The sequence below is a fragment of the Polypterus senegalus genome, chromosome 4 (genome assembly GCF_016835505.1).
Source record: "Polypterus senegalus isolate Bchr_013 chromosome 4, ASM1683550v1, whole genome shotgun sequence".
NCBI classification, from domain to species: Eukaryota; Metazoa; Chordata; class Cladistia; order Polypteriformes; family Polypteridae; genus Polypterus; species Polypterus senegalus.
Window position 1 is genome coordinate 233,311,610 of NC_053157.1, and position 144,179 is coordinate 233,455,788.

A 144,179-nucleotide genomic window follows, 5' to 3' on the forward strand; every position below is an offset into this window, starting at 1 on the left:
CGCCCGTCGCACTGCCACGGATGTCAAACTGTCCAGCTCCTTGCCTACAATAGAGCCTGCCTTCCTCACCAGTTTGTCCAGGTGTGAGGCGTCCTTCTTTATGCTGCTTCCCCAGCACACCACCACATAGAAGAGGGCACTCGCCACAACTGTCTGGTAGAACATCTGCAGCATCTTATTATTATATCTGATAGATAGATAGATAGATAAGAAAGGCACTATATAATAATGGGTATTACATGCTTCAATAGATTATTTGTTAATTACGCACTTTTATTCCACCAATATAACCCATTTTGTACTGGTGGCTGCATAATAAATGGTCTAGAATTAGAGATCTAAACATCTTGGTGGAACAATATTTTGATAAAGTTCTTGACTGTCCATATCTCTATAAGGCTGATTTGGATACATATATATATATATATATATATATATATATATATATATATATATATATATATACATACATACGGTACAGGCCAAAAGTTTGGCCACACCTCCTCATTCAATGTGTTTTCATGACCATTTACATTCTTAGATTCTCACTGAAGGCATCAAAACTATGACTGAACACATGTGGAGTTATGGACTTAACAAAAAAGGTGAAATAACTGAAAACATGTTTTATATTCTAGTTTCTTCAAAATAGCCACCCTTTGCTCTGATTACTGCTTTGCACACTCTTGGCATTCTCTCGATGAGCTTCAACAGGTAGTCACCTGAAATGGTTTTCACCTCACTGGTGTGCCTTATCAGGGTTATTTAGTGGAATTTCTTGCTTTATCAATGGGGTTGGGACCAGCAGTTGTGTTGTGCAGAAGTCAGGTTAGTTGGACGATCATTTATTTTTCAACAGGACAATGACCCCAAACACACCTCCAGGCTGTATAAGGGCTATTTGACCAAGAAGGAGAGGGTTGGAGTGCTGGAAATGGTCATGAAAATAAAGAAAACACATTGAATGAGGAGGAGGGTTTTTGTGCCTCCTCTAGACCACCAGGGGGCGACCGCCCTGGTTGTTTTGCGGGCCACAGGTACAGGGCTTGGAAGCCCAACCCTGTAGGGGCCCGTGGCCACCACCAGGCGGCGTCCCGGTGCCTGAACAACCCTGGACCTCAGCACTTCCGCCACACCAGGAAGTTCTGGGAGGAAGAGGAGCAGGGACACCCGGAGGGCTTCCAGGTGCGCAGCCGGCACTTCTGCCACACGGGGGTGTGTCCGCAGAAGATTGCCGGGAAGCAGCTGGAGCCCATCCGGGTTCCTATATAAGGGGCCGCCTCCCTTCATTCAGTAGCAAGAGTCGGGTGGAAGAGGACGGAGCTCGGAGAGAAGAGTGGAGGCAGCCGATAGGAAGGCATTTGGAGGCTGTGAGACCTGGACTTTGAGGGACTGGTGCTGAAGGCAGTAGGTTGTGCACTGAACAAACTGTAAATATTTTGTGTAAATAAGCATGTGTGTTGGGTACTAAACTATGTCCGCCTGTCTGTGTCCGGGTCCAGTTCCACAATATATATATATATATATATATATATATATATATATATATATGGTGGTAGGCAATATCGCCTTTATTTATTTTGAATAACTTCTTCTTAAGTTTGCATATGCTGGGTTTATGTCCAAATGTCTGTTGATGGCGTTCTCATTTGATAGCCAGCTCTCTGGCACTTAAATCTTACTTGTAGATTGTCCCAGTTGAATGGATGTCCTGTTGATTTAGTGTGCGTATAAATCAGTGATCGTGAGTCCTTTCTTCTGACGGCGTTGCGATGTTCCTGTATACGTGTTGCGATCCTTTTAGATGTTTGTCCCATGTATACCGCTGGGCAAGAACTGCATGGAATGTTATGAACTGCTTTTCATGATTCAGATTGATTCGTTTAAGTCTAGGCATTATCCTCTGATGAAGGCCCCTGGCAGGGGATGAAAGCTCAGGAATTAAAAGTACTTTATGGTACGTGATTCATTTTCTCCCTTTGTCGATATCCAGCTGCAAATATGCAAACTGTATCACAGACCTTCTCTTCCATATATATATATATATAATTTTTTATCTATATATATAATATTCTTTTCACGTTTGAAACGGAAATTACGTATGACCACAGAACATATTAATACAGGAACTAAACACTTCGTTTGTGGACGCCATTTTTATATCGTCTTTACGAATTGTTATTATTTGTGTGAGAATTATTGTACTGATATTGAAAAGACGTAAACACAAACACGCCGATCTATCCCATAGAAGTCTGCCCCACGTCGCCCTCTCTCAGCCTTCCTTTTTGGACTCCATTGCTGAGCCGCCCGCCACCAGGCACGTTCTGACAGAGAAGTTTTATTTATTCGTCCACGTCTGTCACGGAAACTGCCACATTATAAGTTTTTTTTTTTAATTGGCATCACTTGATAGTAGAAGAGATGAGAAAAACATCTTTGCGTCTTTCTACTTTTTAACTGCGCCGAGCTGTAAACAATGTGAAGACGAGACCGCCTTCAGCGGCGAGGGGTCGTGAAAACAAAATGGATGCTCAGAGGTGTGGAGTGTCAGGCTGCCCCGCCTGATTGAGAGCTTCACAGCTTCGGGCGGCGTCCTCTCTTCTCACACTGTTTGTGACACTTCAAGTGTCCCGTCGGCTCCTGGGAGAGTGGAAATCTTTGTGAATGAGTGTGATCGGCACCATCGAAGCAAGACTCTCTTTGTAAATTGCGCTGCACGACTACTTACTGCCTTTAAGGTGAGTTCAGGTCACTCATTCAAGGTTGCTGTTGTGATTAATTCTTTTAAGAAGATGGAGGGTTTTGTGACGATGCAGGGTCGTTCCATGCTCATGATCATGGGAGCCGTTGATCCCTACACCGTCAGTAATGTTACCGATGAGCTTAGCAGCAAGGCACAACAAAGCAAGGGGGTGGTGAAAAAGTGTCAAGTGCTTTTATTTAAAAACAACAACAAAAACAAGTTGTTCATAATAAGTGCAGCGCATTCAAAAGTCATTAAATAAATAATCCAATTAAAAGAGTGTTATTGTGGAGGTTAAAATTAAATAGAACAAACCTAAAAACAATGAGGTTAAAATAACGCAGGAAGCAATCCTTTAAAACAACAAAGCCCGGTGTCTGCTTTCCTGCAGCAACTCCTCTACTCCTCCCACCTGGGCTTTTCAACAGGATGGTCGCCCTACCAGCTGCTGGCCCTCTGTCCACTCTCCTGCTGGTCAGTCACCTTACCGATCCCTGGCACTGGTTGGCTGTACGAACAGTTACTTGGGATTCCCCGACCAAGGCTCTCACGCTGGGAACATCACATCCCAAGTCTCGAGTCCTGCTGCCTTCCACGGCCTTACATGGAGAGTCATCCGCCTTCCAGTCACTTCCGTCCTTCATAAAGACAAACTCTGCTGGAGCGACCACAACTACTACGCCCCGGGTGTCGGCCAAACACCCAGGCAGCCTGCACAGCTGCAGACGAGCCTTCACTCGCTCTCTCTCCCCACTGCTTCCTGCTTTTTCCTCCTGCAATGTCTGTCCGCCCATCCATCTGTTCTTGCGTTCCTTTCTTTTCCTTCCCCTCTATCTGACTCGCGCTTCTGTTTATCAAGACGGCATGGCAGCTGTGCCAAATCAGCGGCCCCAGGAACAATCACGGTTGTGGACAGTTTCTCACCTGTGCACTTAGGTGGGAAACGCCCACGCCGCAAATTGCCCAGAGAACCGCTTCAGCCACACTACCACACCCCCTCGCTAAGCCGCGAGCACGGTGATTATTTATTTAAAAATGGATCTGTGGACCCACTACACCACAGGTTTACATCTCAGAAGATGTACTGACCTCTTCATGCCAAGTTTTGGACTTGGGAATTGTTTGGGCCTTCTGCCCATTAAGCACGGAAGGGCAGCGTCCACATTTCTCAGAATAATTTTTCTCTTAAATCACAGGCACGTAGTGCAAGGTTGCCAGGCAGAAATTTGCAGGATCACATAGAAAATGTAAATTCTATACCACAGCGGTCGTGTAGCGCCTTTCACAAGGGATCTGCTACTGAGAGATGATCCAAATACATTTAACCTGCTGTTAGTACTACTTACCTGTTCTGTTATAGCGCCTTTAAAATGTAGCTTACCCGAAAGCACTCCAGTAGTGCTCAATGTATCTTTACTTCTTACATGTTAATGTTTAACTGTTTAATAACTTATAGACTACATTTTATTTTTATCCCTTAAACTCAGTGAGCGAAGTCAATCGGTAATCAGATAGTATATACTGTGTATATATATATATATATACACCGACCCCAGGCAAGCAGGGGTCTCCTGACAAGCTGGAAAAGGGCAATAAAAACCCAAGGGCTGCCGATTAATCCTCCTCAGTGGAGAAAAGGGCGGAGCTAGAAGTGCCGAGGGGCTTTCAGTCTCGCAGAGGGATACAACTGGGGGGACATCGGCTGTGCTATGAATGCTGCAGGCTGGGCCACAGATTGCGAAGTTGTCCTAGGATGACAGGGGTTCAAAGAACTGATTATTATACTGTTCCTCCTAGGTTTTCACGGGAGTGGCAGCGACATCGCCAAGGCTTGACCGTTGGATCCTCCTGGAGGAAGATGTCCCTCACAGGGCTGGACGCTCCAAACCACGGTTTTTCGCTAGGGGAGTACTGTGGTCTATGGCCAGCTTGTCATCCCGGCCAATACCCCCAGGACGCCAGATGCAGCTCTCCCTGCAGCATGGAGGTGCCTAGGGTACCAGCAGGGAATCATGGACAATGGTGTTTTCCTCTACAGCCCTGCTGGATACCACAGGGGCCAACAGAGGATGCTGCAGGGAGGCCCAGAGAGTAACATGTGCCCTATAACCCGGAAGTACATCATAAGCAAAGCGAAAGCGGAAGTGACGTACTTCCGGGATGAAGACCCGGGTCAGGGAATATAAAGGACTGTGGGAAATCCCCAAATGGCGAGCTGAGCTGGGTGGAAGGGTGGCAACGCATCTGGGAGAGTGGAGGATTGATTATTGATTGTATTGGATTTATTTATGAGTATTGTGGAGAGGAGGTGCTGTGTGCACTGTTTATTATTAATAAAGTCAACATAAGGACTTTTACCCAGTGTCTGGAGTCAAGTCTGAGGGTTCAAGGGAGCGATAGTGCCCCCTATCTGTATATATATATATATATATATATATATATATATATATATATATATATATATATATATATACTCAGCAAAAAAAGAAACGTCCTCTGACTTTCAACTGTTTTTACTTTCAGTAAACTTAATGTGTAAATATTTGTATGAACAGTAAAAGAGTCAACACCATAAGACATAAACTACAAATGTTTCACAATGTGTCCCTGAATGAAGGGAGGCTCAAAATCAAAAGTACCAGTCAGTATGTGGTGTGGCCACCAGCTGCTTGAAGTACTGCAGTGCATCTCCTCCTCATGGACTGGACCAGATTTGTCAGTTCTTGCTGTGAGATGTTACCCCACTCTTCCACCAAGGCACCTGCAAGTTCCTGGACATTTCTGGGGGGAATGGCCCTAGCCCTCACCCTGCGATCCAACAGGTCCCAGACGTGCTCAATTCCTTCGATGATAAACACAAATCCGTCCATCACCCCTGGTGAGACAAAACCGTGACTCGTCAGTGAAGAGCACTTTTTGCCACTCCTGTCTGGTCCAGCGAAGGTGGGTTTGTGCCCATAGGCGGCGTTGTTGCTGGTGATGTCTGGTAAGGACCTGCCTTACAACAGGCCTACAAGCCCTCAGTTCAGCCTCTCTAAGCCTATTGCGGACAGTCTGAGCACTGATGGAGGGATTGTGTGTTCCTGGTGTGACTCGGGCAGTTGTTGTGGCCATCCTGTACCTGTCACGCAGGTGTGATATTCGGATGTACCGATCCTGTGCAGGTGTTGTTACACGTGGTCTTCCACTGAGAGGATGATCAGCTGTCCTTCGTGTCTCCCTGTAGCGCTGTCTTAGGCGTCTCACAGTGCGGACATGGCAATTTATTGGCCTAGCCACATCGGCAGTCCTCATGCCTCCCTGCAGCAGGCCTAATGCACGTTCACGCAGATGAGCAGGGACCCTGGGCATCTTTCACAGTCGGTAGACAAGTCTCTTTAGTGTCCTGCGTTTTTAGAACTGTCACCTTAAATGTCTACTTTCTGTAAGCTGTTAAGGTCTTAACGACCATTCCACAGGTGCATGTTAATTAATTGATTAGGGTTAATTGAACATGCATGGAAAACATTGTTTAAACCCTTTACAATGAAGATCTGGAAAGTTATTTGGATTTTTAAAACATTATTGTTGAAATACACAGTCCTGAAAGAGGGACGTTTCTTTTTTTGCTGAGTAATATATATCATGTATCTTAAAATTGTTTTTCATTCCTAAGCTTTTGATTCCTTCCATCAGAGGAAAATAATTAGACTTACAGGAACCCAAGGTAATGTATAGCAAATAAGGAGGGGAGGATAGATGGATGTGGTGGTAGGTTTGATGATGTGGGGTTCAAAGGGTATTTGTCATAAAGTCTTATTTTATTATTTTCATGTTCTTCTTTTCAAGCCTGCATATGCTGGGTTCATGTCCAAATACATATATATTTATAGTACTTGATACATCCATCCATCCATTATCCAACCTGCTACATCCTAACTACAGGGTCACGGGGTCTGCTGGATCCAATCCCAGCCAACAGAGGGCACAAGGCAGGAAACAAACCCCGTGCAGGGCTTCAGTCCACCGCAGGTACTTGTTACAGTATCTGTCAAATGGTACAAAGAGTACACAACACGTTTGTCGCCCTTATTGGGGCTCGTCAGCTGTACGCACTTTTATAACTCATTAAGAGGATGTTAGGTAAGAAGTCACCTCTCACCATTGCACCACAGCGGTCGGTTCGCTTATTTGACAGGGTGAACATCGGAGTACAGATTTACATTCTTAGGTCTGAATCGCAGTCTGATTATTTAGGTGGTTACCTGTCAGGTAACGCTTGTGATCGGTCGGGATGGGGGGCACTGCAGTTAACAATCGTGCCTCCTTCCTCGAGAGACCGACCCTAGAGGGCACCGAAGTGACAGAAGCCCCGCCCCTTCCGGTCCGCACAATATGAAAAGGAGACCGCTAATCCCGGCTTCTGCGCTGACTCGAGCCCGAGCGAATCACTTTCAAACGTCCGAGAGAGACAGAGGACTAATTGTTTCTCGGAAAACACACATTGAAATGCTTGTTTTTTGTTTGAAATTAAGCAGGATTTTTGCCCAGTTGGCACCTCAAGCAATTTGCTTTATCCTTTACCATAACGTCTCCTTGTTACATATTAATATACTGCACACATATGTTTGAATATTGAAGTAAATATGAAGGCAGTAAAGGAACGGATCATCTTGAAGGAATCGGTGATTCTGACGTGAAATGGACAAGAGGACCACAGAGTCTGATGTGGTGACGGTGGCATTTCCGAGACTTTGGCTGCCGCATCTGCCCCGATGGACTTGTCCGGAGCTGCACAATTTTTCCAAAAGGATTCAGGTCAAGTTTTGGCGAGGTGCTGTTAGCTTTGGTGTCTGATTTGTCTGTCACATCAGCTAAGCTGTCAGAGGTGAAACAGAGAAGACAAAAGCAGACGAGGTGACACGAATTGAGGGAGTGGCACAAACGAGCAGTCCACTTGGTTGATAAAAGCGCGCGGCACCTGAGGGTCGTGGAGCAGTTTGACAGGCAAAGGTGGACACGACAAATATTGAGGCCTGAGATATTACCAGTTTACTGTTCTTTAGAGTATGTTTTTGATATTAGAGAAAATAATTTAATTATTCTTAAAATAATCTTAACTTTACGCACTTTTTAGATATGCCTTCAATGTTTGCACTGTATTATGTCAGTCTGTATATGTGTAAATATATATACCATATATTAATATAGGGGCGGCACCATTAGGCGATTTTAGACGGGGGCCAGCAGGGGCTAGTGCCCCTGTAGAACTGGCACTGGCCCCTGGGCTGAAGAGATAACATTTTAATTAATTACTTACGGTAATGTTCTGTGCTCCCATGAAAAAATACTGCCCCCCTGGTAAATTTGATCTGGATCCACCACTTGGTGGCACGGTGGCACAGTGAGTAGCGCTCCCTGCGTGGAGTTTGCATTTTCTCCCCGTGTATGCGTGGGTTTCCTCCCATAGTCCAAAGACATGCAGGTTAGGTGCATTGGTGATTCCAATTTGTCCCTAGAGTGTGCATGGTGTGTGTGCGCCCTGCGGTAGGCTGGCACCCGGGGTTTGCTTCCTACATTTCATCCTATGTTGGCTGGGATTGGCTCCAGCAGACCCCTGTGACCCTGTAGTTAAGATATAGTGGGTTGGATGGTGGATGGATATATTAATATACCATACACCTTTGCATAGAGAGTGACAGACGCAGAGACCCTTATTCAAACACACCTACACGTCCATTGTCGCCCCAGCCCTTTGCCAATAAAATGTCAATGGTCATTTGTGTCAGTAAAGACCCTCGAGACTGAAGAAGTGCAGGTGAGTGACCGAACCTTTTTCAGAACAAACGCCAATCGAGTTGTTTTGAACAAAGAAAGGTGTGGATTCTTCAAGCTGATGAGATGCATAGAAACATTAACTTGAACTTCATGTTGGACCTGACTGGTCCATTCAGCCATCATCAAACCCAACAAATTAATAAGCGACGTGGGGGAGTCGGAACTCATCTTGTAGCGCAGATAGAAGTTAGTTCATCATGACCGTCATCATAATTCTCAGACCTACTAAATCAAATTTAAAATCATATGACACCGGTGCCTAGCCTGGCAGCATCAGACACAAGGCTGGAACCAGCGCTTGGCCACTATGGCAGTCGTTTGCGAGTCTTAATTACTCAGTTGATTTGCGAGATTCAAAAGAAAGCTTCTTAGAACAGGAAGATCAAATCGTTTCTTGTTAATGCCCCCCTCCGCGCAGTAGATGGCAGTGTTTACCCACACAACTTCGCTTCTTGTCGCTTGTCTCTCTGTTGACTCGTTTTGTTTCTTTTCTTTTTTTTATTTCCGCTGTCAGACCGCTTCGGCTGTCTAACGGGACTTCACTTTAGAGAGAAAAGGGAGAAGGAAGACAGAAAAAAAGGAAGAGCGGCGAGTAGGAGTGTCGGTGAGTAACGGGTGGTGCGGCTCTGATTTACCAGTAGGAGCGAGCGCGGCTGACCGACCGTCATGGACAGCGTGAGGCGGTGAATCCTAGGAAAGGGAAATCTGAATGAGGGCACCGGCAGTACGTTTTTACTGTTCGTCCCGTCCCGTTGTGTGATTTGTATTCGTTCCGCTTTGTTTGAATCCGCTTGCCGGCGGCTCATACTAGCAGACGAAGCGGGTGTTTGGAGCACCTTCAGGAACGGACTCGAGAAGAAGGAGATGACAAAGAGAAAGCAGAGACGAACAGGGCGGGGAGTGTTGGTGAGCAGCGGGGGTATGTGCTGGGATTACGATTGGGTGATGAGCAGGACAAGGGCTGGACTGTCGGGGGGCACAGAACGAGAAGGGCCGAACGTGGGTGACGAATCTCGAGAGGCAATTGACAGTCACGGCGACCTGCCCGAGTCCATCTCCCACCTCACGCGTTCACTCGCCCATTCGCATTCACGCAGGTCGAGGCTCTATAGGCTCCCGTTTAAAAGCCGCTCGTTCAATTTTATTCCCCTATAGTTACTGCAGTCCTGCTCATCCCCCTTATTCCTAAATATCAGCACCAGTGGACTTCTTCTCCACTCCTCAGGCATCCTCTCACTTTCCAAGATTCCATTAAACAATCTGGTTAAGAACTCCACTGCCATCTCTCCGAAACACCTCCATGCTTCCACAGGCATGTCATCTGGATTAACAGCCTTTCCATTCTTCATCCTCTTCATCGCTGTCCTTACTTGCTAATCTGTTGCACTTCCTGATTCACTATCTCCACATCATCCAACCTTCTCTCTTTGTCATTCTCTTCATTCGTCATCCTCTTAAAGTACTCTTTAAAGGATAATAACGGAAACATACTCAAAAGTGAGGAGAGTGTATTCAATAGATGGAAAGGGTTGTTAGCAGCATTTATTTATATACAGTATGTATGTATATATATATATATATATATATATATATATATATATAAAGAGAGAGAGAGAGACACATATACATATATATTCACTCACTCACTCTCTCTGACATCACATGAGACTTCTTGCACGTCATGCCCTACTTAAAAACGATTTTTTGGAGACACTTTAATGTTCCATACGACAAGGAAGTGAGACAAAAGGACAGCTGCTGTACAGACTTTTAAATGATCGAAATGAAGCATGACAAGTAGAACACGCAGCTTGGTAGCAGCTAGCAGACAGCCAGCAGCTGATCTGTCCGTATCTCTTTAACGTGCATTCAGTGGCAAAGATGCGAAGTGGCTAGCGTGAAGTGTGCCCCTGGGGGTGAGGGTTGTGCTGTGGATGAACGAAGCAAAAATGAAAGGCCCACTTTTGAATGCGAGTATAGCATCAAGTTAATGGAACTTGTGGGCTGTTGATCTGGTCAGTTTAGTAGCAGAGGGGCTTGTTAATCAGTTTCAGCTGCTTTGGTGTTCATGAAATGACCAAGAGACGCACTAGAGGGGCAACAATGAGACGACCCCCAAAACAGGAATGAATGGTTTAACAGGTAGAGGGAGGCCACTGACATTTTTCCCTCCTCACCTGTTTTGTCACTCATTTTTCATTTGTCTACGGTCAGTGTCACTACTGGTAGTATGAGGCCATACCTGGACCCTACAGAGTTTGGTGGCACAGGTAGTCCAACTTCTCCCAGATGGCAGGCACATCGATACATGCCTCCCATTGCCAGAAGCATTTCTGTGTCTCCCAGCACAGTCTCAAGGGCATGGTGGAGATTCCAGGAGACAGACAGACAGTTCCTGTAAGAAAGTTGGAAAGGGCCCCTCGTAGAAGGTCCTTAACCCATCAGCAGGACCCAACGGTATCTGCTCTTTTGGGCAAAGAGGAACAGGATTTGAACTGGCAGGGCCTACAAAATGACCTCCACCAGGCCACTGGTGTGAATGTCTCTGACCAAGAATCAGAAACAGACTTCATGAGGGTGGCCTGAGATCCCCACGTCCTCTAGTGGGTCCTGTGCTCACTTCCCACCAGGCACCGTGGAGCTCAATTGGAATTTGCCATAGAATGCCAGAAATGGCAGGTCCACCACTGGCAGGCGCCCTGTGCTTTTCACAGATGAGAGCAGGTTCACCCTGAGCACATGTGACAGACATGAAAGGGTCTTGAGAAGCCGTGGAGAACGTTATGCTGCCTGGGACATCGTTCAGCATGACCGCTTTGGTGGTGGGTCAGTGATGGTATATCTGGGGAGGCATATCAATGGATGGACGCACAGACCTCTACAGGCTAGACAACGGCATCTTGACTGCCATCAGGTATCAGGATGAAATCCTTGGCCCCATTTTCAGACCCTAGGCTGGTGCAGTGGCTCCTGGGATTCCTCCTGGTGCACCACAATGCCCGGCCTCATGTGTTTGTGAGAAAATGAAGGAATTGATACCATTGACTGTCCAACCAAACTCACTCACCTGACCTCAATCCAATAGAACATCTCTGGGTGGGACATTATGTCTGGGTCCATCCGACTCCTCAGACAGTCCAGGAGCTCAGTGATGCCCTGGTCCAGAACTGGAAGGAGATCCCCCAGGACTTCTTATTAAGACGTTGTCAGGCATGCATACAAGCATGTGGGAGGGCAATACAAACTACTGAGTACGATTTGGAGTTGCTGCAATGACATTTCATCAAATGGACTCGCCTGCCTGTCTGCCACATCATCATTTGTTCCCTTTGATTTTTGGGGTGTCTTTGAATTCAGCCCTCTCCTCTGTAGATTCACATCACCTTACCAGTCCATAGCAGTAGAGAGAGCCAGCAGGACTTTTTTCCCCATTGAGATCTGATGTGTCTTCAAAGGGTTCCTTCAATTTTTTTGAGCAGTCTATTTAAAACTTTTAGGAGACTTTGTGTAGCTTTCTTGTCCCAGAGGTTTCTCTCATTTTCTCTCTTGTTGGATATTTGAGACTTGTCAGCTCGTCTTCCATTTATGGGCCCGATTGAGTTTGGGACCAAGCTGCCTTTGACTCTTTGGGGCTCAGTAAACTGCTAGATGGTGATGACTGGACTTTTCATGAGAACGTTCATCTTTCAGCTAGTTCTGGCCTGTTCATGTGGTAAGCAGACCAAGTAAGCCTACAAGCTCTTCATATGGACCAAATGAAACGTTACCATGTGACAGGTTCTCTTTAACCTTCAAGTTTTCCTGGTATGTGCTTTATTACTACAAGACAAATGACTACAATTTAATTTGTTTAGGACACATTATGAAAACCGAGGTGGTGGGCCACTTTACCCTTTTTTATAAAGGCAGGAGGTCAGTCTTAGACTAGTGTGGTGATGGGCCCCAGCCGGGACAACCCTTTTGTATACAGTCCGGGGAAACAGGCATGGACTGAACAGTACCTCCCTTGGGACACTAGATGGCAGCCCCCATGGGTGGCAGTGTTGCCTCCGATTCCCGCAGTGCTCCATGGGAGATACAGTTCTCTATGACCCTGTTGGGATCCAGAGGAGCCACCAGGGGGCGCTGCCGTGGTTCCTGGTCCCATGTGGGCGGTTTTGCCGCCACACCCAGAAGTGCAACCGAAAATGGATCATCAAACACCTGGAGCACTTCTGGGTGGGCTATAAAAGGAGCCAGCAGCCACCACCACTTGGAGAGCCAGAGTCGGGTGGTGATGGATGATGATGAAGCTTGCTGGAAAAGAGTGGTGAAGATAGAGAGAGAAGAAAAAGTATGGTGTGTGTGCTTAGTGCTTGTTGGGACTGTGAGAAACAGGGAAAGTGTTTCCCACAGGCGAAGAAAAAGAAAAAATAAAAACTTGTGTTTTTATTAGTGTGCCTCCCCTGTCTGTCTGTGTTGGGTCAAGCGCTGGTATAGCACCATCTACAGTCACACTGGGAAGATTGACCATGTGGACTCTAGTTGCTGTGAGAACCAAGGAGGCCACCAGTCCTTTAAGGGCCTTTTAAATGAAAGCTCCTGGGTAATGGGGACATCGGGGAGAAGATGGATCAGAAGGGAAAGTTCTAGCCTGGTGGAAGTGTTGCAAAAAGAGGACTGACGTGACCAGGAAATAATTGGGGGACTTGGCCAATAGAAACATCTGTAGGGGCATGATAGTCATCTCCATGCCATTGAGTGAAAAGGTAAAGTGGCGTGCGGATGGCAGCTGACTGGAGTGAGACGAGGAGTGCCGTGGGTAGTGGTGCAAGTGGACAAGGATCAGCAGCCATTCAGGTAGGCCCCCTTGAGGCTGTAGGTGGGTTTGTTCTTAGCTTAGAGGCCTGGCAAATGTTAGTCAAGACGCTATGGTGCTCAACGTCTCGTCCTCAAGGTTTATTTCCATCATTTTCACTGTGATTGAGGTGTTAGTTATCCGTCCATCACAGACAGATTTTCTTTGAGATTGTGGCCTTTGGATCTTTCAGCACACTGCATGTGGGCCCCTTTTAGTTAGGCTTGTGCTGGTGGTTTGCAAAGATTCAAAGGTGTTCTTGACTTTGTCTTGTTCAGCAGCCCTTCATATCTTCTCAAGTTGTTTTCCACTCCAAATTTGTAAACGTTTTCCCCTTTCCTTTTTCTCATCTTTGTCTTGATCAGCTGCACTTTGTCTCCATATCAGGTCCACACCAGCTGAGATCTCCTTGGGCACACGTGGTGGGTTCAGAACATTACAGATCTCTCATGAGCACAGAGTTGGTAGTGTTCGGTTAACGGTTAAAAGGCTAGCATTTAACCATAAAATGCACACTTTATGAAGTCACTCTATCACTTTTAATTGTTACAGATAAAAAGGAGCCTCATTCACATGGTCACGTCAGTGATCTTTCCAGTGGCCTCCAGACCAGCATTGCCCATGTAAAGGAAGGACTGCTTGACGGGAAGAGCAGAGACTCGGTGTAAGGAAAAGTTTCATTCACGGAGTATGGCGTCAGCCAGAGATGATGGAATCGATAAAAGAGTGGCGCACGTTAAACAAGAGGACTTGGAGTGGAGTGAAGCAGAGGACTTGTGTGTCAAACTGGAGAATCGTGAAGGTAGAATGTTGATGTTGAAAGTGGAGGACGCTGAGGACAAGGCTGTGGAGATTAAAGTTGAGGACCACGAGCATTTTGAGCTGCTAAACCATGACACAAGGGTTTCTTTCAAGGAAGAGACTTGTGAGGAGTCTCACTTCAGCGTACCGCCGTGGCTCGCTAATACCACGCAACTGGCTACCCGGCAGACTTCTATGGAACTGAAATCGGAGATAACGGAGTTTGAAGAAAACACCAGCAAAGGAGATGGGAGAAAAGCCGACGAACCGAGGTCACCTAGGGCTGGTGGAATAAGTAAGTAGTACTGATGATTAATAAATCAGTATAAGGCTCATAGCTAGGGGGATGCCATGTCACGGTGCGGGTCGGCTCCTTGCTCCAATTCCATTACGGGAGCCTCTCGAACCCGACACCATCAGTACTGTAACCGAGATACACTAAGCAATGGGATGGTGAGGAAGTGCAAAAAGTGCTTTTAATAAAAAACCAATCCAAAACGGTGTGTAAAGTGCAGCGCTTCCGTATCCATAGTAAATAATCCAGTAAAATGAAGGTGTCGGTGGAGATTTAAATGTTACAATAAATAAATCCATTAAAAGCAGAGGTTATGAACACATAGTCATTGTATCCTTAATGTTCTTTTTAGTTTAAGATGATCCCAGCCCACCTCCTTCTTCTTCGTCCCCCTGGCTCACCCATAACTCGCGCAGCCGGCGGACACTTGGCAGCCCCGGTGTTCTTCGCCAGACCCAAACAGCTCCAGCCAGATTGTCCGAGCTCGGCGCTCCTCCCGTCATCCTTCGCACACCCGCAGTCGTACCTCAGATACCAGGTGAGGTCATCCGCCATGCCCGCCACACTCCACACAAATGATCAGTGGGGTGAAGCAGCCCCTAGAACGGCCAGACCTGCGCTCCTTGCGGGGCTCCTGACCGCGCGGCACGAGACTGCTCTTCAGACTCTTTTAAACGTCCGAAGCCAATTCTCTTCTGACACATTGCTTGTTTCCTTCCTTCCCAGACCCGTGCAGGCTCATTTAAAAAATTGTTAGCCGATTGGGTGCAGGTGTGAGGAGCCGCTCCCTCCGCTGCAGCTTGGAGGCTCCTGATTGAGCCGCCGGTTCTGCACGTGAATGCGGCGCATTCAGACAGTGCGCCCGCTAACCGCGGAGCGAAACGCGTTTACACACCCGCTTAGAGCCGGTGTTCTGACATTTCAGCATATTTTGTCAGAATAGCATACCGGTAGTGCAAAATCGCAAGAAACAACTTCAGAAAACTATAATAAAACTTTACTTTCAAACAGTACAACTACGTTTTTTATGAGTGAACTGTTCTCAAACTGTAGCTATATAACAAATAGACAGTAAAAATTGCACTAATAATGCGCAATTACCTTTAGTCGGTGGTATCCTGAAATGATAGACAAGAGCGAAACATGCGCATGCGTAAATAGCGTGTCGACCTTGTGCGCCTGCGCCTTAGACCACCGTATGCTTCTGATAGGTATGCTGAAATGTCAGAGCACCGGCCAAACCCCGGGCGCGATTATTTATGTAACGTCGTAAGGCTCCTACTTTTACTTTATCTTTTTTTGTTGTAGGAATTGGTCTCCCGCCTTTAGACTTGTAACAAGGTAACTAAAGCACATACGTTTTAAGAAACAGAAGGATACAATTTATTGGTAAACACATGGATTATAGAAGTATGTTAAATGACTATATTTTCTTATATAATACGCTACCGTGGCTGTCCGTTTGTCTGTCCAGGATTTTAAATCACCAGTAACTCGCAAACCGTTTGACTTATTGACCTGAAATTTGGTACACATATACTACGTGACGTCTACTTTCGGGGTGATGATTTTTTATTTTATTTTTTATTGTAGAAACAACTCTTGGCAGCAGGGTGACGCATGCGTACCGGCGCCGTTCTCATGCCTAACACCTTCGCCGTCCCTTCCTCTATCTCTTCATATCTTAAATCATCCTTGGCACTTAAGTGAAAAATTAAGAAAAACGTACTAAGCAATTGCAGCACAAACACTGACTTAATCAGTTTTAACGCGAAAAGATGCTGACGAAAGAAGAGAAGAAGTGGGCCGCAAGGGTGGAGAAAAGAAGAGCTGCTCAGCAAGCAGCAAGCGCATCAACCGCTGAGCAAACCAATAGTAAACGTGAAGAGCCTTGAATGCTCAAGTCAAGTGTATTCACTGCACAGTCCGCCGTTACTGGTAATGTATATTGACACATAAGACTGAACGCAGACAAACGTTTAACACAGAGAGGCTGGCCGTTTACTGGTACAGTGGCGTACGGTGGCGTGCAAAAGTATTCAATCCCCTTGAAAGTCACCATAATTTTCTGCATAACAAAAGATTTGTACACAGATGTATCCATCCAGTATTTTTACTGTGAACTCTTATGCTTGGTGTGCATGTGTGCCCTGCGGTGGGCTGACACCTTGCCCAGGGTTTGTTCCTGCCTTGTGCCCTGTGCTGGCTGGGAATGGCTCCAGCAGCGTCCCATGACCCTGCATTAAGATATAGTGGCTTGGAAATGACTCTTGTGCCATAACAAGAAATGTGCAAAGTCTAAATTGTAGATATTGAACCGAAGAAGAAAAACTCCAAAGTTTGTGTTGGCATGCGTGTTCAAGCCCTATGCATTTCATCCTTTGTCGAGGAGCCTTTTGCCGCAGTAACAGCCTTCATTCTTTTGGGGTGTGTAAGTATGTGCCAGTGTTGCATGTTGTTCACGAGCGATTCTTCCCCGTGCTTGTTGGCAACATTTCTAGAGAATCCACTAAGTTGGTGGGATGGTGCCGCTGGACAGCAGTTTTCCAATTGTACCACAGATTCTCTCTAAGGTGAAGGTCAGGGCTTTGACTCGGCCAGTCCAGAACATTCACCTTTGTGTTTGTGAGCCATTCCAGTATCACTGTGGCCTTCTGCTGAGGGCCACCATCACATTGAAAGGTGAAATCTTCTACCAAGCTTGTAGGTTCATAGTAGACTGGAACAAGTTCTCCTGCAATATTGTGTGGTATTCATGCCCATCCGTTGTCCCATCCACTCTGACAAGAATCCCACTTCCAGTATCCCCATCACCACCATATTTCACCATCGGTCTGGTGTTTTTTGAGGCCTGGCCAGTGTTAGTTTTACGCCACACACACCTCTGTGAAGTCTGGATGGACAGTTCTCTTTTGGCTTCATCTGACCATAAAACCTTCTCCCACATCTTTCTCCTGCCGTGTTGCAAATGCCATCCTGTGCTTTTATGTGGAATGGCTTCTTGCTTGCTACCTTCCCACAGAGGCCTGTCTTATGGACTCCTGCACCTTCACTGCAGTTTCAGCCGAAGGGCAGTGCAGACTTCTGTTGAATCTTTAGTGGCCCCTCCCACCATTCGATGTCTAACTGTGATGTTCACTTCTGAGGGATGGCCTGCTCGGGGGCGCAATGGGCACTGGCTAGAGGGGGTGATGTTTCTGATGCCTATATATGTATTTTTCTGTTTTGCTATCAAAACAGGGGACCCAGCACACTACTTTGCCCGTGGGCGTGAAACGCTGGTAAGATGGCCCTGGGCCCGCTCTTGTAAGGGCTCGTTTGTACTTCACGCTCGGAACACGAACGCGCCCGCATCATGGCTGCCACGCATTTGCAGCGTTCATCTGATGCGTCCTCAGAGCAGGTCCTCAGAAATTAACGCGGCTCGTTTCTATTGGCACATCCCCGTTTCATATTTCTCGTCATCCACTTTACGTTATCTTCACCATAACGGCCTCATGCTGTACCTTTTTTCGTAACCATTACCTCGCCTTGAAAAAACATTTCTGACTTGTGGCGATTCTTATTTATGGAAAAGAATAAGTAAGTTCAGTTAATGCGCGATATTGCGCAAGCGCGTTTATTTTTAGTAAATAGTCTCCTTCATTATTTCAAACGTGCGCTATGTATATACAAAATTGTTTCGGCATCAATGAAAATATGAGTTTTCTTGTATTTTCTTTTGTTTGTTTTAGGTTATCAACCTAATCCTACTTCAATCCTCTTCCCGTTGTTACTATTTCTCTTGCAACCTGTTTATTATTAAACAGCATCAAATTACGGAAAGGAAGAGTTGTTCTGTGTGTCCTCTTTAATCAGCTAACGGCCACATTAATGCAGTAAACCAGCGTTTCTCAGCCTTTAAGTATTTGCAACCCCAGTTTTAATCGCGCCCCCCTAACGTATTTTTGAAATCCTAATAAAATGTATTCCTATTTTTTTTTGCTGCCAATACCCCGCTATAAGTTTCATTATACCTCCTTAACTTTTATCAACATTTATCTAACTCTGTATTTATTTTTCTAGTATCAGAATTTGTTTTTTTTTTTTTTTTTTTTTTTTTTACATCTTCGCGCCCCTTTATTTGTTACGCCCCACAGGTTGAGAACCCCGCTGTAAACCTATATAATGTGACACTTGCCGCCTGGCCCAGAGATGTCCCCCCAGAAACAAAAGCTCACTTACTCAGTTCCCCCAAAAACACAGCGTCCTTGATTCATAGAGAGAACAAGGCAAGTGAAAAGCAAGCAGGCCACATTACAAACAACAGCAGTAACAGTGCCTGTCTTGCGGATCATCTTCTTCCATCTCTTCCTGTCCTCGTCACACTTATCACCTGCATATTCTCCATAAACCTTCGCTTTGGCCTTCCTCTTTTCCTCTTACCTGGTAGCTCTATCTTTAGCATCCTTCTCCGAATATACTCAGCATTTTTCCTCTGCACATGTCCAAACTAATGCAATTTCGCCTCTCTGACTTTGTCACCCAACCTGAGCTGACCCTTCAATGTCCTCATTTCTAATCCTGTCCATCCTCGTCACACCCAATGCAAATCTTAACATCTTTAACTCTGCCACCTCCAGCTCTGTCTTCTCCTTTCTGGTCAGTGTCACCGTCTCCAGCCCATATAACACAGCTGGTCTCACTACCGTCCTGTAGACCTTCCCTTTCACTGTTGCTGATACCCGTCTGTCACAAATCACTCCTGACACGGTGCCTGTCTAAGCTGCTTAAAAAGATGTTGAGCAACTCCTTTTAATAGTCAGTAGTCCTAATGACCAGTAACGAGGCGTATTGATCTTTCATTAAATTAACTTCAACAAAGGCATCACTCATTCTGGCCCAAGAGTTTAGATGCTGAAGTTCCCATCTCGAAGTCGTGGCTTCTCAGCCTCGTCAGACTGTTGGCTTTAACTTGACAGATGGGGTCTCAGCATCAGGTTCATTAATAGAAGAGAAGTTCACCTTTTCAGCTCCTCATAACGTTTTAGGCTTCAGAAAGTCATTCTTAGGGTTGCCAGATTAGAAAATTAAAAATATGGGGCACTCTTAAAATCTCTCCCTATATTACTAAATATATATATGTGATTCGTAAACATTAACATTATACAAAGTTATTGTCTGTTATACCTCCATTGTTATCACTCTTTAATTTAATATTGTTTTTTATCAGTTTGCTGCTGCTGGAGTATGTGAATTAATAAAGTATCTATCTATCTATCTATCTATCTATCTATCTATCTATCTATCTATCTATCTATCTATATAGTGCCTTTCCTATCTATCTATCTATCTATCTATCTATCTATCTATCTATCTATCTATCTATCTATCTATCTATCTATCTATCTATATAGTGCCTTACATATCTATCTATCTATCTATCTATCTATCTATCTATCTATCTATCTATCTATCTATCTATCTATCTATCTATCTATATAGTGCCTTTCATATCTATCTATCTATCTATCTATCTATCTATCTATCTATCTATCTATCTATCTATCTATCTATCTATCTATCTAAATGTATAAATGCCCCCTACACACCCAGACCAATATATTATATAAAAGTAGAGACATACGTTAAAAATATAGAGCAAGAATTTGAATGGGTTATGAGGAAAACTAAAGTAAAATCATTTGAAAATTATTTAATTCTGTAAAAGTGAAATCATTTGAAAATATTTATTTAAAACAGACAACAGAGAAATATTATTATTATTATTATTATTTAATACAGGCAATTAGAAAAAAAGCGGTCCATGTCAAGTAGTAACAATACCCTTTATTAGGCAAGTTGTATTTTTGGGATGAATTTTAATATGAAATAAATACAGTGCCATCAATCAATCCAAAATGTTAATAAACCTGAAACCTGAATGTTATGCAAAGGAAATGTGAGTGTGAACATCATCAGGGGAATACACGTGGGTGCACAATTATTGGGCAACTATTAGTGTGCAGAATTATTATGCATCTAAATCAAAAACTTACATTTTCCTGACCCCCCTTGTTTGTTTTCATCTGTTAAAGTGAGAATAATAAACAAACAACGCATCATTTCCAAACAAACATTTCTATCATGGAAAAAAAAATAAAATCAGTGCCCAAAATGCCCCCCTCTTTTCAAAAACAGCAATAAGCCTTCCATTCATGGAGTCTGTCAGTTTCTTGATCTGTTGCCGATCACCTTTTTGTGCAGCAGTAACCACAGCCCCCCAGACTCTCACTCTTCAGAGATGTGGACGCTTTTCCTTCCCTGTAAGTCTCCTGTTTAAGAATAGATATGAAAGGCACTATATAATAGATAGATAGATATGAAAGACACTATATGATAGATAGATACATAGAAAGGCACTGATATAATAGATAGATAAATAGACAGATAGAAAGGCACTATTTAATAGATAGATAGATGTGAAAGGCACTATATAATAGATAGATAGATACTTTATTAATCCCAAAGGGAAATTCACATACTCCAGCAGCTCAAGAGTGTCCCATAGAGAGATGTCAGTACAACTCTAACTTACCCCTTTGTTATCAGATGGAGTCCAGGCAGACCCTGGTACACACTGGAGGTCGTCACATAGTTTTGAATCTACAGTGGGTGAAGGTGAAGCTGGATGTCTGCTCAATACACTGCCTAAACAGGCCTGCTGTGCCCACTGAAGCCTAGCAGAATGGGCGATGCCCACGTTATCCTCCAATGTCATTAACCATAAAATAAGGTGATAATGGTAGAAGTTACAGATTCATATCATATTGTACTTAATGCGATGAAAACAAATCATAGCCTGTTAACCCTTACACCACCACAACTGGCTATAGTCGGTTCCCAGTGCAATTTGCCAGCACACTGGAGCTGATCAGTCTGTGCCGTCCATTCATTGAGCAGCCTGATCATGACCACTGATGCCCCCTAATGAATCAGCATCATTGTCTTTGGGATTTTAGACTGGCCGCAGGGGTCAGCGTTGGCCTCCGTGTGCTCGCGTGCAGCCAGTTCAAGCGCAGTTGGCTCGCTGTTTTACATGTTGACTCTTATTGGGCTAATTGGCTATCAGAAGCAAAGTGTCAAATTGCCTAAAGTCTTGTCATCATTTTCTGGAATTTTCCAAGCTGTTTAAAGGCTCAGTTAAGAAAGTGACCCACTGGAATTGTGATACAGTCAATAAAAAGTGAAGTACTGTGAGCTCTGTGAACATTGTTGGAAAAAATTATTTGAACCTGGCCCAAAGTAGATGTCTTAAACAGTTTGTTAGTATAAAATCTGTGGAGGGCTTATAAGGTGAGTTTGAAAGAATTCACCCAAAGTGGATGTAAACTTCTGACTTTACACTATCAGGCTGCAGGATTTTACAAAGCCACCTCCTGTTTGTCTATATGGCACTAGCTACAATTAAACTTATTATAAGTAAATGTGCAACTTTCTCCTTCCTATTGCTTAATTTGAAGGATGTAAAGAGAAGGTTGGAGTGCTGCACTGCAGGACCTGACTGTGTGGTAAAGGTAAGGGATTTGAGATACATTGTCAAGATCTACCTAATAATGAGTTTTAAGGAGGGAGAGAGACGTGGGTTACCTCGGACTCTTACACAGCAAAAACACTGACATACAAACACAACAAGAAGACGAGGCTCAGTAAGAGCAGGGAAAATAGCAAAGAGCCTGACCACTGGACATGGAGTTCGGCTGAATCTCCATGATGGACGCCTTTCATCGGCTCCCCTTGCCAGATCCCATGCAGAGATTTTCTTTACCTGTGGACACAAGTGACCTGTCGTCAGGCTGTGAAATGATACCAAGTCCACTGCAGGGCACACTGGCACACACCAGATGGTGATTAACACAGCAGCCACATCTGTGAGGTTTGGGAGAAAGATGGAGAAAATGCAAGGACCACACACCTACACAGAGCAGGAATAGAACCCAAGTGTAAGGCAGGCAAAACCCGCCAGTGTCTTCTTCTCATATATTATTTGCAGACATTTAACTCAACTGTTTTCACTTTTTACAGGTTTCCATGGGAAAGGCACCTTCGCCTTATCTTCATTTGCTCTCCCCGATCTTCAGTGCAGACTGTGGAACAAGGAGAAAATGAAAACGTCGGCAAGAGAATTAGAGAATTTGCCCCCCGCCTCTTTGCAGTGTCATTCTCTTCCTGCTGCTACTCTGAAACAGAGAGAAGCCATCACCCCTGATCAACAACAAATATATAATCCAGAGGAGGAGACCCTGCAAGACTACGGAAAGTGCAGGAAAATGTTCAAAAATACTCAGTCGATTCATGCGAGACAGAAGCCATGTGCTTGTTCTGAATGTAGTAAACTGTACTTAAGCGGAGACGGTCTTCTGAAACACAAACGGCTTCACAATGGTAAAAAACCTCACAATTGCCCGGAGTGTGGGAAACGATTCTCACGCATAAGCAGCCTTAGGAGGCACACAAGAATCCACAGTGGAGACAAACCTCACTGTTGTACAGACTGTGGCAGGCATTTCTCAGACAGCAGCAGTCTTCATATTCACACGAGAATTCACACAGGAGAGAAACCCTTTTCCTGCTCTGAATGTGGTAAATTGTACTCAAGCAGAGACAGTCTTCACAAACACAAAAGAGTTCACACTGGTAAAAAACCTCACAACTGTTCTGAGTGTGGCAAACAGTTCTCACATGTAAGCATTCTCAATATCCACATGAGAATTCACACTGGAGAGAAACCCCATTGCTGTCCAGAATGTGGCAAACGATTCTCACGTATAAGCAGTCTGCAGAGGCACACAAGAATCCACACCGGAGAAAAACCTCATAGCTGTTCTGAATGTGGCAAGCGATTCTCAGACACTGGCGGACTTTATATCCACATGAGAATTCACACCGGAGAGAAACCCCACTGCTGTTCAGAATGTGGCAAACGATTCTCCCGTATAAGCAGTCTGCAGAGACACACAAGAATACACACTGGAGAAAAACCTTACTGCTGTCCAGAATGTGGCAAACGATTTTCTGATAGTAGCACTTTTCAAAAGCACACGCACATTCATACTGGAGAGAAACCATATTCCTGTTCTGAATGTGGCAAAATGTACTCGAGCAGTAGTAGTCTTGACAAGCACAAAAGAATTCACACTGGAGAAAAACCTTATTGTTGTCCTGAATGTGGCAAACATTTCTCAAACAGTAGCGGCCTTCATCGTCATAAAAGAATCCATACCGGCGAGAAACCTCACAGTTGTTCTAAATGTGACAAGCATTTCTCGGATAGAAGCAGTCTTAATAGGCACATGAGAGTTCACACGGGAGAGAAACCCCACTGCTGTGCAGTATGTGGCAAACGATTCTCGCATTTAAGCAGTCTTCAGACCCACACAAGGATCCACACCGGAGATAAACCGTATAGCTGTTCTGAATGTGGCAAGCGTTTTTCTGACAGCAGGGGTCGCATTAGCCACATGACCGTTCACACTGGAGAGAAACCCTATTCCTGTGCAGAATGTGGCAAACGATTCCCACTGAAATGCAGTCTTCAGAGACACACAACTATCCACACTGGAGAAAAGCCTTATTGCTGTTCTGAATGTGGAAAACGGTTCTCTGTCAGAATTAGCTTTGAAAAACATTTAAGAATTCACTGTTGAGAAAAGTCATGTTGTTATTCTAAACCTGACAGGTGACTTTCTGATTGTAGCATTCTTCAGAAGCACACACACACACACATTCACAGAGACGAGAAGCCATATTGTTGTCCTGGATGTGGCAACAGACTTCTCTGTAGCATCTGTGTTCAGAAACACATTGCTGTGGGTTAGCCAGGGTTCATTCCCTGGCTTGTGTTTAGATTCCTTCGAGCATTCATGCCAGTTTAAATTATTTGGCTTTTTGTTTAATTAAACCCCTCTTTTATAAAAATTAAAAAAAACAATCTTGTCTTTGAATTAATGTACAGCCATAGTTCCTCTTCCTAGTGAGATGTTTTTTTTGAGATGGGCTCCCTGAGGCCATGGATAACGACTTCTGGCTGGCCTCACAGCGATTCTGGTAAACTCTCAGCTAAATCAGAATGAAAAATGCAGTGCTGTGTAGAGCAGTGATGGAGCTTGGCGAAGTGGCCTGGGGTTATACACTCACCAGCCACTTTATTAGGTACATCTTCCTAGTACTGGGTCGGACCCCCTTTTGCCTTCAGAACTGCCAGAATCCTTCATGGCATTGATTCAGCAAGGTGCTAGAAGCCTTCCTCTGGGATTTTGGTCCATATTAACATGACAGCGTCACGCAATTGCTGCAGATTTGTTGGCTGCACATCTGTGACGTGAATCTCCTGTTTGACCACAACCCAGAGGTGCTCTGTTGGACTGAGATCTGGTGACTGTGGCGGCCATTGGGGTACCGTGAACTCATCGTCATGTTCAAGGAACCAGTTGTAGATGATCTGAGCTTTGTGACATGGGGAAACTGCGGTATAAAACATGCTAAAAAATCTCGAAGAAAACAGACCATTCTGCCCAACAAAGCTTGGCATTCCTATCCACTTAATTCTTCTAAAAAAAAAAAAAAGTTGAGTTTTGAAAGTCCCTAAAGTCCTACTGTCTACCATACTACTTGGTCGCTAATTCCAAGTGTCTGTGGTTCTCCGTGTAAAGAAAAAACATTCTAATGTTTGTGTGAAATTTCCCCTTCACAAGTTTCCAACTGTGTCCCTGTGTTCTTGATGAACTCATTTAAAAGTCACCGTCTTGATCCACTGGAATAATTCCCTTCATCATTTTAAACACTTCAGTCAGGTCTCCTTTCCTGATAACTCATCCCCTGTAGCTCTGAATCAGCCTAGTCACTTTTCTCTAGACCTGCTCTAGTGCTGCTATGTCCTTTTTGTAGACCAAAACTGCACACAGTACTCCAGATGAGGCCTCACCAGTGTGTTATAAAGCTTGAGCAGAAGCTCCTGGGACTTGTACTACACACATCAAGGCGCTATATAACCTGACATTTTGTTAGACTTCTCAATGGCTTCTGAACACTGTTGGGAAGTTGATACCTTAGAGTCCACTAAGACGCCTAAATCCTTCTCATAAGGCGTACCCTCGATTTTCCGACCTCTCATTGTATATTCACACCTCACATTTTTACTTCCTATGTGTAATACTTTACGTTTAATGACATTAAATTTTATCTGCCGCAAATCTGCCCAAGCCTGTATGCTATCCAAGTCCCTCTGTAATGATATAACACATTCAAGGTTATCTGCCAATCCACCTATCTTGGTATCATCTGCAAACTTCACTAGCTTGTTCCTTATATTCCTATCTGTCCTACTCTGCTGGGCCCTTGAGCAAGGCCCTTAACCTTCAATTGCTCCAGGGGGGCTGTACAATGGCTGACCTGCACTCTGACCCCAAGGGGTATGTGAAAAACCAAGTAATTTCCTTCGGGATTAATAAAGTATAATAAAATAAAAATAAAAAAAAATACTTTCTTTACGGGGTGGTCCAGATCTAATTATGCAGATCCAGATCATCTGGATGACTTTGATTTATGTGGGGACAATTCCAGTTTGGCACGAAGACGATTCTTCATGTCGTCAGTTCGCACACTTCTCGATGGTCCGAGATTTTTCGGGTGATTTTCTATGTAATAAACTTAATAAGTTATAGCGTAATGAAAATTGCATAATTAGATCTGGACCACTATATATATATATATATATATATTAAAAATAGCAACAGCCCCAGCACTGACCCCTGCTGGTCACCACTCTTAACATCAGTCAATTCTGATTTGGTTCCTGACACTCTCATCACCCTCTGCTTCCTGTGTCTGGGCCAATTCTGCACCCACCACACCCTGAACTGCCACTTCTTTTAGTTTGATGCCCACCCTCTCATGTGGCACCTCATCAAATGCTTTTTGAAAGTCCAGGTCAATAATCTCATCTGCTCCACTTTGATCGTATCCTTTTGTTGCCTCCTCATAGAATTCCTGCATGTTAGTCAAACACGACCTCCCTCTTCTGAGCCCATGCTGACTGTTTCTAATAACTCCTGTCCTTGTCGTGTGTTGCTCAATCTTATGCTTAATAAATCCTAGGTAGATAGATAGATAGATAGATAGATAGATAGATACTTTATTAATCCCAAGGGGAAATCCTTCCATTAATTTTCCTGTGATGCATGTTAAGCTTACTGGTCTACAACTGCTTGGATCTGCCCGATAACCCTGTTTATATAATGGGATGATATTTGCCGTAAAGGGATGGACATGGTCAGCAACAACACTCAGGTAGGCTGTGGCATTTAAGCGATGCTCAGTTGGTACTAAGGGGCTCAAAGTGTGCTAAGAAAATATCCCTCGATGCCATTACACCAGCAGCAGAAGCAGCCTGAACTGCTGATACAAGGCAGGATGGATCCAGGCTTTCACATTGTTGACCCGACCATCCGCATGTTGCAGCAGAAATCGAGACTCATCAGACCAGGCAACACTTTTTCCAGTCCTCTGTTGTCCAATTTGGTGAGCCCGTGTGAATTGTAGCCTCAGTTGCCCATTCTTAGATGACAGGAGTGTCACCCGGTGTGGTCTCCTGCTGCTGTAGTCCACCTGCTTCAAGGTTTGACGTGTTGTGTGTTCAGGACTGCTTTTCTGCAGACCTTACTTGTCAGCTCAGACCAATCTGGCCGTTCTCCTGTGACATCAACAAGGCATTTTCGCCCAGAGATCTGCCACTCACTGGATATTTTCCCTTTTTCAGACCATTCTCTGTAAACCTGAGAGGTGGTTGTGCTTGAAAATCCCAGTAGATGAGCAGTTTCTGAAATACTCAGACCAACATCCACACCACATTCAGTCCCCTTTCTTCTCCATTCCGATGCTCAGTTTGAACTTCAGCAGATGGTCTTGACGATGTCTACAGGCTGAAATGCATTGAGTTGCTGCTGTGTGATTGGCTGATTAGATATTGACATTAACAAGCAGTCGAACAGATGTACCTAATAAAGTGGCCGGGGAGTGTAGTTGAGCCGTCGAAGGAGCACGTCGAGGACCTCCTGAATCCCACTGACAAAGCCGGACACTCACCCATCACTGGAGGTCGCTGAGGCAGTCGAGAAACTGCCCGTTGGGCTGAAACGTTTCTTTAACACAGTGTGGAGGTTGAAGGCCATGCCTCAGGATAGGCAGACTGGAGTGGTTGCCCCCATGTGTAAGAAGGTGGATGGGAGGGTGTGCTTCAACCTTAGGGAAAATTGTACTACTCAGCTCTATGGGGTGGTCCATGCCAGTGTGCTAGAAAGCTGGTTGGTGCCTCTGTTGGATGAACATGTGGAATTCACTCTGGTCACAGAACACTGGACCAGCTCTTTACTGTAATAAGGACTGTGGAGGGTTCATGGGAGAAAAGAAACCTCGCAAGGGTATATAAACCTGCTGCTCATTTGGGGGTGTCCTGTTGTTTTTGGGAATATGGGATACTGGGCCTATTATTATAGGTTATTCTGACCACCCCCAACTATGCCCCCCTGCCCAGCGAGAATGAGAGCTTGGTTCAAATTGCCGGCAGTAAGTCAGACTCATTCCCTGGTGTGGAGGACTCCACTAGGGCTGACCATCGTAAGATGATCCTGTTCCTAATTTTTATGGAAAGCTGAGTATGAAGTAGTCAGGATGATGGTCAGCACCTCCAAGTCTCAGGTCATGGACCTCAGCCAACAAAGGGTTAGGGTGGGAGTGTTTCTTGTTCATAAGTGAGGATATGAGGGACCCAATGATTGACAAGTGGCTGGAGTGGCATCTACAGTTTTGAGGACGTTGCACCAGTCAATCATGGTGAAGAGTTTCGGCAAAGCTCTCGATTTATCGGTGGAGCTCTGTTCCTGTCCTCCCCTCTGGCCACGAGCTATGGGTAGAACCTGAAAGAAGCAGAAATTTGTTTCCTTCGCACGATGTCTGGGCTCAGCATTAGAGCTAACATGAGGAGCACAAATATTCTGGTGGAATCTCCTCAAAGTGTTGCTGCATTGGAAGGAGCCACTTGAGGCAGTTCAAGCATCTGATTAGGACAACGATGGCTTCCTACACAGGTGAGGTGAGTTGGGCAGTGTCAACTGGAAGGAGACCTCAGGGCTGACCCTGGACACGCTGTAAAGATTGTGTCTGTCTAACACGTGGGTGAGCATGCGCCTTGTCATCTTTTGTGAGAATTGTGCGGCCCCTTTAGGGTTAGTGCCGAGACTGCTGAAGGATTCGGGCATCAGCTCCTTGGGTTATGAAGCCTTGGGCACCAGCCTCGGCCACATCACACTGTTTGATTTATGCAGACCTTTCAGGGGTACGCATGTCCTTATCTAATCCACTAAATCCAAAGATGGGGGGTATGGTGGGTCTAGAGGATTGTCACTGGAGCCTATCCCAGCTAGCATAGGATGCATGACAGGAACACATCCTGGGCAGAATGCCAGCCCATGACACACACACACCAGCTACACACTAGCATTGCCAGTTCACCTGACTTGCATGTTTTTGGACTGTGGGAGGAAACCCACTCAGACACGGGGAGAACATGCAGACTCCACAAAGGGAGGACCCAGGATGCAAACCCAGGTCTCCTTACTGCGAGGCGGCAGCGATTCCCACTGTGCCAACATGCAGACCCTTTAAAAAGTTTGTCAAGCTGGTAAATCTCAGCAGCAGATGAAGTGGCTCTTGGCCTTTGCTTATGGTAGGCTGAGGTGTGGCTCTTTTTAGGGGGTCATGACCCAGAAGCAGCAATAGGCCTTGGGACAGAGAGAGAAAGAAAGGGAGAGAGAGAGACAGTCCATTGTCGAGTCCATCCATGTCCACATTCAGAGAGGATCACAGATTAGAGAAAGGACAGGAAAAGTGGAAAACAAAACCTACACGGACACGGAGGGAACACATGCAGTCAGCAGCTATTGTAGAAAGAGCAAAAACAGCAAAAACTGAAGAAGAAGAACACCGCAGTGGAACAATGGAGTGGGAGACGGGCAGTGGTGGCTGTTATTGGTGCTGCTACCCTACAGGTCCTCAAGTCTGCATGTCAACAGCACAATGGACGCTGTCTGTGCTGAGCTGGCCTCTTCTCCAGGCACTCAGCTCTTAAAGATATCAAAGTTAGGTTAACTGATGGGCAATTCTAAACCAAGTGCAGGGTCTGTCCATGGCTGGGACCCACTTTGTGCTCAGTCCTGCTTGGATGGATCCCAACATCCCCATAAATCTAAATAAAAAAAAAAGAGGTTAGAAAAGAACTTTTAGAGAAGTAAACAGAACTTCATTGATAGACAGATGTGAAAGACAATATATGATAGATAGAAAGATGGATGAAAGGCACTATAAAATAGATACATAGATGTGAAAGGCACTATAAAATAGATAGATAGATAGATAGATAGATAGATAGATAGATAGATAGATAGATAGATAGATGTGAAAGGCACTATAAAATAGATAGATAGATAGATAGATAGATAGATAGATAGATAGATAGATAGATAGATAGATAGATAGATAGATAGATAGATAGATGTGAAAGGCACTATATTTTCCATTGTGTGAATACCACAGAGGATAGAAGGTCATCCTGGCTGATCAATGGCCTGACCTCTAGACAAAATGGTAGATGCCAGGGGATGGAGAAGCTGAAGCCAGAAGCCAGGGACAGTTCCATCTCTATATATTAAGTGGCAGTGGTCCATTGGAGGCATCTCACTTTGGGTTACCACAGGAGTTCATAGGAATTGGAGTCCAGATGTGTAGCCCTGTCAAGGTCCCTGGGTGTTGCAAAAAGGTGCTGGGTACCAAACAACCCAGAAGTGCTCCCCACATGTCATGGCAGGCCACCAGAAGCCGTACACAGTCCAGTATAAAAGGAGTCTGCTGCCTGATCTCAGGGGTCAGACTCAGGAGGCAGTGGACGAGACTCAACTGGAGGTGGAAGGAGTAGAAAGAGTTTCAGTATTTGTGCGGTGATTGGCTGTGCTTTATTGTATAAGGTGCTTGATGATTAAAATCCCATTATTTGAACTCATGACTATGTTGAGTATTATTGGCTCTGGAGCTCAGTGGCACCCCTACTGGTTACAATAGATACTAGACAGATGTGAAAGGCACTTTATGATCCATAGACAGACAGATACAGTGCATCCGGAAAGTATTCCCAGCGCATCACTTTTTCCACATTTTGTTATGTTACAGCCTTATTCCAAAGTGGATTAAATTCATTTTTTTTCCTCAGAATTCTACACACAACACCCCATAATGACAACGTGAAAAAAGTTTACTTGAGATTTTTGCAAATTTATTAAAAATAAAAAAAAAGAGAAAGCACCTGTACATAAGTATTCACAGCCTTTGCCATGAAGCTCCAAACTGAGCTCAGGTTCATCCTGTTTCTCCTGATCATCCTTGAGATGTTTCTGGAGCTTCATTGGAGACCACCTGTGGTAAATTCAGTTGATGTGACATGATTTGGAAAGGCACACACCAGTCTATAGAAGGTCCCACAGTTGACAGTTCATGTCAGAGCACAAACCAAGCATGAAGTCAAAGGAATTGTCTGGTGACCTCCGAGACAGGATTGTCTCGAGGCACAAATCTGGGGAAGGTTACAGAAAAATGTCTGCTGCTTTGAAGGTCCCAATGAGCACAGTGGCCTCCATCATCTGTAAGTGGAAGAAGTTCAAACCACCAGGCCTCTTCCTAGAGCTGGGCGGCCATCTAAACTGAGCGATCGGGGGAGAAGGGCCTTAGTCAGGGAGGTGACCAAGAACCCGATGGTCACTCTGTCAGAGCTCCAGAGGTCCTCTGTGGAGAAAGGAGAACCTTCCAGAAGGACAACCATCTCTGCAGCAATCCACCAATCAGGCCTGTATGGTAGAGTGGCCAGACTGAAGCCACTCCTTAGTAAGAGGCACATGGCAGCCCGCCTGGAGTTTGCCAAAAGGCACCTGAAGGACACTCAGACCATGAGAAACAAAATTCTCTGGTCTCATGAGACAAAGATTGAACTCTTTGGTGTGAATGCCAGACGTCACGTTTGGAGGAAACCAGGCACCGCTCATCACCAGGCCAATACCATCCCTACAGTGAAGCATGGTGGTGGCAGCATCATGCTGTGGGGGGCAGGAACTGGGAGACTAGTCAGGATAAAGAGAAAGATGACTGCAGCAATGTACAGAGACATCCTGGATGAAAACCTGCTCCAGAGCGCTCTTGACCTCAGACTGGGGCGACGCTTCATCTTTCAGCAGGACAACGACCCTAAGCACACAGCCAAGATATCAAAGGAGTGGCTTCAGGACAACTCTGTGAATGTCCTTGAGTGGCCCAGACTTGAATCCGATTGAACATCTCTGGAGAGATCTTAAAATGGCTGTGCACCGACGCTTCCCATCCAACCTGATGGAGCTTGAGAGGTGCTGCAAAGAGGAATGGGCAAAACTGGCCAAGGATAGGTGTGCCAAGCTTGTGGCATCATATTCAAAAGACTTGAGGCTGGAATTGCTGCCAAAGGTGCATCGACAAAGTATTGAGCAAAGGCTGGGAATACAGTGGTACCTCTGTATACTGTATGTCTGCTTTGGAATAAGTCCAACTTGGTATACGTCCTGTTTGGACACAAAAAATTTTGCTTGGTATTCGACCTTTGTTTGGGATACGACTCGCGTGTTTACCTCTCTCGAGACAAAGCCCACGAGTGTTAGTGCGCCAGTTGCTAGCATTCAGTGAACAACTCGCGCTATAACTCTCTGTGAACTTTCACGTGTGTGGTATAGCGGGTCAAAGTCCACCTTTAAAATAAATAATCACAGCGATCGCAGCTTGGTGAGGGGGCGTGGTGGTTATGTGGCTGAAGGTTGTCAGGGCGATTCGCAATGTGGCCGTTTCTCACCAAAGTGCACTTGTGAGGGACCGTCCGCATTCATGATCGTTCCTGGGGCTGCTTATCTTGATAAACAGAAGCGCGAGTCGGCTTGAAGGGGAGTAAAAAGAAAGAACGGATGGAAGGTTGAGTGAGTGAGTGAGAGAGAGAGAGAGAGAGAGAGAGCGAGAGAGTGAAGTAGCTGAAGTTGGCAGAGTTAACGTCAGCTGCAAGTCGGGGGACTCCCCTGTTGGGAAGCAGGGGGGCCGCCAGGTAAAAAGGCACCGGGCTTCTTCTTGTTTTTTTATTTTTAAAGAATGCTTCCTGCTGTATTTTAACTTCGTTGTTTTTAAGAAGATTTTTTTTCTATTGTTTTTAACCTCCACGTTTCACTTCTGATTTTATGGATTATTTATTGGAACTTTGGAGGCTGCACTTTAATTTGAACACCTTGTTTTGTTAATTGTTTTAATAAAATCACTTTGCACTTTTTCACCATCCCCTTGCTTTACCGATGAGGTTAGCAGTGAGGCACATTACCGACGGTGTAGGGTTCAAGGGCTCCCCGGCAGCAGATGGGAGCATACAGCAAACCTGCATCGTCACAACGTGATTTTGTGTTTTTTCGTGTAAATTTGAATTGATTGTTGAAAAGTATGAAGGTGGCATGCGTATCCGGGACTTGGCTGCTGCATACCGTATGCTGAGAATGACGGTATCTACGATTGTGAAAAACAAAGACGTTATTAAAAAGTAAAGTGAGGTAAAATTTTCATTTATTTCATCCAATTGCTTTTGTATTTTTGTATTTTAATATTACGTTATTAAGTTAAATTATTTTATACAACCCCATCAATGTATAATATGCCAATAGCAATAGGAATAGGAATAGCAATTTTTCCATGGGAACGGATTAATCATTTTTCCATTATTTCTTATGGGAAAAATGTGTTTGGTATACGTCCTGTTTGGTATAAGTCAAAGGATCAGGAACGGATTAAGGACATATACCGAGGTTCCGCTGTACTTATGTATATGTGATTTCTCAGTTTTTTTATTTTTAATAAATTTTCAAAAATCTCGTTTTTCATGTTGTCATTATGGGGTGTTGTGTAGAATTCTGAGGAAAAAATGGATGTAATCCATTTTGGAATAAGGCAGTAACATAACAAAATGTGGAAAAATTGATGCGCTGGGAATACTTTCTGGACGCACTGTAGATGAACTCTGTTTAGCTATTAAACAAGTTGATTGTTGTTGCCTATTGTCCGCGCTTCCACTGTCCACCATTACAATAAGACGGCCCAGGAATATTTCAGGAGGAACAAACTCCTTGCTAGAAAGCTCTATGCAGTTCTGTAGCTCACCCTTGTCCCTCGTTTAATTGAAAATGCTCACCATACAGCGACAGTACATTTTGAACTTGTTAAAGTTGCCCACACTGAGGTAAGGACAGTTGTATGCTATTTGTTTTAATGAACACTTTGAACTGGAAGACACGATAAGAACATGGAGGTTTTGGGAGCTGTAAGGTCAAACACTGTTTCATTACTGAGAAGAAGAGATGTAAAAAGCAAACCAAAAACTCCAAAAAAAAGTCTTCTCACTTGGTGCTAAGATTACGGCAGCACACAAATGGCAAAAAGGTGAGGCCTTCAACAAAGCTCCACAAAAAAAAAAACAGGCCAGAATCCCAATTGGCCTGCCTTAAAATAGGCCTGGCCCCAGTGGAGCCTGCCCCTAGGAAACTGGGAGGCTTCGGGCCTGTCTTGACCTCCAACTTGAGAGACAGCTTTTAAAGTTCAAAATGAACACGAGAGTCTCCACATATTTCTCACAAGAGGTGGACCTGTGAAACTGTGGCTTATACAGCGACAGGCCCCTCAAGCAGGGTTCCTCTGGTGGTTGTGGTTCAAGCTCACGTTTTATTCTTTTCATATTCATTTCTGTTCATTTTTTTGATTGTGCTTATGTTTCAGCGCTTGGTGATGTTCCATGTTAGATTTGTTGTGGGTGGTCCCCTTGCCATCAGGGTCTCCAACAGTTTCTGGCGGCTCACTGTGAGTGCGCTCTGGGGTTGGTGAGTTTGTGTAAGCCTCTCGCTGTGCTTTTTTGTATAATTCCAGATTTTATTTTATGTTAACCTTCTGCTCTGCATTTTGAACTTGCTGTTGGAATCTGTCATGGGACTTGTTTGCTTTGGGTGGCCTTTATGTTCTCGGCGATTTCGATTTGCCTCTTAAAGGCACTCTGGGGAGTTTGTGCAAATGAACCTTTTTGCATCTCGCCGGGTTTTTTAAATGGGATTTCCCCCTCTAGTTGGCATTTTAGGAAGGGTTTTTCAGACTTGTGTGCCTTGAGAGGGCTACTTCATGACACCACCAACATCTTTATAAAAGAAGGATTTATTAACAAGATAGCAAAAACAAACAAAACATTAAGGAAAAAAAATCAAAAAGGATTTGCCTAAAAGTAAATCCACAGCAAAGTCCCGATGTACAAAACCACCAAACTTATTCCAAAAGACAGGCAGAAAAAAAAAAAAATACAAGTAAATCATATAAAGGTAATACTTACAAAGACAAATATCTACTCCATCAAAGCACATTCGATGGACCCACCGGGGATTGCATTATCCCATGAGCCTTTATGGGGCTGGAGGTGGCCCCGCCTCCTGGGGAACCATCCACAAAACACACGGGACATAGAACAGCAAGACACACACTGTAGCTATGAAACAATAGCCAAATGGGAGAAAAATAATAGAGTCAGTAAAAAAAAAAAAGCCAGGGGAGGGTGGCACGGTGGCGCAGTGGTAGCGCTGCTGCCAAGCAGTAAGGAGACCTGGGTTCACTTCCTGAGTCATCCCTGTGTGGGTTTCCTCCCACAGTCCAAAGACATTCAGGTTAGGTGCAATGGCGATCCTAAATTGTCCCTAGTGTGTGTGCTTGGTGTGTGAGTGTGTGTACCCTGCTGTGGGCTGGCACCCTGCCCGGGGTTTGTTCATGCCTTGTGCCCTGTGCTGGCTGGGATTGGCTCCAGCAGACCCCCCATGACCCTGTATTAGGATATAGCGGGTTGAAGAATGGAGAAGCCGGGGGAAACAAAACACTTGGGTGATGGCGTAACACTTGGTTCTACCATTGTGATGTTACTTCAAGTCATACATTGTCACCTTTGTATGCTCCTCATATTTAAAGTTTCACATAATACTGGCAGACATCTTAAACACAGGTAGACAAACATCACCTGCCTCAGGTCCAGACCTTCCCATCTTGGACAAGAAATCATCACCTGCCATGTTCACCTCACCGGTAGGAGGTTGCACGCCTTTGGTTTGATATTATTCGTGGGAACTTCTCTCCTTTGAAGGTGATGGTGGACTTTTCTGCTCCAGGAGTTCCTCCTTTATTTCTTGAATGCCTTCTTTATCTTCTACAGGATGGTGTCACCTTGCTCATGCTCGGTTGTTCTCTTCAGCTGGCTTTGTTTTCTTTCTTTTCTTTCCGAGTTTAGGTAACTCCCCCAAATTGTGTCCACCCCCTTGATCACTGGAGTGGGTTTCACTTGTGATTTTTAGGGCAGACACTTCTGGAGTTGGACTTTACTTCCACTTTAAGTTCTTGCAGAGCCTCTTTCTTTATCGTCGGTATTCTATTATTCAAGAATAGATTCCTCTCGATGAGGTCCCTCTTGTGGATGGATAATAATTTTTCAGTTATGTCCATTCATATTTTGGTCTGTTTCCATTTTTACTTTCTCATATAGGAAGTATACGGAAAATATTGGAATCATCCAAAAAATCGATATCGAGATTTTGATGAATTCTCTATGTTGTAGACCAGTGTTACCCAAACTCGGTCCAGAGTTTGGGAAACACTGTTGTAGACCTCCCTGACTTTCTCGTATAGGGAAATCTAAAAATTTGATGTTGAGATATTGATGAATTCTCGGCATTTTAGACCTCTCTAACTTTCTCAATTACGGAAAGTATTGGAATCATCCAAAAATTTGATGTTGAGATTTTGATGAATTCTCTATGTTGTAGACCACCCTGATTTTCTCGTATAGGAAGTATAGGGAAAGTAATAGAATCATCCAAAAATTCAATGTCGAGATTTTTATGAATTCTCGACATTTTAGACCTCTCTACCTTTATCGTATACGGAAAGTATTGGAATTTTCCAAAAATTTAATTTCGAGATTCTGATAAACCTTGACGTTTTAGACCTCTCTAACTTTCTTATATACGAAGTATAGGGAAAATAATGGAGGAGGGGGAGGGTTAGGAGCACGCACTGATACAGTGCATTGCCGCACCCACCACATGGCAAACCAACTCAGGATCCAGATTGGGACCCGACTGCAGCCATGCAATGTGTGATACCTCAGCACCACACTAGTTCAGATGGCGTGGACAGAGTAATGGAATCATCTAAAAATTCCATTTCGAGATTTTGATGAATCTCAACATTTTAGACCCCCCCGAATCCGAAAATACCACTTTTGGAATTATGTCTGTGTGTGTAGACACAATAACTTGAGTACGCTTTCACTGCGGTCAACCAAATTCTGCTTACAAGTATTAGGTACAAAACGTAGATTTCTATCGACTTTTGAGTTACTTCCACTAACCAGAAGTGGTACTTTACCTTTCATTCATGAAGCTGCAAGGTCTGATTTATTCATCTTTACTTTAATAATTGTTCAATATGTTATTGATTTGTTGATGGTTCTTTAATGAACATAATATAAAAATATAATTTACTCCTCAAATATCCATCCCCATATCCAAGTATATGAGAAAGTTGAGGGGAGAGCACTCCCAATTCTTTCTGTTGTTGTGATTACTCAGTTTGGCTGTAGAAACGTTCAAGTTGGTGTAAACGCATCACCACAGGAGGTCCTCTTCTTTCTTTTCATCCCTCATCTTCTCCCTTTCCATTCTCAATCTTTACTCCAAACCCACACATTTTAATTCCGCATTGGCTATTTGGTGGACATTTTCTATTATCCCTTGTTTGTTTTTCTTTCTCTACCCCCACCAAGTAGACATCTTAAGTGTGTGTACTTTGGATAACTTGAGATTATATTTCCGGGTTGCAGTTCTACCTGAACCCTCCGGGCATATCACTTTGTTGGATTCTCTGGCCCTGTTGGGTAAATGAAGCAGTGCTTGATCTTCCATTGGCCCCTGGACCGTGTCCTGTACCATTCATTTCTTACACAAGGTACATCTGTGTGGACATGTCTGTTCTATTTGTCCATCTGGATGGTCACATTGGAGGTCTTCTCTCCATCCAAAGATGTTACACTATGGCTACCACCATCACCAGGCCTTGCGCCAAGGAAAGAGGTGGGTGCCTTTTTATACTTGGAGACGTGCAGACAATATTAATTACCGTTTTTAACCATTTCATACTGAAAAAGTATTTTTTTACCTTGACGAGATTTGGTATAGATTCTACAATGAAGCCCATCATATAAAGGTAACCATCATGCAGGTGGGACTCTTTGACTCCTTCCTAATTCTTCCACCTCTAACATATTCCTCATTGCTTTGCTTTTCTTCAGTGTATATGAAGTTCATATAAAAATGAGAATCCTTTATTACATTTAGAAGATTTTAATATGGTTATGAAAACTGCTATTACTGGAACATCGCTTGTCACATTCAAAACAGCAATATGGCTTCTCTCCAGTATGTATGAGTGTGTGCTTCTCAAACCTGCTACCATCAGAGAATCATTGGCCACATTTAGAACATCAGTGGGCTTTTTCTCCAGTGTGGATTCTTGTATGGCTGTGAAGGCTTCTGATATGTGAGAATTGTTTACCACATTCAGAACAGCTAAATGGCTTCTCTCCAGTATGGATACGAGTGTGTTGCCAAAGAGCACTACTGACAGAGAATCGTTTGCCACATTCAGAACAGCAATACAGTTTCTCCCCAGTATGAATGTGTGCATGCCGTCGAAGCGTGCTACTGTCCGAGAATCGTTTGCCACATTTAGGGCAGCAATATGGTTTTTCTCCCGTGTGGATTCTCTGGTGGCTCTGAAGATGACTTAATTGTGAGAAGAGTTTACCACACTCAGAACAGCTAAAAGGTTTTTCTCCAGTGTGGATTCTTGCATGGCTGTGAAGATGGCTTATTTGTGAGAATTGTTTACCACATTCCGAACAGGAGTACGGTTTTTCACCCGTGTGGATTCTCGTGTGCCTCTGAAGACGGCTTATTTGAGAGAATTGTTTACCACATTCGGAACAACAGTGAGCTTTCTCTGTAGTGCGAATTCTGTGTTTATGTACTTGTTGATCAGTAGTGATGGCTCTTGTCTTCCTTTGTCCGACATCAGTAACAGAACGACACTGGAAAGAGGTTGCTGTCGAATTCGGAGATCCACTTGTTGATTTTTTTATCTTTTTCTTATCCTGTTTGTTTGGCAGTCTGCACTGAAATGTCTGAGCAGATGAAGATGTGGAGAAGCCGCCATTGTCCTGTGCATCTGCAATAACACAAACAAATTCATCACTTTTTTAAAATAAATACATTATTCTAAGAAGATAGGTGGCACCCTGATTGGTGTTGTGCCCGTCTGGTGTGACCGAGTGTGGATGTGTGTACCAGTGTGCCCTGCAGTGGCCTGGCTCCCATTCTCGGGTTAATGTCTGCCTTATTTCACAAGCTGCCATGTACCCCTGTGTTGTGGTGTGCAAAATCTGTAAACTTTGGTCTACATTTTCATTATATTTTGCTCAAGACAAAACAACAGATGAACTTAAAATACTTGCTTGGACAGTTAACATCAAAGGCAATCTGTTTTCCTGAATTGTACCAATCACAGTACCGCCTGTTTGAACTGAGCAGGAATTCAGGAGACACCTCAAACTGTATTGACAATTTTATCACCTGTGAATGGTAAGGCACCTGGGAGTAAACTGGTTTACAGCCTGGGAAAGGAAGACATGCTGTGGTTCAAGCTGTAACCGATTACTTTACAAACAGTGCCCAGAAGGAGATGCCGTGGGACTGGAAATTACAGCTTGAGACAGTAGCTTGTCAAACTGATGAATGAGTCTGAGCCAAATCATTCAACATATTGACAGCCAGTCAATCAGGTGTATGTAGCAATCTCAACTTGTGGAACAAATAGGGACAATTTTATAATAAATACGCCTCGTCTGAAGAACAACATCAGAAGAAGAGGGCGAGAGAGACATCAGAAGTGGGTGCTAGCAAAGTGCGGCCGTTTCCATCTGATCGCCAGCAAAGCATTTCATGAACAGCTTCGAGTGCTAAGATCACAAGCCATCTGTGACATTTATCCTTGACATTGTTTAACTTTTTGTGAGCTCTTTCTAAAGACTATACATGTCCACACTTTGCTATCCATATTTTCTTTTATGTGTTTCTCTACTGGAATTATTATTCTTGTAAATAATACCACACTGCTTTTAATTTTCTATACTTTGTCTTCATATTTAGAGTGACTGAGGTAATAAGGTAAATATGTAGAGCGCCTGGAGTAGTAAGGCAGTTTTATATGAATCAAGCTTTGAAGTTTATCAGGCTGAGGACAAAGAGCTCTGTCCAGTAATGAACAATGTGTTAAAGTAAGACATTCACTGGCTGATAAATGGCCGATAGTCAGGGATGTTGACCCTTTGGATGTTTGAATATATTCTTGGGAGACCAAAGGTAATATTTAGGTCTGAGATATACAGATGCCTCTCAATAAATTAGAATATCATCCATCCATCCATTATCCAACCCACTATATCCCAACTATACGGTCACGGGGGTCTGCTGGAGCCAATCCCAGCCAACACAGGGTGCAAGGCAGGAAAAAAACCTGGGCAGAGTGCGGGCCCACCGCAGGGCGCACACACATCTCCAATGCACCTAACCTTTTTTTTATCAAAAGTTTTAGAAAAGGTTGTTTATAACCAATTACAGGCGTATCTTGATTTTAACGGGATTTCTGAAAAATTTCAGTCTGGTTTTAAACCACGACACAGCACTGAAACTGCCCTCCTAAGAGTGCTTAACGATTTGCTTTTAGCTGCTGACTCTGGTAATTCTGCCATTCTGGTTTTATTGGATCTGACTGCAGCGTTTGATACAGTAGACCATAGAATCTTGCTATCACGCCTTGAGATATGTGTTGGAATTACAGATTCTGTTCTTAAATGGTTCCAATCTTATTTGTCAGGCAGGAGCTTCTCAGTCCATTTAGGGAAGTACTCATCTTCAGTGTCTTCTCTTGGCTGTGGGATACCCCAGGGTTCCATTTTGGGGCCAATCCTCTTTTCATTGTACATGCTTCCATTGGGGTCTATTTTTAGAAAGCATAAAATCGCCTTCCACTGCTTTGCTGATGATCTTCAAATCTATTCCAGCAAATAGCCACCCAGCTATTCAGACCTTGTTGAACTGTCTCCGAGATGTTCAAACATGGTTGGAGATAAACTTTCTCAGTCTGAACAAAAGCAAAACTGAAATTATTGCTTTTGGGAAAGTCCAATGTCCTCGGCGGGTATGACAGTGTTATTGGATCTCTGGCATCTTTTTCTCATCAGTCTGCCAGAAATTTGGGGGTAATTTTGACTCTGCTTTTAAGTTGGATAAACAGATCAGCGCAGTTGTAAGGTCCAGCTTTTTTCAACTTAGACTACTTAGTAAAATCAAGCACTACATTCCCCATGAACAGTTTGAGACAGTAATTCATGCTTTCGTTACATCACGCCTTGACTACTGTAACTCATTATACATAGGTCTCAGTCAGGCACAAATTCAGAGGCTGCAAGCCGTTCAAAATGCAGCGGCCCGCCTTCTGACAGGGAAGAAAAAGCGTGACCATAACACACCTATACTGGCCTCCCTTCACTGGCTTCCTGTTCATTTCAGGATCCAGTTTAAAATATTACTGCTTGTTTTTAAAAGCTTAAATGACTTGGCACCTGTCTACTTGTCGGAGCTTCTTGTTCCGTTCTCTTCTGTCAGAACCTTGCGATCCTCTGATCTTCAGTTACTCTATATCCCCAGAATTGTGAATTTCCCCTTGGGATTAATAAAGTATCTATCTATCTATCTATCTATCTATCTATCTATCTATCTATCTATCTATCTATCTATCATATAGTGCCTTTCATATCTATCTATCTATCTATCTTTCTAAAGCTTAAAACCAGAGGAGGCAGAGCATTTTCGGTAATAGCCCCCAGTTTGTGGAACAGCCTCCCCTTGCAGTTGAGAGCGGCCCAGAATCTTAATCATTTTAAAACCCTGCTTAAGACACATCTGTTTTCATGTGCATTTAATTCCTTTTGATTTTATGTAGTTGGTTTCATCTTATTTATTATTATTATTATTATTACTTATTTTGTTTTGATTTTATTGATTGGTTTAGTATAGTAGTGAGTGTGCAATGTATATTGAGTATATATGCACTGTGTAGTACCTGCTAACCTTTTTGTCTTTTAGTTGTACAGCACTTTGGTCAATGAAAGTTGTTTAAAGGTGCTTGATAAATAACTAACTAACTAACTAAATAAATAAATAAATAAATAAATGTCTTTGGACTGTGGGAGGAAACTAAAGCACCCGGAGGAAACCACGCAGACACGGGGATAACATGCAAACTCCAGGCAGGGAGGAAATTAGAATATCATTAGAATGTTAATTTATTTCAGCAATTTAATTCAAAAAGTGAAATTCATATATAAACTGTTCTAGAAAATTAAGGGAACTGTTTGAAAACACATCAGATCTCAATGGGAAAAACAAATCCTGCTGGCTCTCTCTACTGCTATGGACTGATATGGCGATGTGTGAGGAATGAAAGGATGGAAATGAAAATGATCAACCGACAGAGAGAGGGCTGAATTCAAAGACACCCCGAAAATGAAAGGGAAAAAATCATGTGGAAGCCAGGCGAGTCCATTTTGACCGAAATGTCATTGCAGCAACTGCAAATCGTACTCAGTAGTTTGTACAACCCCCACGTTCTTGTATGCATGCCTGACAATGTCCTAATGAGATGACAGATGGTGTCCTGGGGGATCTCCTCCCAGATCAGGACCAGGGCATCACTGAGCTCCTGGACAGTCTGAGGTGTTGGATAGAGTCAAACATAATGTCCCACCCAGGTGTTCTATTGGGTTGAGGTCAGGGGAGTGAGCGTGGGGGCCAGTTAATAGGATCAATTCCTGCATCCTCTTGCCACATGAGGCCGGGCATTGTGGTGCACCAGGAGGAGCCTAGGGTCTGACAAGGGGTCCAAGGATTTCACCCTGATACCTAATGGCAGTCAAGGTGCTGTTGCCTGGCCTGTTGAGGTCTGTGCGTCCCTCCATGGATATGCCTCCCTAGATATACCATCACTGACCCACCACCAAAACCAGTCATGCTGAATGATGTCACAGGCAGCATAATATTCTCCACAGCTTCTCCAGCTCCGAGTGAACCTGCTCTCATCTGTGAAAAGCACAGGGTGCCCGCCAGTGGTGGACCTGCCAATTCTGGTATTCTATGGCAAATGGCAATCGAGCTCCATGGTGCACACTAGAGGACGTCGGGCCCTCAGAGAACCCTCATGAAGTCTGTTTCTGATTGTTTGGTCAGAGACATTCACACCAGTGGTCTGCCTGCCTGCTGGAGGTCATTTTGTAGGCTCTGCCAGTGCTCATCCTGTTCGTCTTTGCTCAAAGGAGCAGATAGCAGTGGGTCCTGCTGATGGTTTAAGGACCTTCTACGAGGGTCCCTGTCTAGCTCTCCTAGAGTAACTACCTGTCTGCCTCCTGGAATCTCCTCCATGCCCTTGAGACTGTGCTGGGAGACACAGCAGACCTTCTGGCAATGGGAGGCACATATTGAAGTGCCTGTCATCCTGGAGAAGTTGGACTACCTGTGCCACCAAACTCTGTAGGGTCCAGGTATGGCCTCATGCTACCAGTGGTGACACTGAGTGTAGATAAATGGAAAATGAGTGACAAAACAGATGAGGAGGGAAAAATGTCAGTAACCTCTCTCCAGGTGTGAAACCATTCATTCATGTTTTGAGGGTCTTCTCATTGTTGGCCCTCTAGTGCACCTCTTGGTCATTTCATTAAAATGATGAACAAGCCCCTCTGCTACTTCACTGACCAGATCAACGGCCCACAAGTTTCACTGACTTGATGCTGTACTCTCATTCAAATGTGGGCCTTTCGTTTTTTTTGAGTAGCATATGATAGAGATTCATTACACACAGAGTGAGATACTTTAAGCGTTTATTTATTTTCATTTTGCTGATTATGGCCTACAGGTCATGAAAACCCAAAATTCAGTATCTCAAAAAAATTTGAATATTGTGACAAAGTTCCATATTGTTGACTGTGACGATGCGGGTTCGCTCCAGGCTCCCATCCGACTTACGGGAGGCTCTTGAACCCAACACCGTCGATAGTTATGACCGAGATGAGCTGACATATGAGGACAATTCTCTAATGAAGCCAGGGGATATTTCCACAAAGTGCCAACGCGCTTTTACGACACAATAAAAAATCCAAACAGAAAGTCAAATCGATGTCCAAAGTGCAGTGCTCCAGTTTCAATAAATAATCCATAAAAGCAAGTGTTCGGTGGGGATAAAAACAATAAATAAATCCTTCAAAATCTGAGGTTAAAATGCAGTCTCTCTCGTCACGATCTCAGCCCACCTCCGTCTCACCCATTGATTGCACCCGCTGCCGGCGGAGACCTAACAGCAACGAGCTCCTTTCAGCCGACCTCCACCTTGCCTTCCTTTCGGACATCATTGCCAGACCGTCTGAGGTCGGCTCTCCTCCCTTCACCTTTCACGCTCCTCAGATCCCTCGAGAGGACACCTGCCTTGCTCATCCCACTCCAACAGAGCTTTCAGTGGGGGCGAATAGCCCCTAGTGCGCCACAAACAAACGCTCCTTCGCGGGACCCCAGCTCGTGCCATCTCCTCCTCAGGGCTCATTTATACTTCACACTCAGAACGCGTACGCGCTCATTTCACGCGTCCTCTGAGCCCATCCTCAGAAATTAGCGTGACGCGTGCGCGAGTTGCAGTACCAGCAAAAAGTCGGGGGGCGCAGTGTGATAAAAGTCGGAACGTGACGTCAGAGTCTCTGTTTACTATCTACACGTGACAGAAAGCCGCTATGCAGATCCTGCGGGGATCGATGTGCGATTTGATGTTTGATGAATGGTTCGATGTGGTGAAGCAAAATGCCGACATACAGATGCATTCGTGGCGATTTTATATTCCCGATCGTAAAACACGATACATTTTAAAAGTCTCACATACCATCTTCTGTGCCGTCTATTTTTTATTGTTTTACTTTACCAGCTGTCACGTCCAAGAAGCTCGAAGCGATTAAAAACTGGGATGACGTTTACGACGGTCTGCTTTAATGACAGAGTAAACTACGAGGTTGTACAATTCGAGATTAAAGCCGAAATTTCCACTTTAATCACAAAATACACGTTTTCACCGTGTCCTTTATTTTTTTCTCAGTGGCTCAAATATAACGCTGTACATTCTGTTGCTGTTATTAAGTTGCAAAAATAAAAAAGACGACACAAAAGATGGTATGTGAGACTTTTAAAATGCATCGTGTCATTACGATCGGGAATATGCGACGCTTGAATATAAAAGCGCCACGAATGCATCTGTATGTCGGCATTTTGCTTCACCACATCGAAGCATTCATCCCGTAGGATCTGCATGGAGGCTTTCTGTCACATGTAGATAGTTCCCGATCGTAATGACACGATGCATTTTAAAAGTCTCACATACCATCTTTTGTGTCGTCTTTTTTATTTTTGCGACTTAACAACAGCAACAGAATGTACAGCGTTATATTGGAGCCACTGAGAAAAAGATAAAGGACACGGTGAAAACGTGTATTTTGTGATTAAAGTGGAAATTTCGGCTTTAATCTCGAAATGTCCACTTTAACCTTGTAGTTTACTTTATCATTAAAGCAGACGGTCGTAAACGCCATCCCAGTTTTTAATCGCTACGAGCTTCTTGGACCTGACAGCAGGTAAAGTAAAACAATAAAAAATAGACGGCACAGAAAATGGTATGTGAGACTTTTAAAATGTATCGCGTCATTACGATCGGGGATATGCGACGCTTGAATATAAAAGCACCACGAATGCATCTGTATGTTGGCATTTTGCTTCACCACATCGAACCATTCATCAAACATCAAATCGCACATCGATCCCCGCGGGATCTGCATAGCAGCTTTCTGTCACGTGTAGATAGTAAACAGAGACTCTGCCGTCACGTTAAGTTGCAAAAATTAAAAAGACGACACAAAAGATGGTATGTGAGACTTTTAAAATGTATCGTGTCATTACAATCGGGAATATGCGACGCTTGAATATAAAAGCACCACGAATGCATCTGTATGTCGGCATTTTGCTTCTGCAGCGGAAAGCAGCAATAGATCACCAAACAGAACAAATTAAATGTATGATATTCCAACTCTTCTGCACATTTAAAATCTTTAGATTTATACTTGATATCACTTTCATGATGAAATGCATTAAAGTGTGTGTTACACTTTACATATAATTCAGTTTAAATAATGAATACTGTTAATAATTACACACATGGGGGTGACACGGTGGCGGAGCAATGGCACTGCTGTCTCGCAGGGAGTTATGTTGCTGGTATTTCCTGCTTGTATTCCACACTGTGCTCCGGTTTCCTTCCAAAGATATGCAGATTTGGTGCCGCTAAAATGACGCTAGTGTATGTGTGTGCTTGTATTCACCTTGCGATGAGCTGAGACCTCGTCCAGGGATTGTTTCTCATTCGTGCCCAATGCTTGCTGGAATGGACACATCCCTGGATTGATGGATTTAATCAATAAACATCCTTTTCAGAAATATTGCGGTAAGGTGTTATCGGAATTTAATGAGTGTTTTAGGCAATTCACAACACAGAGAACACGAACATGTTCTCTCACCGTGATAATATCTCACACTGCCACCTGGTGGATTCCTCCAGATTTACGTAAAGTACGCGCGCAAGTATAAACACTAGTACACTTGCGTAGTTGGAACGCTCGCTGCAGCATGCGTCGCGTCGCGTGAAGTATAACTCCGGCCTTACAGGTTGCCAGATCATAGCTGCCAAGACAGCTCATTCACGTCCTTTAACCTCCTTTTTCGCTCCAACCCGTACATATACACATCTGCCTTTGCCTCCGTGGGTGCAGTGCCTTAATCACACGCCACAGGACGCCAGTGAGGTAATTGAGAACGTTCGCACACACATGTGCAGGTGCGAAGCTGTGGACCCGCTATACCCACATCGACTCCTGGTGTCCCACTTCACTCAGCTAATTAATCCAAAACACCTGCAAAGGGGTCCCGAGCCTTGAAATGGTCTCTCCATCTGGTTCAGTAGGCCACACAATCAGACTGATGACTGAATGGTTGCCCAAGAAACCGTCATTGAGACCCTCCCTCCACAAGGAGGCAAAGCCACCAAAGGTCACTGCTGAAGAAGCTGGCTGTTCACAGAGCGCTGTATCCAAGAATATTAATGGAAAGATGGAGTGGAACGAAAGAAGGAAGCAGAAGCAACAGGGATAATGGCAGCCTCGAGGGGATTGTGAAGAATTTGGGGGAGATTCCCAAGGAGGGGACTGCGGCTGGAGTCAGTGCTTCAAGAGCCACCACACACAGACGTGTGTATCGGGGACATGGGCTACAAATTGTCACAGCATTTTCTTGTGTCAAACCACTCCTGACCCAGAGACAACGTCAGAAGAGTCTTACCGGGGCTAAGGAGAAAACGGACTGGACTGTTGACAGCTCAGTGGGGTCCAAAAGTCCTCTTTTCAGATGAAAGTCCATTTGGCAATTGCGGTCCCAGAGTCTGGTAGAAGAGTGGAGAGGCACAGAATCCAAGTTGCTTGAGGGTCCACAGTCAGTGATGATTTGGACAGCCATGTCATCAGCTGGTGTTGGTCCAAAGTCAGCGCAGCCAGATATCTACCAGGACATTTTAGAGCACTTCATGCGTCCCTCTGCTGACAAGCTTTATGGAGATGCCGATTTCATTTTCCAGCAGGACTTGGCACCTGCCCACACAGCCAACAGTACCAATAGCTGGTTTAATGACCATGAGATCACTGGGCTTGATTAACCAGCAAACTCGCCCACAGAGAATCCATCAAGAGGAAGATGAGGGACAGCAGAGCCAACAATGCAGACGAGCTGAAGGCTGCGATCAAAGCATCCTGGGCTTCCAGAACACCTCAGCAGTGCCACAGGCTGATCGCCTCCATGCCATGCTGCACTGATGCAAAAGGAGCCCCGACCGAGTATTGAGGGCCTACATGGACAGACTTTTCAGTAGGCCAACATTTCTGTATTCAAAATCATTTTTTTTATTGGTCTTATGTAATATTCTAATTTTCAGTTTCCATGACCTGTAAGCCAAATCAGCAAATTGAAAAGAAATGAAACACTTGAAATATCTCACTCTGTGTGTAATGTTCCACTTTCTTAACTGAATTACTGAAATTAATAAACTTTTCGATGATATTCTAATTTATTGAGATGCACCTGTACTTCAGTGTACCATAGAAACATCTGACAGAAAGATCCACAAACACTGAAGCAGCAAACTTGGTGAAAGCTAATACATGGGTCATTCTCAAAACTTTTGGCCACGACTGAATTCAATCGCAATCAAAGGTGGATGCTGCTCTCCTTTGCACCTACTGTAAGCCATATTACAACATGCAAATACCGAAAGGATCATTTATTCCTTACATTTAATCACATGACTTACGTATTCCAGCACTCCAAGATGGCCCTTGCTCTCCTCTCCCGTGTCCTTCGTCGGTTTCCCCTTCAAACTCCGCTAACTCGCACTTCAATTCCATAGAATTCTGCAGGGCAGACAGTCGCCCCATCTCAGTGACCCGGGGCCGCAAACCGGAATTAGACTCTTCACAAATGTCGTGCAGGAAAACATTTCCAGGGTCGTGGCTTTGGAGCTCAAGACCAACCGAGGAATCTTCCGCATCCCCAACTGTAACCCGAACGATTTCCCCCTCACACTCCTCTTCTTTAAAGACCGAGATTCTTCCTTCGCAGTCCTCCGACTTCACAGAGACATCTGCTGATGCACCCCACTCACGGGCGTCTTGCTTGAAGTGGGCCAGTCTGTCATCCATGCCATCATCATGGACTGAAGCCATGCTCCATGGTAAAGTCTTCGCTCCCCCACAGGCTCCTGCTCTTCTCTTCTTAAGATTTCCTTCTCAGGCGGACAGCCAGACTCCTCTGTATCTGTCAAAACAAGTGAGTGACAAAATCTTATAAAGTCAATGAGAGTAATGGGAGAGCATTTAAGGGTTAACCGAGCACCAAAAAAACCACCAGCAAAGGTTCATTAGGAGAGATCTGAAATGTGGTATACCCTCCATGTTAGTCTATGCAGACCACAGCAGAGCGAAAACCTACTCGACATGGAGACAAAGTCAAAAACTAGGAAAGGGGACCAGAAAACAAACAAGCAAATACATTAATTTTGTTTTTTCAAATCAAATTCACTGGCCACTTTATTAGGTACACCTCGATAGTACCAGGGTGGACCCTCCTTTTGCCTTCAAAACTGCTGAAATTCTTTGATGGTGTAGATTCAGCAAGGGGCCTGGAAACATTCTTCACAGATTTTGGTCCTTATTGACAAGGTCTACAGGATGGTAGTGAGACCCACTGTGTTATATGGGCTGAAGACGGTGGCACAGGAGACAGACCTGGAGGTGGCAGAGTTAAAGGTGCTAAGATTTGCATTGGGTGTGACGAGGATGGACAGGATTAGAAATGAGGATATCAGAGGGTCACCTCAGGCTGGGAGACAAAATCAGAGAGGCGGGATTGTGTTGGTTTGGAGATCTGAAGAGGAGAGATGCCGGGTATATTGGGAGAAGGGAGCCAAGGATAGAGCTGCCAGGGAAGAGGAACAGAGGAAGGCCTAAGAGAAGGTTGATGGAGAACATGCAGGTGATGGATGTAACAGAGCAAGATCCAGAGGACAGGAAGAGATGATCCACTGTGGCGACCCCTAACGGGAGCAGCCGAAAGATTGACAAGATTAGCATCAAACAGCTGCCGCAGATTTGTCGGCTGCCCATCCATGACGCGGAATCTCCAGTGCCACCACATGCCAACGGTACTCTACTGGGATTGAGATCTGCGGCCTCGTGTATAAAACCATGCGTAAAATTCACACTAAAACATGGTATACGGGCAAAAGTGGAAATGTCTGTTGTGAGACTGTGAGTCTCATGGAGACACAGGTAACAAGCCTCCCGGTGCCATGGATATGGTGGTAATAGAAGCCAGTGTAAGCTTAATGGACGTGCATTCACCTGTTTTGCTAGGTGAGGGTTATAAGAAAAGGCGAGGGGAAAAAAAGAAACAACAAAGAGTTTTATTAAACGTACCGTCTCGGAGGGAGTTGTGCACATCGAACTCGTTCGGTTTTGGTTTCATTTCCCGTTGTGTTCACTTAGGGGAACAGGTGCGCGCAAAGTCATCGTCAGTTTTAAACGTGGCGCACTGTCTGTACTGTACTGCGAGACCGTGTCAGTAGGTAGAAGATTGAGTATTAGGGGGTGCCGTGAGTGTCAGGTTTGTTTGGATGGGAAAGTTTGGGTTTATTGTTGATGTCTTGTGATTTGAGGGATGTTAATATAAGAAAAGTGTCCGTAAATACAATACAATTTATTTTTGTATAGTTCAAAATCACACAAGAAGTGCCACAATGGGCTTTAACAGGCCCTTCCTCTTGACAGCCCCCTTAGCCTTGACTCTCTAAGAAGACACTAAAAAATGGAAGAAACCTCGGGAAAGGCAATTCAAAGAGAGACCCCTTTCCAGGTAGGTTGGGTGTGCAGTGGGTGTCAAAAAGAAGGGGGTCAATACAATACAATACACAGAACAGAACAAATCCTCAATACAGTATACAAATAAAAATTTTAGAAGTACGTAGCAGAATTTAACAGTAGATGATATCACAGAATAGGATTTGTAAAGGGTGCCAACATCAGTTTTGATTTCGTTTTTGTCGCTGCTGGGAGTGGGATAAAGTGATTGTATCCCCCTCCCAAGAATAAGAATGGAGAAGTGTATCATTAGATGGGCTGGTTTTAGGTTATTTAAGGCTGAATAGACAGGAGGTGAGGGAGGAGACCGCACTGCAGAGACGTGGTAGACGAGAGTGCTGGAAAAACTGAGAGCACAGCAGAGAGAGAGACTGTGTGGCTCAGTGGCTGGTGGGTTCTGGGTATATGACAAAAAATGACAACCCCAGTAAGCCAGTGAAGATTTGTTCTTTTATTTTGAGGGAGTCTTATTGCTTCTGTTTAGAACTGTTTTTTGGACTTTTTCATTTTTCTATTTTATTTATTTATTTACTTTTTTTTTTTTCTTCACTGTATATATGGTTGCACCCTATGACAAATTGAAAAGGACCGTAAGCAATAAACTGCAACTTCTTTAGTTTTAACATCTTGACATCTTATTTATTTTTTCAACTACGGTCCTGGTCGGTCCCAAACACAAGCGGCACACCTGCAGTTGCCGGTGGGTTACGACATGTGTACGGACAAAAAGCAAAAAAACATAAAATACAGGGAGTGCAGAATTATTAGGCAAGTTGTATTTTTGAGGATTAATTTTAATATGGAACAAACACAGTGCTATCAGTCAATCCAAAATGTTAATAAACCTGAAACCTGAATGTTTCACAACGGAAATGTGAGTGTGAACATCATCAGGGGAATACATATGTGCGCACAATTATTAGGCAACTATTAGTGTGCAGATTTATTATGCAACTAAAGGAAAAATGAAAATTTTCCCATCTCACTTGTTTATTTTCATCTGTTATAGTGAGAATAATAAACAAACACCTCAAAATTTACAAATAAACATCTCTGACATTTCAAAAAAAATCAATCAATCAATGACCAATATAGCCACCCTTCTTTCCAATAACAGTCATAAGCCTTTCCATTCATGGAGTCTGTCAGTTTCTTGATCTGTTGACGATCAGCTTTTTGTGGAGCAGTGACTACAGCCTCCCAGACACTCTTCAGAGAGGTGGATTGTTTTTCTCCCCCGTAAATCTAGCGTTTAAGAAGTGCCCACAAGTTCAAAAATAGGGTTTAGGTCAGATGAGGAAGGGGCCATGTCATTATTCCTTCATCTTTAAGGCCTTTACTGGCTGGCCATGCAGTGGAGAACTTCGATGCAAGTGATGGAGCATTGGCCTGCATAAAAATCATGGTCTTCTTCCTGTATCACTGTTTGAAGAAAGTGTCTTCGAAAAACTGGCAGTAGGTTTGGGAGTTGATTTTGAGTTCATCTTCAATGCAAAAGGTCCAACTAGCTCATCTTTAAAAATACCAGCTCATACCAGTACCCCACCTCCACGTTGGAGTGGAGCTCTGTGCCCATTACTGATCCACAGGTCCATCCATCTGGTCCATCAAGAGTCACTCTCATCTCATCGGTCCATAAAACCTTTGAAAAAAATCTGTCTTCAGATATTTCTTGGCCCAGTTTTGACGCTTCAACTTATGTTTCTTGTTCAGTGGTGGTTGGGTTTCAGCCCTCCTTACCTTGGCCATGTCTTTGAGCACTGAACACCTTGTACTTCTGGGCACTCCAGGTAGGTTGCAGCTCTGGAATATGAAAGTACTGGAGGATAATGGGTTCCTGGTAGCTTCACGTTTGATTCTTCTCAAATCTTTGGCAGCTAATTTGCGTCTTTTGTTCTCAACACGTTTCTTGCGACCCTGTTGACTATTTGCAACAAAATGTTTGATGGTTCTGTGATCACACACCAATATCTTAGCAATTCCAAAAGTGCTGCATCCCTCTGAAAGACTTTTTACAATTTTTGACTTTTCAGAGTCAGTTAAATCTCGTTTTTGGTCCATTTTGCCCGAGGAAAACTAGCTGCCTAATAATTCTGCACACCTTGATATAGGGTGTTGATCTCCTTAGGCCACACCCTCCCTCATTACACAAATACACATCACCTGACGTGCTTAAATCCAATAAGCATTCAAGTTAATACAGCTTGGAGTTGGAATATACGCATTAAAAATGATGATATGGTCAAAATACTCACTTGCCTAATAATTGTGCACACAGTGTAAAGAATCCAGTGTCACAGGTGGTTGGGTGTGGTCGGCAATCAGCCGCCTACTTAAGGAGCCGCCGCCCTGCAATCAAGGCTGGAGTCGGGTGAGGAGGAGGACGAGGTCGTGGCAGAGGAGGCGAGGAGAGGCCCGAGTGATTTGCGTGTGAAGACTGTGGTTATTGACTTTGGGGAACTGGGGGTTTGGCGGCGGCGCACTTGACACTTGTAAATACTGTGAATAAGCGTGGGGTGATGATTGAAACGGTGTCCGCCTGTGTGTGTCCGGGCCGTCATATTTCACACCAGATACATAAAAACTGTGCGTACGCCAAGGTCCCTGCACTTCCCCTTTATAGATCCCAATGAACCTGAAATTGAATGCACGTGCCTACAGCCCAACCCCAACTGTTATACTAAGGTTGTTATAATATTAAGAATTGTGTCACTGTATCTGTTTTAGATCTCTTTAAATGTATTTTTCATTCTTTTTCTGTGTAACATGCCATGAAGAGCTGAACCAGCTTTAGCACAGGGTGTCAACTTTCAGAAGTGCTGGGCTAGGCAAAGCATAAAGATAGACAAGAACAGCTGTTGTCAGCCCTAAAAGGCCTAAGTGTTATATGATCTGACTGTCTGCTGCTTAGCCTACGTTTGTCTACCTTGTTTGTCATTGTACTGGGGGATGTGGTCGTGTGGACACAATATAAAAACGCTGAAACCTTGCCAAGCTTTGAAGACCTGCGGGAGTGGAAGCCATAAACTCCAACGTCACCTCCGTTGTGACAGAAAAAAGCCATTTCTACACGACCGAATACCCGGGTTAAAGATGAAATGTGACTGGTCTTCCCTGTCATTGTAAAGCGACGTAAGCCACATTAAACAAGCTAAGTATATTCTGTCTTTTCTGTGACTTTGTCGCTGCCTATCGCCATTATACTTTATACTTATTTGACTAAAGGGTTATTAAAACGCCGCAATATAAAAGAACATATTTCCACGGAGCTAACACTCCCATCAGAAACACCATCTCCTCCTAGAATTTTGCAAATTGAAATATGCGATCAATTCAATTAGCCCCTTCCGTTCAGCGTTCTGTCAAAAGGCAAAAACACGTGTAAAGAAAGAAGAATTTCAGCAGACGCAAAGTGGAGGCAAGAAAATATAACATAACATTTGTTGGCTTAAGCAGTGGTATAAACAATCAAAGGAAATGGATGGAGCGATACAGCGTGGCGGAGATACGTGAAGGTTCAGAAAGTCACATAGTGCCCGAAATTAAAAAAAAATAAAAAATAAAAAATTAGTGGTCAGATATCAGTGTCGACCTGAAGATGCAAGTTGAAGCCCACCGCCTGCTTTTTCTGTTTCAGACAATATTAAAAATGCCGACTCCCATGCCGAGGATATGGTGGTCCTGCTGTGCCAAGCACATCTTTGGTCACACACCTCTGCCTCGGAAACTGTTGGGTGATCATCTGGCTGTGTGTGGACGGACTCTGCTCAAGAGTCACAAAATGGATGCTGTAAGAGATGTAGGTGATGAGCTAAGGGATATGAGGGCTGTACTGTGTGACACAGACTACATAATAAGTGAACTGGTTACAAAAGAAACGCTGCATCCGATTAAATGTTTTTACCATCCATCCTCTTCCGCTTATCCGAGGTCGGGTCGCGGGGGGAGCAGCTGGAGCAGAGATGCCCAGACTTCCCTCTCCACGGCCATTTCTTCCAGGGGAATCACAAGGCGTTCCCAGGCCAGCCGAGAGACAAAGTCCCTCCAGCGTGTCCTGGGTCTTCCCCGGGACCTCCTCCTGGTTGGACGTGACCGGAACACCTCACCAGGGAGGCGTCCAGGAGGCATCCTGATCAGATGCCCGAGCCACCTCATCTGACTCCTCTCGATGCTCTACTCTGAGCCCCTCCCGGATGACTGAGCTCCTCACCCTATCTTTAAAGGAGAGCCCAGACACCCTGCGGAGGAAACTCATTTCAGCCGCTTGTATTCGCGATCTCGTTCTTTCGGTCACTACCCATAGCTCATGACCATAGGTGAGGGTAGGAGCGTAGATCGACTGGTAAATTGAGAGCTTTCCCTTACTGCTCAGCTCTTTTTTCACCACGACAGACCGATGCAGAGCCGGGCATCACTGCGAACACCGCACCGATCCGCCTGTCAATCTCAAGCTCCATGTTTTTGCATTCAGCTAATTACATTCAAAGAAAGTTGTAAGTCTGTGTGATTTGGCTGATCAGTTGGTGGGTCAGGTTCATCATAGCGCATCTCTTCAGGTACGGACGGGTAAGTCACGACTGTGTGCCACACAATGAAGCACGTGACTTGCTTACACAATGCGACACACTTAGAGCAGCACATTAAAAGAGAGGAAATTCTATTTACATAAGTGTACCCGATCCTCCACCGTACGCGCCGTACTGCTGCGTCCCGGCCTTTGGATTCGGTTAATCCTCCAAGCTTCTGTATTGTGATATGTATGAAACGTGCCGCACAAACTGCCACGAAGGAGTAATGCAAACACCCTTTAAGTTCTTGATGTTTTCTCTCTTTTTTATTAAATAGTCAAATATTAAAACGGAGAACATACAGTGGTGTGAAAAACTATTTGCCCCCTTCCTGATTTCTTATTCTTTTGCATGTTTGTCACACAAAATGTTTCTGATCATCAAACACATTTAACCATTAGTCAAATATAACACAAGTAAACACAAAATGCAGTTTTTAAATGATGGTTTTTATTATTTAGGGAGAAAAAAATCCAAACCTACATGGCCCTGTGTGAAAAAGTAATTGCCCCCTTGTTCAAAAATCACCTAACTGTGGTGTATCACACCTGAGTTCAATTTCCGTAGCCACCCCCAGGCCTGATTACTGCCACACCTGTTTCCATCAAGAAATCACTTCAATAGGAGCTGCCTGACACAGAGAAGTAGACCAAAAGCACCTCAAAAGCTAGACATCATGCCAAGATCCAAAGAAATTCAGGAACAAATGAGAACAGAAGTCATTGAGATCTATCAGTCTGGTAAAGGTTATAAAGCCATTTCTAAAGCTTTGGGACTCCAGCGAACCACAGTGAGAGCCATTATCCACAAATGGTAAAAACATGGAACAGTGGTGAACCTTCCCAGGAGTGGCCGGCCGACCAAAATTACCCCAAGAGCGCAGAGACGACTCATCCGAGAGGTCACAAAAGACCCCAGGACAACGTCTAAAGAACTGCAGGCCTCACTTGCCTCAATTAAGGTCAGTGTTCACGACTCCACCATAAGAAAGAGACTGGCCTGCAAAAACGGCCTGCATGGCAGATTTCCAAGACGCAAACCACTGTTAAGCAAATGAACATTAGGGCTCGTCTCAATTTTGCTAAGAAACATCTCAATGATTGCCAAGACTTTTGGGAAAATACCTTGTGGACTGATGAGACTAAAGTTGAACTTTTTGGAAGGCAAATGTCCCGTTACATCTGGCGTAAAAGGAACACAGCATTTCAGAAAAAGAACATCATACCAACAGTAAAATATGGTGGTGGTAGTGTGATGGTCTGGGGTTATTTTGCTGCTTCAGGACCTGGAAGGCTTGCTGTGATAGATGGAACCATGAATTCTACTGTCTACCAAAAATCCTGAAGGAGAATGTCCGGCCATCTGTTCGGCAACTCAAGCTGAAGCGATCTTGGGTGCTGCAACAGGACAATGACCCAAAACACACCAGCAAATCCACCTCTGAATGGCTGAAGAAAAACAAAATGAAGACTTTGGAGTGGCCTAGTCAAAGTCCTGGCCTGAATCCAATTGAGATGCTATGGCGTGACCTTAAAAAGGCGCTTCATGCTAGAAAACCCTCAAATAAAGCTGAATTACAACAATTCTGCAAAGACGAGTGGGCCAAAATTCCTCCAGAGCGCTGTAAAAGACTCATTGCAAGTTATCGCAAACGCTTGATTGCAGGTATTGCTGCTAAGGGTGGCCCAACCAGTTATTAGGTTCAGGGGGCAATTACTTTTTCACACAGGGCCATGTAGGTTTGGTAAATAATAAAAACCATCATTTAAAAACTGCATTTTGTGTTTACTTGTGTTATATTTGACTAATGTTTAAATGTGTTTGATGATCAGAAACATTTTGTGTGACAAACATGCAAAAGAATAAGAAATCAGGAAGGGGGCAAATAGTTTTTCACACCACTGTAAAAAGTGACAACTCAAGCTCTGCGATTCCTCCTCCTCTCACTGTAACACAACGAATACTGCAATCAATCTAAATTGCAACGACATGCATAGCTCAATATACAAATAAAAAAATAACTTACCTGAAATATTAAAACGGAGAACATAAAAAGTGACAATTCAAGCTCCGTGATTCCAATAGAAAACCACATGGAAACGCTGTTGGACGCTCACGTTAACACATAACCAAAATTAATAGGAAAGCATTCAAAACATTTCAAAACAACTGTATACAACAAAAATCATATTACAATTACTGTCATATACTAAAAAAAAATAACTAAAACAATTTAAAATAATTTACTTCATTTTACCACACAGAGAAAAACAGCGTACTTACCTCCTGTCACAGTAACACAGCGCACACCGGTGACGTAACATTAACACGATAAACAGAGTAGAGAAATAGAACAGGAAAACATACAACACAATGAATGAGATCAGGATTTGGTGAAGCTCCAAACAACTAAACTTTTTATTTTATACACCTGTTACGTTAGCAAATTCCTTCTCAGTATAGCATAATGACAGCTCCGAGCGACACAAGGGACCGATTCTCGGCTCTTTACTTTGAGGTGACTCGCCATCCTTAAAAGGACTGCTTGCCTGTGCAGTGCCGCCGTTTTTATGGGCTCTCCAGCTATAGACGATGTCATGGCAGCTCATTCTTTTGGTGGTTTTAAATTTCGGGAAGTTCTTAACAAAGCGGCTGTTCACAAGTTGCCATCCCATCCTATTCTCCAGTTGCTCTTTCCTTGTTTGCTCACATGCCTCTTTTCCTTTTATTTCATTTAACTTTTTACTTTTGTATAAACCTGCTGAAAAATGTCTCCAAACAAAAACACAGAAAGCACATTTTTATTCTGTTAAACTCCCGCCAAAGTCTATGGATGATCCATCACAGCCTTGCGTGTTGGCACAGCCATCATTTGGACTCATTTGGTGTTTATTGATTAGAAAATACAAACGTGGCGATTCACAGCCCATTTTCCACTTTGCCAAATCACTTCCTCTAAAAAGCATTAGAGCGCTCAGCACTCTTGTCATCTATGAAAAGCAAACTATTTTGTGCAGAAACTATTCCAGTATGCTGGGGACGGCATTGTTAATTATTAACTGAACACACGGCATCAGCGGTCGACTTTGCTCTTTTCGAGTTGCACAAAGGTGTTCTCGTTTCTACAAGTAGTAATCCCCCCGCCCCCCAAGAAAAATTACATCTTTGAGCACAACGCTGCATAGGGAGTGACGGCTGACCCGGGTGCAGTGAGTACTCTTGTCATCACCACCACCCCACTTGGCTTGTTCCTCAGGTCCCGAGGTACTGAGGTCAAAGAGTGAGCCTGAGGAGAGTCTTGGGGGAAGGAGAACTGGCAATGCGGCCACTACACCATTAGTGAGTTTTAAAAAATAAAAAATACATGCACTCCAGGGGGGCACGTTTAGCACTACGCAAACACAGCGCCCGTCGTTGAAAAAGGCCCTGGTGATGACGCTACAATGACAAGTCAGACTTTGATGGGAAAGCACTGGCACAAGAAATAGAAGTGTTCCCAGTTTTTTTCTAAAATGAACATGACCACACTGGAATGGTTCTTTTTCTCGCAAAAGACCCCCCTAATTTTAATTAAACACGTGGAGTGCCCTCAGGATTGTATTGCAGCCACCACTCCCATAACTGTTAGCGTCTGCAGGGAGAGAAGCTTCTGAAACCTGTAGCACCAAAAAAAAAAAAAGACTTGGTCTACAATGTCACAGGAGCGTCAGGGACGGGTCATGTGATACGATGACGTTAAAAATGATTTTGCTGCAAGAAGGTCAAGGCGTGTCCAATTTAAATAAATATATATATATATATATATATATATATATATATATATATATATATATATACACACATACATATAATAAATTATTATTAGTTGCATTTATATAGTGCTTTTCTCACTACTCAAAGCGCTCAGCAATTGCAGGTTAAGGGCCTTGCTCAAGGGCCCAACAGCGCAGAGTCCTTATTGGCATTTACAGGATTTGAACTGGCAACCTTCCGATTGCCAGTGCAGATCCCTAGCCTCAGAGCTATAAATAAATAAATATATATCTTTATATATAATTTGATACTATCTGTATGTATGGTGTTCGCTTCAGTACCCCGTATTTATGGTCGCGTCAATTTGATACTATCAGTATGTATGGTGTTCGCGTCGATACCCGTATGTATGGTGTTCGTGTCAATTTGATACTATCTGTATGTATGGCGTTTGCGTCGATACCCGTATGTATGGTGTTCGCGTCGTCGATACCCGTATGTATGGTGTTCGTGTCAATTTGATACTATCTGTATGTATGGCGTTTGCGTCGATACCCGTATGTATGGTGTTCGCGTCGTCAATACCCGTACGTATGGTGTTCGCATCAATACCCGTACGTATGGTGTTCGCGTCAATACCCCGTATGTATGGAGTTTGCGTCAATTTGTTACTATCTGTATGTATGGTGTTCACCTCAATACCTCGATTCAATACAAGTTAGAACCACACAATGGGACTCTGCCTCAGTAGTTAGAAGATAACATGGCAAACGCGGATGCAGTATTGCATGATTGGCTAAGAATGTTCGAATGTTTCAGTGACGCCGCTGGATGGTCGAGTATAGTAAGTCGGTGTCGGTTCGAGCAGATGACAGTAAGTTCGGTTGGTTTTTGGAACGTTGGTTTGGTGGGGCGTACTTTCCAGGACTAACATTGTTGACTGACTTGAACCCTTCGACAACTCCGGAACCGTAAGTAATTTAGAACGTATCGTCATTTGCTTGGTACGGCAAAATTTATCTTTGGGCAGTTCAGTTTTGGCATCCGTCCTTCTGACATCTGTTGGCAAACTGAGTAATGATGGCTGGGTGTCAACAACGGTCATTGTTTACATTTTAGCCGATCTCAGATCTAAAATGACCACACTGACATAATTATTACTCTGACTTTGATTAGAGTCGTAAAACATGGTTTGTTTTGAAAATTTGTTTGCTGGAAAAAATCAAATGAGGTGCACCGAAGAGCTGAGTTCACGTCTCGCAGCCCCGTTTAAACAGGAAGCTCTTCATTACATCGGCCGAAAAGGTCTATTTTAAGCACACATCAGTGCCATGATAATAAAATAATTTCAAAGACTTAACAAAATAATTAATTCTCTGCAGAGAAAGTATGGATTTCATACGGCTCAGTTAAGTTCCTCCATTTGCCAGGGATAGGTTTCTAATCTCATTTACTTGTTGTACTTCCTTTTTCTATATAAAGTTGGCAGAGTCTGTTGAATAAGTTATTTACATGTAAAGCAGTTCTATTTTATTATATTGTCCCATACAAGTTTTCTATGTTTTAGTACATGCACCATTTACATGCAAAAGAGTCCCACTATTGTATTATTCTATTTACACATACTTATGTTTAATTAAATAAGTGATTAACTTGTGTTAGTAGCACATTATGTGCCGGTGTACTGGGGGACAGATTTTCTTGCCTAAACAGGTCAGAAACGGCCCTGCCTTTAGTCTCCTCCCTCCGAACCAACTTCACTCCGCATGTCTGCCCCCCACTTAAGCCTTACCCTGAATAAGCAGGGGGCGTCCGCCCCTTACAATTAGAAGCCTCCCCTTCCAGCCCTCCCATTCTCTCAAAAGTTAGAAGGTGTCTGCCTGCACGTCGCCGGTTTATGTAATTGAACATCTGATTGTCCGTAGATACTTCCCTGTGCCCCAATTGCAGCTGTGACACACGGGTTGCACTCTGCTGACACAGTGTATGCCAAAACAGTGGAGAAGGGTCTGGCTGCAGACCGTGCACGCTCAGCCACATGCACGCTCAGCCACATGCACGCTCAGCCACATGCACGCTCAGCCACTGACGTCAGATGCACGCTCAGCCACAACAGGAAGTGCAACCGGGGAGTCGTTTCCCGATTGCTAAGTTGGTACGTTTGCTAGTTATAGTCTTACCATTTATGAACTATATGGAATATCCTTAATATACAGGCTGGTCTGTGTTGGTTTATTAACAGGTTTACCATTTTAACAGATCAAGTTAGCCAAGGTAAATGCTTGCCTGTTATTGTAATTACTAGCATCATGACCGTGGTAGCGTAGCGAGAGCGCTGATGTTTACAGTGTGCTAGTTTAGTGTTCCCGCTGTTATCCCAAGGAAAAAATCAATTATGCAACCATCATAACTTGCTAACATTATTTAAATTCAATGTATACAGTATTTATGTGTGAATAAAGAGTAAAATGAAAACAAATAGAACAATTATGTGTCGTTAATAATCTTATATATCAAAACTGTAATATGTACTATACTTTACAAGTCATGAGGTACCAAACTATGATTAATAAATGGTGGAGGGAAAAGGACATTGGACACATCAGTAATCAAATGTTTATATATTAATATAAACATAAGGAACCCCCAAAAAAAAAAACTCCAACAACAACAAAACACATACCATTAAAAAACATGAATTTAGTTAAGGAGGCAGCAGTACATAGTGAACTTCCTGCAATCCACCATTTCTTCTAAAAATCTGTGCATGTCTTGCACATAGCTAAACCCAAAACAAAATGGAGCCAGAACATCATGGGGGTATTTTTCATACGTGGATTACTTGTTTAAGCGAATGTAATTGTTGACGATTTGACCTGATCCTGGACCTGTCGGTTTTTTGAAACTCTTGCTGGATGTGTTGTCATAGCAGCACATCCAAATCCTCAAACCTGTTCGGAGCAGGTCTGTTCTGTGTAAACGAGGATTAGCTCACACACTTCATCAGTTTCTATGCATGGAATTCATTCAGTCATGGCTTTGCCATTCATGAATGAGCTACTAATTGATATCGGTGTGCAAAATTATAAGAAGAGAATTTCGAGAGGGTTTTGCGCGATCGGCAAGATCCTTTATTGCTCCCGGAGGAAATTCTTTTCGAAAGATACAGATGCCGCTTTAAAGGGGGAATATTGTAACTCAAAGATTTATTAGCACCTTATATTCGAAGTCAAACTCGGCGAAGTCGGGCTCTCACAACCACACACACAGTATGCATTATTTTGAGGTTTTTTGCAAGCGGCACTTTTTTTATATACTGTAGGCGATGCGGAAAATCGATCTAAAAGTGCAGTTTGCCAGGCAATTCGTAAAGTCTGTTCGGCTCTGAAATATTTCCTTCGGGTTTTCTTAGTGTTTCCTGGACACCTGCGTGTGCAGACAATAAAAGAGGCGTTTCATGCCATTGCAGGTACACAGGCAACAACACCCACAGCTCCATAAAGAATCTCACGATAAGCCTAACATTCTCCTTACCCAGGATTTCCAAATGTGATTGGGGCACATGGGACTGATCAGAGTGGAGTTTGATCAAACATTATTTGGAAAATGTACCTCTCCTCCTGATGAATAATCAGACACAGTGTCTTCATCAAATATTTGACCTTCGTCAATATCTCGTTGGTCAGACACGGGTTCTAAGGATATGACATTCCCTGCAACTGACCCAACAAAAAAATAAATAAAAAATTCCCTCAGAAACAGGGCGATGGGCATTTTGCTGGAGAGCCAACTCTTCTGTAGGGGTTAGGTCTGGACCACGTAGACCTACATCTGATTTTTGCTTGTCTGCCTTCTTATTAGCTTTAAAATGAATGTTTCTTATATATGATTCTTTATGTCAACAATTCTTTAAATAGTTATATACCAATATTTGCCAGTTTGAACTATATTCTTGTACTTCACTTTAACTTGTTCCCATGTTCTCCTTGTGCTCACGTTTGATCTGGAATTATGACATTAAATAATAATTAATCTGACACATAGGAAATGAAACGCTGCATTCAGTAAATACAATACACACTACTTAGCGTTTAATTTGTCTTCTGGTTTGGGCTGCTTTTGCAGTGTTACCCCTTGTGCATATTAAATCTTGAAATTCTTCATATCCTTCGAATAAAAGGTCCTGCTCTGCTTGTGTAAAAAAAAATGTACCCGTTCTTTCGTCATTTTGTCACAACCTATCAGAGACTTGCTAATCATGTTTTCTAGACTGAATATATACAGGGTTTTCACTCAGCGCGGGCGCGCGCAGTCATCTCGGATGATTAGATTCAGCGAGACTAATCTACTACACGGCTGCATTTGAAAAACTGACTTATCCCAGATAAACTTCACCGGCATTAACTCATCCAAGATGAGGCATCTGATCTCGGATGATTTAAGTGACGTACGGAAAATACCCCCCATCTCTATTAACTAGTGAATCTTCCTCTGCATTCATTGTTTTGTACTCCTGCAGAGCCTTCCCAGCATCTTCTTTCATAGTCAGTATCTGGAGCAACTGGACCAGACCAATGAATTGGTGTTGGCTGTCACTGCACCACAGACTGGCTGTTTTGCGTGTGCAAGGACAGATACCTTAGACAGGAATAAAAGTCTGGTGTATTTATGTAAATGTGTTTTATGCAATTATTATTGATAAAAACTGATAAAAAAATGTACTTGTTCTTCTGGCGGTATTGACGCATCCTCACAGTAAAGTATAGTACGTATTACAGTTCTGATATATAAGATTATTAACGACACAGAATTGTTCTATTTGTTTTCATTTTACTCTTTATTCACACGTAAATACTGTATACATTAAATTTAAATAATGTTAGCAAGTTATGATGGTTGCATAATTGATTTTTTCCTTGGGATAACAGCGGGAACACTAAACTAGCACGCTGTAAACATCAGCGCTCTCGCTACGCTACCACGGCCATGATGCTAGTAATTACAATAACAGGCAAGCATTTACCTTGGCTAACTTGATCTGTTAAAATGGTAAACCTGTTAATAAACCAACACAGACCAGCCTGTATATTAAGAATATTCCATATAGTTCATAAATGGTAAGACTATAACTAGCAAACGTACCAACTTAGCAATCGGGAAACGACTCCCCGGTTGCACTTCCTGTTGTGGCTGAGCGTGCATCTGACGTCAGTGGCTGAGAGGGCACGGTCTGCAGCCAGACCCTGTTGGAACAGTGGCGTAGCTAGGGGCGGTCTGCTCCGGGCGGCACATTTTTGGGGGCGGCATTATTGGCCAAAAGGCTCAGTACAATTCGTGTGTAAGCAGCAAGATTCGGAAAAATAACACTCATGAATGAAAATAAGTAAAATTCTCTGATTTGTATCCACAAATACTTCAAAAATAATTTTCACTGTCCTGTGACGGCATCAGACATGGCAGTTGAAATTTATGAGACAATAAGAAAAATAAACATTACACCGATAATAATTTCTAGGAAGATAAATTAATTTACAGTTTATAATTTCGTTTCGTTATCAATCCGAATGCGTCCTTGCTCTGCGCAGAAAACATCCCCATCTATCACTTGTACACTACACTGGTTCTTGTTTTCGCAGCGTAATTTTATCAAACTAATAATTAGAACACGGCTTATCAGTGCGTCTATACGATATTCTTGTCTTGCTGATGCTTGTACATAATTATATGTGGAAAAATTATTGCGGTTTCTCTATATATGAATAAATCTATGCCAAATATGTCTTAATTTCTCTCTATACGTCATTTTAATTTTCTATTTAAATAGATTAAAATATTCAGATATGTTGCAGGGCGGCAAATTGAAGAACCGCCCTGCCCCGAGAGGCAGTACGCCACTGTGCCACAATAAATATCTACACCCTAACCTCAATTGTGATTCATAAATCCTTACCAATCATGACCAATAACAACAATTCTAACACTTCTGCGGAGTTTTAAAACATTCGCACAGGTGCCAAGATGGCTGTCCTTTAAATGCTGGGTTGTTTTTAATGCGCTCTTTGGCCTCGATTGCATTACATTTGATTTGTCTCCGCGAGTGTGTATGTTGGAGCACCAAAGACTCCTCACCCGGTCCTGCCCACGACCCTCCGCATGTCTACGTGGGATTTCCTGCTGGGTAAGTTCTTGTGAAATTCGCAACCTGGAATCCAAGATTTTTTGCGAATCCCTACGCACACTAAACTTGGACGGAATTTTAGTGACGGGACGGAAAGAGTGAGCGGCTAAACACGGCAGCCTGCGTGAACGCAAACGAAAGAGTGAAAGTGGGCGGCCGGCGGAGTGCCGTCACCATTAACACTACAAGCAGACCTCTGCGACTCTCGTCACTCTTTCACTCATCATCTCGTCCTTTTTAAATCCCCTTTTCTGATTCATCGCCCGCACGCTGTCTTTTTTCGTCTCCTTTTCATTCCACTCGCGTCATGCCCCACTCTTCTCTTTTCTCTCAACTCCCACCCCGCTCAATGCTCCCTTTGCTTACCGCCACTCTCGCTTCTTTCTCGATTTTTCTCTCTTTTTTTGGCTCCCCTCTCTCTGAAAATGCCGACCTGCGCCTCGTATGTCAGCCCAAGCCGCCAGCTGAAAGAATCAAACAAAAGCGGAACAAAACGAGTCATCAAAGAGCGACTCCGCGGTCAGAAGGGGTTCCTGTGCGAAACTGCTGGTAAACACCGCCATCTAATGGATGGAGGGAGGATAATTAACAAACTTAACAGGATTTCTCTGTTCCTTAGACTTGTTTTTATTGAATTGTGCAATACTATTTAATAATTAGGACCCGCAAAGTTATGAAACGTATTTTCTGCACAAAAGGAAATGACAATTCAAATTAAAATATGCAAGTTGCCATTTATTCTACAGAGGTCTTCTAAAAAGGTATACATCTATTGGATATTCATTTTCAGCATGAACAGTAATGAGACTGCAAAATGAAAAGCGAAACATGTCATGCCGGCTGATTGTCTCCTCACCGCTACTGTAAATGTGCTAACCTGTACAGCCAGTTTATTATCCTAAGGGTAGTTTCCCCGGCTGTAAAACCCAACCGACTTTGGATAAGAGCGAGTATCCACAGAACGTAACCGATCGCTTGAGCAGCCCGAATGATTTTGTGCAGCGGACTAGCTTTGCACCAAAGACGGGGTCGAGGAAACTGAACAGACCCCGATTTCTGATAACTCACAAGGTCCGAAGACACAGCAAATTAAAATCCATGAAAATTTCAGTGTGACTACAATCAATGTAAAGAACGTCAATGAATATCCAGATGCAGATATTAAGATCATCGCCATACAGGAGCACAGACACATTTTCAACGAGACTCACCTTGGAAACATCAAGAAAGAATAGACTTGAGATCACAGATGGCTGGAAATCGACTCCTTGGCCACAACTCAAGGAACTGGAGGAGCTGGGATCTTTCTCAAATGGAGCATTGCAAAGACACTAACCCCGACACCCACAAAAAGTGAACGATATAATAAATGCCATCCAATCCAAAGCTATATATCAATCGTCTCGATATGTACTCCTACAAACTGTACCAAGGACAAGGAAAAAGACCAACTTTACAAGGACATTAAAGCTGCTCTTGCCACAACCTCACCTCATCACCTCGTTATCATTCTCTGCGGCTTTAAGAATTGGACCTCTCAGCCAGCTCACCAACCCAAGTATAGTTGGTGGACATATCACGAGTCTACAAATGATAATGGACATGGCATGACCGACTTGTGTGAAACCAAACATCTACGACCGGTGCATAGTCGTTTCAAACATCGAAGCGGGAGGCTATGGACCTGCTGGGAGAATCCAAACTATCACCTGGAAGATCCTTCTGTGTAGCTCAATCACACAGCAAATGGCTCAACTCATTCAACAGCGTAAACGTGAATACAGATCATTGAATCGTCTGCATGAAAATCTAAGTCAGCCTTTGTACAAAACCCAACTGGGCTTCACTCAGGGTCTCCAGACACGCCGAGTGGATAAACTCACCCTGTAATACAAACAGCTGGACTTTGAGAAGATCAGTCAGACAAACAAGGAGGTGACTTGCGAAGGCTTGGAAATGAAAGTTTGTCTTTGCTCGGTGAAAATCAGGCAGAGAGATTAATATTTACTTATTGGGCTGATGTCTTTATCTGAGGGGACTTACAACATTTATAATACAACTGGTTCCATTTCTTTTGGTTCATTTGGTTCAATTGGAACACAGGCGGGTGGAGTGACTTGGGTGGAGGGTCACGTGGTTTCAGTAGTGGGATTCAAACCCACAACCTCAGACCTTGAAGTCCAAAGCCTTAACGACTTCACCACACTACCTGATTTAAAGAGAGAGACCCCTTCTGAGGAAACACTCAAAGTAATGTGAGACCTGAGGGGAGGTGTTGAAGATATGGCAAACTCTTCTTTTTCTTCTTCTTCTTCTTCTTCTTGGTCCATAGGCTCAATGCCCATAGCTGTCGACCATCCACTGCATCAGATGGTGCCACTGAGCTCTGTCTCTTGCTATTGTTTAGCAACAATATTCTTGCTGGTCCAGTCTTCCAGGTCATCTGCCCACTCTTGTCGTGGCCTTCCCTTTCTATTTGTGCCAGCCATGTGTCCAAACATAACTATTTTAACAAGCCTGTTGTCTCTCATTTTTGTGATGTGTCTGAATAAATTCATTTTACATTTGACAGTCTTTTGTGCTATGTTCTTTTTCACACCCACTTGTCGTCTCACTGACTCATTTGGGACCCTTTGTTGCCATCGAATGTTCAGTGCTCTTCTGTAACTGTGCATTTCGAAAGCCAGTAGCCAGTCTCTATCTTGTAGTTTGAGGGTCGGTCCATGTCTCTGTTGCGTAAAGTAGAACGTTGAAAATGCACGACTGTATTACATAGATTTTTGTATCCTGTCTGACATTTTTAGTCCTCCCTTGATCCTCTTGAATCCATCCTGAGACCCCATTGCTTTCACAATCCAGCAACTGATTTTCTTACATCTGATGTTACCAGGCTGCCCAAGTAATCAGACTGTGTGACATTCTCTGACTCTTCATTGTCCAGCCTAAATGGTTGCCCAGTTGACTCTCGACTTCATACCACTGACTTTGTTTTCTTGCGGCTGATATTCAGTCCCATTGTCTGACTATCCTCATACAGCACTCCTCGACTCTGTTGTAGTTGTAGAGCCCATCTTCTTCAATCAGGTCAATGTCTTCAGTGCTTTTGAAGTGGTCAATATTATATGATGATCACCCCTTTGTGCTTGTCTTCATTTTGATTCAGCACCCTCTCCAAATCTCTCCCTATATAAATATATAAAATCCAACATCTATCTGTCTGTATGTCTGTCCGCTTTTCACAAGAGAACTACTTAATGGATTTAGATCGGGTTATTTTCTAGAATTTGCTTGAAGATTCTGGTTGATTTTGGGACTTCTCTCATTGCGCTGTGTAGCATAGTTCACTTGCAGGATTGATATATTCGTGCTAATCTGAGGCAAAGGCTGGAGGCCAAGGGGAGGAGGAAGAGTGATGTCAGGAGTGGGGAGTCGTTCTGCCTCTGTGTTTTGGAGCGTACCTTGTCTCCACTTAGCTAGCGATACCTTTTCGTTTATTGATTTTTAAAGTTTGTCCTGTTTCACTACTGTCCACAGGGAATGGCTAGAAGGAAATAAAGAGTAGTGGAAACATCAGGTCTCCCTGTTTCGTGCCAGCTGTTTGTCTGAACCACTCACCTAGCTCTTGTTGTACCGGTCTTGCCACCTTATTGTCTACTGAAAATGATCTCAACACCATGCCTTATAGTGTCGAATGCATGCAGTAAGCAGAAAAGAGCAGGGCTGGGCTGTTAACATAGAATTCAAGTCAATTCCATCCATATTTGGAAGTAGCAGAAGCAACAGGTGTTGTCCAGGTTAGGAATTTTAAGGTAGAAGTTTCTAACATCTATAAATGGAGTTTCTGGAATTGTACCCTTTCAGAGACACACTACTTGAATTGAATTGATGTTGGGGCTTCAAATACAATAAAGGGGGGGCACCCTTAAAACTCACTGCAGTAAGGAACTCCATTCTCTCAAAAGGTAGCATCCCAGGATCCAAATTTTAAGAAGGTGAGGAAATTTGACAAACGAGAGGAGAACATTCAAACCATCAAACTGGTTTCTTTAGCTAATAGCCAAGCTCTCTCAGTATCTTATCCAGATTCTTCTTACAGGTTCTCAAGGTTTCTGCTTCAACTCGCATGCTCCTAACCTCCCTCTCTCTCTCCATATCTCGTTAGTTTACAGTGACGTGCGGTGAGGTTCATTGCTGGTGAGGCACTGACTCCTTCAGAGTGAGATTTACAAATATATAAACACCAAAGAGTAGCTTATGGACTATTCAATTGGCAGCCAGCATGAACACTGACTACTGGTTATGTTTCATATCTCATCAGCATTCTTTAGACACACATAGACACGTAAAGCGCATATTTGGATATGAAAGAACATTACATTTATAACGGTGAGAGAGAGAGTGGAGGGAGCACATTGACTCCTCACCCTCCATGTGTTTCAAATCCATCCATCCATTTTCCAACCCGTTGAATCCAAACACAGGGTCACGGGGGTCTGCTGGAGCCAATCCCAGCCAACACAGAGCGCAAGGCAGGAGCCAATCTCGCGCTGGGTGCCAACCCACCGCAGGACACACACATCCACACTCACATACCAAGCACACACTAGGGACAATTTAGAATCGCCAATCCACCTAACCTGAATGTCTTTGGACTGTGGGAGGAAACCCACGCAGACATGGGGAGAACATGCAAACTCGCTGTTGCAATTCCACAATTCACACTCATTCAATACAAATGAAAGTATAGAGAGGTGTATGAAAAAATGCAGATTTCAATTTTGACTTTAATTGAAATATTTAGTTGTTTTAAAAAGCTTTTCATTCTGATGCTTTAATCAACTTTAATACAGACTGTTCACCAAAAGGTGCCCTGTAGTGGGCTGGCACCTTGCCCAGGGTTTGTTTACTGCCTTGTGCCATGTGTTGGCTGGGATTGGCTCCAGCAGTCCCCTGTGACCCTGTAGTTAGGATATAACAGGTTGGATAATGGATAGATGGATGTTCACATGATAACAAGAAAAACAGAAGTATATTATTTAAAATCAAAATGTAGTTTTTTATTATTGGATTGTTTTTTTCTTAGTCTGATCCCATTTTTTATAAAACTGAAAACCATTTATGGTCTTACCTTTATTTGTAAATGTCCATGCGCCAATCCTTCTCCATGAAAATCTCCGTCACTTTCTTGTAAAAGTCATCCTTATTTTCCTTTAGCCTTAAAAATCTTAATCTTCCATTTTGGCAGTCAGTTGAAACAAAAAATAAAAATAAACGGACGCTGCAGTGCACTTGACTTTCTGATATCGCTAATTTATAGAGCACCTGCCTAGAACAGCAGCCACGAGCACCTGTTGGGCTCACATGCGCCCCCTACAGGACAGCGCGGTACTGTCTGCTCACCTTGAGCCTTTTCACTGCGGTTTAATGTCCGATCAGCATGACTAAATATGTCACACACATTCAATAAAGATATTAGCCAGACTGTGGAAAGTCAGGGTGTATAATAAACGTGTCTGCAGACCTTACATTGGCGACATACAGAGAGACAGCAACAGGCACGCGCCACTTGCAGGAATCAGCCCAGTGTGTGAGGGAGAGCGCAATCCGAGAGGTGCCGCACCTCGCGTTTCTCCCGTTTATTTGAACAGGAAATGCACCAAATCAGCGATTTTGACTTTAAAAATAATGAAAATTATTGGAATCATACAGAAAACAAATTTCTAGCACAGACCAGTGGTAATTTTATGTTATCATTTTTAGTTTTTCATGATGACAGGTGCAAACTCTACCTCACCTGCCTCCCCTGACCGCACGTCCCTGGACCACACACGCTGTCATATGTACATCTCTATCTCCATATTAAAGTTTGGATCTAAAATCTACTTTCCAAGTGCTTTAATGGATACTGTGCTGCAAATGTATTCCTGCACAACCAGAAGAAGTCCTTTTAGTTGTTTCTCCATTTCAGTTCTAGTTTAGGACAAGTGTTCTTTATTTAACCCTTAACTCCCCACGTCATTTCTCATCTCCTAAGTACTCGTGCAGTGTACTTTACATACCAGTATTAAAATGGCACACTGTAAGGTTGTGATACAAAATATTGCTATAATGTTAAATTGTACATTTTTTTTATGTAATTTGATACAGTTTGACACAGTCTATGACTATGTGAAAATAAACCTGATTCACTCCTCCAGTGCTCATTCAGCACCCGTCACACTTTCCTCTGCTGCAGGATTTGCGCAGGGGTCACATTTCACTTCTGTTTGTTGAGTGTTCTTTGCCGACAAAGTCATTGCTAGGAGAGCATCTCATATGTAGGTAACCACGCGGTGTACCAAAGGCACCATGTAGAACTTGTGACTGCACATCCACTCATAAAACCGGAGGGAAAACATTGCGACGCGGAACTTGTGGAGAGATGGCGGACCCTGCTGGTGGGCTCAAGTAAAAGGACGATGGACAAAAAATAACTGAGACTGGGGTACAAAATACACCGGCATGAGTAGTTAAGAGTTAATCTCTATTTCCAAATTGAATTTCCACCACCTCTTCTCTGAACTGTAGGAGTACAAACTGGCACAGGTATGGGTGGGTAGGTTAAACTGCAGGCGGTTGCGGGTGAGATTGAGTTGCCCACCTAAAACGTTACTCCCTATATCCGCTCCTTGTATTTGTCTGTCCTGCCTGCTAATTCTGTCACGGAGTGCTCAGGTGAGTCCCCTCATTAGTTTGCTGTCCTCGAGTGCGCTCAGTGTCTCCGGCTCCAGCACTGAGGGCTATAAAAGCCCCTGTCTGCCCTCATTTAGATGTCCAGCACTTCCCAGAGTCACTGATGCCCTTTTAAAATTGCTGATTTGTGGTTTGGGGTTTTGAGGGTCTTCAGGCCATTGTGTAGCTCACTTCTCTGAATGGTGGATTTGAAGATTTCAGACAGGCAAATAATGGGATAATAATTGATGTCATATTTATATCTTTGATGTTTCAGTTGGGTCTTTTGACTGCAATGTTCCCAACCTCCCACCAAACACCCCCTCCCCACTTTGCTCTCACAGTTTGACATTTGTGCACTTCTTAGCCACGAGATTTTCGGTAAATGAGGTCTCCCACTTGGGATGCCAACTTTTGCTTTGTTCACAATATACAGAAGGTGAGTGGTGGCGTAGTAGTTAGCTCAACTGACAAAGATGTGCCTGTCTGGTGCATGGACTGGTGATTCCAGTTTGCCCCTTGATGGACTAACAGTCCATGGAGTGTTAGTTCCTACATTCTGTCGAGAGAAAGAAAGAATGAGACCCCATTAAAACAAATCAAGTGTCCGCTGTCCTTCTGTTCCAGGTCTGCGTCAGCCATTCTAGTAGTGGTCAGTGGTCTGCGGGCATCTTTCGATAAAAAAATCTCTGACACTGCACAAGTCATTTTCTTGAGTTACCACACATTTCCCAGAAGAAACGTGGTCCAGTTGACTTAAACAAAGAAATTCTGGAGTGGTCCCACCCTGCAAAACTGTGAGACGAATATACACATTAACCCAAATTTCATTGTGAAACTAACTGTCCAGGGTAGCATGGTGGCACCGTCATTGTGCTGCTTCACAGTATGGAGACCAGGGTTCCTATCCCAGGCCCACCATACATGGAGTTTATATGTTCTTCCTGTATATGGGTGTGTTTTCTTCGAGTACTTGTTCTCTCCCACAGTCCAAAGGCATGGAGGTGAGGTGGACTGGCGATACTAAATTAAACCTAGTGTGTGTGTGTTTGCTCTGTGATGGAGTGGCAGGGTTTGTTCCTGCCTTACACCTTATGCTAGCTGGGACAGGCTCCAGCAGTACCCCCACCCCCCCAAAAAAAAAGAACCGGGACAAATCGATTTAGAAAATGAGGGACCGACTGACCTAACTGTCCATTCTTTCATCAACAAGCCAACCCAATCCAGTAGGGAGCAAAGCTGGAAATTAATTATTACATTTATCATCATCATCATCATTCCCAGTCATGCATAATCCATTTTCGGATCAGAAGACACTGGAGCACATCCTGGGAGTATCGGGTGTAAAGCGTTTGGTAACATGGCAGCCATTTGTCGGGCCTGATGGAACCGAGATGCTGCTTTTCTTCGACAGAATTGGGTTTTTAAGACCATACAAAATCTTCCATCTGTCCAGTAGATGGCAGTGTTTACCCGACTGGCTTCACGTTTTCTATCGGGTCGCTCGTTGATGACTCGCTTCGGTTCTCTTCGATTCCGCTGACTGACGTCTCCGACTGTTATACTTGACTCTTAACAGGATTTTAAAGACAGCATCGAACAGAAGAAACAAAGAAAAGGAGACAGAAAGAGAAAGAGGAGGAGTTTAGGTAAGAACGAAAGTATTGCGAGGAGGAAGGAATATCAATGTGAGAGCAGAGGAAAGGAAAGCGAGTGCAAGTCCGGGACAAAAATGTCACGGGGGTTAGAAAATCAAGGGCGACATTCGCGCTACGAATATCGAGAGAGGAGGATAAAGAAGAAGAAAAAAGAGAGAAGTCGAGTGAACACGAAGTCGCGACTGTCTGCGGACGTCCTATAGTTTTGAGGGTGAGCAGCCCGCCGCTCGCTCGTCCGCGCTCGTCATTGAGCCCGAGTTTAGAGTTCAGAGGAATTCACAAAAACCCGAAACTCCCAAATTTCACAAGACATTCTCCCAAGTTGCGTTTTTAATACGGATAGAGCACCAGAAGCAGGGCCGGATTAAGACCCTTAGATGCCCTAAGCACTAAGTAATTGTGGTGCCCCCTTACACTAGTAATTCAAAATATTGTAACAACCCGGCAGCAAGCGCTGGCGGAGTGACGCCTCATGGGTAATTTATGTAAATAGTTTGCGGGGAAATTATGGGTAATTTATAAAAAGCTTATTGTATGTCGAATTTACGTATTGTCATTTGTGTTGTAAATAATGGTGTGTTTGTATTTAATTGGTTGGGTGGGTTTGGGTTATCGCCGTCCGGGGGTTATTTATTTTGTAAAAAGTACCAATTTATTGAAATGTGTCTTCGTGCTTGACCTTGGCAATGGCCGCGCAATAATGTTGAGCTTTTGTTTCTGACTATCTTCTGTAATAAAAGATACAACAGGACAGATCTGTTTATTGCTAAGATTTTATCTAAGCAAACTACCGAGACACTCGGAGTCGTGCGGTGTATGGGGCACGAGTGTTCTCTTTCTTAAAGAGCTGGGTGCAGTTGCGTGCATGACGCTGGCAAGCCGCTAGCCGACAGCTTCGAGAGGTGCACGGCAGAGTTCGCTCGAAATCTTAAAGACTCCTCCACGGGTCGCTACATTGGTGTCAGAAGTGGGAGACCAGGCTGTTTAGAAGACGCCGTCATGGAACAGAGTCTTGAAGAAATAGAGCGTGCCATCTCGGAAAATAGCGTTATGTTGGAGCGCCTGATCAGCAGAACTGCACGGAGAAAAAGGACAAACTGGCCTGAGGGTGCCAGTATTCCCCGGACAGTGTTGCGATCTTCTAGGCACGGCCGGAATGAACCTGTAGCTGCCGCAACGACACCCCAAATCACCAGTCGGCGGTCCTCCCCACACGGTCACCCGCTAAGCTGCCACGATACAGCGGGTTGGCGCCCTGGAGCCATACCTTGCACAAGTGGATCTGGCTGCTCTTCACAATGGTTGGAGCTGCGAGGAAGCTGCAACACACTTGGCCCTTGCCTTGGAGGGTCCCGCACTTCAGGTACTCATCGACCTGCCGCCTGAGGAGTGTCGTGATCTTCAGGCCCTCACCGATGCTCTCACCCGTCGTTTTGGACAGAGAACCTCAGCGGAACACAGCAGGGAGGAGCTGACAAACCGACATCGGCGTGAAGGTGAGAGTGTGGGAGCATTTGCAGCTGACATCAGGGTCTATGTACGGAAAGGTTACCCTACTTTCTCGACAGCAGCAAGGGAAGAACTCAGTCTTCATGCTTTCCTGCGGGCCTTGCACCAGAGCGTCTTCGTCAGCATGTCTGTCTGTCGTCGCCCAGACATTTGAGCGAGGCACTACGGGAGGCTGAACGGGCTGAAGAGGTACTACAGTTTGGGTCTCCGCACGTCAATCATCACGCCCAAGCCGCTATCGAGAGCAGTTGAGCGAGTGGTAGAAAGGGACCAGCCTGAGGGTGTGGAGGTCAGTCGCCCAGCCATCATCAATTCCCCGACAGAGACAAAGATCGGACCGCTGTTTCCGATCACGGAGAACCAGGGCATTTTGCCAGGGACTGCCCTGCTCCAAGTCCCCTGCCTCGTACAACATCACCTTCGGAAACGACTTGAGTGAGGCCGTGAGGGACCCTCGCTCCAATTTTCAGCATCCCTCCGCAATGACTGCCCTAAAGTGGGGCGCTGTGGGTTTTCAGGTGGACTATACCTAGACTGCATTATAGACGGACGGCCATGTAGTGCCTTAGTGGACACGGGTCCACTATTTGTCTATTACAGAGAGGAGTGTTGCCCAAACAGCTGGTCCTCTTCCAAAAGACTGGACTCCTTCTAACATCGAACTGCGCACGGTTACGGGTGAACGGACAAAAATGCCCGGAAAGAAACTATTGACTGTAGTAGTAGGGACGAGCCAGACCAGCCACGAATTCTGGCTCGGACATTAAAGACAAATGCATAATTGGGTTAGACTTGCTGGCCCACTGGGGAGCATGTGTTGATGTGTCCAGGGCCATCCTCTGCGTAGGTAATGAGACTGTGTCGCCCAATCGGGCTGGAATCATCCTGGAAGGGCTGTTAGCTTGGATTTGCCTGGACACCACGGCTCACCGGCTCCCGACCGTTGTTCGGAAGATGCAGGGACTGAAGAGGACCCCAGGAGAGTATTGCAGCTCAGACCAGTGCTCCCCAACGGTTTTCCTCACACGACCACCCATCCACTGAGACGGTTGCTGCTGTGGAGGAATTGGGCCATCGAAGTGGTGAACAGCTGAGCACGCCACAGCAGGAGCAACTCCAGAAAGTATTGAACGACTTTGTGGACATTTTGCGGCTCGAGAAGAGGACTGCACCAGAACCTCGTTAGTCAAACACCACATTGACACTGGCCACGCCGCCCATTCGGTTGCGCCCCACGATTGCCTCTTGCAAAACGCCAAGCTGCCAAGAATTGATTCGCGAGATGGTAACCAACGACATCATTGAGCCTTGGACAGTCCTGGGCCGCACCCATGGTCATGGTGCGGAAGAAAACGGGGTTGGCGCCTTGTGTGGACTTTCGGAAATTAAATGCAGTCACTCGAAAAGACTCTTACCCATTGCCTCGCATCGATGATGCATTGGACTATGTGGCTGGATCCCGTTGGTTCAGCACTTTGGACTTGCGCAGTGGATATTGGCAGGTAGAACTGGCAGCAGAGGACCGACCCAAAACTGCATTCACCATCGGACAAGGGCTGTGGCAGTTTAAGGTAATGCCGTTTGGACTTTGTAATGCGCCGGCCACGCTTTGAAAGACTAATGGAGCGGGTCCTAAAAGACATTCCCCGAACCCGTTGTGTGGTCTATTTAGATGACCTGCTGATTCATGCCAGAGACTTTGACCAGGCGGTGCACAATTTAAGGGAGGTCCTGACCGCCATTCAGCGCCGGGTTGCGGTTAAACCCTGAGAAATGCAATCTTCTCGCCCGACAGACTCAGTTTCTAGGGCACGTAATCAGCGAGTGGGGTGGCTACAGACCCAGCGAAGGTGACTGCCGTGAGCAACTGGCCCCACCAGCCAATATCACTGAACTGCGGAGCTTTTGGGTTTAGCCTCCTACTACGAAGATTCAGTAAAAACTTTGCGACCATTGCCAGCCCTTTGCACCGACTAACGAGTAAGGGCCAACAGTTTGGGTGGACGGAGGACTGCACAGCCGCCTTCCAACAGTTAAAGGCTGCCCTCGTCAGCGCGCCGTCCTGGCGTACCCTGACCCCAACCAACCTTTTGTGGTGGACACTGACGCTAGCAATGTGGGGATTGGGGCCGTGCTCTCACAGAAGGGGGAGGCTGGAGAAAGAGTGATAGCTTATTACAGCTGCAGCCTCAGTCGACCGGAGAGGAATTACTGTGTCACTCGGCGGGAACTGTTGGCAGTGATCCTAGCGATGCGGCACTTTCGGCCCTACCTATTGGGCACTAGGTTCACACTGCGGACTGACCATGCTAGCCTCACCTGGATGTTGAATTTCAGGCAACCAGAGGGCCAGGTGGCAAGGTGGATGGAGATTCTACAAGAATATGACTTTGAGATACAGCACCGACCGGGACGGCAGCATGCCAACGCTGATGCCCTCTCCAGGCGTCCATGCCTCAGCAATGAATGTCGATATTGCCGCCGACAGGAAGAAAGGGGGCTGGGGCCATCGTCCGCATCCGCAAGGATAGATGACACTGTTGGAGTAGGGGAGCCGTACACTATTGACCAATTGAGGCAGTTACAGGCGAACGATCAAGCACTAGAAAAGGTAAAGGGCTGGTTGGAGACACAAGAACGTCCCGACTGGCAAACCGTGTCGTCACAGGGGCCTGAACTCAAAATACTCCACTCTCAGTTGGGCAACTTGGAGTTGCACGATGGCGTAATCTACAGGCGGTGGCACGCACCGGGAGGAATTGACCGGCTACAACTACTGGTTCCCCAGGCTTTGCGCCGAGGTCCTCCGATGGGTCCACGGAGCGGCTGGATCCGGACATTACGGGAACGCTAAGACAGTGCGTCGACTACGGCAGCGGTTTTATTGGCCCGGGTGTCGGCAAGACGCAGAGCTACACGTCCACTGCTGTGACGTCTGCACTGCACAAAAAGGACCTGGTCAACGTTCTCACGCGCCATTGCAACGATACCTGGTCGGGCACCCATGGAGAGAATTGGCGTGGACATACTGGGTCCTTTTCCTGTAACGGAAGCGGAAATCGCTACGTTTTGGTAGCAATGGACTACTTTACCAAATGGCCAGAGGCGTATGCAGTTCCGGATCAGAGTGCCCCCACAGCTGCCCAAAAACTCGTGGATGAAATGTTCACTCGATTTGGAGTTCGGACGAGCTCCACAGTGATCAGGGCGGAACTTTGAGAGCCGTTTGTTCAGGGAGGTGTGTCAGCGACTGGGGGTGAAAAAGACCCGGACCACCCCTTCACCCACAAAGTGATGGATTGGTCGAGCGATTTAATCGCACCCTGGCCACTCAACTGGCAATTCTGACCAGTCAACACCAGCGGGACTGGGACCAACATTTGCCTTTGGTCCTATGGGCATATCGGACAGCAGTGCAGGAGTCGAGCCAATGCACGCCAGCGGGGCTGATGTTTGGAAGGGAACTTCGCGCGCCGGTGGATTTAGTGTTTGGCTCACCCCCTGAGCCTGAGATTATTGGTGGGCCCGAAATGGATTATTTTAGACGGCTAAAAGAGCGGCTGGACACCGTTCATCGACTGGCCAGGGAGGCCCTGGAGGGAGCTGGAGCACGCCAAAACCGGTCTTATGACTCAGGGGCTCATGGCCCGACGCTGAAGCCAGGGGACAAAGTGTGGGTATTTTGCCCGCAACGGAAACGGGGATTGTCCCCAAAACTAGCCCACCATTGGCAAGGACCGGGAGAAATATTGGACAAAATATCGGAGGTAGTTTTCCGAGTCCGAATGCCTGGACGAGGCAGACGGGTGGTGCTGCACAAGGACCGTTTAGCACCATACCACCCACTGGCCCCAGAGCAACAACAACTCGAAAATATAAGCGGTTCTCCAACCTCCACCCCCGGCACCGAGTCAGACATTGACAGGACTGAGCCCGACACCAGTGATGGCACCTCCGGCAGGACAAAGCGTGTCCGTCGGCGGCCAGGACATTTACGTGATTTTATCTGTGATGAGTAGGGTTGTGGGGACACTAACCCTCTTAGGAGGGGCTGTGTAACAACCCGGCAGCAAGCGCTGGCGGAGTGACGCCTCATGGGTAATTTATGTAAATAGTTTGGGGAAATTATGGGTAATTTATAAAAAGCTTATTGTATGTCGAATTTACGTATTGTCATTTGTGTTGTAAATAATGGTGTGTTTGTATTTAATTGGTTGGGTGGGTTTGGGTTATCGCCGTCCGGGGGTTATTTATTTTGTAAAAAAGTACCAATTTATTGACATGTGTCTTCGTGCTTGACCTTGGCAATGGCCGCGATAATGTTGAGCTTTTGTTTCTGACTATCTTCTGTAATAAAAGATACAACAGGACAGAGCTGTTTATTGCTAAGATTTTATCTAAGCAAACTACCGAGACACTCGAGTCGTGCTGTGTATGGGGCACGAGTGTTCTCTTTCTTAAAGAGCTTGGTGCAGTTGCGTGCATGACGCTGGCAAGCCGCTAGCCGACAGCTTCGAGAGGTGCACGGCAGAGTTCGCTCGAAATCTTAAAAGACTCCTCCACGGTCGCTACAATATTAAAACAAGAACAAACTAGAAAATTAAATTTTATTTTATTATCGAAAAATCGAAATTAAACAAAACATACTTATAGCAAGAAGGAAAATAATATTTATTGTATGCTTCATTTTATTTTTATCTTAATAAATTTATCCGCAAACTTTGATTAGATCTTCATAATCAATCTTACGTAACACATCTGCTTCTATATATAATAGAGATAAGGCATCCAGCCTGCCTTCATGCATAGTTGTTCTGAGGGGATTTTTAATATATTTTAACAGAGAAAATGAGCGCTCAGCGGACCAGTTTGTGACCATTAATGTTAAAAATGTACGAAAGACAATGTCTACATTTGGAAAAGCACACTCAATATTGTCTTCTAAAATTATTTTATAAAGTTCTGCATGACTGAATCTTGTTTTTACATTTTCTGTTGCACTGAACTTATGGCGCACATATAAATGAAACTGCTGAAGTTCTGCTGAGAAATTACTGTTGAAGTCCTTTGGGTAAGCATCGATCAGCTTTTCACAGTACTTAGAGTACCTTTCAATGTTAGTAGATGATGAAGTGACATATGGCAGATCAGATAGATAGATAGATAGATAGATAGATAAAGGCACGATATAATAACTATTAAATAGATAGATAGATACTTTATTAATCCCAAGGTGAAATTCACATAATCCAGCAGCAGTATACTGATACAAAAAAAAATATTAAATTAAATAGTAATAAAAAAGCATGTAAAAGCAGACAATAACTTTGAGTAATGTTAGCATTTACTTCCCCGGGTGGAATTGAAGAATCGCATAGTGTGGAGGAGCGATCTCCTCAGTCTGTCAGTGGAGCAGGACGGTGACAAAAGTCTGTCACTGAGGCTACTCCTCTGCCTGGAGATGATCCTGTTCAGTGGATGCAGTGGATTCTCCATGATTGACAAGAGTTTGCTTAATGCCCGTCACTCTGCCACGAATGTCAAACTGTCCAACTTTAATCCTACAATAGAGTCTGCCTTCTTAACAAGTCTGTCCAGGCGTGAGGCGTCCTTCTTCTTTATGCTGCCTCCCCAGCTCACCACCGCGTAGAAGAGGGCACTCGCCACAACTGTCTGGTAGAACATCTGCAGCATCTTATTGCAGATGTTGAAGGACGCCAGTCTTCTAATGAAGTATAGTCGGCTCTGACCTTTCTTACACAGAGCATCAGTATTGGCAGTCCAGTCCAATTTGTCATCCAGCTGCACTCCCAGGTATTTATAGGTCTGCACCCTCTGCACACAGTCACCTCTGATGATCACGGGGTCCATGAGTGGCCTGGGCCTCCTAAAATCCACCACCAGTTCCTTGGTTTTGCTGGTGTTCAGTTGTAAGTGGTTTGAGTCACACCATTTAACAAAGTCCTTGATTAGGTTCCTGTACTCCTCCTCCTGTCCACTCCTGATGCAGCCCACGAGAGCAGTGTCGTCAGCGAACTTTTGCACGTGGCAGGACTTCGAGTCATATTGGAAGTCTGATGTATATAGATTGAACAGGACCGGAGAAAGTACAGTCCCCTGCGGCGCTCCTGTATTGCTGACCACAATGTCAGACCTGCAGTTCCCAAGATGCACATATTGAGGTCTGTCTGTAAGATAGTCCACAATCCATGCCACCAGGTGTGAGTCTACTCCCATCTCAGTCAGCTTGTCTCTAAGGAGCAGAGGTTGGATGGTGTTGAAGGCACTAGAGAAGTCCAGAAACATAATTCTTACAGCACCACTGACTCTGTCCAGGTGGGAGAGGGATCGGTGTAGCATATAGATGATGGCATCCTCCGTCCCATCTTCTCCTGGTATGCGAACTGCAGAAGGTCGAGGGCGTGTTGGACCTGTGGCCTCAGGTGGTGAAGCAGCAGCCATTCCATTGTCTTCATCACATGTGATGTAAGAGCGACAGGCTGGAAGTCATTCAGCTCACTAGGATGTGATACCTTTGGGACTGGGATGATCCAAGATGTTTTCCAAAGCTTCGGGACTCTCCCCTGTTCCAGGCTCAGGTTGAAGATGCGCTGTAGAGGACTCCCCAGCTCCAACGCACAGGCCTTCAGCAGTCGTGGTGATGCACCATCTGGACCTGCTGCTTTGCTGGCACGAAGTCTTCTCAGCCCTCTGCTCACCTGGGCTGCTGTAATTGTGGGTGGGGATGTCTCACCTATGCTGGTATCAGCAGATGGATGGTTGGAGGATGGAGTACTCCGAGGTGAGAGTGGGTTAGGGTGATCAAACCTGTTAAAGAACTTGTTTATCTGGTTTGCTCTCTCCACGTCTGTCTTGATGGTGGCACCCCGCTTCGAGCTGCACTTAAAAAATCTCTCCGCTCTTTCTGTGTATATCTCTCCTCTTCTTTTCATCTCAGTTTCAAGTTTGTCAACAATTATGCAAAAGGTGCTGATATGAAATTTATCTCTGGCATTCAGATATACTTCTGGTTTACCTCCATCATTGGGTAGCTTCTTCCTGATACGTTTGCGAGTTGTAGCTGCCTTGTAATCGACATCTGGTAACATTCCCTTTGCTTCTTTTTCATATTTTTCAAATTCATTTCGTAAAGTACACAGTTGATCAGCTAATGATACATACAGATCTGCACATGTTTTTAAGTTCACATTATCATTTTGTAGAACTTTGCTCACTCTGTGAAAATTCTGCAAAATGTCATTCCAAAAATTCAACACAGTACAAGATTTGAAGAATTTATTTGAATAAATTTGTTAATAATCTTTATTATTAAAAAAAAAAGTTATAAACAATTTTATCCAATAGAAATCAGCTGTACGATTTTCACTTTTACATAATGTAAATGAATTTAAAAATATTCAAGAACAGAATTAAATAGACTTACCAGAATATTTTTTCCTCAAACTGGGATGATTTTTTGTTTTTGCCTAAAACAGAAAATAACGCTTTCTACGTGATAGAAAGTTATTTTAAGTTAAATAACGGATAATTCACGAAACACAACAATTTACATGATAATAATTTTTAATCAACTGTTAACTATTATTTAAAAATATAAAAACATAGTGTTTTGAATGGAATTACTTTCACAATATTTTGACATAACATGGCATTTAAGGGAATCGCCATGAAACAGGAATTCCCCATCGTAGATGACACCAGTATGCAGAACGCATTGTGTAAGGCGCCATCTATGAACAGTGACGGCATAGGGAGGTATTATTAATTTTTCATTAAATTATGAAAATGGCTATAAATTTAACTAATTTAATGATTTATGTGGTAAATTCAGCCATGAAAAAGTTTTGTGGCGCCCCCTTTACCCTTGATGCCCTAAGCATGTGCTTACTTTGCTTGTATGGTTAATCCAGCACTGGCCAGAAGAAGTGACATGGGGACATGCGAATAGGACAGGAATACTGCACGTGTGGTTTCAGATGGAGAAGTACTGCTCGCTGTGACGTTAAAAATCAGCCCCCCTTCTAAGTTTTGTAATCTTTGCTTATATGGTTGATCCAGCACTGAAGTCACGTCATACTGACATCCACTTTCACGTCCCGCGACAACACACTTCAGAAAGACATTTTCATGTCCCGCGAAACACGCGACATGGTCAAGTCACGTCACACTGACATCCACGTCAGACAGATTTGAAGTGAGACGGGCAGTCACTTTTATCCCGAAGGAATATCAACAGAACAAATGAGTACACGGGCAATCTTAGCACTGAGTAACGATGAACTCAAACAGATTAACGCGAATACTGTCAAACGGTTACACGGCAAATTGGTTAAATGCGTATCGATAGACTATCCTGAAACAGTTGGTGGTGATGGTGCGGAAGATGAACACATCAACTTACAATATCACGACGAATATATACAACCGTTGACACCGTCCCGTCTCCCACCAGCCGAATTACTGTAGAAAGAAGGATGTATCGTAATGTTATTGCGTAATTAATGTCTGAGGATGGGCTATGCGCTGGAACGAGATTAGTTATATTCAAAATTGGTAGAACAATTCTGACATGTACTATTTTAACAGGCCACAAGAAAGGTAATGTATATTCCGCTGATAACATTAGACACCAAAGGAGATCTTGATATGCCATTCATATTAAAACATTTACAGTTTCCTGTGACAATAGCTTTTGCAAAGACAATTAACAAATCACAGGGACAAACATTTGAAAAAGTCATTTTGTTCAATAGAGAGAAAGAAACGAAATTCACTCACGGACAGTTATACATTGCATTATCACGATGTAAACCAAAGCGATCTTGAAGAAAAATTTATTCCAAATATTGTTTTTACTGAAGTTCGAAAATAAAGGTGAACATAATACATACACTCACCTAAAGGATTATTAGGACCACCACACTAATCCGGTGTTTGACCCCCTTTCGCCTTCACAACTGCCTTAATTCTACGTGGCATTGATTCAACAAGGTGCTGAAAGCATTCTTTAGAAATGTTGGCCCATATTGATAGGATAGCATCTTGCAGTTGATGGAGATTTGTGGGATGCACATCCAGGGCACGAAGCTCCCGTTCCACCACATCCCAAAGATGCTCTATTGGGTTGAGATCTGGTGACTGTGGGGGCCATTTTAGTACAGTGAACTCATTGTCATGTTCAAGAAACCAATTTGAAATGATTCGAGCTTTGTGACATGATGCATTATCCTGCTGGAAGTAGCCATCAGAGGATGGGTACATGGTGGTCATGAAGGGATGGACATGGTCAGAAACAATGCTCAGGTAGCCCGTGGCATTTAAACGATGCCCAATTGGCACTAAGGGGCCTAAAGTGTGCCAAGAAAACATCCCCCACACCATTACACCACCACCAGCCTGCACAGTGGTAACAAGGCATGATGGATCCATGTTCTCATTCTGTTTACGCCAAATTCTGACTCTACCATTTGGATGTCTCAACAGAAATCGAGACTCATCAGACCAGGCAACATTTTTCCAGTCTTCAACTGTCCAATTTTGGTGAGCTCGTGCAAATTGTAGCCTCTTTTCCTATTTGTAGTGGAGATGAGTGGTACCCGGTGGGGTCTTCTGCTGTTGTAGCCCATCCGCCTCAAGGTTGTACGTGTTGTGGCTTCACAAATGCTTTGCTGCATACCTCGGTTGTAACGAGTGGTTATTTCAGTCAAAGTTGCTCTTCTATCAGCTTGAATCAGTCGGCCCATTCATTCTCCTCTGACCTCTAGCATCAACAAGGCATTTTCGCCCACAGGACTGCCGCATACTGGATGTTTTTCCCTTTTCACACCATTCTTTGTAAACCTTAGAAATGGTTGTGCATGAAAATCCCAGTAACTGAGCAGATTGTGAAATACTCAGACCAGCCCGTCTGGCACCAACAACCATGCCACGCTCAAAATTGCTTAAATCACCTTTCTTTGCCATTCTGACATTCAGTTTGGAGTTCAGGAGATTGTCTTGACCAGGACCACACCCCTAAATGCATTGAAGCAACTGCCATGTGATTGGTTGATTAGATAATTGCATTAATGAGAAATTGAACAGGTGTTCCTAATAATCCTTTAGGTGAGTGCATGTAACAATTAACAAGAAAAAAAAAGAATCTCTTTATAATGTATTTCGGGTTAACCAAAACCGATGGTGGGCGAGTGAAGCGAGCTGGGGGCGGAGCCCCCTAAGTTAGCAATAAGATACAAATGACAAAGGAGCCAGCAGTTCTCTGTCTAACTTGTGTCCATTTACACCCGAGTGGATTTTTCACGCACTATTTGGGTTAATTAAACACTTCAGAGTAAAAAGGGACAGACTGAAAGTGATCTGCTTTAGACTTCAAATCATTTTGGATGATTTCATTGGAAAGGAACAAAACCTGCAATGGCAGAACCTGACATATGCCCAGAGGGGACTGGGTGGTCTCGAATCCCTGCAGATTTTATTTTTTCTCCAGCCGTCTGTTTTTTCTTTCCTCCCTGGCCATCGGACCTTACTCTTATTCTATGTTAATTAATGTTGACTTATTTTATTTTTTTTCTGTGTCTTCTATTTTTCTGTTCTTCATTATGTAAAGCATTTTTTGTATGAAAATGTGCTATATAAATAAATGTTGTTGTTGACATTGTGGACTAACAAGCCATAAAATGAAATACGGTCTAAGACTGGCAAAGATTGGTTTCTCCTGAAACAATTAGGGTTGGAATGAAAATCTGCAGCCACTGCGGCCCCTCCAGGACTGACGCCGCCCACCCCAGTCTTAAGAGATGAGTGAGTTGAGGATGTTTGTGGGGAAAAAGGAAGGAAGGTGTGAGTTTGGAGGAGTCGGGGAAACAACAAGCAGGAGTGTTTGTAGACTGGAGAAAGGCGGAATGCGAATGGCATGAGAGACATGGAGAGAGCTTTCTTTTATTGCTTTGGAAGTAGTGGAGTGGAGGAAAGGACACCATTACTAACAGAACTAAGACTGGGAGTAAACCTTTGAAACTCCAGCACTTTAGGGTTGTGTTGGCATATTTATGTGGGTCGTTGGAGTTTATAATTGATAATCAAGAGAGGGAAGCCCAGAGAAAAGACTGTCCACGTGGATGTTCAGGTCCATGAGGTTTAGACGCGGACGGCCATCATGTAGAATGGAGGAGAGCGCCATGTCCCACTCGTTGAGGAAATTCTTTACCAATCCTGGAGGGCAATTTTAAAATAACCAACAATGTTAAAGTTAACAGGGTAGGAGACAGTGATGGCATGGCATTACTCAAAAGTCAGGATTGTGAAACTTCAGCTCTTGGAGACTAGGATACCGTATACTTTGTGTTTAAGATTCATTTCCAATTTCACTGTTATTAATTTTTTTTTCTTTCTTTCCATTATGTTATTTCTCCTAATGTTTGTGTTGTTTTACCAAACAGGGCAGAGTTAGGGGACAAAGAGCTGTTATAACCCAGGGACACCTTACTGGCTCAATCCAGTCCTACATGGAGAGGATTGGGGCGGTGGAGGACCATAGCCTGTTCTGACAGCATCAGATACTAGTTAGCCACCAACCATGGCCACTGTGTCAGTCCGTCACACATAGGCACCAAGGCCAGGGTTAATTTGGAGACCCCACTCAGCATAACCTGCACACCTTTGAAATGTATCTGAAGAACATCAAGCACAGGGACAGGGAGAACAACTGGAAGTGCTACCCAAGCCAAAGACGCAGGAGCCGGTTACTAAGAGTAATACTCCTTCCATACAGTTGATGGCAGTATTTCTCTTGAGCACTTTTCAACATGCTTTCCCAAAATTGTCTTTGTATTGCTATGCATGGTGTGGTCCCTAGGGGGCGCTGCAGCTCCCCTGAAACACAGGCTTGAACACAAGCAATTTCAGAGTCTCTTTCTGTTGGTCTCACTGTACAGTAATTGAGGTGTGGCGTCTCAATAACATCACAGGCCGAGTCTCACTCAAGTGGTGCTCTTAGTTTAGGCCAAATCCAGAATTTGGGACCTGTTCTTTTTACATTTTGATTAAACTTGAGGAAACCTGTACAGCAAAAATGAAATGATTCTAAATGAAGAAGCCCACATTTTTACTGTCTCCTATACAAAGTTTGGGGCAAGTATTTTAATTGTCTAAAGAATCTCGACATCTTAGACCTCCCCGAGTTTCTCACGTGCGAAGCATAGGGCAGCGTTTCTCAACCTTTACATATTTTAAAGGTTTAAAAAAACCTAACACTATTTTGAAAGGAGCCCACTAATACCAATTTGTTCTTTTTTAATTAATGATATATCATAGATGCATATTTTATTATACCTACTTAACTTTTATCGACATTTATCTAACTCTATATTTATTTTTCTAGTATCAGAATATAGTTTAAGTTAAATTGTTTTGGTTACATATTTTCGATTCTTGTTTTCTTTTTTTCACATCTTCGTGCCCCCTTTTTGTTACTTCGTGCCCCACCTAGGGGGGCCCACCCCACAGTCTGAGAACCACTGGCACAGGGAAAGTATTGGAACTGTCCAAAAATTCCATTTCGAGATTTTGATGAATCTTGACGTTTCACACCTCTCTGAGTCCGAAAATACTGTTTTTGGAATTATGTCTGTGTTGGTGTATAAACAAGATAACTTGGGTACACTTTCACTTCAGTCAACCAAATTTTGCATACAAGTACAGTGGAACCTCGGGTCACGAACGTCTCTCAACACGTACAAATCGGGTTACGACCAAAAAAGTTCTCCAAACTTTTGCATCTGTTCACGACCACACACTCGGGTGACAAACAAGCCAGTTTCTCTTCCAGTTCGAACGTGCCGATGATTTCCACACGTGTTCAGTCTCTCCCTGTGCAGTGAGAGAAAGCAAGAGAGAGAGAGGGAGAGCAAGTGAGCAAGAGAGAGAGAGAGAGAGAGCACGAGAGGGCAAACAGGCGAGAGAGAGAGCATGAGAGAGAGAGCGCACAAGAGAGCAAACGAGCGAGTGAGAGAGAGCGCACAAGAGAGCAAGTGAGCGAGTGAGAGAGAGAGCACGAGAGAGCAAGCACGAGAGAGCACGAGAGAGCAAGCAGGCGAGAGAGAGAGCACGAGAGAGAGAGAGCACAAGAGAGCGAGCGAGTGAGAGAGAATGAGAGAGAGAGCATGAGAGAGCAAGAGAGAGAGCAAGAAAGAGAGAGAAACAGGGAGAGAGAGAGCACGAGAGAGAGCGAGAGCATGAGAGAGAGAGAGAGAGAGAGTGCGAGAAGGCAGTTAAAGAATGCACCGGGCTTGTGTTTAAAGAAACTGCAAGGTTAGTTTTCTCTGTTCAAGGTTTTCTTGGCGTTATTCAATGTTTTTACATTTAGTTTACTATTACACAGTGCATTCTATGGTATAATTAACTATTTTTGTGCTTAAAAATCTTTAAAAAAATTATATATTTACATAGAGCTTGTACGGTCCAGAACAGATTAATTGTATTTACATACAATCCTATGGGGGAAATTACTTCGGTTCATGACCAAATCGGGTTACAACCAGAGTTTTGGAACGAATTACGGTCGTGACCCAAGGTTCCACTGTGTTAGTTACAAAACATAGATTTCTATCAACTTTTGAGCTATTTCTGCTCACCAGAAGTGGTACTTTACCTTTTATTCATGCAGCTGCAGAGTCCAATTTCTTCAACTTTGCTTTTATAATAATTGTTCAATATATTAATAATTTGATTTGTTTTTGATGGTTCTTTAATGTACATTATACAAAAATATAATCATTGTCTTGCGGTTTACTCCTCAAATATCCATCCCTATATCTGAGTATAAGAAAAAGTCGAGGGGAGATCACTCCCGATTTTTAAACTTTCACTCCTTTGCTGTTCTTGGGTTTGACTCAGTCAGCTGGACTTCATCTTTATATCAAATAGGTTTTCACTCCAAATCTGCTGCCTGCTTCTTAGGCTGACATTTAGGGATTGCAGCATTTCACATCTCACATATCCTTTTAGTTGTCAGTTTTCTTTGTTTGTTAAAAATTTGAAGTTAACACTGAAGTGTGCTCAAATTGATGTTTGTTGTCTGTGAAGTAATTGTATCACTTTTTATTTTGGCAGATAAAAAGGAGCCTCCTTCCCAAGTCACATGACCATGCAGTGAGGTGTCTATTGGCCTCCAGGACAGGGCTGTCCAGGTGAGAATTAGTAGGGGAGAGAAGAGTTGTACACGGAGGATGGCTTCCGCCAACGATGACAACAAGGGTGAAAAAGTGGCACGTATTCAAAAAGAGGACTCGGAATGGGGCGCACCAGAAGAAGTGTGTGTGAAGCAAGAGGCCTTTGAAGAAAGGATTTCAGTTTTCAAAGAGGAGGATTGTAAGGAGGAGATTCCTGAAGTTAAAGTTGAGGACTCCAAAGATTTCTCAGTTAGCCCTGAACTGCAATACCTTGAAACTAGGAATGTTTTCAAACAAGAGAATTCTGAAGACTCACATTCCAGTTTACAGCATTGGGTCTCTAATATGGGACAGCTGGCTACCCAGCAGAATTCTGTAGAACTGAAATTGGAGTTATCTGAGTATGAGGAGAAAATCGGGGAAGGAAACAGGAGAAAAGAGCAACAGTCACCTAAGAGTAAGTACTGTGATTAAATGTTTAAGTGGTAACATTTACAGGCTCTTCTTGTGTTTGTCTTGGTGTTTTCAGTGGGTGGAAATGCGAATGAAAAATTCAAACAAAGACCAACTGCTTGAGTGCATAACGACTAACTGTAGCTGATCTAACAAGCGATAGATAGATAGATAGATAGATAGATAGATAGATAGATAGATAGATAGATAGATAGATAGATACTTTATTAATCCCAAGGGGAAATTCATATAATCCAGCAACGGTTCCTCACATTCAGAAAAATGTCCAGTATAAGACTTTCCCATAAAAAGCTGTATTTTAGTAGTACAAGATCACCAGAATTGTGTTTAATGTAATCAAAGAATCATACCTTTCTAAAAATATTAATGTTATCCCCTGTGGTTTACGTAAGGGACAAATGTTCACAAAAGAAAAAAAAAATCATAATGCTGTGCCAAGTGTCATTCAAACAAGGTGATTTGTGTGTAGTAATTGTTTTCCACAGCAACCTCATACAGGCAGACATTTACTCTGAAAGCAGATTCCTAAAGCTTGTAAATTCATCCATATTTTGCTCAGGTCACAGAATTGACCTTACACTGATTATATAATACACACAAATAAGATATGTGGGAAATTAATCCATAATATTAAGTGTGTATTTAGGAGTATGATATATATATATATATACACTGCTCACAAAAATTAAAGGAACACTTTAAAGAAACACATTAGATACATCAGATCTCAATATGACGTTGGATATCTATACAAATAACGACAGGGCAATGTCTTAGGAACAAAAGGAGGCCAAGTCTTTTAATGGAAATAAAAGTTTTTTGCCTACAGAGGGCTCAATTGTGTAGAAACCCTAAAATCAGAGTGAAATGAAGATGTGGCAGGCTAGTCCATTTTTTCAAAAACTTAATTTCTGCTACTCAAAATGCTTTTCAGTATCTTGTGTGGCCCCCACGAGCTTGTATGCATGCTTGACAACGTCGGGGCATGCTCCTAATGAGACGACGGATGGTGTCTTGTGGCATTTCCTCCCAGATCTGTAGAGGGCATCCCTGAGCGGTTGTACAGTCTGAGGAGCAACCTGGCGGCACCTAATGGACCGAAACATAATGTCCCACAGATGTTCTATTGGGTTTAAGTCAGGGGATCGTGAAGGCCATTCAATTGTTTCAATTCCTTCATCCTCCAGGTACTGCCTGCATACTCTTGCCACATGAGGCTGGGCATTGTCGTGCATTTGGAGGAAACCAGGACCTACTGCACCAGCGTAGGGTCTGAAAATGGGTCCAAGGATTTCATCCTGATACCTAATGGCAGTCAAGATGTCGTTGTCTAGCCTGTAGAGGTCTGTGAGTCGCTCCATGGATATGCCTCCAAGATCATCACTGACCCACCACCAAACCAGTCATGCTAAACGATGTTACAGGCAGCATAATATTCTCCACGGCTTCTCCTGACCCTTTCACGTCTTTCACATATACTCAGGGTGAACCTGCTCTCATCTGTGAAAAGCACAGGACGCCAGTGGTGGACCTGCCAATTCTGGTATTCTATGGCAAATGCCAATTGAGCTCCCCGGTGCTGTGCAGTGAGCACAGGGCGCAGTAGACATGAAGTCTGTTTCTGATTGTTTGGTCAGAGACATTCACACCAGTGGCCTGCTGGAGGTCATTTTGTAGGGCTCTGGCAGTGCTCATCCTGTTCCTCCTTGCCCAAAGGAGCAGATACTGGTCCTGCTGATGGGTTATGGACCTTCTATGGCCCTCTCCAGCTCTCCTAGAGTAACTGCTTGTCTCCTAGATTCTCCTCCATGCTCTTGAGACTGTGCAGGGAGACACAGCAAACCTTCTGGCAATGATACGTATTGATGTGCCATCCTGGAGAAGTTGGACTACCTGTGCAACCTCTGTAGGGTCCAGGTATCGCCTCATGCTACCAGTAGTGACACTGACTGTAGCCAAATGCAAAACTAGTGAAGAAACAGTCAGAAAAGATGAGGAGGGAAAAATGTCAGTGGCCTCCACCTGTTAAACCATTCCTGTTTTGGGGGTCATCTCATTGTTGCCCCTCTAGTGCATCTGTTGTTAATTTCATTAACACCACAGCAGCTGAAACTGATTAACAACCCCCTCTACTACTTAACTGACCAGATTAATATCCCAGAAGTTTCATTGACTTGATGCTATACTCTGATTAAAAAGTGTTCCTTTAATTCTTTTGAGCAGTATATATATATATATTTATATATATATATATATATATATATATAATATCATATATAATATTTATAGGGTGGTCCAGATCTAATTATGCAATTATCATTATGCTGTAACTTAAGTTTATTACATAGAAAATCACCTGTAAATCCCAGACTATGAAGAAGTGTGCGAACTGACGACATGAAGAATTGTCTTCACGCCGAACTGGAATCGTCACCGCCGTCCACGCAATCTGGATCTGCATAATTCGATCTGGACCATCCTGTATAGATAGAACTGGGGACCTTGCCCATATGGGACGCCCCTGTGATAGAAGGACATTTTTTCAGGGAAAAACACCCACATTGGACCAGTTTAGACTAACCAGTTCACCTGACCTGCACGTTTTCCGGAGAATGTGAAAGAAGAGCTGGAGTCTCCTTAGGATGATGTGAGCAGATATATAGAGAACTTTTATAAACATCTGAGTGCACGATTTGACCCCAGAATGCTAGACCACTGCAGCAGCATAGAAAACCAATCCAAGTTATTGCATTCCAGTTGCTGTTGGTCAGCTTTAGGGTGTGCAGCTGAGCCCCCAACCCCCAGTTCCTCTGTAGTTATTCCACTAAGCATTGAGCTGCAGTTGTGAGCTGCTGTGCTATCACAGATATAGCTATGTTTATTTATTTTTTTTTTTAAATAAGATTTTTAAAGCATCTCAGTTTTATAAAATAAATCACAAGAAAGAAAAGAAAACCCAAATTCACATTGCAGACTGTAGGTTGTTTAGCCACTCAGCCTTTCACTGTCAATAGATAGATAGATACTTTATTAGATACTTTATTAATCCCAAGGAGAAATTCCCATACTCCAGCAGCAGCATACTGATAAAAAAATATATATTAAATTAAAGAGTGATAACAATGCAGGTATAACAGACAATAACTTTGTATAATGTTAACGTTTACCCCCCAAACCGGGTGGAATTGAAGAGTCGCATAGTGTGGGGTCTCCTCAGTCTGTCAGTGGAGCAGGACGGTGACAGCAGTCTGTCGCTGAAGCTTCTCCTCTGTCTGGAGATGATCCTGTTCAGTGGATGCAGTGGATTCTCCATGATTGACAGGAGTCTGCTCAGCGCCCGTCGCTCTGCCAATGATATCAAACTGTCCAGCTCCGTGCTTACAATAGAGCCTGCCTTCCTCACCAGTTTGTCCAGGCATGATATGTCCTTCTTCTTTATGCTGCCTCCTCAGCACACCACCGCGTGGAAGAGGGTGTACACTGCTTCTTACAGGAAAAGGCGATGGAAAAAGTGCACTTGAATAAAAGTGCACTTTTGTTATACTTTTACACCAATATATGTTCCTGTGTTTGAACGACACGGGCAGATGGGGAGTGTCTGATGATTGCATATAGCGCCGAAGTTGGTCTTTACCATTCTTTCTTCTGCATGTCCTGGGGTGAAAAAGAAAAAGCATACAGCAACATGCGGGGACTGGCAGGAACACTCAATAAAACTGAATAAAAAGAAAAGCAAGTGATGGTGAGATACGAAGAAGGCAGCTTCGCCAGCGTTTGTGTGTCAGAACCGGGGGCGTTAGTATGCATCGTGGTACACTGCAGAGCTATAGCGCGTCTTTAGTGAAAACAGCCGTGTCAGATGGGGTTGTATGGATTGATTCTGAACGCGACTGAAAGAGTGAAAAGTGAATAAAAAAAAAAAAAGCTAACCTTTACAAAGATCATAAATTGCACGGCTGTTACAGACTGAAATCAAATGTATGTTTTTATTCTAAAACAGTAAGACTAAGAACAGTTTACTTCTCAAAAGGGAGGGCGCAGGATCGAACCCGTGACCCCTTGATTCCCAAGCGGGGGCTGTATCTATTGAACCACGGAGTCAGTTATAGTAAACTGGTGTCAATGTCGCATGTTAAGGCGGCTTTTTCTTTCTGCAGTTATATGTTTGAATAAAAGTGCAATTGTGTTATTCTTGTGAAAATGTTTCTTTGCTATTTGGACTTCAGGCTTCATACATTATATAATTTATGCCTACATTTTGTCATCTGCTACTAGAATATAAAAAACGTTTCTGTTTTAACAATGTCTTGACACAGATTACTGTAGAAACGGAACAGACATGAAATGCATGTGTTCCAAACAACGATCTATTATTTCACTCTAAATCTCCACTTCACTCCCAGATACTCAATCAAGGCATGAGCTGAGAGAAGTTCGTGCACGTTCTAAATTGGTGGGGGATGGAATAGCGGCTGCTCTTTATCAGCACATTTAGAAGACAAAGGCTGGCGGAGAGGTGTGAAGGGATTTAAGAAGCAGTTTAAGGTGGGACGGAATTACGAGTTTTTTCGTAGGCTCTGGTAATTCTAGTGTTAATCCGTCCATCATTGTTAGAGCATCATGAAGCTTTGAGTAGGTGGTGGTGGCGCAGGTATGGCGAGTATTGGCAGTCCAGTCCAATTTATCATCCAGCTGCATGGGGTCCATGAGGGGCCTGGGCCTCCTAAAATCCACCACCAGTTCCTTGGTCTTGCTGGTGTTCAGGTGTAGGTGGTTTGAGTCGCACCATTTAACAAAGTCCTTGATTAGGTTCCTATACTCCTCCTCCTGCCCACCCCTGATGCAACCCACAATAGCAGTGTCATCAGCGAACTTTTGCACGTGGCAGGACTCTGAGTCGTATTGGAAATCCGATGTATGTTGGCTGAACAGGACCGGAGAAAGTACAGTCCCCTGTGGCGCTCCTGTGCTGCTGACGGTAAAGTCGTACACGGAGCTGCAGGAAAGGCTGCCACTCGCTGCGCCGCCTTAGATCATCATGAATTGAATACAACGGAACTCTGGAACCGAGTCCATCATTGAAGATAACCCATCCACTGAAGGGTCCCTTTAAAGACAAGAAGGATATGGGTGAGAGGAACAACAAGAGTAAGTAAGGCTTAGCAGGAGCAGTGAGTAGGGGGCAGCTTGAGTTGGCCGAATCCTCCTGACAGCCACACTTTATCAGTTTTACTTGTCAGATCTCACTAATCCAGTCATCCATTTTCTTCACCTGGGGTCACAGGCAGCGTTTGAAGCGAATCAGTCACAAGTCCACTGCAGGGGACACTGGCACACACATGACCACCCTCAGTCACACCAGACAGCGATTAACACAGCAGACATGTATATGTAGAATGAGAAGAAGATGGAGAAACAGATCGGAGGTGAATGGGAAAAGGCCATTCAGTGGACAGAGAAGAAACAGACCTGAGAGGTGAGGCCGCAGCATTAACCAGTGAGACAGGTTTCTCTTTTATAATAATATATACATTTAAAAATGACTGAAATGTTTGTATTATTGCAGATTTTCAGAAGAGCTACAGCTTTGCTATGTCTTCATTTTCTCAGACTTCTCTTCAGTGCAGTCGGCAACAGGAACAGGACAAGGAGATAATGAAGAAATCACCAAGAAGGTCAGATAATTTGACTACAGTGTCTTTCCAGTGCAGTTCTCTCCCCACTGCCAAACATGAACAAACAGAAGTCATCAACACTGATGAACAAGCACATAATAGAGATGAAGAGGCCTTGTACACAAGCCGAGAGTTTGGAAAAACTTCTAACGACAAATCTGACTGTAAAGATAAGTCAATTCATGCCAATCAGAAGCCATATCCCTGTTCTGAATGTGTCAAACTATTTCCACACAGAAAAAATCTACTCAGACATAAAAAAATTCACAGTGGAAAAACGTTTCACTGCTGTCCAGAGTGTGGCAAGCAGTTCCATGATAACAGTGCTTTTCAACGCCACACACGTGTTCATACTGGAGAGAAGCCATACAGCTGTGTCGAATGTGGTAAAGGATTTTCTTATAAGTGTGATCTTCAAAATCATAAAAAGATTCACACTGGAGAGAAACCTTATTGCTGTTCGGAGTGTGGTAAAGTATTCTCATTTTTAGGTCATTTTAATGTCCACTTGAGAATTCACAGCGGACAGAAGCCTTATTGTTGTAGTGAATGTGGCAAACGATTCATACATAAAAGTGGCCTACAGAGACACATTAGAATTCACACTGCAGAGAAACCTTACTGTTATTCAGAGTGTGGCGAACAGCTTTCGGATGGTAGCACACTTCAGAGGCACTCACAGATTCACACTGGAGAGAAGCCGTCTTGCTGTTCTGAGTGTGGTAAACAATTTTCTGATAGCAGCGCTCTTCAGAGCCACACAAGATTTCACACTAGAGAAAAACAAACATATTGCTGTTCAGAATGTGGTAGACAATGTCATAGTCCTAGCAGTCTCCAAAGACACATGCGAGTTCATACTGGAGAAAAGACCTGTTCTTGTTCTGAATGTGGCAAACAATTCTTTCACCGTAGTGGCCTTCAGCAGCATACAAGAATTCATACCGGAGAGAAGCCATATTGCTGTCCTGAATGTGGCAAACGATTCTCTTACAGTAGCTCTCTTCGTCAGCACACACAAATTCATACTGGAGAGAAGCCGTACTGTTGTCCTGAATGTGGTAAACAATTTTCACAAAGAAGAAGCCTTAACTACCACTCAGACATGCACACTAGAGAGAAACAAATCCGAGCTAAACTAGCTGGTCAAAAGAACCTACCAATACTTTGCCGGGGTGCTGAAGTAAGCGAGTCTCATCAAAAGAAACTTCCAGTATTTTTAGTCACCCTACCAATAACCACTACTGTGTACGTACTGCAAGAAAAGGCATCATTAGGAACTGATCAGGTGCCACAGCAAGGACTTGCTTCAACTTTACAGGAATGACAGTTACGGTAGTGCAGTAGAGATGTCCTGACTAGATTGTGACAGTTCACGCACAGAACCCAGTGTTAGAAGTTCACTCTGAGATATTCTGAAAGAGGGTAAGTGAATTTCACAAAAAGGTACATTTTAGCAGCACATAATAATTCATACTGGGCAGAAACTGGGTTCAGGACAGCTCCATGGTTTTCCTCCATATTTCAGCAATTACTTAATGGACAGTGTGACAGATTGGGGCCACTGTTGTCCCCTTGCACCCTCAGACTATATGCCAGACACCAGACAAAAGTCCAATAATTATTTATTTTATAATAATGATGTGCACAAAGCACCCTCCTCTCCACAATACTCATATAAATAAACACAACTCCCAATAATCAATAATCCTCCACTCTCCCAGACGCATTGCCACCCTGCCACCTAGCTCAGCTCATTTGTCTGGGATTTCCCAGAGTCCTTTATAGTCCTTGACCCGGAAGTGTTTCGCTCCTCTCTGTCCATGTGATTGGTAATACTTCTGGGTCAGATAAAAACTCTTCTTTATCATCCCAGAAGTACGTAATTTCCTCTGTCCCTGTGACCAGAACGTACTTCCAGGGTATAGGGCAAATACAAGTCTCTGAGCCTCCCTGCAGAGTCCCCTTCCGGCCCTCATGGTATCCAGCAGGGCTGTGAAGGAAAACTCCAATATCCATGATGCCCTGCTGGATTTCGGGGCACCTCCATGCTGCTGGCGTGGGGGCATTGGCCTGGATGAATGACTGGCCATAGTTCACAACAGATGATGACAGATGATGTTATGGTCCTATTATCGAAACAAAGCTGCCATTATAAGTACACATTATGTAAGTTAATAAAGTCTGTATTTGTATTTTACTTGTGAACATGTCACAGCGCTCATGCGCACGCACTCTATGACAAGCTGTAGACAAAAATAAACCGAATTGAACTGAAAACATTCTTGTTGTCCCTAATGAGGTAATGACTGTCAGACAGCAGTGGCCTTGATAACCATAATAGAATTCGTACTGGTAAAAGACCTCACAGATGTTCACAGTATTTCAAACAACAGCTTTCTTAAGAGGCACTGGAGAAGTCACCCTGGACAGCCAGAACAAAAATAAGCAACAGAAAAGTGCAAACAGAAATGTTCTAAATGTTTAATAAAACCCTCAGAATTCTACCAGAGGGGCTGAGATCAGGAGAAAAAGAAATTTATGAAAAAGAAACTTCCAAGCCCATTTAGATGTCTTGCAAATTTCTGTTAACCCCCCCCCCTAAGAATTACAAAAGAAGATATACTGGAAATGAAGAAGTCACTTCGCCAAGTCAGGCTTGTTGTGAATGTGCTGATTCATTTTTGAGCCAAATTGCACAGGAGAAAGAGGCTGTGGATGCTAAGGGTCACTGTTGGACTTTTAACTCAACAGACAGACACACGCAGGACACCAGGTAAAAGCAACAAGAAGTATTTAAATTCTTTTTTCTTCTTGTATAGTGTCCCTAAATAAACAGGCAAGTGATCAATTAACACAACCACAAATCTCTTTCTTTCTCCTCCACAACTCCCAGCAAGCTTCGTCCACCTCCACCCAACTCTGGCTCGTCTGCTGGGTCTTCAGCAGTCCTTTATATATAGTCCTTGACCCGGAAGTGCTTCTGTTCTTCCTCCCACGTGATTTGTCAGCACTTCCAGGTCAGATGGAGAATTCCAGTTGTTTAATCAGCCCAAAAGTACTTCAGGGCTTCAGTCCTCATGACTTCCTAGTACTTCTGGGCAATAAGGGAAGCCTGACTGCCCTGGTCCTTTCACAGCACCACCTGGCAGCACCCAACAGGGCTGAGATAGTGAACTCCAAGTCCCAGGATGATCTGTGGAAATCTGGGGCACTGCTACACTCCAGGGGAGCTGCCATCTAGTGTCTTGAGGGAGGCAGTGTCCAAAAGTTGCTGCCTTCCCCTATCCTTCCATGCTTGGGGCATCCCGGCCAGCAATCTCTTACAAAGCACTCTAGGGGAACCCTCACATTCTGTCATTCTGCAATGAAGTATGAATTCTTTTTGTCAATTGCTATCATGATGACCTGTTTTATGATCAGAAAGCTCATCATCATAGCGGTACATCATTATGGAAATGCTATACAATAGTTCAGGTAACTTGGTTCCCAGGGCACAAAGCCTACTGACGCTCATGTCCAATTTTTTTTCATTTTAGAAATTGCATACTATTGAATTTGTATTGTTTATTTCTGCTGTGTTCCTTTTATTGAAAACTAGCAAAATACCCGCGCTTCGCAGCGGCGAAGTACTGCCTTAAATGTTTTATTAAGAAGAAAATTAAACCTTTTTAAACTGAGTGAAAATATACCAATAATTATTTGTTAAGGATCTCTTTGTATACCACATTGTGAGTTCGGCCCTCTGGTTGTAATATGACCAAGTTGTGCGCTGAGTTACTCTTGAGCATGTAACGTACAGTTGGCCATGTGAACAGTAATCTTGTCTCAAATCTCACAGCTTGGATTGCTGCTGTCATAATCAGTTTGAGTTTCATGGTTTGTTTCAATTACGACAGTATTTGTAGGACTTGTTGTGTTGAAGAGACATTCGGCATCTGTCTAGCGTTGTAAGTATACAACCAGTTTCATTGATAACTTCACATCCAGCTTTTGAGAGTTTAAACATTCATAAACATCAAAGTATCCACTACTGAAATCGTCACCTGTCAATCTAAGATGTTTAAGAGGCATTGGCGGTTGTCCAAAGGTGTAAAATATTTGTCCATTTCGGTACACTTGAAAGCGACAACCGAACAATTCAGCGGCAGCCATCAACTCACATGCAGAACCATAGGTGAAGGGCTTAAGCATTTCACTCTTCTAGTGCTCCTGTGTAGTCTAATTATCTCCTGTACCGTCATCAGTCCACACCTTGAACCTGTCCCAGTCATTCAATACATAAGACACAATGTTCCTCCGGATATCAAGAGTGAGCCTGATATGGCCGTGCAATATGTAACAAAGAGAATGGAAAAGGTAGGTGCCATCTCCTGGCATGGACACCACTCGGTAAGTGACAGTTCTGTGATCGATGGTGATCACCTCGATAGACATGTTAATGGGGGTTGGAACGATAAAGGAAATGGGTACCTGAACAATGTAAAGAAAGTCTGAAATACCTACACAATAACTATAATCGTAATAAATGAACAATAAAACAGCGGAGAAGCCATGGATTAAACAAAAAGGCTGTAGTTACCAGCAGGGAGACGTGAATCCCGTGACGAAGCAAGGAAGGGAATGTAGAGACTGGAGCGATGGACGGCCTTATATAGGCAGGCAGCCAACAACGTGGGAGGCGTTGGGATGGGGGACCCAACGCCACCTCACACGGTGACCGAGCTGCAGGCTATGGACGTATATATGTACGTAAGTAGGATTCAGTTAGCGTTTGAAACCCGCGTACCAAATTTCTTGAAGATGGGCCCATAGGTAACAAAGACCGTTGGAAAGTTCAATATGGCGGCCGACAGTGGCATCATACCACCAAAATAAGTACGTACATTGGTTTCGGTTAGCGCAGGGAAGCCGCCTACCAAATTTCGTGAAGATGGGGCCATAAATAAGAAAGTTCAACATGGTGGAAGTTGTCGACTGTTATGACCGTTACGTGCAGAATTTCGAAATGAAACCTGATAAACTTTTTTAAGTAAGCTGTAAGAAATGAGCCTGACAAATTTCAGCCTTCTACCTACACGGGAATTAGTGATGAGTCAGTGAGTGAGGGCTTTGCCTTTTATTAGTATAGATTAGGTTTTATTTGAAACGTTCACTGGGAAAGAAAAATAAAATCATACCAAAAGTCACTTGGGGGGAAAATAATTTTTCACAGCAGTCTATACAAGTGTGTATTTGGGTGCGTTGTCATGGTTACAGCCGTTTTGAGTAAATCCGTAAAGACTTGCTGTTTGGGTGTTTAATGTGAATGTGCTGCTCCCATAGAAGACTTGAACCTCTCGGCTCCACGTCCTCCCTGCACTTCATGGAAATGTCCGCCATGCCAGGCTGGTAACCCTGAAAGTAGTTGGACAGGCAGAGCGACAAATAAAAAACAAAGACAAGAAATACGATGAGATAAATGAGATCCCACCTCAGTGGAGTGACCATCATGTGTTTGATTGAGGTGGTCTGGCTGATCTTCACTGTGTGTGTGTGTGTGTGTGTATGTGTGTTTATTCAGGTCTGTCCATGTGGAGACTTTGTGAAGTTTGTTTAATTCTCCTGATAGTGGAGTTTTATAATGTAAACTAAGAATCGTGAAGCATTAGCCCCTGTGTTTTATATATTGGATGTTAGGCAGCCGAGAATCCGGATCCCTTATGTTAAAATTCTGATTTGAACCCTTGCTTTTTATTGTCCAACCCCTACCTCAATCCTAATCTCTTAAAGTTTATTGACGTGTAGCCCTAATGTTAATTATTATATAAGGCCCTGACGTTAAAACTTGTCTTCGGGGCACTTACTTTTACCATTTATTATTTATTTATTTTTTAAAAATGTGTTATAGTGCTTTATTTAAACTATTTATAAACACTTGATGTCCCTATTTTTTAATGGTTTCTTAAAGTTTACTTTTAGTATTATTTTAATTATACAGTACACCCCCAAAATTCGCGGGGCCTACGTTCCTAGAGCACCCGCGAATTGTGAAAAACCGCGACTTTTGATGAAGTATGATGAAGTAGCTGTGCAGTACGATGCACAGGATTTAAAACTCCTCGGGTGGCACCTCTTCTTCAGGAGGAGTCGTATCTTTGGACGGGTCTTCTTCTGGTGTAGTTTTGTGCTGGCTTTTCTTTTTAGGTTTCAGGAACATTGTGATGGGAAGTTGCTACATTGTTTCCTGAGGCGAACTGCTGGTACAGTTTCCGTGCTTTCTCACGGATGATGTTACCGTCCAAGGGGATGTTCTTCTTCCTGCAGTCGCTGATCCACAGTGCCAAGGCAGATTCCATCCTGACGATATTTTTATTTTTTACGGTCATTCCCTTTTTTGGCACTATCACAGAAACTTACAAATACAGTATTCCAGATCGCTGCGTCGTTCTTCTTTATGTAGCGTGCGGTGCTTTCATTAGTGTCATAGTGGCGCACTACTACAGCATAACCTTTTAGTTCCCAGAGAAAATCCAGTAGTTCAACCTTCTCCTGGAGTGTTTTAAACTTCTTCTGGTGCTTAGGCTCAGGGCGATTCAATGACATTGTGTGCGTTTAAGAATAACAAAATGAATACAATAATAAAATGGAAAACACGAGGACACTCAGCTGGAGTCACGTCACAGGGCAGCAAGGAGAAATGAATAACGCTCTCGGATTGGCTACTTTCACCATCCCAAACCGCGTTTCCCTCAGCGGTTGCTTCCTGTTCTCTCTACAGCGCAGTATTGCCACAAAGAAAGCTATAAAAAATTGTGGCGGACATTTGCTCTTTCCACTAACAATTAATCGTTAGGTTCTAAGGAAAATCTGTGAACGACTGAGTCCACGAACCCTAAACCGCGACTTCACGGGGTTCTACTGTATATTTATTTTATCTGTAATGTAGTTTTTAGTTTGACCAGTAGGGGGCATTCTTTTTGCACCCTGTATGTTGGTTGATACTTTTAGTGCAAAAATGATGACATTTGATAGGATTGCATTACTACTGATAGATCAACAATGGGGAATGGGTTATAGAGTGTTTTTATAGATTTAATTGGAGAGCGTGCATATACCTTTAAATGTAATTTTATTTTTGGAATCAGTGTTCCAGACCTTTTTGCCTTCGGGCTTTAATCCCCAAATCTAACCCTAACTCTAATCTAATCCTGACCCCTCAGGATCCCACCCTACAGACATAATGACTATAAGAGCCATTTTCCTAGTTCTATAAGATTCATAAATATTTAACTAGATGGCAGGGCATGGTCTATGGGAGGTTCCTATAACCCCCGTGAATAGAATCGTATTGGTATATTCCTGCCATTTCTAACAGCTTTCAGTGAACAGTGTTCTTCAGTTAGTGACAGCCTTGCCTTGAGTAAGGTGTGGAAGGCATAAGGTTTTAAACCGTGCCAACCGGCCTACGGGCCTTTTGAGTGTGAAGTAACTCGTAAAAAAGCACTTATTTAAGTGTTGAACCATATGCTTAAGGTATACAGAAGAAGAAATTACGAACCTTTAAGTATAGAAAGAAGAAGCTAAGAATCTTTACGTATATAAGAAATTACGAACCTTTAAGTATAGAAAGAAGAAGCTAAGAATCTTTAAGTATATAAGAAATTACGAACCTTTAAGTATAGAAAGATGAAGCTAAGAACGTTTAACTTTAGAAATAATTAAAGTTTCTCAAGAAAAGCAAAGTTTATAGAAGATACATTTTTTCCCCTTTTTTATTGCCTTTTATTCTACGTGTGTAACTATTTTTTTCTTTTATTCCTGTGTGGATTATTTGCTTTTAACTTTCACTAAATATTTTAAAAATGAACTTTTGGATTTTGAGATTTCTTTCGGCACGCGTTTACCCGTGCTTGACAATGCCTTACGCCTCGGCGGCTACAATGACAATTCTGAATAAAGTGCTGATATAGTAAAATGATGAGTATATTCAACAGTAAAGCTAACGTCACAAACACATAACCAGCACTGACACCCTCGGCTCATGTGAGGACCCTTCCTGTGTGCCCATTTAGTGTCTTGTGACCGAGACGCCACGTGCAGGACCACCTTGACGATGACCTCGATCCCTGACATATTTATAGATGAGACTTTCTACATCTTTAGATATTTTGGTGTCTTTCTGTCTTTTCTTAATGCAGGGAGTATTATGGGCTGGACTCTTCTCTCTGAGCTGATTGCTCCACACTGACGTTGTTCTCGGCGTAGGATTTGAAAGCAGAAATTGTATCTTGTCCACCCAGGGACAGTCAGTTTAAAATGTAGAAATGGAGTGAATCTTAAGTTGGTTAATTGATCACCAGTTTTGCCTTTTGCAATGCAGATAATTACTCAAACGATCCGGCATATCTCCTACTTTATTTTCCTTACCTTTCTAAGTTATAAGCGGTGGTCTCCGGCTTCTAGATTTAATATCAAGGTAACTCAAGTACACTTATTTTTGAGCAACAGAATGATAACATTGATTGATAAACACAAGGATTATCAAAATAGGATAACAAGTCAAGTCAAGCCAAGTAACCCTTTATTGTCATTTCAGCCATATACAGTGTGTCACACACGTGCGATTAGGAGGCAGCTAAAGGGCTTAAGTAACTGTAATACTACGTCAGACCAGGGGGTGGCAGAGTGTGCGGACTGTCTCTCTCAGTCTCTTGCAGACTATTCCTGGGAAATCCCACCAGGTTCCGGTGCCACAGATGACGTCACTTCCGGTGTCACTGATGATGTCACTTCCGGTCCCGAATACGTCACTTCCAATTCCGGCATGGGTGACATCATTTCCTTTACCTAGCCCTTAAAACTGCCATCTTACCTCCACTTAATCAGGTCTCTTTTGGACTCTGTCTTGTAAAGAACTCACTTTTCAAACCTTTTGCAGCCAGGATCATGTTATACGGGTGGCTGCCCCAAACCTTTGTGACTGTCTGGAGTCAATTTGTTACAAGTTTAACAAAAATTGACCAGAGACATCAAAAAGGTTTGGCACAGCCACCCGTATAGCATACCCTGGCTGCAAAATGGGTTTGTTTTGTTGAGTTGTGTTCAGGTTCAAATCTAAAACAGAACTGATTCAATTGCGTAAAGATGGGAGCTTTAAAAACTGAGACCCTGACGTGATGGCATCGTGACCGGATGTGACATCACCTTGGGCACCAGAACCAGAAGTGGTGTCGTTGTGGGCAGAAGTAACATTATTGTGGGGTGCCAGAAAATTGGATGTGGCGTCATCATGGGTGGAAGTGACATCATCGTGGGAGTCGGAAGTGGTGTCTTCATGTGTGCCGGAACCGAGAGTGACATCATTGTGGGCGGAAGTGACATCATCATGGATGCCGGAAGTGATGACAATGTGGGCGGAAGTGGCGTCTTCATGGTCGCTGGAACCGGAAGTGGTCTTTTAAGATATGTGACTCATTTTCTCCCCCTGTGGATTACTAGCTACAAAAATGCAAACTGTATCATAGAGCTTCGCATCCATATCATATATAAAACTGCTCTAAAAAATTAAGGAACACTTCGAATGCACATCAGATCTCAATGGGGAAACAAATCCTGTTGGCTCTCTCTACTGCTATGGACTGATATGGTGATGTGTTAGAAATGGAAGGATGGAAATGAAAATGATGAACGAACAGAGAGAGGGCTGAATTCAGAGACTCCCTGAAAATTAAAGGGAAAAAAATGAGGCGGCAGGCAGGCTGGTGAGGCCATTTGACGAAATTTCATTGCAGCAACTCCAAATCATACTCGGTGGTCAGGGCAAGCTGCTAATGAGATGACGGATGGTGTCCTGGGGGATCTCCTCCCAGATCTGGACCAGGGCATCACTGAGCTCCTGGACAGGCGGAGGCGTCGGATGGACCGAAACATAATGTCCCACCCAGAGGTGTTCTAATTGGATTGAGGTCAGGCGAGAGAGCAGGGGGTGGTGTGGGGGGTCTGTCAATGGGATCAATTCCTTCATCCTCTCACAAACACATGAGGCCAGGCATTGTGGTGCACCAGGAGGAACCCAGGAGCCACTGCACCAGCATAGGGTCTGACAAGGGGTCCAAGGATTTCATCCTGATACCTGATGGCAGTCAAGGTGCCGTTGTCTAGCCTGTAGAGGTCTGTGCGTCCCCCCATGGATATGCCTCCCCAGATATACCATCACTGACCCACCACCAAAGCGGTCATACTTAACGAGGTCAAAGGCAGCATAACGTTCTCCACGGCTTCTCCCGGACATTTTGTAGGCTCTGGCAGTGCTCATCCTGTTCCTCTTTGCCCAAAGGAGCAGATACCGGCAGATACCTTCTACGAGGTGCCCTGTCCAGCTCTCCTCGAGTAACTGCCTGTCTGTCTCTTGGAATCTTCTCCATGCCCTTGAGACTGTGCTGGGAGACACAGCAGACCTTCTGGCAATGGGAAGCATGTATTGATGTGCCTGCCATCCTGGAGAAGTTGGACTACCTGTGCCACCAAACTCTGTAGGGTCCAGGTATGGCCTCATGCTACCAGTAGTGACACTGACCAGTGACAAATGCAAAACGAGTGACAAAACAGATAAGGAGGGAAAAATGTCAGTGGCCTCCCTCCAGGTGTGAAACCATTCATTCCTGTTTTGGGGGTCGTCTCATTGTTGCCCCTCTAGTGCGCCTCTTGTTTATTTCATTAAACTGATTAACAAGCCCCTCTGCTACTGAACTGACCAGATCAACAGCCCACAAGTTTCATTGACTTGATGCTAAACTCTCATTCAAAAGTGGGCCTTTATTTTTTTTTTTGAGCAGCATATATCTACATATGTGTATATTATGAAGACAACCCGGAAACAGACTGGCAAGTGACAGGTTTTGCCACACTACACTCATTTATTTACAGAATAAAGCGCTGATACACCAGCACCAAGTCACAGTACGACACACCACAACAGGCCCGTCTCCGCTGCCAGTCCATTTGCCTTCACTCTTCCTCAGGCTCTGTCCTCGTCCTCCCGACTCTGGCCGAAGAATGGTGGGGACTGGCCCCTTTTTATAGGGCACCTGGAAAAGACTCTAGGTGCCCAACAAGGTTCTTCCAGCCACACTTCCAGGTGTGGCGGAAGTGTGGCCAAAAAAATGGCCCTGAAAATGACCATGTGCCCCCTGGTGGCAGCCACGGGCCCCAGCTGGGCTGAGGTCCCACACTCATGACCTTTGGCTTCACTGCAAACCAATGCAGCTGCCCTGACCTGAAAATACTCTCTCCGCGGTCCTTCCACACTCAGGGCATCTCAGCCAGGTAAGGGTTCCGGATGCCCGCCACACTATATACAGGTATATATACTACAAGTGTAAGCCCATGCTGTTAAAAGCCTGGGCTCCTTCAATCAATCAGTCAATCGCATTGGTTGTGCATTGGCAGCTAACAGAGGTTCTTTTTTCTCGTCGGTCTCATTTTGCCGATGTGCTTGACCCCTCTTATCTGTCAGCAGCCAAGCAAGTTTCTCTCTCCTCGGAGGTCTCATTTTGCCAATGTGCTCATTTCACTTCTTTTCTTGGCGGTTTCACTTTAGTGACAGAGTCGCTTTCTTTGAGCTTCATGCTGTAGCCTTGCACTTTCGGGCTGGACAGACAGACACACACACTTCCACGCGTAGACATTTATATATATATATATATATATATTGTGACAGATTGTGGGCTCTGTCACTCCCTTGAACCCTCAGACACCACGTCAGACACCAGATAAAAAGTCCAAATGTTATTTGATTTATAATAGCAATGTGCACAAAGCACCTACACTCCACAATACTCAAAAACCAATACTCCAATCACTAAACAATAATCAATCCTCCACTCCCAGACACTTAGCCACCCTGCCTCCCAACTCAGCTCATCTGTCTGGGATCTCCCACAGTCTTTTATAGTCCTCGACCCGGAAGTGCTTCTGAGCCCTCAGTCCATGTGATTATTATCCAGCACTTCCAGGTCAGGTAAAAACTTCTCTTTTTCTTCAGCCCGGAAGTATATCATAGTATATAGTATATATGAAAATATAAATCCCTGGGCCTCCCTGCAGCGACTCCTGGTGGCCCCCATGGTATCCAGCAGGGTTGTGTATTCTAACTCCACTGTCCATGATTCCCTACTGGCGTTCGGGGCACCTCTATGCTGCAAGGAGGGCTCCATCTGGCGGCCTGGGAGTATTGGCCGGGATTGAATGGCCGGCCATATCTCACAATATACATATATATGACAGTAAACTATTTCAACCATTCTATGATCTGCTTCTCGCAGCAGAAGAGGGCACCGTGGCGGATGTTTGCTGACTTGCAGACCAACCACACGGGTTACCTGGTAGGTGACCACCCAAACAATCAGATTGTGATTCAGACTTCGAATGCCATGAATGTAATTACCCGAATCTACATACTGTCAAATAAACAAACCACACACAGTGGTGCAACGTAAAGAGCCTTTGCCTCTAATGCTGAAATCCGAGGTTCGATTCCCGCGAGGGGTGCAGTGGAGTGTGTATGCCTGATGAGCCCCAATAAGGGCAAAACATGTGTCACGTACTCTTTGAATCATTTGACAGTTAACTATGCAATATATATATATATATATATATATATATATATATATATATATATATATACTGTATATATATATTGTGGCAGTGGTGGCGCTTGTGCTCCCTTGAACCCTCAGGTACAACTCCAGACACCAGGTAAAAGTCCAAGACTTTTTATTTTTTTCCACAGTGCACCAAGCACCTTCCACACTACTCATACAAAACACTACTAACTATAATAAACACAATAAACTCTCTCCTCCACTCCCAGACACTTTGCTCCTCTCCCACCCAGCACAGCTCATTGTCTGGAGTTAGGCACCGCCCTTTTATAGCCCCTGACCTGGAGGTGTTTCTGTCCCAACAGTCCACAGTTCCTTATTCCTTCCGGGTCAGGGCAATCAGTCTTTTACTTCAACCCGGGAGCACGTCGTTCCTTCCCGTCACATGACCGTGACGTACTCCCGGGTCATAAGGCACAAAAGAGCCCATAAGCCCTCCCACAGTGACTCCTGGTGGCCCCCAAGGTATCCAGTAGGGCTGTGTAAAAATAAGGCCATAAGGCCCTGCTGGAACTCGGGGCACGATCCTGCTGTCGGGAGAGCTCCTCCTGGCGGCCTGGGGGTGAGGGCCGGAGCACGAAGCCGGCAGTCCTCCACTATATATATATATATATATATAATAAACTTTGTTCCCACATCGTTCACTATTGCTGTTTTTAAACATACCATTTATTTATTCAATAAAATAGTCTGAAAAGGTGTATTGCGTTTCCGTTTTTTTAAAGTTATAAAAATGAACTGCCTCTGTGTCAATATGGGTGAATAAAAGCATTCCCATTAGATGAGGAGTCTGCACACAAACGTGAACAGTGTGTTGTGTTGATTAGACACATGAGATAAAATGTCACTGCCCTCTGCTGTCCAAATGGTGTTAATCATAAACTGAACTATTTCATGCTGTTTCAACTCTGCTCAGTTAACAGAGAATATTTTATTTTATGGCTGTTAAATTCAGTTCAATGGTATTGTCTTAATAGGTAGGTTTGGTTTCTCAAGGAGTTTTTACAGAGACACCACAAAATATCATAAAAAATAATATAAATTATATCATGTATTATATATGATAAATATAGCAGTAAGCACTTACCGTAAAAAAAAAAATTAGATCAAACATACCACACACAAACATTAAATTGACATTTAGATTTGAATAATGATTGATTCAAGTGATAACAGCTCACTCACTTAATTTAAGTCTATGCATGTAATGTTGAACTTTTTGGCAAGATTAGTAGCCGTTGGAAAAAAGGAGGATTTGAACCTGTGGCTTTATACTATATGATTCCCTTCCGGGTCAGACCTGCCTGAACAACTGAGAATGGATTAAAGAACCTTAAAAGGTGGACAGTCACAGTTAACCCTAAGGACAGGGGCAGTCGGCACAATGCCTTGTGACACAGTGTTACATTCTTTTCCTGATGCCTTAAGACAAATGCCAATTGTATTAATAATAATAATAAAATATTAAATAGATATATTTAAACAAACACAATTTTCCCATAGAGGGAAATTACAACAATAGATCAAACTGGAAAGGGGACTTTATATAATTTATCACGTAACTGGAAAAATAAAAACACTACATACCTTTCTATATATATATATATATATATATATATATATATATATATATATATATATATATATATATTTATATATATATATATATATATATTTATATATATATATATATATATATTTATATATATATATATAACTGCCAAGTTACACAAAGAGTACACAACATTTCGTTCATCATAATCGGGGCTCATCAGGTCCTATTTAATATCTTGCACTTTTCTGTATTCTGTGAAATTTATCTAGACCCCCCCGTGCATTAAATGTTATTTATATTGTTTTGAATGTTGAATTTATATTCTCTACAAGAGTTTTGTATTATATTGTGTTTCACTTGGAAATAAAAAAACAAAAAATCAGGTGTGCACACCTATGATTAGAATTCTGGACATCAGCGACTGAGGCAAACCCTCAGAGATTGCGCCACGAAGGCTGGTTCATTTATTTTGCACGGTGAATATTCTCATTAGGGTCAAATAATGTGGAACTAAAATGAATACACTGTACTGTCAATTGTGAATCGGCATGTGTAGTTCAAATCGGGCCGTGCCGTAAAGTGTGTTTTTTTTTCTTTCTGAAAACGCATGCGGAGTGTGTCCGCCATAGACATAGAATTACTAGACAAAACATGACCAGCAGCATAGTACGTCAGCGTCGCAACCATATTGCGAGTGGCACTGCTGTGGAGTGAAGTAATGAATAATGTGCTGCTTGGGTTTGTACAAACCGCTGTACGCTCCAAACCAGATCCCGGGGGAATTACATTTCATAGGTAAGGCTGAACAATTGTTTTGGTTATATTTGGCCATTACAAAATCCCGTTTTATAATCTTAGCACTCAAGTTCACCTTATAATAAAAATTAAACAACATTAGTAAAATTAAAACAAGAGAATGATAAATCAAAAAGCAATAATTAGCAAAGAAACAAAGATAACTGGCAGTAAAAGAGCAAAATTCACAATTGGTATGCCAGTTTGAAAAGATACGTTTTGAAGGCAGTTTTAAAATGTGTTATTGAATTGAGCTGACGAATATGAGAGGGAAGAGAATTCCCGAGTTGAGGAACACAATGAGAGACGCTCGAGCTCCCATAGCAGCGAGTTTGATGTGTGGTACAGAAAGTCGAGCTGCAGATGAGGATCTGAGTGAACGAGAGGACTGTCAGTCTGGAGGAGATCAGTGAGGTATGGAGGAGCTTTAAATGTTCAGAGCGGTATTTAGTCTTGTATTCAGTAGTTAACAGGGAGCCAGTGAAGCTGAGAGAGTATAGGTGTGATATGTTCAGTGGATTTAGAACAGCAGGTTATTATCCTGGCAGCAGAATTTTGAAGAAGTTGTAAGCGATGGATACGTTTTTGTGGGATGCCAGATAGAAGAGCATTACAGTAATCTATACATGAGGTGACTTGGGCATTAACCGATACTTCAGTACTGTGTTACGTAAGAACAGGACGAAGTCTAGAAATGTTTCAGAGATGGAAGAAGGCAGTCCAAGAAATGTTACTTATATGGGAGGAATTATTTAATAATAATTATCATTATTTAATAATTGCCATTATTAGTGTATAAATGGATATAAATAATTGCATTTAAATGATTTGTCAAAATCTGTTGTATGTAAACGATACTGTAGCTGCCGAAATAAGGTATGGTCAAGCATGGGTAAAACACGCTTGCACAATCCAAAAGTTCATTTTGAAAATACTTAGTAAAAGTTAAAAGCAAATAATCCATACAAGAATAAAAGAAAAAATAGCTCCACACGTAGAATAAAAGGCAAAAAAAGGGAAAAAAATGTATCTTGTCTTAAACTTAGCTTTTCTTGACAAACTTTAGCTATTTCTGTACTTAAAAGTTCTTTACTTCTTGTTCTCTACTTAAAGATTCTTAAATTCTTATATAGTTAAAGATTCTTAGCTTCTTCTTCTGTATGCTTTAAGCATACAGCACAGCACATGAATTAAGTGCTGTTTTTTTACATATTTACTTCACACACTCAAAATACCTGTAAGCCGATTGGCACATAGGCATGTGCCCAGGCACGGTTTAAAAACTAATGCCTTCCACACCAGACTCAAGGCATGGCTGTCACTAACTGAAGATTATTGTTTTAGTCAAAGCTGTTAGAAATGGCAGGAATATACCAATACAATTCTACTTACGGGGGCTATAGGAACCTCCCACAGATTATGCATTGTCATCTAATAAATATTCATAAACTTTACAGAACTAGGAAAATGGCTCTTACAGATACTGTTTTAAACATTTATTTTTTTTCCATCAGAAAACCCGGTTTCCACGTCTATTAGTTTAAATGGCACTTTTGCCACTCGCAATATGGCGGACGCGCTGACGTATCGTGTCGACTGGGCAACACAGTGAATGCGTCGTCTACCTATATATGTCTATGGATGCTACTCCCGTTGCCAGCCCTATCCGCGCGCGCGTGCGTATTAAAAGGCTACGTCATCGCGCAGTTTACGGCGCTGCCCAATCTGTTTAACGATTGTGTGAACACTTTACGGCATTTTAGGCTCTCAATTCGCATGCGCGCTCGAATCGGGAAGACACGCAGATCAGGTATTGACGCCGCCGCTTCGACTGCTGTATGAGACTTGTGTCAGCACTTCAGGAACGCGAAAAGGAGAAGAGAAAAGAAAAGAAAAGAGAGCGACGAGGAGAAGTGTAAGTGAGCAACGGGAGGATCGGGCTGGACGAGATTACCGAGTGGGCGGCGAGATGAAACGAAACTAGAGGCAAGGAAAGTAAAGCAGAGCAAGACGGGGGCAGGCGTGTCGAAGAGGCGGAAAGGCAACAGCAGCGTGTGGCATAGGTAAGTGCTGACAGACGGAGACGACGCTGCGCTCTCGGGCTGCAGAAGCGACTGTTAATCAGAGTCCCCGAGTGGACATTAAACGCGAGCTCGGGAGTTTCAAGTTGGACAGTTCTGAGAAACTGTGACGTTAACACTGCCCTTTGAGCTCAGTCCATTGTAATGTATGAATTTGGGACATTTAGAACCGGGGCATTCAGGAAAGGAATTTGTGCGGTTGAATTGCATTTGGAGCGAAGTAATACACGTTTCATGCGTTTGGATTGCACTTTATGATTACGACTAAAAAGAAAAAACAATACAAAAAGTATGTATTTATTTATTTTCAACAGCGATCTCGCGTTTCTCTGTATTGTCCGACCGTGAACGCTGTTAGAAAACCTATGCATAGCACTTTCTCTTGTGCTGTATGTCCTGGTTATTTACTGTACAGAGCCTGTTGCAGATCTAAATGAATAAAGGCTCTTTCTAGAACCTTCACGTGGAAGGGTCTTTCACCTTGAATTTTAAGTGTGTATGGTGTCTTTCATTATCTGCCTACTGCGAATATAAACTTAATTTTTGTATATTTGCGTATGTGGTTCTGACCAAGTCAGTTTATTTACATTTTTATTTTTTTTTTTTTTGTACAAATTACTTTTATATAAGTCCGGATCGTTTTATAGTTTTTTTTTTTTCTTAAACCATCAATGCAGTCTGCAGTGTCGCCTCTTTCATTTTGTGGATTAAATCATAAACCAAGACTGAACATGCCATATAAGGAACCACACACGTCTTTGTTGAGTTGCTAGTACGAGGGACGTTGAAAATGTTTCCACAATTAAGAATTTCAAACAAACAAATGACATCACTTTTCTACATAGTCACCTTCATTGGCGATGCCTCGTTCCCAGCGTCGTGCCAACTTTTCTATGCCCAGTTACTCCTCCTCCCACCTTCGCCGTTTCCAATGAAAATATAAAAGTGGTTCAGCCAAAGGAGATCATTATCCAAATTATCAGCACCTTGGGAACTAAAAGAAAGGAATATAACAATAAATAGAGAAAAACACAAAACAAAAAAACTATCTTCAATCTCGTTATGAATTATGGTGTACTGTGCTTTTGGACACTGTGTTTGATTTTAATTTAATAACAGCACGTGTACCATTTTGTCAGAATTAGAAAGCAGCCTGGTGGAATGTTAAATGGATTTGAAGTGAATACTCTGGGGTGGGTGGGGGGGCCACTGGGTGCAGCCAGTGGACATTCAATCCAAGAGTCTATGTGAGGAAAACATGAGTGCCTGTAACTCCAAATGACTTCTCTGGAAGTGACACCTGGGCAGACATTAAAGCTGTCTCCATGTGTATCCAGCAGAGGGCACTTGCTCACTGAACTGCTATGTAATAATCGTGACAGAGATGCTAAGACAAGAGAAACATGGCATGAAAAAAAGGAGAACATGCAGGCTTCATTCCTTAAATAGATTACACCTTATAATATGTGGACTGTATACATAACATAGTGAAGAACGGCGGTCACTCACCAGACAATTCAATTGATCAGTGGGGTCTTTGATTGTAGACTCATCTTTGGAGGAGATTGCAAGTGTTTCTCTTAGACACAGACGTCTCCCATCTGTGCAGGATTCATCAGGGTCAATGAGGCAGGCCTTGTACACTCACCTAAAGGATTATTAGGAACACCTGTTCAATTTCTGATTACTGCAATTATCTAATCAACCAATCACATGGCAGTTGCTTCAATGCATTTAGGGGTGTGGTCCTGGTCAAGACAATCTCCTGAACTCCAAACTGAATGTCAGAATGGCAAAGAAAGGTGATTTAATCAATTCTGAGCGTGGCATGGTTGTTGGTGCCAGACGGGCCGGTCTGAGTATTTCACAATCTGCTCAGTTACTGGGATTTTCAGGCACAACCATTTCTAGGGTTTACAAAGAATGGTGTGAAAAGGGAAAAACATCCAGTATGCGGCAGTCCTGTGGGCGAAAATGCCTTGTTGATGCTAGAGGTCAGAGGAGAATGGGCCGACTGATTCAAGCTGATAGAAGAGCAACTTTGACTGAAATAACCACTCGTTACAACCGAGGTATGCAGCAAAGTATTTGTGAAGCCACAACACGCACAACCTTGAGGCGGATGGGCTACAACAGCAGAAGACCCCGCCGGGTACCACTCATCTCCACTACTGAATAGGAAAAAGAGGCTACAATTTGCACGAGCTCACCAAAATTGGACAGTTGAAGACTGGAAAAATGTGGCCTAGTCTGATGAGTCTCGATTTCTGTTGAGACATTCAAATGGTAGAGTCAGAATTTGGCGTAAACAGAATGAGAACATGGATCCATCATGCCTTGTTACCACTGTGCAGGCTGGTGGTGGTGGTGTAATGGTGTGGGGATGTTTTCTTGGCACACTTTAGGCCTTAGTGCCAATTGGGCATCGTTTAAATGCCACGGGCTACCTGAGCATTGTTTCTGACCATGTCCATCCCTTCATGACCACCATGTACCCATCCTCTGATGGCTACTTCCAGCAGGATAATGCACCATGTCACAAAGCTCGATTCATTTCAAATTGGTTTCTTGAACATGACAGTGAGTTCACTGTACTAAAATGGCCCCCACAGTCACCAGATCTCAACCCAATAGAGCATCTTTGGGATGTGGTGGAACGGGAGCTTCGTGCCCTGGATGTGCATCCCACAAATCTCCATCAACTGCAAGATGCTATCCTATCAATATGGGCCAACATTTCTAAAGAATGCTTTCAGCACCTTGTTGAATCAATGCCACGTAGAATTAAGGCAGTTCTGAAGGCGAAAGGGGGTCAAACACCGTATTAGTGTGGTGGTCCTAATAATCCTTTAGGTGAATGTATGTGCTTATAACACTCCTGGCTTTAAAAGTAGGCCCACACACGTTCTACCAACCAGTACTTTATTTATATACAGGGTGTCCTCGGGTTACAACGTCTCAACATACAACATTTTGAGTTATCAACACTCACTCCAATAAAAACTTAAAAAAAAAAAACTGAGATGTAGGAAGGAATAAATGTAAGGAGTTTTTTTAACACAAATGATTTCTATTACTACAATACAGTGTACATTTGCAGTATATTTATGTCCTTTTCCTTTTTCTGTGGCTAAGTTGTGTTTTTATGTTGTAGATTATGATTTTGTAAATGTGTTAGGATAGGTAAGTGACTTAGGGTAGGGCGTGTTTCGACTTACACCAAAATTCGGGTTACGTCACTGTTGTAGGAACGGAACTGTGTCGTAACCCCCTGTGTGTGTGTGTGTATGTAATATATATATGTATGTGTATACAGTGGTGTGAAAAACTATTTGCCCCCTTCCTGATTTCTTATTCTTTTGCATGTTTGTCACACAAAATGTTTCTGATCATCAAACACATTTAACCATTAGTCAAATATAACACAAGTAAACACAAAATGCAGTTTTTAAATGATGGTTTTTATTATTTAGGGAGAAAAAAAATCCAAACCTACATGGCCCTGTGTGAAAAAGTAATTGCCCCCTTGTTCAAAAATCACCTGACTGTGGTGTATCACACCTGAGTTCAATTTCCGTAGCCACCCCCAGGCCTGATTACTGCCACACCTGTTTCCATCAAGAAATCACTTCAATAGGAGCTGCCTGACACAGAGAAGTAGACCAAAAGCACCTCAAAAGCTAGACATCATGCCAAGATCCAAAGAAATTCAGGAACAAATGAGAACAGAAGTAATTGAGATCTATCAGTCTGGTAAAGGTTATAAAGCCATTTCTAAAGCTTTGGGACTCCAGCGAACCACAGTGAGAGCCATTATCCACAAATGGCAAAAACATGGAACAGTGGTGAACCTTCCCAGGAGTGGCTGGCTGACCAAAATTACCCCAAGAGGGCAGAGACGACTCATCCGAGAGGTCACAAAAGACCCCAGGACAACGTCTAAAGAACTGCAGGCCTCACTTGCCTCAATTAAGGTCAGTGTTCATGACTCCACCATAAGAAAGAGACTGGCCTGCAAAAACGGCCTGCATGGCAGATTTCCAAGACGCAACAACAACAACAACATTTATTTATATAGCACATTTTCATACAAACAGTAGCTCAAAGTGCATTACATATTAAAGAATAGAAAAATGAAAGACATAATTATAAAAAATAAATCAACATTAACATCGAATAAGAGTAAGGTTCAATGGCCAGGGGACAGAAAAACAAAAACTCCAGGCGGCTGGAGAAAAATAAAATCTGTAGGGATTCCAGACCATGAGACCATCCAGTCCCCTCTGGGCATTCTACCTTACATAAATGAAACAGTCCTCTTTGGATTTAGGATTCTCACGGAAGGGCTTGATGATGATGATGGTCACGTAGACTTCTTCCTTTTAATCCGTCCATCATTGTTGGAGCATCATGAAGCTTTGAGTAGGTGGAGGTGGCGCAGGCCACCAACACAAAGAAACAGAAAAGAGAGTAGGGGTCAGTACCGATTTTAGAGCCACCATGAATAGTTGTTATGATGAATTGAACATTAAAGCACAAAACGCAAACCACTGTTAAGCAAAAAGAACATTAGGGCTCGTCTCAATTTTGCTAAGAAACCTCTCAATGATTGCCAAGACTTTTGGGAAAATACCTTGTGGACTGATGAGACAAAAGTTGAACTTTTGGAAGGCAAATGTCCCGTTACATCTGGCGTAAAAGGAACACAGCATTTCAGAAAAGAACATCATACCAACAGTAAAATATGGTGGTGGTAGTGTGATGGTCTGGGGTTGTTTTGCTGCTTCAGGACCTGGAAGGCTTGCTGTGATAGATGGAACCATGAATTCTACTGTCTACCAAAAAATCCTGAAGGAGAATGTCCGGCCATCTCTTCGTCAACTCAAGCTGAAGCGATCTTGGGTGCTGCAACAGGACAATGACCCAAAACACACCAGCAAATCCACCTCTGAATGGCTGAAGAAAAACCAAATGAAGACTTTGGAGTGGCCTAGTCAAAGTCCTGACCTGAATCCAATTGAGATGCTATGGCATGACCTTAAAAAGGCGGTTCATGCTAGAAAACCCTCAAATAAAGCTGAATTACAACAATTCTGCAAAGATGAGTGGGCCAAAATTCCTCCAGAGCTGTAAAAGACTCATTGCAAGTTATCGCAAACGCTTGATTGCAGTTATTGCTGCTAAGGGTGGCCCAACCAGTTATTAGGTTCAGGGGGCAATTACTTTTTCATACAGGGCCATGTAGGTTTGGATTTTTTCTCCTAAATAATAAAACCATCATTTAAAAACTGCATTTTGTGTTTACTTGTGTTATATTTGACTAATGGTTAAATGTGTTTGATGATCAGAAACATTTTGTGTGACAAACATGCAAAAGAATAAGAAATCAGGAAGGGGGCAAATAGTTTTTTACACCACTCTGTGTGTGTGTGTGTGTGTGTGTGTGTGTGTATATATATATATATATATGTATATATGTAACTGCTCAAAACAATGAAAGGAACACTTTGAAAACACATCAGATCTCAATGGGAAAAAGAAATCCTCCTGGATATCTATACTGATATAGACTGGGTAATGTGTTAGGAAGGAAAGGATGCCACATCGTTTGATGGAAATGAAAATGATCAACCTACAGAGCCCTGAATTCAAAGGCGCCCCAAAAATCAGAGTGAAAAAATTATGTGGCAGGCTAGTCCATTTTGCCCAAATTTAATTGCAGCAACTCAAATTATGCAGCACTTTGTATGGCCCCTGTGTTCTTGTATACATGTCTGACAACATCGGTGCATGCTTCTAATGAGATGACAGATGGTGTTGTGGGGGATCTCCTCCCAGATCTGGACCAGGGCATCACTGAACTCCTGGACAGTCTGAGGTGCAACCTGGTGGCATTGGATGGACCAAAACATAATGTCCCAGAGGTGTTCTATTGGATTTAGGTCAGGAAAGTGTGGTGGCCAGTCAATGGTATCAATTCCTTCATCCTCCAGGAACTGCCTGCATACTCTCACCACATGAGGCCAGGAATTGTCGTGCACCAGGAGCCACTGTACCAGCATAGGGTCTGACAATGGGTCCAAGGATTTCATCCTGATACCTAATGGCAGCCAAGGTGCCTTTGTCAAGCCTGTAGCGGTCTGTGTGACCCTCCATGGATATGCCTCCCCAGACAATCATTAACCCACCACCAAACTGCTCATGCTGAATGATGTTACAGGCAGCATAATGTTCTCCATGGCTTCTCCAGACCCTTTCACTTCTGTCACGTGCTCAGGGTGAACCTGCTCTCATCTGTAAAAGCACAGGGCACCAGTGGTGCATCTGCCAATTCTGGTATTCTATGGCGAATGCCAATCGAGCTGCATGCTGCTGGGCAGTGAGCTCAGGGCCCATTAGAGGACATGGGGCCCTTGGGTCACCCTCATGAAGTCTTTCTGGTTGTTTGGTCAGAGACATTCACACCAGTGGCCTGCTGGAGGTCATTTTGTAGGGCTCTGGCAGTGCTCATCCTGTTCCTCCTTGCCCAAAGGAGCAGATACTGGTCCTGCTGATGGGATATGGACCTTCTATGGCCCTCTCCAGCTCTCCTAGAGTAACTGCTTGTCTCCTAGAATCTCCTCCATGCCCTTGAGACTGTGCAGGGAGACACAGCAAACCTTCTGGCAATGATACGTATTGATGTGCCATCCTGGAGAAGTTGGACTACCTGTGCAACCTCTGTAGGGTCCAGGTATAGCCTCATGCTACCAGTAGTGACACTGACTGTAGCCAAATGCAAAACTAGTGAAGAAACAGTCAGAAAAGATGAGGAGGGAAAAATGTCAGTGGCCTCCACCTGTTAAACCATTCCTGTTTTGGGGGTCATCTCATTGTTGCCCCTCTAGTGCATCTGTTGTTAATTTCATTCACACCACAGCAGCTGAAACTGATTAACAACCCCCTCTGCTACTTAACTGACAAGATTAATATCCCAGAAGTTTCATTGACTTTATGCTATAATCTGATTAAAAAGTGTTCCTTTAATTCTTTTGAGCAGTATATATGTGTGTGTGTATATGTATATGTATATATATATATATATATATATATATAAAATGTATGTGTACATATATACACAGCACCCTCCACAATTATTGGCCCCCCTAGTTAAGATATGTTCTTAAGATTCTAATAATTTTTTTTTTACCCAAAAAATATAGGCTCACAACACAAAAAGAGAAAAACCCAACCTTTAATTGAAGTACATTTATTCATTGGGAAAATAAATCCCACATTAAGAAATATGTTTTTGAAATGAAATCACGTATGCCACAATTATTGGCACCCCTGCTGTTAATATTTCGTACAACCCCCTTTTGCCAACAAGAAAGTAATTAATCTTCTTCTGTAACATTTCACAAGGTTAAACAATACAGAGGTGTGTATTTTTGACCATTCCTTTTTGCTCAATTTTTTTAGATCGTCCAGAGTCCTGTGTCCTCTCCTCTTCGGCTCACCCCACAGGTTTTCAATGGGGTTGAGGCCTCAGGACTGAGATGGCCATGGAAGGAGCTTGATTATGTGTCTGCTGAGCCATTATTTTATAGATTTTGCCATGTGTTTAGGGTCATTATTGTGCTGGAAGACCCAGTGACAACCCATCTTTAGCTTTCTGGTAGAGGCATCCAAATTTTGATTTAAAATGTCCTGGTATTTCAAGGAGATCATGATGCCATGCACCCTAACAAGGTTCCCAGAAACAGCCATACAGCCCCACATATCCTCCATCATACTTTACAGTGGGCATGAGGTGCTGTTCCTCATACTCATTTTTGGATTCCCGCTAAACCCACTTAGAATATCTGTTGCCAAAAAGCTCAATTTGCAGCGTCCGAGAACCGCTCTGGCCACACTACCATACCCTCTCTATAAGCCACGAGTGCAGCGATTATCTATTTAAAAAACTGTCCTTTTCTTCTAAGTTGTGGACCCGCTATATCTTAGGTCGCCATCTCCGGTCCTGGAGGACCACCGTGGCTGCAGGTTTTCATTCTATCCCTTTTCTTAATTAATGACCTGTTTTTGCTGCTAATAAACTCCAATTACATTCCTTTTAATTGATGTGCTCTTGAAAACTCAGACTCTTTAATTGTTTCTTTGTCTTTAATAAGCAGCCAAACAATAATGAGATACAAAATGAGCCAAAACAACTGGTGTCCATCATACAATATCTGAAAATAATGAAAGATGAAGGTCTCAGGAATGCTGATCTGCTCAGGTCCCCAAAACATTTTAATGGTTCTCTTAGCAATTTAGGAAAAGTCTGCTGATGCACCCCGAGAGCAGCAACAAGCCACAAAATTAAAGAACAAGTTTAATGAATGACAAGAATCGGCACCTCATTAAGCAACTGGTTGGAGTGAATTTGGTTGGAGCTTCAGGCCCTGACTTAGTTGGTCTTCTGTTGGCTCCCTCACTTCACTTTTCATTTCTGTTTGGGTGCCATTTAAGGAAAGAAATGAAGCAATTCAGAGGAACAAATCTTAAAAAAACAATTCAACTAAAATGAATTCACAAGAAGATAATTAACAGCGGGCAGCACGGTGGCGCAGTGGTAGCGCTGCTGCCTCGCAGTTAGGAGACCCGGGTTCGCTTCCCGGGTCCTCCCTGCGTGGAGTTTGCATGTTCTCCCGTGTCTGCGTGGGTTTCCTCCGGCGCTCCGGTTTCCTCCCACAGTCCAAAGACGTGCAGGTTAGGTGGTTTGGCGATTCTAAATTGGCCCTAGTGTGTGCTTGGTGTGTTTGTGTGTGTCCTGTGGTGGTCTGGCACCCTGCCCAGGATTGGTTCCTGCCTTGTGCCCTGTGTTGGCTGGGATTGGCTCCAGCAGACCCCCGTGACCCTGTATTCGGATTCAGCGGGTTAGAAAATGGATGGATGGATGGATAATTAACAGCACAAACGGGGCACTCGTTTAAAAAAGGGTTAGAATGAAAACCTGCAGCCACGGTGGTCCTCCAGGACCGGAATTCTATATCCCAAAGCTGAGCAGGTGGGACCTGAGACGTCTTTAGAGGTGCGAATATTGATCATCATAACTGCATATTTTGTGTTGTGGACATTAAAACTACAGACCACCTGTATTGTATTTTTTTTATAGTAATACATTTTGCAGTGATGTATTCAGTTGGCTGCAGCCTTTCTTATTTTACTAGAAATGACGTCATCTTTGGGATTCAAACTTGGGACGTGGGGGATAAGAAACTTTGGTGTTTGCTAAATGGCCTCCTCGTTTAGGGAAACTCTTAATTCACAAAGAGAGATGTATCAAACTAAACCTTCCATGATGTTTTGGTTTTCTATCAAAGTATTCACATTGTACTGTCTCTGTTTTATTGTCACATCATTAAAATACAAGCCACCCAGGCATACTGAGTGAACTACTAACACCAGTAAGGTATCCATTTTGAAAAATCACATGTATATAATATACACATGTGGTAACTAACATAAGAATAGAAGAATACAGGTAGTCGATGTGGGGGTGTTAAATAATTAAAATATTTTTAAAAGAAATCACTAAATATTATGAATGATTTTAATTTATTTGAAGAGACAACTAACTCACTTTTTTTTTTCTTCTTCTTGTATTTCTTTCCTTTTGTGTGTTCTGTTTAATTACAAAATTGTTTATATATGAAAATTAATACATACATATAGATATATGTACATACATACATACATAGATATATGTATATACATACATACATACATACATAGATATATGTATATACATACATACATACATACATACATAGATATATGTATATACATACATACATACATACATACATACATAGATATATGTATATACATACATACATACATACATAGATACATACATACATACATAGATATATGTACATACATACATACATATATACATAGATACATACATACATACATAGATATATGTACATGACATACATACATACATACATACATAGATATATGTACATACATACATACATACATACATACATAGATATATGTATATACATACATACATAGATATATGTATATACATACATACATACATAGATATATGTATATACATACATACATACATACATAGATATATGTACATACATACATACATAGATATATGTATATAGATACATACATACATACATACATAGATATATATATATACATACATACATACATACATAGATATATGTAATACATACATACATACATAGATATATGTATATACATACATACATACATAGATATATGTATATACATACATACATACATAGATATATGTATATACATACATACATACATACATAGATATATGTATATACATACATAGATACATATGTATATGTATACATACATACATACATACATACATAGATATATGTATATACATACATACATACATACATAGATATATGTATATACATACATACATACATACATACATACATAGATATATGTATATACATACATACATACATACATAGATATATGTATGCACATACATACATACATACATCATCATACATACATAGATATATGTATATACATAGATATATGTGTGTATGTATGTATGTATGTATATGTATGTGTGTGTGTGTTTTTGTTGTACAGGGCGAACCCAAATTATGTTAACACCAGTGGTTCTCAACCTGTGGGGCCCAGTATGAAGAAAAAAAAAATCTGTTGAAACCAAAACAAATTAACTTAAACTACATTCTGATACTAGAACAATAAATAGAGAGTTAGATAAATGTCAATGAAAGTTAAGTAGGTATAATAAAATACGCATCTACATTTCAAAAACAATGTTAGGGGGGCCGTAGTTAAAACTGTCATGAAAACTCGGGTCACAAGGTTGAGAAAGGCTGGTTAACACTAATGTGTGTATACTTGTGGACCGTTCATGAGGCACATATGGTAGCTGTGTGTAGAACATGATGGCGGACAGGTTGAGACATCCCCGTGAATCACCTTGCACATAAAGAGCATGTTCTGTGAATAAACTGTTTCTGCCATTCAAATGTTAACATCATTTTGACTCACCCTGTATATATATATTTAAAAAAAAAAGTACGTTTGTGGCCTCAAAATGGGGGAGTTTAACGATCGATCAGAGACTTGAGAGGCTAAGAGGTGCCTGGTGGCTGAGCAGTTGACAGCTGCTAAGGAGCAGCTTGAAGACTCCCAACACCCAATAACAGCTCCTGAGGTTTTATTTTCTTTTTCTGAGGAATTGAATTTATCACATGGGCTGAAACTGAGTCCAGTTTTGTTTTTTTTATTATTTTAAGGATGCTGATACCCTTTCCTGATCTAACAGCGACTGAGTACACATCAAGGTAAGAGCCTTTGTGTTGTTTTACGTACTTTATTTTTATTTATATTTTGTTCTTCTTTGCATTCTCACAATAAGAATCATTAGAACATTAGACGAGAACAAGCCATTCAGCCCAACAAAGCTCGCCAGTCCTATCCACTTGTTTCCTCCAAGAAAACATCAAGTCGAGTTTTGAAAGTCCCTAACGTCTTACTGTCTACCACACTACTTGGTCGCTTATTCCAATTGTCTATCGTTCTTTGTGTAAAGAAAAACTTCCTAATGTTTGTGTGAAATTCACCCTTAACAAGTTTCCAACTGTGTCCCCGTGTTCTTGATGAACTCATTTTAAAATAACAGTCTCGATCCACTGGACTAATTCCCTTCATAATTTTAAACACTTCAGTCAGGTCGCCTTTTAATCTTCTTCTCCTTAAACAGTAAAGGCTCAGCTCTTTTATTCTTTCCTCATAACTCATCCCCTGTAGCCCTGAATCAGCCTAGTCGCTCTTCTCTGGACCTTCTCTAGTGCTGCTATGTCCTTTCTGGAGACCCAAACTGCACCCAGGACTCCAGATGAGGCCTCACCAATGTGTTATAAAGCTTGAGCAGAACCTCCTGTGACTTGTACTCCACAGATCAAGGCGCTATATAACATGACATCCTGTTTGCCTTCTTAATGGCTTCTGAACACTGTCTGGCAGTTGATAGCTTAGAGTCCACTATGACTCCTAAATCCTTCTCATAAGGTGGTCTCTCGATTTTCAGACCTCCCATTGTGTATTCAAACCTCACATTTTTACTTCCTATGTGTAATTCTTTACATTTACTGACATTAAATTTCATCTTCCCAAGCCTGCCTGATACCCAAGTCCTTCTGTGATTATATAACAGATTCCAAATGATCTGCAAATCCACCTATCTTGGTATCATCTGCAAACTTAACCAGTTTGTTACTTATATTCCTATCTAAATCATTTATATAATCGTTTTAACTCTGGACTACATTTTTATTTTGTTTTTTTAGTGCAAACATTTACTTTTTTGTTTTGTTATTGTGGAATAACAGCCTTCTTTTTTTGTACGTCTGCCTCTCTTATTACCCCCTCAGTCCTGGTTGGTCTCGGACTACTAGCAGGCCGTGTGCTTTAGTAGACATCTTGTGCCTACTAAAGAGACATCTTTTTAACTTTGTCTTCACGTAGGGTCTGTTTCTGTTTCAGACCTGCAAAGGGCTTCTCAGGGTGACACGGAGAGTTCACTGCATTTTAAATCTGTCATAAAAACGTGTAGGCAGCACGGTGGCGCAGTGGTAGCGCTGCTGCCTCGCAGTTAGGAGACCCAGGTTCGCTTCACGGGTCCTCCCTGTGTGGAGTTTGCATGTTCTCCCCGTGTCTGTGTGGGTTTCCTCCGGGTACTCCGGTTTCCTCCCACACTCCAAAGACATCCTAAATTGTCCCGTGTGTGTGCCCTGTACCGTGTTTGATCCTGCCTTGCGCCCTGTGCTGGCTGGGATTGGCTCCAGCTGACCCCTGTGACCCTGTGTTCGGATTCAGCAAGTTGGATAATGGATGGATGGATGGATAAAATTGTGTAGACAACAGTTGTCTGTTTTTTGGTTAATTAATGGAAGTTAACATTAAAATGTTTTTTTAGAGTGACTTTATAAAGTAACATTATCTTGAATTTTTCACAGATAAAAACGGCGCCTCCTTTCCCGTTGACGAGTCCATCCCAGGGCTCTCCATTGTGAGAAGGGGATCTTAGAACACAAGAGCAGACACTGGTGGGGCGAGAAGAGTTTCACACGGAACAATGGCCTCGGCCGACGGTGACGGCATGGATGAGAGACTGGCACACATTAAACAAGAGGAGTGTGAGTGGGGCGCACCCGAGGAGCTGGTTGTGAAGGTGGAGAACTGTGAAGGGAAGATTTTGGTTTTTAAAGAGGAAGAGGAAGAGGAGGAGTTCAAGGGTGAGACGGACCTTAAAGTTGAGGATTCTAAAGATTTCTTGGTTAGTCCGGGGCTGCACATCCACGAAACTGGGAATTGTTCCAAGCAAGATCTCTGTGAAGAGTCTCATTCCTGCTTACGGCATCGGGTCACTAATATGGGAGAGAATTCCGTGGTACTGAAATCCGAGTATGAAGAGAGGATCAATGAAGGGGACGGGCGAGAATCCGAAGGGCAGCCGTCGCCTAGGAACGTTGGGATGAGTAAGTAATGGCGTTCAATGTTAGCTGGAGTGCTGGTCATCTTGTTCTTTTTATTACGGGGTTACAAAGTGGGATACACAAGTGAGAGGCTGGCTGTCTGGTTGTATGACGAGCAACAATAACGAAACTCTTTAAAAACGTTTACAATAATCTATGTATATATAAATGCTTCATGCATTTAGTGGAAAATATGGATGTGCAAATATGTATAATTTTGATTTTTTTTTCTTTTCATTTTATTGCAAAGTCATTTTACAGGCAGTTTTCTCCATGATCACAGCTGTTTAATTCTTTAAGAGCACCACCATTTTGACTTTCTCGTATGCATCGCCTGGGGAGAGCATAGGAATCGTTATAAACTTCAACCTTGAGATTTGGATGAATCTTGATGTTTCAGACCTTCCTGAGTCTGAAAAGACCATGTTGTTTTTTTTTTTTGTTTTTTTTTTTAAAAATGTGGTCTGACTGTGTGGAAACACAAGAAACTCGAAAAAAGCTTTGCCATCGGTCAGTGAGACTCCGTATGCCTGCTTTATATAAAATGAGGAATCCTGTCCACGTTTGGGCCACTTCTGGCAACCCAGAAGGCTTTTGCGATTTTTCAAGTAAACTCTTGTTATAATTACAAATGTAATTCTACTTCCTGGTGTGGCGGAAGTGCTGAGGTCCAGGGCTCCCAAGGCACGGGAACGCAACTAGGATGGCGGCCCCCACGTGATCCAGGGCGCACGTAGACCCTCCTCTGGTCCCTCAAAGCGGGACGTCCTGGCTGGGTCATTGCTCCTGGCATCCCTGACTATATATATATATATATATATATGAGAGAGAGATAGATATACATATATAGATATAGATTAACACTTTCTCTCTGTTTTAGGTGTTTTGACCTCCCTAAGTGTGAAAAGATTATTTTCATGGAAAGTTTGATTATAAACAGAGAGAAATGATTGTGTATTGATATTATCAATTTGAGATTTGGGAAATATTGCAAAGCTGTAAGTGATGCGGATGACATTTTCCTCTATTTCATTACTTCCGTTTTTACTCATTCACAGCAACATGTGAATTTCTTTTCCTTTGGTTTTATAAAAAAGCACACCTGCTGTGTTAAACCTTTTTGTGAAAATGTTTATTTGATGTTAGGATTTTACAAATTTTCTACTTGTAGGTTGTCATAATTGCTACAACATATGAAAAATTATTTTTGTTTTAACAATATGTTAAATGTTTCTCGCCTCACATCTCTTCCGTCATCCTGTATTTAAACAGTACGCTGTAGACACGGAGCACACATTAAATGTATGTGTTTCAAATCGCGTCATATCCTTGCCTGTCTGATTCCTTACGACTCATTGCTAGATTAAAACTTCAATGCAGACTTGAGCTGGATGTGAGAGTTCTGGCTGCCAGAGTGCGGGCTGCATGCCACAAAACAAAAGTGCGTATTGGCGGGCAGTTGGCATGGAGGTAAGGAGTTAAGAGTTTCCTCACGTATGTCAGGGAAAATTTAGGATGGTCATGGGCAACAAATTGTAGGGTCCATTTTTGAAGATAACATATCCACTGCAGGGCCCTGTTTAAAGGTTATGGGGTACAGCTTGATAGAAATGACAGGGGCATCAGAAAATGAGGATTAAGAATATTGAACTAAACTGTTTCTTTCGTTGCAGTTTTACAGGAGAATGGCAGCTTCTCCTCATCACCATTTGCTCTTCAGTGCAGACTGCAACTCAAACGGGACACAGAAAGGATGCAGAGATCAGAAAATGTGATGCAAGCATCTTTACAGTGCTCTTCTTTACCTGCTGCCAAGCTGACAGAGACAGGAGTCGCCAACATTAATCAACAAATCTTTCATACAGATCAAGAAGGTGCCAGTCGGGGGCGTTTAAAAACTTTGAAAAACAAATCTGACTGCAAAGGTAAGTCTGTTCATAGAAAAGCAAAGCCGTATTCTTGTCCTGAATTTGGAAAAAAATTCCCCTGCAACAGCAGTCTTCAGGCACACGAAAGAATCCATACTGGAGAAAAACCTCATTGCTGCTCTGAATGTGGTAAACGATTTTCTCAATTTGCAAATCTCCGAAGACATGCAATAGTTCACTCTGGAGAAAAGCCATATCGCTGTTCTGAATGTGGCAAACAATTCCTGCATAATGGCAATCTTCAGGTACACATGAGAATTCACACTGGAGAAAAACCTCACAGTTGTTCTGAATGTGGCAAGCAATTTTCTCAATTATCCAGTTTCCGAAGACATGCAAGAATCCACACGGGGGAAAAGCCATATGTCTGCACTGAATGTGGCAAACGATTCACTTGCAATACCCATCTTCAGTCTCATGTAAGGATTCATACTGGAGAGAAGCCATATTGCTGTTGTGTATGTGGCAAACGATTCCCCGTTAACAGCAGACTTCAGAACCACTTAAGAATTCACACAGGAGAGAAGCCGTATTGCTGTTCTGTATGTGGCAGACAATTCACTGAGAGTAGCGCTCTTCGTCTGCACATGCGAATTCATACTAGAGAAAAGCCATATGGTTGTTCCGAGTGTGGCAAACGGTTCACGGATAGTAGTGGTCTTCGTCTGCACACACGGATTCATACGGGAGAGAAGCCATTTTGCTGTTCTGAATGTGGGAAAAGATTCTCCCGTAACAGTAGTCTCCACAATCACATAAGAAGTCACACTGCTCTGCAGGTCCGAAATTGATAGAAGAGTTTCCCAAAGGACCCCAACAATCATTCAAAAAGTAATGATGCAGAAAAACCTTATTGCTGTTAATAAATGTGGTAAACTTAAAAGCAAATGATTATAAACCTCATTTTTTTTCCTAGGGATAGGTTATGGTAATGATACAAGGACACATGGAAAAACAACAATTAGGAGGCTGATGAGCACCGAGATGTGGTGCTACAGAAGAATAATGAAAATTAGCTCAGCAAAGAAATTGACAAATGAAGAAGAGAACTGGCATTAGAAAGAGTATGATGTAGAAGATGATGAGAAAATATAGATTTGTGAGATACACGTTTAAGGGGGTCAATTTGGGGAAAAAATGCAGTTAGTAATAGAATGAAAAATAGATGGAACCAGAGACAAGATTGTGGAGCGATGGTGTAAAACAGTGGTCAGAATGGAATAAATAGGCAGGAGATAAGTAGATGGAAAGCCATGGTTGTCAAACTTTGGACCGAAGAAGGTATATTAAAAGAAATGCAGTAACGAATTCTCACTTTTAAATAAGTTTCATTAAAACTTGGTAATCCTCAGAGAAGAGAAGCCTTAGCGTTGTACTAACTGTGGCAAACGATTCCCTAAACAGCAGTGAACTTAATATTTATAAAAGAATTCATACTGGTAAGAAGGCTCAGACCATATTACAATTCACAATGGAGGAGCCCTGATGGAATAATTTGGAGGGTGAAGAATGAAGGGAGAACTGAACCGTAACTGGAGGAACTGCTCAAGTCTTGATGAGTACCCTCACGTGGCGGACATGGTTGTCAAAAACATATCATTTTGCTGATAATCAGAAAGCACCTGCAGCGCATCTTTTGCTCTTCAGCCCTTAGTACTGGCAAAGCTGTCTGGTCTCCAGCTAAATGCACAAAATTTGTAAAAGTTGAAGCCCGATGAGGTATGTGTGCACCTCCCATGGTAATAAAGCTGATAGAGAAGAAGCCAACCTGAAGACGTGTCTCGAGTGTGATGGCCTAGTGGAGAGTCGAGGGATATGCAGATCTGCTGAGCACAAATGGGACAAGTCTGTTTTATTAGGTCAGTGGTGCTTCAAAGGAGACCTTGGGCCGAGTGTGTTAAAGTGGGCTCGTGTGCAGGGTTTAATCATGTTAGTGTCTGCAGTACAATGGCTTATCAGGGTGAAGAATCATAATAATGAATTGGTTTAGTTCTGAAGGCCTGTGTTATAATGTTATACAAACCTTTGTTAGTAATAATAATAAAAACCTTGTTTCAAAGCTTTGCAAACTTTGCCCCGTCCAGCATGACCCCCTGCAGAATTGCTTTTATTTATTTAATTTACTTTATTCATACACGAGCAGTACCCAGAAAATTTCTGAAGACAGATGGGCACCACCAGTTGTAGTGTTGTCAGTAAATCGTGCATCAGAAACTCTTATGTTACTAACTTAAGTGTTTCTCTGTTCATAATATTTCCAGTTTTGTTTTTGCTTTTATCAAGGACTAATGTAATGGGGGTGTAGATATTAAGGCTTTGGACCTCAAACCCCGAGGTTGTGGATTCAGTTCCCACTACTGATACTGGGTGACCACAAGCAAGTCACTTCACTTGCCTGTACAAAACAAAAGAAATTACATATCAAATGCTGTAAATCACCCTGAATAAAACCACTATCTATTAAGTAATATTAATAATAATAAAGGTGTCAGTCAAATAGTAATTTATTATTATTATTATTATTATTATTATTAACTCATGCACAGGGGATGCACAATCCAGTGTGTTTCTTCATGACGATCTCAAGCCCAGATAAATGGGGAGGGTTAGATCAGGAAGGGCATCGGGGGTAAACTTTCTGCCACATCAATATGTGGACAACAATACAAATTTCCATTGTCTGTCTGTCTGTCTGTCTGTCTGTCTAAGGAGAAATGGAGTAGAGGTTATCCTTAAGGAACAGAATGTCAAGAGTGTTTTGGAGGTAAAAAGAGTGTCAGACAGAGTGAAGATTATGAAGCTGGAAATTGGAGGTGTGATGAAAAATGTTGTTAGTGCATATGCACTGCAAGTTGGGTGTACAATGGGTGAGAAAGAAGACTTCTGTAGTGAGTTGGATGAAGTGATAGACAGTGTACCCAAGGGACAGAAAGTGCTGATTGGAGTGGATTTCAATGGACAAGTTGGTGAAGGGAACAGAGGAGACGAGGAGGTGATGGGTAGGTATGGTGTGGTGTCAATGAGAGGAATGAAGAAGGTTAGATGATAGTGGATTTTGCCAAAGGGATGGACATGGCTGTGGTGAACACGTATTTGAAGAAGAGGGAGGAACACAGGGTTACGTACAAGAGTGGAGGAAGATGCACACAGGTGGATTATATCCCATGCAGAAGAGTCAATTAGAAGAAGACTGTAAAGTGGTGGCTGGGGAAAGTGTAGTTAAGCAGCATAGGGTGGTGGTCTGTAGGATGACGTTGGAGATCAAGAAGAGGAAGAGAGTGAGGGCAGAGCCAAGGATCAAATGGTGGAAGATGATAAAGAAAGACTGCGAGGTTGAGTTTAGGGAGGAGGTGAGACAGGCAATGGGTGGCAGTGAAGAATTACTAGACAGCTGGGAAGCTACAGCAGATGTAGTAGGGTGACAGCAAGAAGGGTGCTTGGTGTGATATCTGGAAAGAGGAAAAGGAAACCTGGTGGTGGAATGAGGACATACTGGAGAGTATACAGAGGAAAAGGATGGCAAAGAAGAAGTGGGATAGTCAGAGAGATGAAGAAAGTAGACAAGAGTACAAGGAGATAAGGCACAAGGTGAAGAGAGAGGTGGTGAAGGCTAAAAAAAAAAAGGTGTATGATGAGTTTTATGAGAGGCTGGACACTAAGGAGGGAGAAAAGGACCGGTGGGCTACAGAGAGGGGCCGAGATGGGAAAGATGTGCAGCAGGTTAGGGTGATAACGGATAAAGATGGAAACGTACTCACAAGTGAGGAGAGTGTGTTGAGCAGATGGAAAGAATACTTTGAGAGGCTGATGAATGAAGAGAACGAGAGAGAGAAGAGGTTGGATGATGTGGAGATAGTGAATCAGGAAGTGCACAGGATTAGCAAGGAGGAAGTAACGACAGCGATGAAGAGGATGAAAAATGGAAAGGTCGTTGGTCCAGATGACATACCTGTGGAAGCATGGAGGTGTTTAGGAGAGATGGCAAAGGAGTTTGTAACCAGATTGTTTAATGGAATCTTGGAAAGTGAGAGGATGATGAGGAGTGGAGAAGAAGTGTACTGGTGCTGATATTTAAGAACAAGGGGGATAAGCAGGACTGCAGAAACTACAGGGGGATACCATTGATGAGCCACAGCATGAAGTTATGGGAAAGAGTAGAGGAAGCTCAGTTAAGAAGGGAGGTGATGATTAGTGAGCAGCAGGATGGTTTCATGCCAAGAAAGAGCAGCACAGATGCAATGTTTGCTCTGAGGATTTTGATGGAGAAGTTTAGAGAAGGCCAGAAGGAATTGCATTGTGTCTTTGTGGACCTGGAGAAAGCATATGACAGGGTGACAAGAGAGGAGCTGTGGTATTGTATGAGGAAGTTGGGAGTGGCAGAGAAGTTAGTAAGAGTTGTACAGGATATGTACGAGGGAAGTGTGACAGTGGTGAGGTCTGCGGTGGGAGTAACGGAGGTGGGATTACATCAGGGATCGGCTCTGAGCCCTGTCTTATTTGCAGTATTGATTGACAGGTTGACAGACGAGATTAGACAGGAGTCCCCATGGACTAGGATGTTTGCTGAGGACATTGTGATCTGTAGTGAGAGTAGGGAGCAGGTTGAGGAGACCCTGGAGAGGCGGAGATCTGCTCTAGAGAGGAGAGGAATGAAGGTCAGTAGGACCACCAAGACAGAACACGTGTGTGTGTGAATGAGAGGGAGGTCAGTGGAATGGTGAGGATGAAGAGAGTAGAGTTGGCGAAGGTGGATGAGTTTAAATACTTGGGATCAAGAATACAGTGTAACGGGGATTGTGAAAGAGAGGTGAAGAAGAGAGTGCAGGCAGGGTGGAGTGGGTGGAGAAGAGTGTCAGGAGTGATCTGTGACAGACGGGTATCAGCAAAAGTGAAAGGGAAGGTCTACAGGACGGTAGTGAGACCAGCTATGTTATATGGGCTGGAGATGGTGGCATTGACCAGAAAGCAGGAGACAGATCTGGAGGTGGCAGAGCTGAAGATGTTAAGATTTGCATTGGGTGTGACGAGGATGGATAGGATTAGAAATGAGGACATTAGAGGGGAAACAAAGTCAGAGAGGTGAGATTGCGGTGATTTGGACATGGGCAGAGGAAAGATGTTGGGTATACTGGGAGAAGGATGTTAAGGATAGAGCTGTCAGGCAAGAAGAACAGAGGAAGGCCAAAGAGAAGGTTTATGGATGTGGTGAGAGAGGACATGCAGGTGATGGTTGTGATAGAGCAAGATGATGAGGACAGGAAGAGATGGAAGAAGATGATCTGCTGTGGTGACCAATAAAGCTTGCCAATCCTGTCCATAACATCAAGTCGAGTTTTGAAAGTACCTAAAGTCCTCCAGTCTACCATACGACTTGGTCTCTTATTCCAGGTGTCTGTGGTTCTGTGTGTAAAGAAAAATTTCCTAATGTTTGTGTGAAATTTCCTCTTCACAAGTTTCCAACTGTGTCTCCGTGTTTTTGATGAACTCATTTTAAAGTCACCGTCTTGATCCACTGGACTAATTCCCTTCATAATTTTAAACACGTCACTCAGATCTCCTCTTAATCTTCTTTTCCTTAAACTCTAAAGGCTCAGCTCTGTTAATCTTTCCTCATCACTCATCCCCTGTAGCCCTGAATCAGCCTAGTCGCTCTTCTCTGGACCTTCTCTAGTGCTGCTATGTCCTTTTTGTAGACCCAAACTGCACCCAGGACTCCAGATGAGGCCTCACCAGTGTGTTATAAAGCTTGAGCAGAACCTCCTGTGACTTGTACTCCACAGATCAAGGCGCTATATAACATGACATCTTGTTAGCCTTCTTAATGGCTTCTGAACACTGTCTGGAAGTCGATAGCTTAGAGTCCACTACGATTACTAAATCCTTCTCATAAGGTGTACTCTCAATTTTCTGACCGCCCACTGTGTATACAAACCTCACATTTTTCCTTCCTATGTGTAATTCTTTACGTTTACTGACATTAAATTTCATCTGTCACAAATCTGCCCAAGCCTGCCGGCTATCCAAGTCCTTCTGTAACGATATAACGGATTCCAAATTATCTGCTAATCCACCTCTTGGTATCATCAGCTAACTTGTTACGTATATTCCTATCTAAATCATTTCTAAATATTACAAACTGCAGCGTGTGACACCCCGTGTAGTGGCAAAGTTGGCACCCAAGCACATAGTGGGTGTCTTGTAGTGCAGAACTGAGTGGGATCAGATTTGTGAGAAGTCAGACGTGGAGACACAGCCACAAAAAGGTGGTATTTCCAAAACAAGTGTGGGTTTACTTACAGGTGCAGCAAAACAACAAAAAGAATAATGTCCCACTCAAAAATAGTGATCAATATATACAGTGAAGTTTCCAGTCCACAAAAATTAAAAATAAAGACAAAAATGTAAACACACAAAAATTTATAGTCTTCCTAAAGGAAGAAAATGAGTTCAGGAAGAAACTACACATGTAACAAAGTCCAAAGAATGCAAAAAATATTTATAAGAAAAAAAAAATAAAAACTATGTACAAAAACAAAGTGCACCTAAACGCAAAATCTATATAAATACCGCCAACAAAATAAAGCTACATTACGGGATATCTATAATATATACAAGAAATTTACAAAATAAGGCACAATCCGCTGTTTGGTATACTAAATGAAAAAACTATACCAATTATACTACCGAGTCTGAAAACGACTCTCACAAGGCAGGAAGTGCCTTTTATAGTCTGGGCACAACTCTTTACCCAATCCTGCGACACGTTGCTCCGTTTCACCAATCGCGACTGACTTTGCAAGGCATGTAATAAATGAGGCTCAGCGGCCTCGCATGCGTGCGAGCGAGCGAGGACAAGCGCATTCCGACACGCACTACAAAAGTAACTTTCGTTTCTTTGTAGTGATGGGAAAATGACTCCTCGTGAAGCTTTGAGGCTTTCCTTCTAATTGAGCCGAAATGAAAAGCTACATCTGGTGCTTCACTGGGGTCAAGGCAAGCACTCAAGAGCACAAGTGAAGCGGCACTCACTGTTTCTGTCTCATGTCACCAGGAAAAGTTCAGAAAAGTCTGTGTTTATTTTATTCTGCTAAGGTCCTTGTCCATTTATACTATTTAACTTCTGAACGTCGTTTTCTGCTTTTAGTCGCCTTCTTTCACCAAAGCATCTCTCGCTCACTTCACAACCCAACATTGTTAAATGAGAATGATGCATTTTATATAGGCTACCTATTCATTTAGCGTCAAAGCTGTCAAACCAATGAAGCGCTGTGAACCTCTGATGGCATTCGGAGCTTCAGACGTCACGTGTCACGTGACAGCGGTGTTTTGACAAAGTGATTCGACTCACTGCGGTTCCAGGGGGTGTTTTTCGTACGTGGATTACTCGTTTAGCCGGATGTAATTGTTGACGATTTGGCCTGATCCAGGGGGGTATTGCACAAAACCAAGATAAGGAATTAAGCTGGGATTTTCTGGTTATCCGGGCTGAATTTAGCCCTGACTCGGTTGCATGAAGGGAGGCTAAATTAATCTACATTAAGTTACTATGGAGATTTACACTTTGCAGCTAGCCTGCTCCAGAGCAGGCTAACAACCAGGCTAAGATTAATCTTAGTGATTTATCGGCTAGTTCCTCCCTAAATCCTACTAGATATTAATGTGTTTTAGTCATTTCATGGTCCTGCATTAAAAAACTAGATATACTGTCATTCATCTATTTATGCGTACTGTCATTTTAGTTATTATTGAAAACTGCTGTTCATTTCACTGTCAGAGGTTTGATGAATATATATATTATTCGAGATTTAAAGAGATTTAAAACACCCAGTGAGGAAAGCACATTTTCCTGAGCAATTATTACTTTGCTGTCCACAATGAATGCCAACACAGTGCAAAAGAACTATACTATACAATATGAGAAATAGAATATAGACTATGTATATCTATATATGCAAGTATACAGTAGAAATGTATTGTTGAATGATAAAAAATATCAATATATTATATTTTATTGCAGTTGATGAGATAATAAGAAATGGCTCCTCAATTTGCAAATGTGGTTTCAATTAAGTCCGTAACGAGGTCAATACGTAGTATATATAGACTAAAGATTTGTGTGTTTCCTATCCACAATGGCTTGCCCTTTGTTGAATGATGTAGTTGATGAGGAAGTTTTAATACTCAGACGAGCATTCAGGCATGAAAGAGTCTTCCGAGATAGGGCAGACCCATTGGCCTTTTCAGACGAATATCTGACTGAGAGGTACAGATTCTCAAGTGATGGCATCAGATATTTGTGTAGGCTGCTGGGTCCAAACATACAGCACAGGACCGCGGAGCCATGCTCTCACTGTCCCACAGATGGTCTGCATAGCACTGCGATTCTTTGCAAGTGGCATGTTTCTGTATTCTGTCGGTGATGCAGAAAACCTCAATAAAGCCACTATTTGCCGCACAATAAGAAAAGTAAGTCTGGCATTGAAATCTCTTGTGCACATATTTATCACCTTCGTGGCCACAGAAGATTCATCCACATCAAGGAGGAGTTCTACAAGATTGCAGGTAACATGAATAATAACAGATTACTACAAAATGTTACATTAGCACAGTCACAGTATGACAGTCATTGTTTTGTGTTATAGCTTTTCCTAATGTAATTGGTACAGTGGATTGCACCCATATTCGTATCCAACGCCCCTCAGGGGCACATGAGGGAGATTATGTGAACAGGAAATCCTTCCACAGTGTCAATGTTCAGGTAAGAATAAGTAATGGTTACTGTCAGCTACATAATTATTCTGTGCATTAAATTACCTTAATAGGCTATATATTGTTACAGATGATCTGTGATGCTGACTGCCTTATCACAAATTTAGAGGCAAAGTGGCCTGGCTCAGTCCACGACTCCAGAATCTTTCGGCCAGTAGAATTTACCAGAGACTCTCTCTAGGTAAACCACCCCATTTTTTAAGCACCTTGAACAGCAAGAGTACAGTACTTGTAAGAATTATGTTTTGTATTCACAGGTGAGTTCTCTGGTGTGCTGCTGGGGACAAAGGTTATGCCTGTGAGACATTTCTGATGACTCCCTTACAGACCCCCAAACCCCAGCACAGCAAGCTTACAACCATGCCCATGCCAAAACCAGGGCTCGAATTGAAATGACCTTCGGCCTCCTGAAATCCCGATTTCAGTGCCTGCACCACCTGAGGGTCTTCCCAGACAGAGCATGCGGCGTGACTGTTGCCTGCACAGTGCTGCACAATATTGCCAGCCTAAGAAAAGAAAGGGCTCCCAGAGTTGCTTTGGATGTTGATTGGGACAATGCTGCCATATTCCCAGATAACAGAAATGGTAGACTTGTTAGAGAACAATACATTGCAAATTATTTCAGTTAATTTAGTTTTGATTTAGCCCATCCCTTAATAAAGGATAATGTAGGCTATATAACTTTTCATGTGTACATGCATTTTATTTGGCATCAGTAGCACACACTGTGGTTATCTTCCCAAATTCTAGTTCCACTTCACTGGATCGATCACTATAAAGTGTACCTGACAGTCATAAAAATTGTAGAAGACCACAATGGTTTTGGAATATTTTTCTTTTATTATTTTGCTGTTATCACTTGTCAGCTTGGAGCTGTGGACAGAACAAATTATGATGATTAATACATTGGGTTACAGTCATGGTTACAGTATGAACTGAAGTCACTTACTTCTGTTTGTAGTTTCTGGATTTCCAGTTCTAGTTTCCTCAGTGTCTTGCGTTTAATTTGCATGTCAAGGTCCATGTCCTGCAGCTTTCTTTTGTTCACATCAATCTTGACTTCTGAAAGCTCGATCTGTCTCTTAAGATGTGTTGTGTAGAGATGTCTGACAGTTTGTGAATTCTGTGAACACCTTTTTGTTAGCATAGCACAATTTTTGCATAATGTAAATTTACTTTAGGCAATACTCACTATGTTACCAGGCTGCTTATCAGACTGCCCAATGTCAGGATCCTTTAACAAATGATATTTTCTATTAGTACCACTTCCTGACTTCTTATCTATTATAAACTTAAAAATGTGTCCATTTCCACAAAATTGACATGATACCTCGAGCCTTCTAGAGTCCAACGACACGGTCTCATCATCGGCAGAAGTGCACTCCACTGCTGTAGATGTGGCTTCCCTCTGCCATATTCATTACTGGTATTGATATTTTTGACAGAACACGCAAAGCCAATGATTTAATAAAGAATACTCACCGGCAAATCATAGTCTGGGGAATCCAAAAGTGTAAGAGTGTTCCCAGCCACTGCAAGGTAAAGCAAAGTCACACAGTCCACATAACAAAATATAAATGGATTTTAATATTTTCCATGCGCAGTAGTATGGCAATAATGTACATTGTATGAAGAGGCCAGTATCCCTTGCTGGGCCAGAGTCAGTGGCTGTCCCTCCCTGGATCCCTTCAATCACTGGCTTTCCCTTTTTTTAGTCCAGGGCCAGCTCCTCTGCTGGGGTGAAGTCTTGGGTTGGAGGCCACCCCGTACCAGTAATATGACTTTTCTTTTTTATGGCTAAAATCAGCACAGATAATAAAATGTCAGCAAACATGTCACCTATGTTCTCAGCAAACAAGTCACTTACCAGCCTGCAAAATATTCTTGTATTTAATCTTGACTTGCTGCCAAGTCCTTTTTTGGCCAGACATGTTTGTTCTTTAAGAGGAATAGAAAGATACAAATGATAAAATAGATTAGATGGATAAAAATAGAGCAAATTATCTGATTATAGATTACATCAAATTAATTAGAAACAAAACCTACATACAAATAGATAAGAGTAAAAGGATTAAACACATTAGAGACATAAAATAAACTAAATATATCAAATAGATGCATATAGTGGGTAAGTGTTTGCAATTATTCTTCATGTTAAATGCATGTCCACTGGACACATTTAAGGCAAAGTATACAATTATTTTTGAAAATGACAAGTAACTCCTTGAATTGTAATTATGAGGGTTTCAGTGGAGCACTGGTTATTTGGACTACTTACGCATTCAATCGGTCCGCTATTGTTTGCCAGGCATTCTCTCTTTGCTTTATTACAGCAGCTGTATTGCCTTTTTTACATATTATATGTTTCACTTCTTCATACGTTTCCATAAGAAGCTGTTGCTCATTAGGCGAAAAGTATGCCGCACGGGTTTTGTCCATTTTTGCATCTGTGATTCTGTGATCGATTTCGTGATCTTTTTAAGAATACCATGAACGCGCATTTATCCAAACTATATACACCTGGCTTAACATATCTGCGCGTTCTCATCCTGGCTCAGCAAACGTGCAACGGATTAAGCCAGGATGCACTGATTAAACTAGGTCAAGCCGCGACTGTTCTGTTATCCTGGCTTTCTTAATTCTACTTTTGTGCAATACCCCTCTGGACCTGTCGTTTTTTTTTTCGAAACTCTTGCTGGATGTGTTGTCATAGCAGAAGATCCAAATCCTCAAACCTGTTCGCAGCAGGGGGCTGTTCCACGAAGCGAGCTTATAAAATCGAGAATTATTTGTAATAGCCTCGCTTGAGTTAGCCTAACAGTTCACTTCAGGCTCATTGAGTTCCACGAACAAAATTCAGGTGTATTTAATCTCCGCTAATTCAAGCCAAGCTTGATAAGCGAGGCTCGTCTTGGCGTCGACGCGATATAAAGGCAGCCTTGTTAATCGATGCTGTATAAGTAAGAATGGAAACTAAGGAAAGAGCTGTGTTTTTTTCACAGGCGGAGCAAGAATTATTATTACAAGCCTATGAGGACTACAAAGCTATAATAACTAGAAAGGGGAACACGAGCTGTATTATCAAAGCTCGTGAGGCTGCATGGCAGAAAATAGCTGACAAGTTAAATGCGTAAGAACATGATTTTAGTAACTTTTGTGTTAAGGATGTCAAACTATTTAACAACTAAATGAGAACAGTTTCAAGCCTTCAAAATGTATAGTCATTAAAATTTCCTTTTACATATGCATTTTGTTACCAGTTGTAAGGTACTTTAAGGTTATTTTAACACATTGATAAACAGGACAGCATGTTAATTATATGGGTTCATCTTGGATAAACAGTGATATATAATTGTAATTATTAATATAATTATTAAAAATGCTTGGTTTCAGGAGCAACATGAGTGGAACGAAAAGGTCCTGGCAGCAAGTGAAGAATGCGTCATTATTGGCATACGCTCCTGCTGCAGTATTGCCACATTATGCAAAACTGCACAGGCTACTACAATGTCCACGCTCTGTCTGGTGTAACTCGAGATGCCGCAGGCAGTTAAACCTGGATTTTAACTGTCCAAATGTCATTTCAATGCGTGCCCTTGTCTTACAATGGGCATGGTTGAAATGTCTTTCTGCTTGTGTTGCAGGATCTGTATATGGTGTGAGAAGAAACGGTAGACATGGGTATCCTCTGTCACCAAGCAGCACACCAGGAAACATTCCTATAATGGAAAGTAAACACATTAGACTGTAGTATAATAAACTATAGTCTATTTGTGACTTTTAGTTGACTTGCCTTGTCTGAGGCTTTGAGCCAGTGAAGACTATAAAAATTCTGGCATCATGTACTGATCCTGGCCATTTTGCCACAATGTTTGAAATTAGATGTTCAGCAGTGCATACCATCTGAAACATTTTAGGAAATGGTAATGACATACATTGCTAATGTTGGACGACTACACTTTCACCTCTTGTATATAAATGTGAGATATTATCAGTACTTACCTGTACATTAATACTGTCATATGATTTGCGTTTTATGTAATCAGGCTCTGTTGGACCTCACATGTGTACAGTCAATGGCTCCAATGACGTTAGGAAAGCCTGACAAATTAAATTCAGTTACTTATCAGGTAATGATTTATGTGCTGTAAATGAGTAGATGTTTAAAGATTAAGCACCATTAATTCCAAAGAAAGTTTCCTTAATGGCAAGAATTCCTCGGTGGCCAGGAAAGGTAATGAATTTATTTAAAAAGGACTTTAATGCAACGCAAACCTTCCTGATTTCACGGCACACTGTAGCTTTGCTTAAATGTTCAGCATCCCCCACACTGTACAGAAATGAACCACTGGCAAAATAACGCAAAGCGATACACAAAGACTGTGCAACCGTAAGGGCTTTAGAGCGACGTGTTTTTAGAAATGTAAGGTTCCAATAACTGACACAAATATGCAATACTGTGTCTACTAAATCTATAGCGCTCGTATAAATAATCATCCGCAAAATGCAACGGATCTATCCTCGGCCGAAGTAATTGTGGAACCTGTTGCCTTAAAGCTCTACGAATGAGCCTCGCTCCCTCATCAACTGGATTATGAATAAATGGGCACGCCATGGTTATTCATGTAAAAGCCTTCAATGCACTCCTTGTCATTTTATACTTTCTAAGTAATTAGAATCGCCTGCATGTAATCTGTAATAATTTTATATTGGAGGATCGATGTGTGCGAAAGAGGGAGAGAACAGCAGCAGAATAATCCCAGCTCCGCAGAATGTCGTGCTGTGACATCACATGGCTTGTCCAATCATATTCATCAAGCTAAACTAAGCTTCACAACTAACCTGCCACGGAGCAGGCTTGTCCAAGAGCATATGTTGGCATAGTAATTAAGCGGAGCTTCAGGTTAGCCTCGTTCGTGGAACCGAATTTGGAGAAATTAAACCGGGATTATCGAAATAAACATGGATTTTGAGGTTAGCTCGCTTCGTGGAACAGCCCTCTGGTCTGTTCTATGTAAACAAGGATTAGCTCCCACACTTAAATCAGTGTCCATGCATGGAATTCATTCAGTCATACCTTCGCCGTTCATGAATGAGCGACCAATTACTATCGGTACGCAAATTATAAGAAGGGAATTTCATATAGAGAGGGTTTGCGCGATCGGCAAGACCCTTTATTGTTCCCGGATTAAATTATTTTCGAAAGATACCGCTTTAGCCGGGTGGGAATACAGTATTGTATCTTAAAGATTTATTAGCACCTTATATTCGAAGTCAAACTCGGCGAAGTCGGGCTCTCACAACCACACACACAGTATGCATTGCTTTGAGTTTTTTTGCAAGCGGCACTTTTTTATATACTGTAGGCTAAGCGGAAAATCGATCTAAAAGTGCAGTTTGCCAGGCAATTCGTAAAGTCTGTTTGTCTCTGAAATATTTCCTTGGGTTTTCTTAGTATTTCCTGGACACCTGCGTGTGCAGACAATAAAAGAGGCGTTTCATGCCATTGCAGGTACACAGGCAACAACACCCACAGCTCCATGAAGAATCTCACGATCAGCCTAACATTCTCCTTACCCAGGATTTCCAAATGTGATTGGGGCACATGGGACTGATCAGAGTGGAGTTTGATCAAACATTATTTGGAAAATGTACCTCTCCTCCTGATGAATAATTAGACACAGTGTCTTCATCAAATATTTGACCTTCGTCGATATCTCGTTGGTCAGACACGGGTTCTAGGGATATGACATTCACTGCAACTGACCCAACAAAAAAAAAACAAAAATGCCCTCAGAAACAGGGCGATGGGCATTTTGCTGGAACTCTTCTGCAGGACCGCGTGGACCTCCACCTGGTTGTTGCTTGTCTGCCTTCTTATTAGCTTTAAAATTAATGTTTTTTATATTATATGATTGTTTATGTCAACAATTCTTTAAATAGTTATATACCAATATTTACCAGTTGGAAGTGTATTCTTGTACTTCACTTTAACCTGTTCCCATGTTCTCCTTGTGCTAACTTTTGATCTGGAATTATGACATATTAAATAATAATTAATCTGACACATAGGAAATGAAACGCTGCATTCAGTAAATGCAATTCACACTACTTAGCATTTAATCTGTCGGCCACTTTTTGCCAGCTGTCTTTTCTGATTTGGGCTGCTTTTGCAGTGTTACCCCTTGTGCATATTAAATCTTGAAATTCTTCAAATAAAAGGTCCTGCTCTGTTTGTGTGAAAAACATTCGCCTGTTCTTTCGTCATTTTGTTGCAGACTCTCAAAGACTTGCTGATCATGTTTTCTAGACTCGATATATGTGGGCTTTTCACTCAGCGCGGGCGCGCGCATTCATCTCGGATGATTAGATCCAGCTCGACTAATCTACTACACCGCTGCATTTGAAAAACTGACTTATCCGGGATGAGCTTCACCGACATTAATTCATCCAAGATGAGGCGTCTGATCTCGGATGATTTAAACGACGTACGGAAAATACCCCCGCGTTCTTTCAGACCGGAAAACCAAATAAAAATGTGGAAGGTGATACAAAGACAGACGCAGGAGCCGAGTTTGGCGGTACCCTGAGATGCTCCTAATTCTTGTAGGTGCCTGACGCCGCACTTTCTCTGCGTAGCGGGTCACTCCTTCACGAGTTTACTGCTAACTGCGCTCTGTATGCACTCCCAGCTGCTGTTTGAATGATGTGTCTCGTAGTCATGACTCCTGTGATTCTGGCAAGCAATATTCGTCTTGATCGTTCACGTTTACCTGCCGTTTCTCTTACCGATTTTGACGCCGCCGGTCTGATTTAGTCAGCGGATTACGTGTTATGAAGACATCGGTGTCCCTTCACACTGGAGGAGTCACTCATTTCCATGGCACGGCTTTTGCTTTGGTAATGTGACCCTGTCTGTTGCCTGCAAAATGAACATAAGATAGATAGAAATATGTACTTTTGCCTTAGTAAGATTATAGTGTAGTCTTTTATAGAAATGTCTTCACTTCTGTTCCTAACCCCAAACTTATGCTAGAAAGGAAACTGATTTTCACAGCTGGAACGTTGCCATGGAAATTCACACCGCCAGTTATCTGCTGCTGCCAAATGAATGCTGGAAGTATAACATTGGCCGCAATTTCTTTGAAAAGCTTGCATCCAATATCGCATAGTGCATTCTTCTCTATTGTTCCCCTGTCCGCACTTCTGTCTGCTATACAGACAGGGGCACATATTGCCACAGCAGAATGAGTGACCCATCCAGTGTGAAAGAACTGAGTGGTGGTTAAAGCTTTGAACTTCAAACCCTAAGGGCTCATTTATACTTCACGCGACACGACGCATGCTGCAGCGGACGCTCCTGCTACGCAAGCGTTGAAGTGTTTATACTTGCGCGCGTACTTTACGTAAAGCTGGAGGAGTCCACCAGGTGGCAGTGCGAGATATTATCACGGTGAGAACATGTTTGGCTTCTCTGTGTTGTGAATTGCCTAAAACACCTATTAAATTCCGATAACACCTTACCGCAATATCTGTGAAAAGGATGTTTATTGATTAAATCCATCAATCCAGGGATGTGTCCATTCCAACAAGCATTGGGCACGACTGAGAAACAATCCCTGGACGAGGTCTCCGCTCATCAAAAGGTGAATACAAGCACACATACACTAGCGTCATTTTAGTGGCACCAAATCCCCAAGTCTGCATATCTTTGGAAGGAAACCGGAGCACAGTGTGGAATACAAGCAAGAAATACCAGCAACGTAACTCCCTG

The 144,179-nt window shown here is 43.0% G+C and overlaps 4 protein-coding genes across 7 annotated transcripts; 3 read left to right on the plus strand and 1 right to left on the minus strand.

The window, feature by feature from the left end:
- Positions 1–9,078: 9,078 nt before the first annotated feature.
- LOC120528126 (zinc finger protein 883-like) lies at positions 9,079–25,055 on the plus strand. Its single transcript, XM_039752172.1, has 3 exons — positions 9,079–9,167; positions 13,953–14,496; positions 22,561–25,055. The coding sequence occupies exons 2-3, from the start codon at positions 14,091–14,093 to the stop codon at positions 24,180–24,182; spliced, it is 2,028 nt and encodes a 675-aa protein (XP_039608106.1). The 5' UTR covers positions 9,079–9,167; positions 13,953–14,090; the 3' UTR covers positions 24,183–25,055.
- Positions 25,056–36,766: 11,711 nt separating this feature from the next.
- On the minus strand, positions 36,767–65,335 carry LOC120528144 (zinc finger and SCAN domain-containing protein 22-like). Its single transcript, XM_039752206.1, has 3 exons — positions 65,225–65,335; positions 48,256–48,758; positions 36,767–38,928 (listed from the first exon to the last, which is right to left on the minus strand). The coding sequence occupies exons 2-3, from the start codon at positions 48,665–48,667 to the stop codon at positions 38,186–38,188; spliced, it is 1,155 nt and encodes a 384-aa protein (XP_039608140.1). The 5' UTR covers positions 48,668–48,758; positions 65,225–65,335; the 3' UTR covers positions 36,767–38,185.
- A 7,761-nt stretch (positions 65,336–73,096) lies between these two features.
- On the plus strand, positions 73,097–96,693 carry LOC120528129 (gastrula zinc finger protein XlCGF57.1-like). Of its 3 annotated transcripts, none has more exons than XM_039752179.1 (3): positions 73,097–73,438; positions 88,867–89,382; positions 94,966–96,693. In XM_039752179.1, the coding sequence occupies exons 2-3, from the start codon at positions 88,983–88,985 to the stop codon at positions 96,399–96,401; spliced, it is 1,836 nt and encodes a 611-aa protein (XP_039608113.1). In that variant the 5' UTR covers positions 73,097–73,438; positions 88,867–88,982; the 3' UTR covers positions 96,402–96,693. The 3 variants fall into 3 exon arrangements, with proteins under 3 accessions (XP_039608113.1, XP_039608112.1, XP_039608114.1); XM_039752178.1 differs by having other exon boundaries at positions 73,097–73,218; XM_039752180.1 differs by lacking the exon at positions 73,097–73,438 and adding an exon at positions 81,509–81,538.
- A 15,121-nt stretch (positions 96,694–111,814) lies between these two features.
- LOC120528139 (zinc finger protein OZF-like) lies at positions 111,815–129,705 on the plus strand. 2 transcript variants are annotated; one of them, XM_039752199.1, is made up of 4 exons: positions 111,815–112,131; positions 123,468–123,515; positions 125,190–125,711; positions 127,382–129,705. In XM_039752199.1, exons 3-4 carry the CDS (start codon positions 125,309–125,311, stop codon positions 128,425–128,427), a joined length of 1,449 nt encoding a protein of 482 aa, XP_039608133.1. In that variant the 5' UTR covers positions 111,815–112,131; positions 123,468–123,515; positions 125,190–125,308; the 3' UTR covers positions 128,428–129,705. The 2 variants fall into 2 exon arrangements, with proteins under 2 accessions (XP_039608133.1, XP_039608134.1); XM_039752200.1 differs by lacking the exon at positions 123,468–123,515.
- Positions 129,706–144,179: the final 14,474 nt, after the last annotated feature.

Excerpts from the sequence above, each read along its gene's own strand:
- LOC120528126 (XM_039752172.1), top strand. The coding sequence starts at position 14,091 with ATGGCGTCAGCCAGAGATGATGGAATCGATAAAAGAGTGGCGCACGTT. Across the intron at positions 14,497-22,560 it reads ACCTAGGGCTGGTGGAATAA|GTTTCCATGGGAAAGGCACC; the intron begins GTAAGTAGTACT and ends CACTTTTTACAG.
- LOC120528144 (XM_039752206.1), bottom strand. The coding sequence starts at position 48,667 with ATGGCTTCAGTCCATGATGATGGCATGGATGACAGACTGGCCCACTTC. Across the intron at positions 38,929-48,255 it reads ATCTTGGAGTGCTGGAATAC|ATGCACAGGACAATGGCGGC; the intron begins GTAAGTCATGTG and ends GTGTTATTGCAG.
- LOC120528129 (XM_039752179.1), top strand. The coding sequence starts at position 88,983 with ATGGCTTCCGCCAACGATGACAACAAGGGTGAAAAAGTGGCACGTATT. Across the intron at positions 89,383-94,965 it reads AGAGCAACAGTCACCTAAGA|ATTTTCAGAAGAGCTACAGC; the intron begins GTAAGTACTGTG and ends GTATTATTGCAG.
- LOC120528139 (XM_039752199.1), top strand. The coding sequence starts at position 125,309 with ATGGCCTCGGCCGACGGTGACGGCATGGATGAGAGACTGGCACACATT. Across the intron at positions 125,712-127,381 it reads GCCTAGGAACGTTGGGATGA|TTTTACAGGAGAATGGCAGC; the intron begins GTAAGTAATGGC and ends CTTTCGTTGCAG.